Source organism: Nerophis lumbriciformis, linkage group LG08 (assembly GCF_033978685.3).
Source record: "Nerophis lumbriciformis linkage group LG08, RoL_Nlum_v2.1, whole genome shotgun sequence".
In the NCBI taxonomy this organism is placed as follows: domain Eukaryota; kingdom Metazoa; phylum Chordata; class Actinopteri; order Syngnathiformes; family Syngnathidae; genus Nerophis; species Nerophis lumbriciformis.
Window position 1 is genome coordinate 3,570,766 of NC_084555.2, and position 102,535 is coordinate 3,673,300.

Genomic DNA, 102,535 nt, shown 5'->3' on the forward strand with positions numbered 1-102,535 from the left:
CCAGACCCAAAAACGCAGAAGAGTTGAAGGCCACTATCAGAGCAACCTGGGCTCTCATAACACCTGAGCAGTGCCAGAAACTCATCGACTCCATGCCACGCCGCATTAACGCAGTAATTGAGGCAAAAGGAGCTCCAACCAAGTATTGAGTATTGTACATGCTCATATTTTTCATTTTCATACTTTTCAGTTGGCCAACATTTCTAAAAATCCCTTTTTTGTATTAGCCTTAAGTAATATTCTAATTTTGTGACACACGGAATTTTGGATTTTCATTTGTTGCCACTTCAAGTCATCAAAATTAAATGAAATAAACATTTGAATGCATCAGTCTGTGTGCAATGAATAAATATAATGTACAAGTTACACCTTTTGAATGCAATTACTGAAATAAATCAAGTTTTTCAAAATATTCTAATTTACTGGCTTTTACCTGTATATCCGCGGATCGGGCGGATGAAATTAAAAAAAATTAGATTTTATCCGCGGGTCGGGTGGTTGAAATAAAAAAAAATTAGATTTTAAATAGATTCAGGCGGGTGGCAGTTAAACCAATTGGGAAATATATATACATAGTTAAATGTTGTTACCCACATACGAAAAACGAGCAGGCACCCGCAGCATATGCCACAACAGAAGAAAAAAAAATAAAGAGATGGACACTTTTACGGAGCGGAGAAGGGACGCCTCGCCGGGGTCCGGGACCGAGGCCCCTTCCCCCGAGAGGGCCCCACCGGGAGCCGTAGCTGAGGCGATCCGCGAGAGGGACCCGACGCACGTCCAGGGTCACCACCGCGCCCACCGCACCGACACCCCGCCTCGTCCACCTTCGCCGCGGCCGGCGTCACGCGCAGCAGGTAAGCAGCTTGCCTGCCCGCCACCCCCGGGGGCGCGTAACAGGGGTCACTCCGCGCGCAGTGCGCTCACGAAAGGGGTGGGGCTCACCCTGGTTGATATAGACAGCAGCTGGACGGTGGCCATGGAAGTCGGAACCCGCTAAGGAGTGTGTAACAACCCACCTGCCGAATCAACTAGCCCTGAAAATGGATGGCGCTGGAGCGTCGGGCTCATACGCGGCCGTCGCCGGCAGCGAGACGCGCTTGGAGGTGCGCTCAGCGCGGCTCCCATATGATTGCGCACTGGTGTGCGTCTGGGTCGTGACAGCGTGGCACGCGAATGTCTGCACTGCATTGGATCAGTCTCCTTTCTTTAACAGGCAAAAGCTTTATAACCTCACTAATGCCTTGCATCGTCTATATTAGATATATAACAACGGGCGGGTGCGGGCGGATGCGGTTCTGATCAAATGTTACATCGGGTGGATGGCGGATGGTTGACGACTTTCTGATGCGGTTGCGGATGAAATAATTGCCTATCCGCGCATCTCTAATATATATATATCTGCGATGAGGTGGCGACTTGTCCAGGGTGTACCCCGCCTTCCGCCCGATTGTAGCTGAGATAGGCTCCAGCGCCCCCCGCGACCCCAAAAGGGAATAAGCGGTAGAAAATGGATGGATGGATATATATATATATATATATATATATATATATATATATATATATAATATATATATATATATATATATATATATATATATATATATATATATATACATATATATATATATATAAATATATATATATATATATATATATATATATATATAAATATAAATATATATATATATATATATATATATAAATAAAAGAAATACTTGAATTTCAGTGTTCATTTATTTACACATATACACACACATAACACTCATCTACTCATTGTTGAGTTAAGGGTTGAATTGTCCATCCTTGTTCTATTCTCTGTCACTATTTTTCTAACCATGCTGAACACCCTTTCCCAGGTACCCAGAAAGGTTTCGAGTACCACCAAAAAAACTGAATCTCTGAAGACAGTATAAAAATCTGTGTTAAAGGTGTACAAATACTGTTTGTATAATAAGCATGTTATTTTTTTTACAAATGAGGGTTAAGAGTTCAGTCCTAAAAAAAAAAAAAAAGAATGTGGCTTAAGTACAGTTTTTTAATTGAGCTGCTGCATTTTTTGGTTGGGTTGTTTATTTATTTTGAGTAACTTCTATACATTTCAGGAATGTAATAGAGTGATCTATGTTTGTCTGTTGCCATCTCCTGGTGAATGTTGGCTATAGCATAATGGGGTTACTTTTTGGTTGGCCAACGATTTACGTGGTGTTGCGCACCTGACGTCACTCAGCATGGAGCTGGAGGGGGCGTGGCTTCCAGCTCCGCCTGAATTTCGGGAGATTTTCGGGAGAAAATTTGTCCCGGGAGGTTTTCGGGAAAGGCGCTGAATTTCGGGAGTCTCCCGGTAAATCCGGGAGGGTTGGCAAGTATGGCTCGGGGGCTTTTGTGATTAGCTACACACGAGACGTATTATAGATCAGTGTTTTTCAACATTTTTTGAGCCAAGGCACATTTTTTTCATTGAAAAAATCCTGAGGCACACCACCAGCAGAAATCATAAAAAAACGAAACTCAGCAGCTGATATTGACAATAAAAAGTCGTTCTCGCAATTGTTGGATATGAATTCAAACCATAACCAAGCATGCATCACCATAGCTCTTGTCTCAAAGTAGGTGTACATTCACCACCTGTCACATCACGCCCTGACTTATTTGGAGTTTTTTGCTGTTTTCCTGTGTGTAGTGTTTTAGTTCTTGTCTTGCGCTCCTATTTTGTTGTTTTTTTCCTGTTTTGTTGGTATTTTCCTGTTGCAGGTTTAATTTCTTCCCTGAGCGCTATTCTCCGCACCTGCCTTGTTTTTGCAATCGAGACTATCTAAGTCAGGGGTCGGCAACCCGCGGCTCTTTTTAGCGCCGCCCTAGTGGCTCTCTGGAGCTTTTTCAGTAATGTATGAAAAATGGAAAAAGATGAGGGGAAAACAATCTAATTTTTTGTTTTAATATGGTTTCTGTAGGAGGACAAACATGACACAAACCTCCCTAATTGTTATAAAGCACACTGTTTATATTAAACATGCTTCACTGATTCGAGTATTTGGCGAGCGCCGTTTTGTCCTACTAATTTTGGCGGTCCTTGAACTCACCGTAGTTTGTTTACATGTATAACTTTCTAGGACGTGTTTTATGCCACTTCTTTTTCTGTCTCATTTTGTCCACCAAACTTTTAAGGTTGTGCATGAAAGGTGAGTTTTGTTGATGTTATTGACTAATCAGACATATTTGGTCACTGCATGACTGCAAGCTAATCGATGCTAACATGCTAGTTAGGCTAGCTATATGTACATATTGCATCATAATGACTCATTTGTAGCTATATTTGAGCTCATTTAGTTTCCTTTAAGTCCTCTTAATTCAATTTATATCTCATGACACACTATCTGTATGTAATATGGCTTTTAATTTTTTTGCGGCTCCAGACAGATTTTTTTTTGTATTTTTGGTCCAATATGGCTCTTTCAACATTTTGGGTTGCCGACCCCTGATCTAAGTAGTGCGGACGCGATCCTTTTTTGTGGGGACATCGTTGATTGTCATGTCATATACGGATGTACTTTGTGGACGCCGTCTGCTCCACACGCTGTAAGTCTTTGCTGTCGTCCAGCATTTTGTGCTGTGTTTACTTTGCAGCCAGTTCAGTCTTAGTTTCGTTTTGCATAGCCATGCCTAAGCTTCAATGCCTTTTCTTAGCGGCACTCGCTTTTTGTTTATTTTTGGTTTAAGCATTAGATACCTTTTTACCTGCACGCTGTCATCTGCATGTTGTGATCACGACAGACCATCGTCGTCGTCTCACACAACAAAGCAATTAGTTACCCGCGCTGTACAGACACTCAACAACGGCACATTAATTGCAAATTATAATTACTGGTGTGCAAAAAATATTTTTAACCCAATTAGGTGAAATTACATAATCTCCCACGGCACACCAGACTGTATCTCACAGCACACTAGTGTGCCACGGCACAGGGGTTGAAAAAAACTGTTATAGACTAATCTGGATAATAACTGGACGTAGAAAACTCTTATTTCTCGGTTTAGCCCCGGGAGCTTTGTTTATTCTTTTTACCTCTTGGTCGTTCAAACGAACGAGATTTCTCAACAGAATCTCCTCTCTGGTCAACAAAAGCACCATGAAGATTCTAGCGGGAACTCTCGTTCAACCCTTTTTCGATTACGCATGCACCTCCTGGTACCCGAGCACCTCCAAAACCCTCAAATCTATACTCCAAACGTCCCGGAACAAGCTAGTCAGGTTACTTCTAGACCTCCACCCCAGATCCCACCTCACTCCTACCCACTTCTCCAAAGTGGGCTGGCTCAGGGTGGAGGACAGAGTAAAACAACTTGCACTGAGCCTGGTCTATAAAATCCGCTACACCTCCCTGATACCGAAGTACATGTCAAACTACTTCCTTAACGTAAATGACCGCCATAACCACAACACCAGGGGGAGAAACACATGTTTCATATTTTTGCAAAACGAGCTAAAAAAGGTTAGCATGCTAATGTTAGCATGCTAGCAAGCTAACGTGGCTGTGATAATAGTTAGCTTGTGTCACATACCGAGTTATATGACTATAAGGTGTATGGCCGGGGAACTTGAGAAAAAGGAGCACATTTAGCAAAGAAAGTCAGCACTTTGATGTTAGCATGCTCAGGTTCGACGTCCCACTGGGGTGAGTTTTTCCTTGCCCGTATGTGGGCTTTGTACCGAGGATGTCGTTGTGGCTTGTGCAGCCCTTTGAGACACTTGTGATTTAGGGCTATATAAATAAACATTGATTGATTGATAGGTTTGCATGCTAACAGTTTACAAGTGTCACGTTGTCAGGTTCAAACACATCTATTAAACAGACAAGAAGCAAGGAATCATACAGAGACAGAGTTCAATTTAGCTCATGAGGAGAACGCGTGGCGCTGCACACTTAGTCACAGTCTCGCCCTACGCTCTAAGGTACAGCTCCCGCGTTCCTCTATTTATTCAGGAGTTCCCCAGTCAACATCACTGAGGCCGCCTCTGAAAGGAGTGGTCACACATATCATGCAAAGCAGCTCCAGTACGCACAATACGTGACAGAATGTGCTGGGGACCTTGTCTCTGCTTCGCCTGCGTGTTGTCGTCTTATCTTCGTTGAGGTCCTCGGCTGTTAGTGGGCTAAGACAAACAAAATATCTGCGGCCGTGGCTGATAACAAGTTTTGTCCTTGCACAGATAGAAAAGTACAACTTGAGCACAATAGCTAATAACTATAGCAACGGCCTTCAAGCATAAGAGTTGTGTGATAACTTACACATACTAACACACGTACCAAGCTACATGACTCGGGGATAAACGGTTGCAAAACTAGCGCAAAAAAGTTAGCAAGCTAACGTTAGCATGCTATCAGTTAGCATGTGTCACATACCAAGTTATATGACTGTAAGGTGTATGCGGTCTAATTAGGGGGGAAAAAACTTAGAATTAGCTAAAAAGGTAGCATGTTCATATTAGTATGCTAGCATGCTAGCATGCTAACATTAGCATGATAGCAGTTAACAAGTGTCACATACGAAGTTATATGACTCGAGGGTAATCAGTTGCAAAATGAGCGTGAAAAGCTATCACTTTAATGTTAGCATGCTAGCAAATTCAATTCTGTCTCTGTTTAATTCCTTGCTTCTTGTCTTGTTTAATAGATGTCATCAGTGTTTGAACCTGACAATGACATTGAGACAAAGCAGAATTAAATATACTTTATTCATCTGGTGAGGGAAACTAAGGAATGCTGATAACAGCGACACCCAGTGGTAGAATGTGGTTACTGTCCCTCTAATGAACACAATGTAATTAAGGACCGAATTTTGGTGGATTAGTGGTTGGCGGCAATATTTCTGCATGTTATTTTTTTGGTGAGATGACTATCAGAATAATTGTATCTAAGTTATCACAAAACTTTGTGTTACATTGAGTTCAGCTCGCCCGGCAAGAGGTCAAAAGCTGTCTTTGATCCTACCAAGAGAGAAGGCCTGTAAAACTCCACTGTGTAGGATGGGAAACAACATGAAGGACCTGACTCCCCTCCAGGCACCTTTTCTTTGAACTGTTTTGTAACCAAAGGCAGTGGCTGTTTATGACCCCCCTCCCTTAGAAACAGCTGTTGCCATGTAATCAGGGAAAGTCCAAATAAAAGAGGAGGCGTACAATCTTTCGTCAGAGCGTGTTGGAGCACTGTACAAGGGTACAGGTGTATGCACTCTCCTCAATTGAGCCAAATTCAATTCTGTCTCTGTTTAATTCCTTGCTTCTTGTCTTGTTTAATAGATGTCATCAGTGTTTGAACCTGACAATGACATTGAGACAAAGCAGAATTAAATATACTTTATTCATCTGGTGAGGGAAACTAAGGAATGCTGATAACAGCGACACCCAGTGGTAGAATGTGGTTACTGTCCCTCTAATGAACACAATGTAATTAAGGACCGAATTTTGGTGGATTAGCACCAGGCGGCATTATTTCTGTATGTTATTTTTTTGGTGTGATGACATTGAGACAAGGCAGAATTAAATATACTTTATTCACCTGGTGAGGGAAACTAAGGAATGCTGATAACAGCGACACCCAGTGGTAGAATGTGGTTACTGTCCCTCTAATGAACACAATGTAATTAAGGACCGAATTTTTGTGGATTAGTACTTGGCGGCATTATTTCTGCATGTTATTTTTTTGGTGAGATGACTGTCAGAATAATTGTATCTAAACTTTGTGTTACATTGAGTTCAGCTCGCCCGGCAAGAGGTCAAAAGCTGTCTTTGATCCTACCAAGAGAGAAGGCCTGTAAAACTCCACTGTGTAGGATGGGAAACAACATGAAGGTGTTATGTTTCTTTGATGTATTGCAATCCACAGAAAGATTTTGTCTTGACCCGAGATCTACAAAACGAAGAGGAAGTAAGACCTGACTCCCCTCCAGGCACCTTTTCTTTGAACTGTTTTGTAACCAAAGGCAGTGGCTGTTTATGACCCCCCTCCCTTAGAAACAGCTGTTGCCATGTAATCAGGGAAAGTCCAAATAAAAGAGGAGGCGTACAATCTTTCGTCAGAGCGTGTTGGAGCACTGTACAAGGGTACAGGTGTACGCACTCTCCTCAATTGAGCCAAATTCAATTCTGTCTCTGTTTAATTCCTTGCTTCTTGTCTTGTTTAATAGATGTCATCAGTGTTTGAACCTGACAATGACATTGAGACAAAGCAGAATTAAATATACTTTATTCATCTGGTGAGGGAAACTAAGGAATGCTGATAACAGCTACACCCAGTGGTAGAATGTGGTTACTGTCCCTCTAATGAACACAATGTAATTAAGGACCGAATTTTGGTGGATTAGCACCAGGCGGCATTATTTCTGTATGTTATTTTTTTGGTGTGATGACATTGAGACAAGGCAGAATTAAATATACTTTATTCACCTGGTGAGGGAAACTAAGGAATGCTGATAACAGCGACACCCAGTGGTAGAATGTGGTTACTGTCCCTCTAATGAACACAATGTAATTAAGGACCGAATTTTGGTGGATTAGTAGTTGGCGGCAATATTTCTGCATGTTATTTTTTTGGTGAGATGACTGTCAGAATAATTGTATCTAAACTTTGTGTTACATTGAGTTCAGCTCGCCCGGCAAGAGGTCAAAAGCTGTCTTTGATCCTACCAAGAGAGAAGGCCTGTAAAACTCCACTGTGTAGGATGGGAAACAACATGAAGGTGTTATGTTTCTTTGATGTATTGCAATCCACAGAAAGATTTTGTCTTGACCCGAGATCTACAAAACGAAGAGGAAGTAAGACCTGACTCCCCTCCAGGCACCTTTTCTTTGAACTGTTTTGTAACCAAAGGCAGTGGCTGTTTATGACCCCCCTCCCTTAGAAACAGCTGTTGCCATGTAATCAGGGAAAGTCCAAATAAAAGAGGAGGCGTACAATCTTTCGTCAGAGCGTGTTGGAGCACTGTACAAGGGTACAGGTGTACGCACTCTCCTCAATTGAGCCAAATTAAATTCTGTCTCTGTTTAATTCCTTGCTTCTTGTCTTGTTTAATAGATGTCATCAGTGTTTGAACCTGACAATGACATTGAGACAAAGCAGAATTAAATATACTTTATTCATCTGGTGAGGGAAACTAAGGAATGCTGATAACAGCTACACCCAGTGGTAGAATGTGGTTACTGTCCCTCTAATGAACACAATGTAATTAAGGACCGAATTTTGGTGGATTAGCACCAGGCGGCATTATTTCTGTATGTTATTTTTTTGGTGTGATGACATTGAGACAAGGCAGAATTAAATATACTTTATTCACCTGGTGAGGGAAACTAAGGAATGCTGATAACAGCGACACCCAGTGGTAGAATGTGGTTACTGTCCCTCTAATGAACACAATGTAATTAAGGACCGAATTTTGGTGGATTAGTAGTTGGCGGCAATATTTCTGCATGTTATTTTTTTGGTGAGATGACTGTCAGAATAATTGTATCTAAACTTTGTGTTACATTGAGTTCAGCTCGCCCGGCAAGAGGTCAAAAGCTGTCTTTGATCCTACCAAGAGAGAAGGCCTGTAAAACTCCACTGTGTAGGATGGGAAACAACATGAAGGTGTTATGTTTCTTTGATGTATTGCAATCCACAGAAAGATTTTGTCTTGACCCGAGATCTACAAAACGAAGAGGAAGTAAGACCTGACTCCCCTCCAGGCACCTTTTCTTTGAACTGTTTTGTAACCAAAGGCAGTGGCTGTTTATGACCCCCCTCCCTTAGAAACAGCTGTTGCCATGTAATCAGGGAAAGTCCAAATAAAAGAGGAGGCGTACAATCTTTCGTCAGAGCGTGTTGGAGCACTGTGCAAGGGTACAGGTGTACGCGCTCTCCTCAATTGAGCCAAATTCAATTCTGTCTCTGTTTAATTCCTTGCTTCTTGTCTTGTTTAATAGATGTCATCAGTGTTTGAACCTGACAATGACATTGAGACAAAGCAGAATTAAATATACTTTATTCATCTGGTGAGGGAAACTAAGGAATGCTGATAACAGCGACACCCAGTGGTAGAATGTGGTTACTGTCCCTCTAATGAACAGAATGTAATTAAGGACCGAATTTTGGTGGATTAGCACCAGGCGGCATTATTTCTGTAAGTTATTTTTTTGGTGTGATGACATTGAGACAAGGCAGAATTAAATATACTTTATTCATCTGGTGAGGGAAACTAAGGAATGCTGATAACAGCGACACCCAGTGGTAGAATGTGGTTACTGTCCCTCTAATGAACACAATGTAATTAAGGACCGAATTTTGGTGGATTAGTAGTTGGCGGCAATATTTCTGCATGTTATTTTTTTGGTGAGATGACTGTCAGAATAATTGTATCTAAACTTTGTGTTACATTGAGTTCAGCTCGCCCGGCAAGAGGTCAAAAGCTGTCTTTGATCCTACTAAGAGAGAAGGCCTGTAAAACTCCACTGTGTAGGATGGGAAACAACATGAAGGTGTTATGTTTCTTTGATGTATTGCAATCCACAGAAAGATTTTGTCTTGACCCGAGATCTACAAAGCGAAGAGGAAGTAAGACCTGACTCCCCTCCAGGCACCTTTTCTTTGAACTGTTTTGTAACCAAAGGCAGTGGCTGTTTATGACCCCCCCTCCCTTAGAAACAGCTGTTGCCATGTAATCAGGGAAAGTCCAAATAAAAGAGGAGGCGTACAATCTTTCGTCAGAGCGTGTTGGAGCACTGTACAAGGGTACAGGTGTACGCGCTCTCCTCAATTGAGCCAAATTCAATTCTGTCTCTGTTTAATTCCTTGCTTCTTGTCTTGTTTAATAGATGTCATCAGTGTTTGAACCTGACAATGACATTGAGACAAGGCAGAATTAAATATACTTTATTCATCTGGTGAGGGAAACTAAGGAATGCTGATAACAGCGACACCCAGTGGTAGAATGTGGTTACTGTCCCTCTAATGAACACAATGTAATTAAGGACCGAATTTTGGTGGATTAGCACCAGGCGGCATTATTTCTGTATGTTATTTTTTTGGTGTGATGACATTGAGACAAGGCAGAATTAAATATACTTTATTCACCTGGTGAGGGAAACTAAGGAATGCTGATAACAGCGACACCCAGTGGTAGAATGTGGTTACTGTCCCTCTAATGAACACAATGTAATTAAGGACCGAATTTTTGTGGATTAGTACTTGGCGGCATTATTTCTGCATGTTATTCTTTTGGTGAGATGACTGTCAGAATAATTGTATCTAAACTTTGTGTTACATTGAGTTCAGCTCGCCTGGCAAGAGGTCAAAAGCTGTCTTTGATCCTACCAAGAGAGAAGGCCTGTAAAACTCCACTGTGTAGGATGGGAAACAACATGAAGGTGTTATGTTTCTTTGATGTATTGCAATCCACAGAAAGATTTTGTCTTGACCCGAGATCTACAAAGCGAAGAGGAAGTAAGACCTGACTCCCCTCCAGGCACCTTTTCTTTGAACTGTTTTGTAACCAAAGGCAGTGGCTGTTTATGACCCCCCTCCCTTAGAAACAGCTGTTGCCATGTAATCAGGGAAAGTCCAAATAAAAGAGGAGGCGTACAATCTTTCGTCAGAGCGTGTTGGAGCACTGTACAAGGGTACAGGTGTACGCACTCTCCTCAATTGAGCCAAATTCAATTCTGTCTCTGTTTAATTCCTTGCTTCTTGTCTTGTTTAATAGATGTCATCAGTGTTTGAACCTGACAATGACATTGAGACAAAGCAGAATTAAATATACTTTATTCATCTGGTGAGGGAAACTAAGGAATGCTGATAACAGCGACACCCAGTGGTAGAATGTGGTTACTGTCCCTCTAATGAACACAATGTAATTAAGGACCGAATTTTGGTGGATTAGTAGTTGGCGGCAATATTTCTGCATGTTATTTTTTTGGTGAGATGACTATCAGAATAATTGTATCTAAGTTATCACAAAACTTTGTGTTACATTGAGTTCAGCTCGCCCGGCAAGAGGTCAAAAGCTGTCTTTGATCCTACCAAGAGAGAAGGCCTGTAAAACTCCACTGTGTAGGATGGGAAACAACATGAAGGTGTTATGTTTCTTTGATGTATTGCAATCCACAGAAAGATTTTGTCTTGACCCGAGATCTACAAAGCGAAGAGGAAGTAAGACCTGACTCCCCTCCAGGCACCTTTTCTTTGAACTGTTTTGTAACCAAAGGCAGTGGCTGTTTATGACCCCCCTCCCTTAGAAACAGCTGTTGCCATGTAATCAGGGAAAGTCCAAATAAAAGAGGAGGCGTACAATCTTTCGTCAGAGCGTGTTGGAGCACTGTACAAGGGTACAGGTGTACGCGCTCTCCTCAATTGAGCCAAATTCAATTCTGTCTCTGTTTAATTCCTTGCTTCTTGTCTTGTTTAATAGATGTCATCAGTGTTTGAACCTGACAATGACATTGAGACAAAGCAGAATTAAATATACTTTATTCATCTGGTGAGGGAAACTAAGGAATGCTGATAACAGCAACACCCAGTGGTAGAATGTGGTTACTGTCCCTCTAATGAACACAATGTAATTAAGGACCGAATTTTGGTGGATTAGCACCAGGCGGCATTATTTCTGTATGTTATTTTTTTGGTGTGATGACATTGAGACAAGGCAGAATTAAATATGCTTTATTCATCTGGTGAGGGAAACTAAGGAATGCTGATAACAGCGACACCCAGTGGTAGAATGTGGTTACTGTCCCTCTAATGAACACAATGTAATTAAGGACCGAATTTTTGTGGATTAGTACTTGGCGGCATTATTTCTGCATGTTATTTTTTTGGTGAGATGACATTGAGACAAGGCAGAATTAAATATGCTTTATTCATCTGGTGAGGGAAACTAAGGAATGCTGATAAGAAGTGTATATTTCATTCTAAATGTGTTAGTTTTTTACTGCTAAAAAGAACCAAGCAGAATGTAAGGAACGTAGCTAGAGATGTCCGATAGTATCGGCCGATAAATGCTTTAAAATGTAATCCGTATCGGTTTCAAGAAGTAAAATTAATGGCTTTTTAAATTGCCGCTGTACGGAGCGGTACATATCCGGTAAAACACGGACCCTGGACTGAAGCTGTGTGCCTTCATTGTTTTTGTAGCTGTTGTTTTGAGGCATGTTTAAAAAAAAAAAAAGCACTTTGTGAAAGTCAAAGTATAGTATTTCCCATAGTTGTAGTGGGTATCAGGATTATCTCAGGGTGAGCATGTCCCAAATTCCAAGCTGCTGTTTTGAGGCATGTTAAAAAAAAATAATGCACTTTGTGACTTCAATAATAAATATGGCAGTGCCATGTTGGCACTTTTTTTTTTACATAACTGGAGTTGAAGTTGTTCTCTTATTTTGGAAAACCTTGTTTTTGATTGATTGATTGAAGCTTGTTGTGGAGAGGCGGGGCCGGCAGTCTGACAGCGAGGCAGGTCTCAAAGATGGCGAAGGGGAGGCGTTGAGGCGGGGCACGCTGGGTTCGACGCAGCAAACAAGATCAGGTGCGTGGATCGCGCACCTGGGCACAATTGAGTAATCCCCCCTCAGTGTGTAAAAGGGCGGCAGCCGAGAACGACGGGGCAGAAGGAGTTGGAGAGCGAACAGCAACACATGCAGCGCGGAAGAGAGCGAGGGGCAGACGCAGACGACGCGGAGGGCTGAAAAGCGAACCGAGGAGCGAGCAGTGAAAGCGGCAGAGCTGAAAGGCAACCCGCAAGAGACTTTTTCTTATGGAAAAATAAAGAAGTCTACACCTGCTCGCAGAATGTCTGTGCTTGGTGGTCCTTGGAACCCACACGACGGCTTGAGACCGTCACACTTGTATTAGTAGATTGCACAGTACAGTACATATTCCGTACAATTGACCACTAAATGGTAACACCCGAATACGTTTTTCAACTTGTTTAAGTCGGGGTCCACGTTAATCAATTTATGGTAAAGTTACATTGTTTAATGCAGGGGTCCCCAAACTTTTTGACTCCGGGGCGGCATTGGGGTAAAACAATTTGGCTGGGGGCTGCGCTATAGATATATATACATATATGTATACATATACATATACATATATATATGTATACATATACATATATATATGTATACATATACATATATATATATACATATATATACATATATATATATATATATATATATATATATATACATATACATATACATATATATATATATATATATATATATATATATATATATATATATATATATATACATATATATATATATATATATATATACACATACATACATACATATATATATATATATATATATATATATATATATATATATATATGTATATATACATACATATATATATATATATATATATATATATGTATATATATATATATATATATATATATATATTATATGTAAATGTGTGTGTGTATATATGTATATGTAAATGTGTATATATGTGTGTGTATATATGTATATGTCCATGTATATATATATGTATATATAGAAATATATATATATATATTTAAGTCAATTAGTGCGCGAGGAATATATATATATATATATATATATATATATATATATATATATATATATATATATATATATATATATATATATATATATTCCTCGCGCACTAATTGACTTAAAGAGCGCACTTGCTGCACGTCACGTTATCGATGGTAAAATGCATTTTTAGACAATATGGCTAGGAGACGGTAGAAAATGGACTAGTAAAGACAAATGTAAAAAAAAATAATAATAAAAAATAAATTAAAAAAATAAATAAATTTTTTTTTAAAAACTTGGGACTTCCCGCGGGCCGCATTTTGGACGCTGGGGGGCCGTATCCGGCCTGCGGGCCCTAGTTTGGGGACCCCTGGTTTAATGCATCCAGCGGGGCATCACAACAAAATTAGGCATAATAATGTGTTAATTCCACGACTGTATATACAGTGGGGCAAAAAAGTATTTAGTCAGCCACCAATTGTGCATGTTCTCCCACTTAAAATTATGACAGAGGTCTGTAATGTTCATCATAGGTACACTTCAACTGTGAGAGACAGAATGTGAAAAAAAATCCAGGAATTCACATTGTAGGATTTTTAAAGAATTTATTTGTAAATTATGGTGGAAAATAAGTATTTGGTCAATAACAAAAATTCAACTCAATACTTTGTAATATAACCTTTGTTGGCAATAACAGAGGTCAAACGATTACTACAGGTCTTTACTAGGTTTGCACACACAGTAGCTGGTATTTTGGCCCATTCCTCCATGCAGATCTTCTCGAGAGCAGTGATGTTTTGGGGCTGTCGCCGAGCAACACGGACTTTCAACTCCGTCCACAGATTTTCTATGGGGTTGAGGTCTGGAGACTGGCTAGGCCACTCCAGGACTTTCAAATGCTTCTTACGGAGCCACTCCTTTGTTGCCCGGGCGTTGTGTTTGGGATCATTGTCATGCTGGAAGACCCAGCCACGTTTCATCTTCAAAGCTCTCACTGATGGAAGAAGGTTTTGGCTCAAAATCTCACGATACATGGCCCCATTCATTCTTTCCCTAACACGGATCAGTCGGCCTGTCCCCTTAGCAGAAAAACAGCCGCAAAGCATGATGTTTCCACCCCCATGCTTCACAGTAGGTATGGTGTTCTTGGGATGCAACTCAGTATTCTTCTTCCTCCAAACACGACGAGTTGAGTTTATACCAAAAAGTTATATTTTGGTGTCATCTGACCACATGACATCCTCTGCTGTATCATCCATGTGCTCTCTAACAAACTTCAGACGGGCCTGGACATGCACTGGCTTAAGCAGGGGGACACGTCTGGCACTGCAGGATTTGATTCCTTGTCGGCGTAGTGTGTTACTGATGGTAACCTTTGTTACTTTGGTCCCAGCTCTCTGCAGGTCATTCACCAGGTCCCCCCGTGTGGTTCTGGGATTTTTGCTCACCGTTCTCATGATCATTTTGACCCCACGGGATGAGATCTTGCGTGGAGCCCCAGATCGAGGGAGATTATCAGTGGTCTTGTATGTCTTCCATTTTCTGATAATTGCTCCCACAGTTGATTTTTTCACACCAAGCTGCTTGCCTATTGTAGATTCACTCTTCACAGTCTGGTGCAGGTCTACAATTCTTTTCCTAGTGTCCTTCGACAGCTCTTTGGTCTTGGCCATAGTGGAGTTTGGAGTCTGACTGTTTGAGGCTGTGGACAGGTGTCTTTTATACAGATAACCAGTTCAAACAGGTGCCATTAATACAGGTAACAAGTGGAGGACAGAAGAGCTTCTTAGAGAAGAAGTTACAGGTCTGTGAGAGCCAGAGATCTTCCTTGTTTGAAGTGACCAAATACTTATTTTCCACCATAATTTACAAATAAATTCTTTAAAATTCCTACAATGTGAATTCCTGGATTTTTTTTCCACATTCTGTCACTCACAGTTGAAGTGTACCTATGATGAAAATTACAGACCTCTGTTATCATTTTAAGTGGGAGAACATGCACAATTGGTGGCTGACTAAATACTTTTTTGCCCCACTGTATACCAGTTGATATCTGAATCGGTAATTAAGAGTTGGACAATATCGGAATATCGGCAAAAAAGCCATTATCGGACATCTCTAAACGTAGCAGTCATGAAGTTGACAGTTGGGATTATTCCTGCCATCTCCTGCGCTCGCCATTAAACATGGCGGCCCACTTGCGGCTGATTTCCAAGTAGGCGTCGGGCTTGTTGGGCAAATAGTCTTGATAAACGGCCCGGCCCCTTTTGGGGACGGCCATCTCGATCTGAGTGCCCTCGTGCCACTCGTTGAACGACGTCACGGAGATGAAATGGGGTTCTACCTGTAGCGCGGCGCTCATGGACGTCTCGTAGTATTTGCCGTTGACGCGGTTCCTGGTGTTCTGGAAGTTCCACGGCCGCACGCCGGTGTCCACGTAGCCCGGCCCCACGCTGGGGATGAACAGCAGCTCGTTGTCCTCGCAGAAGGCTTTGATGGCGCCCCAGTTGCGCTGGGTGGAGCCGTAGGAGAAGCCGTTGGTGGCGAAGTAGGTGTAGACGCCGTCGAAGCCGGCCGTCGCCACCTCCCGCTTGTGTTTCTCCTCCACCAGCAGGGCGACGAAGATGGCGTCGTAGGGCGTGTCGCGGATGCTGCCGCTCTCGGTGTGCTTGAGCAGCTTGGCCCACTGCTCCGAGTTCATCAGGTACGAGTCGTAGATGTAGAAGAGCGGAAGCAGCTTCCCCGTGTTGGTGCGGTACCTGAAGAAGGCCGGGTGGTCGCCATACCTAAAGGGGGGAGGAGCCACGCACCAGACGGTCAACTTCGTTTTACACTTGAATGACACAAAACATTGCCACTTGTGTCAAAATGTCCCTAAACTTGTCCCAATCATTTGCGCTGCAATTTTTTTTTGGTCTATTATATTTTTTTATGTAATTAACGTTTTATCATTTATAACCAGACTCATAAAACGTTCATTAAAAAAATACTAGTTTTGGAGCACAAACGGTTGGGACAAGTTTGGGGAGATTTTGTTGGGGGCGGATTATAAATATCGTATTTTTCGATAAGTCGCTCCGGAGTATAAGTCGCACCGGCCGAAAATGCATAATAAAGAAGGAAAAAAAACATATATAAATCGCATTTTTGGGGGGAAATTATTTGATAAAACCCAACACCATAAATAGACATTTGAAAGGCAATTTAAAACAACAGGCTGAATAAGTGTACGTTGTATGACGCATAAATACATACTTGCCAACCTTGAGACCTCCGATTTTGGGAGGTGGGGGTGTGGGGCGGGGCGTGGTTGGGGGCGTGGTTAAGAGGGGAGGAGTATATTGACAGCTAGTATTCACCAAGTCAAGTATTTCACACACACACACACACACACACACACACACACACACACACACACACACACACACACACACACACACACACACACACACACACACACACATACAGGTAAAAGCCAGTAAATTAGAATATTTTGAAAAACTTGATTTATTTCAGTAATTGCATTCAAAAGGTGTAACTTGTACATTATATTTATTCATTGCACACAGACTGATGCATTCAAGACTGATGCATTCAAATGTTTATTTCATTTAATTTTGATGATTTGAAGTGGCAACAAATTTTTTGATGATTTGAAGTGGCAACAAATGAAAATCCAAAATTCCGTGTGTCACAAAATTAGAATATTACTTAAGGCTAATACAAAAAAGGGATTTTTAGAAATGTTGGCCAACTGAAAAGTATGAAAATGAAAAATATGAGCATGTACAATACTCAATACTTGGTTGGAGCTCCTTTTGCCTCAATTACTGCGTTAATGCGGCGTGGCATGGAGTCGATGAGTTTCTGGCACTGCTCAGGTGTTATGAGAGCCCAGGTTGCTCTGATAGTGGCCTTCAACTCTTCTGCGTTTTTGGGTCTGGCATTCTGCATCTTCCTTTTCACAATACCCCACAGATTTTCTATGGGGCTAAGGTCAGGGGAGTTGGCGGGCCAATTTAGAACAGAAATACCATGGTCCGTAAACCAGGCACGGGTAGATTTTGCGCTGTGTGCAGGCGCCAAGTCCTGTTGGAACTTGAAATCTCTATCTCCATAGAGCAGGTCAGCATGAAGTGCTCTAAAACTTGCTGGTAGACGGCTGCGTTGACCCTGGATCTCAGGAAACAGAGTGGACCGACACCAGCAGATGACATGGCACCCCAAACCATCACCCAACCATGCAAATGTTGCATTTCCTTTGGAAATCGAGGTCCCAGAGTCTGGAGGAAGACAGGAGAGGCACAGGATCCACGTTGCCTGAAGTCTAGTGTAAAGTTTCCACCATCAGTGATGGTTTGGGGTGCCATGTCATCTGCTGGTGTCGGTCCACTCTGTTTCCTGAGATCCAGGGTCAACGCAGCCGTCTACCAGCAAGTGTTAGAGCACTTCATGCTTCCTGCTGCTGACCTGCTCTATGGAGATGGAGATTTCAAGTTCCAACAGGACTTGGCGCCTGCACACAGCGCAAAATCTACCCGTGCCTGGTTTACGGACCATGGTATTTCTGTTCTAAATTGGCCCGCCAACTCCCCTGACCTTAGCCCCATAGAAAATCTGTGGGGTATTGTGAAAAGGAAGATGCAGAATGCCAGACCCAAAAACGCAGAAGAGTTGAAGGCCACTATCAGAGCAACCTGGGCTCTCATAACACCTGAGCAGTGCCAGAAACTCATCGACTCCATGCCACGCCGCATTAACGCAGTAATTGAGGCAAAAGGAGCTCCAACCAAGTATTGAGTATTGTACATGCTCATATTTTTCATTTTCATACTTTTCAGTTGGCCAACATTTCTAAAAATCCCTTTTTTGTATTAGCCTTAAGTAATATTCTAATTTTGTGACACACGGAATTTTGGATTTTCATTTGTTGCCACTTCAAATCATCAAAATTAAATGAAATAAACATTTGAATGCATCAGTCTGTGTGCAATGAATAAATATAATGTACAAGTTACACCTTTTGAATGCAATTACTGAAATAAATCAAGTTTTTCAAAATATTCTAATTTACTGGCTTTTACCTGTAAATAGACATTTGAAAGGCAATTTAAAATAAAGAATAGTGAACAACAGGCTGAATAAGTGTACGTTATATGACGCATAAATACATACTTACCAACCTTGAGACCTCCGATTTTGGGAGGTGGGGGCGTGGGGCAGGGCGTGGTTGGGGGCGTGGTTAAGAGGGGAGGAGTATATTGACAGCTAGTATTCACCAAGTCAAGTATTTCACACACACACACACACACACACACACACATATATATATATATATATATATATATATATATATATATATATATATATATATATATATATATATATATATATATATATATATATATATATATATATATATATCTCTCTACATCCTGAAAATATGCAAACAAAACTGTGTTTAGATAATTGATACTTCAAACTTGCATAAATAAATCTTAAGGAATATAACAACTTGGCTTCTGAGAGCTTCAAAATGTAATGAATAAAATGCTAAAGTTGTTGATAAACAAGCAATTATTTTAATAATTAAATATGGTCATTTTAAATGAATTATTATGATCATTTCAAATTAATTATTTCAAATATGTTTATTTTAATGTATAATTCTAATGGCTGGATGTAATAAGGAGTCAGAAAAAATACAAATAAAAATGCAATTAATTTTGATGTTTTTAGCAAAATATAGTAAAAATGTATTTAGTTTTTCTTTTTTTTAAATTAATAAATATATTTATTTTTAGGTAAGATAAACATAATACAATTTATCCCTAGTCTGGATGATTTAGTTCTTGTCACCCTGTTGTCCTCCCGTCGTGAAAAAAGGCTGTCCTCACTCAGGTCCGCATGGAGCTGAAAGGGGCGTGGCTTCCAGCTCCGGCTGAAACTCGGGAGATTTTCGGGAGAATATTTGTCCCGGGAGGTTTTCGGGAGAATTTCGGGAGTCTCCCGGAAAATTCGGGAGGGTTGGCAAGTATGCATAAATAACCAACTGAGAAGGTGCCTGGTATGTTAACGTAACATATTATGGTAAGAGTCATTCAAATAACTATAACATATAGAACATGCTATACGTTTACCAAACAATCTGTCACTCCTAATCGCTAAATCCCATGAAATCTTACACGTCTAGTCTCTTACGTGAATGAGCTAAATAATATTATTTGATATTTCACGGTAATGTGTTGATCATTTCACACATTAAGTCGCTCCTGAGCAACGTTCCCTCTAAAGGTGCGCGACTGCGCAATTGCGCACCGCTCACGCGTCCTCTGCGCACAGCAAATTAATGCCGCGCAGGAAATCAAAAATCCCATCTGAACTTTAAACAAAATAAACACATTACAATTTATTCTGTATGATTTTGCAATGCAACTCTATGAGTGACAGGTGACAACAAGAGTGGCCCCAATGAATAAAACAATCTTTGTCAACACAGTTCAATTATCGTCTGTCGAGACACTTTACGGACAGGAATTCCATCAATCACTTTATTGAGCAAAACTGTTTGTAACCACACCAAAAACACGAGTAAAAAAACGTTTATCTATAAAAACTGGCAATTTTCTCCCATACAAACCAGGCTTAAACCAACGTTATCATCCGTCGTTTCAACAGAAGCCGCTCGCTCTCTCACCTGCACCAACACACGCACTCATGGCACTTAGCCAGTGCTGCGTTTATGGCCACACAAAAAGTCGGACAACCCCAACGCCACACAATGTGTAAATGCCAGGTTGTAACACTCGGACTCCTCAATCAGATGTGTGCTTATTTTACTGCCATTTATTAAGAATGCTAATCTAAAGATATTATTCATGAAATATTGTCAATAGATTTCATAAATGCTGATAAAAAAATTTATTTTACAGACAGAAAGTTACAGGAACTAAATTTAATCTCTGAAAGGGGTAACATTTTTTTTTAAAGGGGAACATTATCACCAGACCTATGTAAGCGTCAATATATACCTTGATGTTGCAGAAAAAAGACAATATATTTTTTTAACCAATTTCCGAACTCTAAATGGGTGAATTTTTGGCAAATTAAACGCCTTTCTATTATTCGCTCTCGGAGCGATGACGTCACAATGTGACGTCACATCGGGAAGCAATCCGCCATTTTCTCACTTTCGTCGGTGTGTTGTCGGAGGGTGTAACAACACGAACAGGGACGGCGTGGCGCAGTGGGAGAGTAGCCGTGCGCAACCCGAGGGTCCCTGGTTCAATCCCCACCTAGTACCAACCTCGTCATGTCCGTTGTGTCCTGAGCAAGACACTTCACCCTTGCTCCTGATGGGTGCTGGTTAGCGCCTTGCATGGCAGCTCCCTCCATCAGTGTGTGAATGTGTGTGTGAATGGGTAAATGTGGAAGTAGTGTCAAAGCGCTTTGAGTACCTTGAAGGTAGAAAAGCGCTATACAAGTACAACCCATTTATCATTTATCATTTAACAGGGACGGATTCAAGTTGCACCAGTGGCCCAAAGATGCGAAAGTGGCAAGAAATTGGACGAAATTTGTTCAAAATACGAGGGTGTGGGGAAAGCCGACGAAATGGTCAGTCGTTTGTTCCGCACACTTTACCGACGAAAGCTATGCTACGACAGAGATGGCAAGAATGTGTGGATATCCTGCGACACTCAAAGCAGATGCATTTCCAACGATAAAGTCAAAGAAATCTGCCGCCAGACCCCCATTGAATCTGCCGGAGTGTGTGAGCAATTCAGGGACAAAGGACCTCGGTAGCACGGCAAGAAATGACGGCAGTTTGTTCCCGCAGACGAGCGAGCTAAACCCCCTGGATGTCTTGGCTCACACCGTCCCTTATGCCACCGAAGATGATCAAGAGAAGAATATCGACCCTAGCTTCCCTGGCCTGCTGACATCAACTCCAAAACTGGACAGATCAGCTTTCAGGAAAAGAGAGCGGATGAGGGTATGTCTACAGAATATATTAATTGATGAAAACTTTATTCATTACTCGCGGTTTTACGTAAATTATTATACATAAACTGTGTTTACCAATAATTTAGCTTAAAAACATTTATTTTTTTCAATCATTCGAGTACATTCGGGTAGTCTTGTGTAATGCAGTATTTTGTGTCTATTTAGGTATGGTTAACCTGAGTACTGAAATCGTGGAAAAATATATGTTCTTAGCGCGCCTGAAATGAGCTGTCTGCACTCTCAAAGTGCATGTTGTTGCCAAATGTATTTCATATGCTGTAAACCTAGTTCATAGTTGTTAGTAATTATCTTATCAGACAGTGTTAAGCCGCTGAAATCCAAGTCTGAATCCGAGCTAATGTCGCTATACCTTGCTGTTTGTTTGTATTGGCATCACTGTGTGACGTCACAGGAAAATGGACGGGTGTATATAACGATGGTTAAAATCAGGCACTTTGAAGCTTTTTTTAGGGATATTGCGTGATGGGTAACATTTTGAAAAAAACTTCGAAAAATAAAATAAGCCACTGGGAACGGATTTTTAATGGTTTTAACCCTTCTGAAATTGTGATAATGTTCCCCTTTAAAGGCAGGACCCGCAGCCAGACATACAATACTAGCACATAGGTCATGAAAAACATGTTTTTTTGTTATTGTCATTGTAAGAGGGCAAAATCACTTATATCAGAAAAGTATTTGAATAAAACATTTACATTTTTATGATGTCAGGTTTGGGACAGGTGTGACGCTGGTGTGGCCACAGTGTGCACGTCTGATGTTGCTCACATGTGCTCCACTCAATGCTCAGGGAGTTTGTGCGTTTGCTCACACACATGAAAAATTAGAGGGAACATTGCTCCTGAGTACAAGTCGCACCCCCGGCCAAACTATGAAAAAAACTGCGATTTATAGTCCGAAAAATACGGTATTAGTTTTGGAGCACAAGTTTGGGGACATTTTGTTGGGGGCGGCTTATGAATAATAGCACGTTAGTTACACGTTAACATACAAATTAATAAAAACTAATAGACAAAAACATTTTGCAGCACAAATGATTTGTGGAGAGTTTGACAGTTGGGGGCTGGTCACACCTTCTCATTCAATGCGTTTTCTTTATTTTCATGACTATTTACATTGTAGTATGTCACTGAAGGCATCAAAACTATTATTGAACACATGTGGAGTTATGTACCGTATTTTCCGGACTATAAGGCGCACTTAAAATCATTTTTTCCCCCTCAAAACTCGACAGTGTGCCTTAAAACCCGACGCGCCTAATGTAAGGAATAACTTTGGTTGAGCTCACCCACCTCCAAGCTATTTTATTGGGTACATGGGGAAATGATAAGTGTGGCCAGTAGATGGCAGTCACACATAAGAGATAAGTTTAGTTTAGTTTATTAAGGATCCCCATTAGTCTACAGACTCTACACCACAGTGGAGACTATTCTTCCTGGGGTCCAGGCAAAAAAACATCACACAATCACAAAACAAAAGATTACAATGCAGTACAACATGATCAAACAATAAAATGTTGTAATACAAAAATTGCAACAACAAAGAACCAAAAATAATAATAACTTCGAGTTTACATAATAATGTTCATACCAAAGATAAAAAGAGCAACATAAAAATATATATATATATATTTATTTATTTTTTTGCAAAAATAAAACAAAGAACCAATGGCCTAAAATATACACAGTGTACCAAAGACAAACAATAAGTGACGAAAAAGTACCATCCATCCATTTTCTACTGCTTGTCCCACAATCAATAACATAGTCAATAGTCAATAAAAACAGTCATGACATTAGGTACAATCTAGAATAATCTCTTTCCGCAATACTTCTCTTCTTCGTCTATTCTTAAAACCCACTATGCTGGTGATTGATACCAGATATTGTGGAAGTGGATTCCAGTAAGTGATTGCCCTACACATTACAGTCTTTTTCATAACATCAGTTTTGGGTTTAAGTGTTACGGCTCAGACTCCTGCCAACGCCGTTCATCCATCTGTGCACTCCAGTGAGTGCACCTCGGGACACGCCCACGGCTGCGCTCAGCCAGGGACGCGCCGCGCGCGTCTCCGCCCAGCAGGAGCCGCCAGCTGCAATCATTTGCCGGCAATCGGCACACCTGCCTGTGATGATCAAGCGGTCTTCTTAAGCCTGGACAACCTTCGGTCGCTCGCCGGAGTATAGTCTTCTTACCCTTGTAAGCATCCCGTGTCTGGCTTCCATCCCGCGAACTCGCGCCTCCCCTGTGACTTCCGTGTTTCCGTTGTGTTCTGATGTTCCTGTTGTCTTCCTGCAGCGCTTCCCGTGTTCTTCCGTGATCCCCTGTTGTTTCCCCTACCTCCCGGACTGCCCTTTTGGATTCTCGACCTCCCGCTTGGAAACGGATCTTGCCTCTTCTCTCCTGCCCTGGGTCATCTGCCTGCCCAATGGACTGTCTTCCTGCCTTGTTCCTCCTCTCGCCCAACACAACACTTGGTAACACACACTACAGCTAATCACACACATAGCCACACATCACATACACTTTTGGATCTAGTTCACACTCCATTTTCCTTAGTTTATGTTTGTATTGTTTGATTATTATATATATATATATATATATATATATATATATATATATATGGTTAATATATATAATAAATCATTGTACATACTGCCATCTAGTGTCTGTCGCCGTCACCTCCCCTTAGTCCAACCACTACAGTATACTCCGGCCAATTGATTAGGGACCTGACGGCACAGTTCCTTAGCCCCTCCCCCAGTGACTTCAACCCCGCCCCCAGTAAAAGAAAAGAAAAGAAGAAAAAAAAAGACATTTCTCGTTTTTTGTTTGTTTTTTTTTTTTCCTTTTTGCCCCTCTCAGGATGTCTTTTTCTTTTCAATCCACCCTGGACAATTTTTCTAGCCCACCTCAGCAAAATCTTGGACTGTTTAGCAGTGCTGTAGGGATGGAAGAATTTACCCGCCGCCTGGCCACCCACCTCCCACCCTTTGTGACTGTCCCTCAGTCAGCTGGAAGCGTCTGGCATCCGCGTTCGGAGGGGGGGGATAGTACTAGTCTCTTCCATTTTAGCACTGGTGGCTGTGCTGGTGTGGTGGCGCAGCTGCACCCAGACAGGCTACCCCCTGCCAGACAAATTCCACCTCTCTTCTGTTTTTCCCAGCCGCAGCCACCAGTCCCCCCGGCTAGCCTCCGAGATAGCACCAGTCCCCCGGCTAGCCTCCGAGCTGGCACCAGTCCCCCGGTTAGCCTCCGAGCTAGCACCAGACCCCCGGCTAGCCTCCGAGCTAGCACCAGACTCTCGGCTAGCGTCCGAGCTAGCACCAGTCCCTCGGCTAGCGTCCGAGCTAGCACCAGTCCCTCGGCTAGCGTCCGAGCTAGCACCAGTCCCTCGACTAGCGTCCGAGCTAGCACCAGTCCCTCGGCTAGCGTCCGAGCTAGCACCAGTCCCTCGGCTAGCGTCCGAGCTAGCACCAGTCCCTCGGCTAGCGTCCGAGCTAGCACCAGTCCCTCGGCTAGCGTCCGAGCTAGCACCAGTCCCCAGGCTTGCGTCCGAGCTAGCACCAGAGCTAGCAGAAGTCCCCAGGCTAGCGTCCGAGCTAGCAGAAGTCCCCAGGCTAGCGTCCGAGCTAGCAGAAGTCCCCAGGCTAGCGTCCGAGCTAGCAGAAGTCCCCAGGCTAGCGTCCGAGCTAGCAGAAGTCCCCAGGCTAGCGTCCGAGCTAGCGCCAGCTCCCAGGCTGGCCCCCGCGTCTCCACCAGCTCCCAGGCTGGCCCCGACCTCTGCACCTCGGCCGGCAGCGCCGACCTCTGCACCTCGGCCGGCAGCGCCGGCTTCAGCACCTCGGGCAGCAGCGCCGGCTTCAGCACCTCGGCCAGCTCCTCAGCTGCCCTCCTCGTCTCTGGCTTTGACGTCTGCTGCTTCCACGCCTCCGACGTCATCCTCTTCGCCTCCTACGTCTCCTTCTCATTTCCGGCGAGACGCACCATGGTGCCACTCGCGTCCGCCTTCCCGACGGCCAAGATGGTGGTCATTCCTTGGTCGCCCGTCTCGCCATCTTCAGCGGCATTCTACTCGCCGCCGCCACCAGACTCGTCCCCGGTGGATTCGGGGACACTTGGGCCGGCGACCCACCACCAGTTCGCCCCTCCGCCCTCCCATGATGTTTGTTCCTGTGCTTTTTGTGGTTCGACCTGTAGGACATCTGGGAGCTGTCCATAAGGAGGGGGGTACTGTTACGGCTCAGACTCCTGCCAACGCCGTTCATCCATCTGTGCACTCCAGTGAGTGCACCTCGGGACACGCCCACGGCTGCGCTCAGCCAGGGACGCGCCGCGCGCGTCTCCGCCCAGCAGAAGCCGCCAGCTGCAATCATTTGCCGGCAATCGGCACACCTGCCTGTGATGATCAAGCGGTCTTCTTAAGCCTGGACAACCTTCGGTCGCTCGCCGGAGTATAGTCTTCTTACCCTTGTAAGCATCCCGTGTCTGGCTTCCATCCCGCGAACTCGCGCCTCCCCTGTGACTTCCGTGTTTCCGTTGTGTTCTGATGTTCCTGTTGTCTTCCTGCAGCGCTTCCCGTGTTCTTCCGTGATCCCCTGTTGTTTCCCCTACCTCCCGGACTGCCCTTTTGGATTCTCGACCTCCCGCTTGGAAACGGATCTTGCCTCTTCTCTCCTGCCCTGGATCATCTGCCTGCCCAATGGACTGTCTTCCTGCCTTGTTCCTCCTCTCGCCCAACACAACACTTGGTAACACACACTACAGCTAATCACACACATAGCCACACATCACATACACTTTTGGATCTAGTTCACACTCCATTTTCCTTAGTTTATGTTTGTATTGTTTGATTATTATATATATATATATATATATATATATATATATGGTTAATATATATAATAAATCATTGTACATACTGCCATCTAGTGTCTGTCGCCGTCACCTCCCCTTAGTCCAACCACTACATTAAGACTGGTGAAAGCACCTCTTAGGGCTAGCCTGGTACCATAGTTGTGACTGTCATTAGCGAGCAACAGCTGAGAATACAGATATGAAGGTTTATGGTATCTATAGATTTTTTTTTTTTTTTTTTTTTTTTAAATCTAACTACAAGCAAGTCTTTCACCAACTCTCATCCATGACAATTCAGTATGCATGATCTCAACGCCGGTCCTAAATGGTCAATGGAGAGCTAGTCTGGCAGTACAAATAAGTGTAGCCTGCACTATGATGGGTCTCAAGTAAACAACACCAACATTTTATATGTTCCATTTACATTACACACGGCGCTCAAAAATCTATCAAAATGTTTTAGTACGACTTTGGTAAGCTATGAAGCTGTACCGCTTGATGGATTGTCGGCGCATTAAACATAGGAGTATTATTATGGTGTGTGTATAAGGTAAGACATATTATCTGGCGTTTTTTTAGCAATATTATGCAAAATTAATTTTTCTTACCTTCTGGTACCTGCTGATCTGTATTTTGGATCTGCATATATCCTGAAAAATTTGTGACAATGTCGTAGTTGATAAGCTTCTTCTTTTTCTTTATCTTCTTGTTATGTGACATTCATCCTCCGCTGTTGCCATTTCTAATATAAAGTAGTGTAAAGTTCTTACTTATATCTGTCAGTAAACTCGCCATGAAAGCGCTAAAACATACAGGTGTAGTGAGTTTACATTATTCACCCAAGGAACTTTAGTTATTAGAGTTCCGGTCGGACGGTTTTTCACGGGACACATTTCCGGTGTTGTTGTTTCCGGATGAGGAGATGCTGCTCCGTTATTGATTGAAGTAAAGTCTGAATGTCATTAAAACAGTTAGCGCCATCTTTTGACACTTCTTCCACTCCCGTCCTTGCACGCTACACCGCTACACTAAAGATGACGGGGAGAAGACGCTGCCGAAGGTGAGCCACGTAAATAAGACCGCCCACAAAACGGCGCATCCGGAAGCTTGAGGATGATTTGTAAAACATAATCTATGCAATATTTTGACCAAAGAACCACCATTACATGTTATGTAGACCACAAGGAAGTGTTTTACATTTAGAAAAAAATTATATTATGACTCCTTTAATGCGCTGCGACTAATACATGAAAAACGATAAAAAGTAAACCATTTATCAGCAGTGCGCCTCATAATCCGGTGCGCCCTATGGTCCGGAAAATACGGTACTTTACAAAAAAAAGGTGAAATAACTGAAAACGTGTTTTATATTCTAGTTTCTTCAAAATAGCCACCCTTTGCTCTGATTACTGTTTTGCACACTCTTGGCATTCTTTCGATGAGCTTCGAGACGTAGTCACCTGAAAGGGTTTTCACTTCGCAGGTGTCATTTTTTTGATGCCTTCAGTGACAATCTACAATGTAAATAGTCATGAAAATAACGAAAACGCATTGAATGAGAAGGCGTGTCCAAACTTTTGGCCTGTACTGTATATAGCATGTTAATTACAAGTTAACAACATACAAACTATTAAACGTTAAAGGGGAACATTATCACAATTTCAGAAGGGTTAAAACCATTAAAAATCAGTTCCCAGTGGCTTATTTTATTTTTCGAAGTTTTTTTCAAAATTTTACCCATCACGCAATATCCCTAAAAAAAGCTTCAAAGTGCCCGATTTTAACCATCGTTATATACACCCGTCCATTTTCCTGTGGCGTCACATAGTGATGCCAATACAAACAAACATGGCGGATGGACATCAAGGTAGCGACATTAGCTCGGATTCAGACTCAGATTTCAGCGGCTTAAGCGAAATTGAAGAACAAACTGAAGCTATTGAGCCATATCGGTTTGAACCGTATGCAAGCGAAACCGGCGAAAACGACACAACAGCCAGCGACACGGGGGAAAGCGAGGAATTTGGCGATCGCCTTCTAACCAACGATTGGTATGTGTTTGTTTTTAAGTGTTGTAATGTTTTTAAGCTAAATTATTGGTAAACACAGTTTATGTATAATAATTTACGTAAAACCGCGAGTAATGAATAAAGTTTTCATCAATTAATATATTCTGTAGACATACCTTCATCTGCTCTTTTTTCCATAAAGTCCAGTTTTGGAGTTTATGTCAGCAGGCCAGGGTCGATATTCTTCTCTTGATCATCTTCGGTGGCATAAGGGACGGTGTGAGCCAAGACATCCAGGGGGTTTAGCTCGCTCGTCTGCGGGAATAAACTGCCGCCATTGCTTGCCGTGCTACCGAGGTCCTTTGTCCCTGAATAGCTCACACACTCCGGCAGATTCAATGGGGGTCTGGCGGCAGATTTCTTTGACTTTATTGTTAGAAATGCACTGCTTTGAGTGTCGCAGGATATCCACAGATTCTTGCCATCTCTGTTGTAGCATAGCTTTCGTCGGTAAATGTGCGGAACAAACGACTGACCATTTCGTCAGCTTTCCCCACACCCTCGTATTTTGAACAAATTGCGTCCAATTTCTTGCCACTTTCGCATCTTTGGGCCACTGGTGCAACTTGAATCCGTCCCTGTTCGTGTTGTTACACTCTCCGACAACACACCGACTAGGCACGATGTCTCCAAGGTACGGAAAACAGTCGAAAAAACGGAAAATAACAGGGCTGATTTGACTCGGTGTTTGTAGTGTGTTTGAGAAAATGGCGGATTGCTTCCCGATGTGACGTCACATTGTGACGTCATCGCTCCGAAAGCGAATAATAGAAAGGCGTTTAATTCGCCAAAATTCACCCATTTAGAGTTCGGAAATCGGTTAAAAAAAAATATGGTCTTTTTTCTGCAACATCAAGGTATATATTGACGCTTACATAGGTCTGGTGATAATGTTCCCCTTTAACATAAAACTATAAAAGCTATAGTAGTTTGGTAGCACAAACGACATTGGGGGGCAGGGGCTTGTTATGAATCATAAAATGTTACTAACATAAAACCTATAATAGACAAAAAAATGTTTGCAGCACAGACAATTGGGTCAAGTTTGGGGAGATGTTGGCAAAGTGTTGTGCTGTCACGTCATTTGAGTGAGAATCTTACTTTTCGATGATGTATTTGATGTTTGCGTACATGTTGACTTCATCTCTTCCTTTGTAAGGCTCAATATGAAAGGACACCTGCGGAATAATAAATGACATTTAAAAAAGGTGACATTGGAATTTGTCTACATTTTAAAACAAGAATGAGGTTCAGTAAAGAAAAGTGAAAGAAAACCCAAAGTCAATTTGCTTTTCTGTCCGTGTGGTCCCATGATGTCACTTCCTGCTTGAAGGGATGATGTAGGTCAATGTTTGCGTTTGGACTCAAATGAATTCCTCTGAGAAACAATAGTGAAACCTCGTATTGGCGCTTATTAGTAAGGTAAGCAGGCTAAAAAATATGTCAATGGGTGAAATCTGCACTTTTGGGTGTTATACGAGTTATTACGGTCATCTACGTCACAGCAGCTCAGACGAGGTACAGAGCAGAGTGGGCGGGGTTTGTTTTCAGAGCAGCCAGCCAGAAATGCGGAAGCAGATTTTTACAACAAAGTTCTGCATAAAAATGATACTATATCATATGGTAGGTGTTTATTACACATTGCATTCATATGTTGCTGTTTTTTACATTTTTGTTGTGTTTTGCTTGATTGTAAAAGATACACAACTATCGAAGAGCTGGTCTGAGACGTAAAAGAGGAGCAACGTTCATATGTTGTTAATATTCAGTGTTTTATTGTTCATAGGTAATATTGTAAAACCCACTTTCTTTATTTTCATGTACATTTTGGGTGTCCATTCAGTAAAAAACTGTAAAATTCCATTTTGTCTTTTTGAGGTCTGTCATAACGTTTTTACTAGAGATGTCCGATAATATCGGACTGTCGATATTATCGGCCGATAAATGCTTTAAAATGTAATATCGTAAATTACCAGTATCGGTTTCAAAAAGTAAAATGTATGACTTTTTAAAACGCCGCTGTGTACACGGACGTAGGGAGGGGTACAGAGCAACAATAAACCTTAAAGGCACTGCCTTTGCGTGCCGGCCCAATCACATAATATCTACGGCTTTTCACACACACAAGGTGGTCAACAGCCATACAGGTCACACTTTAACACTGTTACAAATATGCGCCACACTGTGAACCCACACCAAACAAGAATGACAAACACATTTCGGGAGAACATTCGCACCGTAACACAACATAAACACAACAGAACAAATACCCAGAACCCCTTGCAGCGCTAACTCTTCCGGGACGCTACAATATACACCCCCCGCTTATTACTGCATCAGTTATAGCGGATTATGTTTATAATTATTTGTAATAATGTTCCTTATTCTTCGCGGTCTTCTTTGCCCCACCCCGCCCACCTCAACCTCCTCATGCTCATTTAAGGAGAGCATGTCCCAAATTCCAAGCTGCTGTTTTGAGGCATGTTAAAAAAAAATAAAGCACTTTGTGAAAGTCAAAGTATAGTATTTCCCATAGTTGTAGTGGGTATCAGGATTATCTCGGGGAGAGCATGTCCCAAATTCCAAGCTGCTGTTTTGAGGCATGTTTAAAAAAAATAATGCACTTTGTGACTTCAATAATAAATATGGCAGTGCTATGTTGGCAATTTTTTCCATAACTTGAGTTGATTTATTTTGGAAAACCTTGTTACATTGTTTAATGCATCCAGCGGGGCATCACAACAAAATTAGGCATAATAATGTGTTAATTCCACGACTGTATATATCGGTATCGGTTGATATCGGAATGGGTAATTAAGAGTTGGACAATATCGGAATATCGGATATCGGCAAAAAAGCCATTATCGGACATCTCTAGTTTTTACAACTCTATACTTTTGGTATTAGTGTTCCTGAAAAAAAGGGACCAAAACACACATACTGTACAGCAGGTTTTTACAGCTAAACGTGTATATATCATTTATACACACATACACACATTGGCCCCCCAGACACACTTTCTTCTCTCAATGTGGCCCCCGAGGCAAAATATTTGCCAAGCTCCGATCTAGTGGGACGCCAAAGAATCACTTGATTAGAATAGTGTTTTAATTTCCTATATTTAAAACACAGTGTTACTGTTCAAACGTTGTGTAATGTCACAGTGCCCAAAATATTAAATATATTTGTTAAATAAAACCTCTGCATTGTTTTTAATGAATGCATAGGTCTACTACGCTACTTATTTTAATGTTGGTCATTATGGTGGTACTTGGAGAGCCTGCTTTTTTTTTTTTTGAGGAGAAAAGTCGAGAAGTGTAAGAACGTATGCGGTGCGATGACAAGTTGGAGGCGGGCACACCTTGATGTGGTATTGATGAGCCACATCCAGCAGCAGAGGCATGATGGCGTCCAATGGCTCTCCGTTGTCGTCGTTTGTGTTAGGAGGGTACCAGGAAACGGCGATGACACCTGAGGAGGTTAAAGCAGCAGCTTGACGAAAATACTTAACGAGATTCAAGAACGTTAAAAAGCAAAACTGATTATTTCCCATCAGGGGGAGTTACGATTTCTGGAGTCATATTTTTTTTTCTACCTTTTATTGCTAAAATCTCTCAATCAATATACATTCTAAATAAAAAAATGTCATATTTTCTCATTTTAACCCCTTGAATGTCTATCTGAACTAAATGTCTTTTTATTTTTTTATGTCATTGCCTAAAATAAATAAATAAATGAAATGAAAAAAAAAAAAGTTAAAAATTAATCTACTGCAAAAACAATAAGAAAAGATCCCTAAAAAAATTATTTTGAAAAACAAATAAATACAATTAGTTATCATCCATGTACAGTAGTAAGTGTTAAAGGGCTGGGGTAAACAGAAACAACATCTTACAGCTCGCTGAAACCTACAGGCTGCTTCAGCAAAAATTAACCAGGGAGTGACATTTTTTAAACCAGCTAAGCTAACTTCTGGAATGGTACAGAAAAAATGCAAACTTTTTTTCACCAGAGAGCTTAAAAAAGGTGCGTCTTGAGAAAAAGACATACAAATTGAGCCGATATTGATAACGGACATCAGCAACAAAAAACACCAAGTATCAAATCAGCTTGTATCTAAAAGTCAAATCATCTACAAAAAAGGTAAACATTGTAGGCTATAGGCTGCTAGGAGCTAGCAAGTACACAACAGGTAAGCACACAATAGCAAAATAGGTAGGGATGTAACGATATATGGAAGATTGTAGACCGTTTGGATATTGAGAACCACACTTTGATAAACTAACGGGCCGATTAACATTCTATGCATTTTGAAAAAAAATGTTATTGCTTCATTGAGCGCTTGCTGGTCACGAAACACTGCAGGAATGTAGCAGCAGAGTGTGTCAAATAGGGCCGCAAAATTAATAATTTCACAAAATAAAAGCATGTTTTATTGTAAGTTCATGAGCTGATGTATTTTTACAGTGTTGGTGCTAGGAATTTTCAAATTGGGGTTCCAGGGACCCCATCAAGTCATACAAATGGGGTCCCACAGTACATTTTTGGGGTCCCACTTTTTTGTAACCGTTTTAAAAACAAATGATAAATGTATGCATTATCCCGTTATATCTCACATTCAATATTGTGTTTTGGAAAAAAGGTTGTCATAAACGTTACTTAGTTCATTAAAAAAATAATACAAAAGAAAACACATTTTTATGCATATGTATAAACATTCATTCACTTTCTTCTTTCCTTCATGGATCTAAACTTTACCGCTGGCGGTATTTGTTTCTATATTTTTATTTAATAAATTGTAGGTGTATTTATTTCAATATAAAAGTGAAGTGACGTGAATTATATTTACATAGCGCTTTTCTCTAGTGACTCAAAGCGCTTTACATAGTGAAACCAATTATCTAAGTTACATTTAAACCAGTGTCATACCTGCCAACTTTTGAAATCAGAAAAACCTAGTAGCCAGGGTCCAGGGGCCGCAGGCCCCGGTAGGTCCAGGACAAAGTCCTGGTGGGGGGTTAGGCTTCGCCCCCCGACGCAAAATGATTATTAGCATTCAGACAGGTTAAAATGTTGCTAAAACCATCACTTTTCTATCAGTCACAGTGACTTTTCAAAACAAAAATATTACAGCAAAAATCATATGGGTTGATTGACATGTTTATTCTGTAAGCTAACTTCAATAGTTTGAAATTATTTTGACAGTTAATGCCAGTTATCCTGTCAACCTTTCACAAGACTTCAATTTGTTAATTGAAAGTATAAACAGTATAAACACTTTTTACAGTAAACAAATGGTAAAACAGTACTAAACAATTCCATTAAAAAAAAATTGGTGTCATTATTAACTTTCTGTCTAAGCTTGTATAATCTACTGCCTTGTTCAATTGTAAAAAATATTCTGTGCCTAAAATTCACATTTCTATCACAATTATCATACTGTAAACATGGCAAGCTAACTTCATTAAAATGAATAGTCCTGTCAATAGCATGGAATTACAATTCAAATGTAGTTTTTTTGTAAGCCTTTCAAAAGAATTCAAAATATGAAAAATTAATGAAAATTAATTTAAGCCATCAGACACTTGAAAAGTGGCACATCACATCTCTAATGTAATCATTTTAACTTTTCAACAGAAATAGCACTGCAACAATATTAAGGACATACTTCTGTATTTTGGTAGTTATGCTGTCAACATTTAACAAGATTTCTTCAACTTGGACTTGAAAGCATAAATAGTATAAACACTTTTAACAGTATAACAGTACTAAACAATTCCAATAGATAACATTGGTGTCATTACCTTTTTGTTTGCTCAATTATTGCCTCCGTAAATAAAACTTCGGCATTTATCACATCCAAAGAATCTGTTTGGGCGACGAAAAACGTTGAAAGTTTTCCACTTGTATCGCTAGCAACGGCATTAGACTTGTGTTTTTTTGTCCCAACGTGGTCTTTTACATCGCTAATTCCTCCGTGTCCGATCGAAAAATCTTGTCTGCACAAGGTGCAATTCGCGTAGATTTCACCCTTTTTGGAACGGATAATTATTCCCGGATAGGCTTTTGAATATTCTTCACGGAATGACTGCAGTTTTCTTTTCGGTTTAAGACTCGTATGCGATTTTTCTCCGGCTGATTCCATGATCGTTCGCTCGTTTGGAAACAATGGCCTCGTGCTTGGCAGCGGTGCTATAAATAGCCTCGCGCATGGCATTCGGAATGGCTCGATAGGAAGTTACGGGAAGCAGTGTCGATTGTCATTGTTGTTACGCGATTTCGTGAATGAAACTTAAAAAAAAAAAAATTGTTTTAATTAATGAAAAAACGTATTTTTTATCACTGCAACCGTAACCCGGAATAGGTTGATGAAAACCGTACTAATTACGGGAAAACCGGAGTAGTTGGCAGGTATGCAGTGTGGGTGGCACTGGGAGCAGGTGGGTGAAGTGTCTTGCCCAAGGACACAACGGCAGTGAATCGGATGGCGGAAGCGGGGATCGAACTTGGAACCCTCAAGTTGCTGGCACGGCCGCCCTACCAACTGAGCTATGCTAAGTGTAAAAAGTTTTGACGTGATGACGTCACTGTCAGCGATGCGAGCGACACTTGCTAACTTGTCAGCCACTTCTCCATTAGACTCCTTTTGAACACTCCTCGCACATTAACACTTCAAAAGGCACATATTTGCCCCGTTTGTTGACCTGCAAAGTATGTTTTTCGGGTGGAGGAGACTGGCCGGGTACTGGTTAGCTTGAAGTTAACAGCTAGCCTGTCTCAAGCCTCGAACGATGTCGATCCAGCGGGAGATAAAAGTGAAGTTTCCATGGACTCACAAAACCTAAAACAAGTCATTTACTGGAGACATGGCACAGGATGAAGTTAAAAAGGTTGACTTTACACTCACCTTAGTGTTTACCATGAAGTCTTTTTTTGACAGCCCCTCGCGGTAAAGTTGTCCGAGTGCAAACTGAGGCAGTGTTTGTCATTGATAAAACTTTCGGCGAATCAAAATTTTAAAAATTGTACCGGAAAGTTCATTACTTTGAAGACGACCAATAAAAACGCAATAAACGGGGACAGAAATTTGACCTGGCAAATATAAACAAAACAAAACACCGGTGGAAGGCAATAATCGATTAAAAAAAACAAGTTAACCGGAGTTTTGACAAACAGAGAAGGCAGGGTCTGTAAAAAAATCAACAAAAAAAAAAAATCTGTGTCCCAGGGACGCGCGGACTTTCGGAAATGCGCGTCCTTTCTAATTTCAATGCGTGAAAATACACAAAAAGTGCATTAACGCCAACAGTGTGTTTGGGCGGCATGGCGTAGTGGGTAGAGCAACCGTGCCAGAAACCTGAGGGTTGCAGGTTCGCTCCCCGCCTCTTACCATCCAAAAATCGCTGCCGTTGTGTCCTTGGGCGGGACACTTCACCCTTTGCCCCCGGTGCCACTCACACCGGTGAATTGAATGATGAATGATAGGTGGTGGTCGGAGGGGCCGTTGGCGCAAATTGCAGCCACGCTTCCGTCAGTCTACCCCAGGGCAGCTGTGGCTATGAAAGTAGCTTACCACCACCAGGTGTGAACGATTGATGGGTTCTACATGTAAAGCGACTTTGGGTACTTAGAAAAGCGCTATATAAATCCCAGTTATTATTATTATTATTATTTAGTCAGAATGACAGCAATTGCATGAATCCGGGCACAGCCACCTTAGTAGCAGTCATGGCGCCTGTTTTTAGTTGGCCACATTCTCTTCATACACACTCTGGTATCCCTGATGTGTGACTGCTGGTCACACTTATGGTTACACCGTGTACCAAATAACATAGTTTTGAGGACGGTAAGCACAACCAGAACGAATACGTACATTAGGCGCACCGGGTAATAAGGCGCTATAAAAAAAGGGACCCATTACCTCCCTGCTTGACACTCGGCGTCAAGGATTGGAATTGGGGGTTGAATCACCAAAAATTATTCCTGGGCATGGCCACCGCTGCTGCTCACTGCTCCCCTCACCTCCCGGGGGGGTGATCAAGGGTGATGGGTCAAATGCAGAGAATAATTTTGCCACACCTAGTGTCAGAAAAATTGTATGTAAATCATCAAAAAACTTTCCGTTCTCTGGGTACCCAGTGAACAGACGAAAGCTGTCTTTGTTGCACCAAGCCAAAGGCTTGTAAAATTCCATTGTGTACGATATGAGGAGACGGGAGGGGTTATCTATTTTGATCCAAGACCTGCCCAAGCTCGATCCAGGACCAGTCCAAGCCCGAGGCATGTTTTTCTTTTGTGTTAATGTGACCGAAAACAATGGCTGTTTACATACCCCCCATTCCATATTCTATGTTATGTAAACAGGGAATATCCAAATAAAAGAGGAGAGGTGAACCTTTTTTCGTTAGAGCGTGGGTGACACTGTAAGAGGTTACAGGTCGACACGTTTCTCCTCAAATTGAGCCAAATTGAATCCTGTCTCTGTTTATTTCCTTGCTTTTTGTCTGTTTTAATAGATGTCATCGATGATTGAACCTGACACCTAGTGTGTGTGTGACTATCATTGGTACTTTTACTTTAACTTTAAATGAAAGGATTTTAGTCTGCCTTAAAAATACAACAATTCCACTTGATTAAACAGCCTTTTCTGACATTACAAAATAATAACAAATATCTACTATGATTCGTGCTGATATCGTTTGGTATCAAAATCGGAAGTGAAAAAGTTAATCGAAACACCCCTGATAAACCTGTTAAGCTCATTTTAGGAAAGTTAAAGGCAAAATGATAAGACTTTTCCACTAAGGGAGAGACAGAGAACTTTAGGAAAGTGGCATAAAAAAAAAATTGAGCTGTGAAGCTTAGCTGAATGAATTTGTCTCACCTATGGCAGCCGTACGAAGCTGCTGCATGTGCGCCTTAATGACAGCCGGGTCCCTGGAACTGTAAGCCCCTAGAGCCGGGTAGAAGTTGGCCGCCACGTCGTCAGGCGGGCTGTGTCTGCCTTGTGGATACTTCTCAGCCACCTTGGGATCCCAGTGGGGCAGCCGAGGGTGGTCCCAGTGGATGTACTTGCCATCAGTGGCGGGGTTCCCGTACCAGATGTAGTAAAAAGCATGGAGGTAGTAGTTGGGAGGCGGGAACTTGCCTAGTTCCTTGTCCTCTCGGACGGGTTGGGTTATCTTGCTGCGCTCTGACTCCACCTCTTTGGCGGCGTCCTTCTCGCCCAGAGACGGCTCTCCTATCTCGCCCGTGACCTCCGGGGTGAGGAACTTGAGGACCACCGTTACAATGAGCACAAGCAGGACCAGAGCCAGGAAGGCGATCGATGATTTAAGTCTGAACCTGAGCATTCTTCAGCTTGTCCTCCTGTCTTCACACAGCTCATTGTCGGACCAGCAAACTGGGACGCTACAAAAAGAGGAGAGAGGCGGCTTAAAAGGCTTCTTTTTAGAGATGTGACGTTCGCGAAAGAATCAAGTCTTTTGAACGGCTTTTTTAAGTGAACAATGAAAAACAATTTCCACTTGTGAGCCGTTCGTTTGGCAGCTATTTTTGGTGCACATGCAGATATAGCGTCGGCAATTGATGGGTCATATTTAAATGGTCAGTGCACTTTTTTTGGAATTTTACCTAAAATTCACAATCCTTAAGAGAGACATGAACACATATTTATTTTTTAATGCATTCTAACTTGTAAATAAAAGTCTGTTTACAATGGAGTCAATGGGAGCCATGACGTCATTGCGTCGATTGCATTTATTACGGCAATAAAAAACAATAAATAATAGAGATGTCCGATAATGGCTTTTTTGTCGATATTCCGATATTGTCCAAGTCTTAATTACCGATTCCGATATCAACCGATACCGATATATACAGTCGTGGAATTAACACATTATTATGCCTAATTTTGTTGTGATGCCCCGCTGGATGCATTAAACAATGTAACAAGGTTTTCCAAAATAAATCAACTCAAGTTATGGAAAAAAATGCCAACATGGCACTGACATATTTATTATTGTGAAGTGAAGTGAAGTGAATTATATTTATATAGCGCTTTTCTCTAGTGACTCAAAGCGCTTTACATTGTGAAACCCTAATATCTAAGTTACATTTAAAGCAGTGTGGGTGGCACTGGGAGCAGGTGGGTAAAGTGTCTTGCCCAAGGACACAACGGCAGTGACTAGGATGGCGGAAGCGGGGATCGAACCTGGAACCCTCAAGTTGCTGGCACGGCCACTCTATCAACCGAGCTATACCGCCGAAGTCACAAAGTGCATTATTTTTTTTTAACATGCCTCAAAACAGCAGCTTGGATTTTGGGACATGAGGAGGTTGAGGTGGGCGGCATTGTGGGGGGGCGGGGTTGAGGAGAGGGGTAGGGGATAGCAGGGGGGTGTATTGTAGCGTCCCGGAAGAGTTAGTGCTGCAAGGGTTTCTGGGTATTTGTTCTGTTGTGTTTATGTTGTGTTACGGTGCGGATGTTCTCCCGAAATGTGTTTGTCATTCTTGTTTGGTGTGGGTTCACAGTGTGGCGCATATTTGTAACAGTGTTAAAGTTGTTTATACGGCCACCCTCAGTGTGACCTGTATGGCTGTTGACCAATTATGCATTGCATTCACTTGTGTGTGCGAAAAGCCGTAGATATTATGTGACTGCAGTGTTTCCCACAGGACAGGCATCTATTTGTGGTGGTGTGGTCGGCGGGCGGGGGGGGGGGGGCGGCGGCAGCGGCGATGACCAAGAAGAACGCGGAGTTGGAATATAATTACAACATTTTATGTACATATTTATATACAGATTTGAACAATTAGTGATTCACTGAAATATATTTATTAATTGTGGTTCTTACAAAAAATATATCTTATAAAATATAAAAGCTAAAATGTCTCTTAAAGCTCTGCCCCTTTAATTAGTGAATACTAAATAATTTAACTTTAGCCTACTACTACAACCATATTATTTACCAGCAACATGAAGTGAAACAGAGGCAGAGGTGTCCTGCCACAGTCAGTCAACCTCCTCCTCCTCCTCCTCCTCCTCCTGCTGCTGCTGCTGAACAGGTTGCACCTGTGGTCCGAACTGTAGGCCTACCTCCTCTCCAAGTCGAGCCCTTTTTGGCCGTTGAAAATATTTTTCTATACTCATCTGTGTGAAGGAGTGAACATCCAACATTAGAATTTATTAATAAGGAGCAGAACCGCTCTATGTACAGTGCTGTCTAACCTTAAGCGGCAGCAGCTCAACACATGCAGGGTTCAACGTTAAGGTTTTTTTCTACTTGCCTGACTTCTCAAATCTACTTGCCCCAATATTTGTACTTGTCCTGCCTAGGTTTTTTTCTGGCTGTCTAGTGCTTATGGCTTATATCTTAATAGAATCCTTCCCATTGACTATTTACAACACTACACAGTATTTATTATTATTATTATCTATAATTACCTTTAAATGACATTGCATACATGTAAAATTAAATGCTATTTCACATTATTTGACCAGTATCAGTTACACTCATCTGAACAGGTCAGCCACCTGTTTAAAGCCCAATCACAGTTGAAATCTTGAAATGAAGGGCCTTTAATGGCCAAAACATTAACCTGGACAACATTTTAACAGCTGGTTGGCTCAGATTTTATTATTTTCATTGCATTCACATGCTGCAGTGGACAGTGGACAATTTAGCTTCAGTCCATGTGTGTTTATTGACAACATGGTTATAACCTGGACACGTTAGCTCGTCGGTATTGTAACACGTGACTGTTACTACGAGCGTCTGCCCCGGGCCACGAGTCAAACAGCGGCTGTGTTAATGAAGCAGCGTCAGGCTGCTCACCGTCAGTGAAACGCTCGGTGAAATCACGGATTAACGTTAAATATATGACGAGCCGCGAGCGATGCAGCTATAACCTATCTACTAGTGATGGGTTGATGAGGAGTCATGAAGCGTTTTGACACATTGCAAAACTGTATTGATACTGTGTCGATACTGTGTCACTAAATAATGACATCTGCTGGACATTAAAAATCCCTACAGGCAACCTATGGATCGACTCAACTGACACTGATTTTGTGACCTAGTACAGTGGTTCTCAAATGGGGGTACGCGAACCCCTGGGGGTACTTGAAGGTATGCCAAGGGGTACGTGAGATTTTTAAAAAATATTCTAAAAATAGCAACAATTCAAAAATCCTTTATATATTTATTGAATAATACTTCAACAAAATATGAATGTAAGTTCATAAACTCAGTGAAGCACAAGCTCAGGTTTGTCACTAAAATGTCTGTCAAAAAGAACTGTGAAAAGAAATGTAACTATGCAATATTCAGTGTTGACAGCTAGATTTTTTGTGGACATGTTCCATAAATATTGATGTTAAAGATTTTTTTTTTTTGTGAAGAAATGTTTAGAATTAAGTTCATGAATCCAGATGGATCTCTAATACAATCCCCAAAGAGGGCACTTTAAGTTGATTATTACTTCTAGGTGTAGAAATCTTTATTTATAATTGAATCACTTGTTTATTTTTCAACAAGTTTTTAGTTATTTTGATATCTTTTTTTTCCAAATAGTTCAAGAAAGACCACTACAAATGAGCAATATTTTGCACTGTTATACAATTTAATAAATCAGAAACTGATGACATAGTGCTGTATTTTACTTCTTTATCTTTTTTTTTTTCAACCAAAAATGCTTTGCTCTGATTAGGGGGTACTTGAATTTAAAAAAAAAAATCACAGGGGGTACATTGCTGAAAAAAGGTTGAGAACCACTGACCTAGTATATACAATAATATAAACCAAGTCATTGTATTTCATTTAGGATTATTTCATAACTTCATTTAAATAAAAATATATGTTTTGTCTTTTTTAGATACAGTCAATAAATAATGTGAACATGTATCGTAACATGGAAATCTAAGAGAACGTGTTGTGAATGAGGATGCTTGTGGACCTGGAAATTATTATTTATTTATTTTTACACATTTTTATTAAAAAAAAAAACAGTTTTTCCAACGTATTCAATTTTAGACGCTTTCTCTTCTTAGTTATTATTTCTCCGGCTGTAGAAAAGACCCGCTCTCAGGGCACAGAGGAGGCGTCCCATCACTACTATCTACCTATAACATCTGTAAAAATGAAGCAATGCTACCACGCTAGCAAGCGTTAGCCAGAGGTGTGGACTCGAGTCACATGACTTGGACTCGAGTCAGACTCGAGTCATGAATTTGATGACTTTAGACTCGACTTGACAAAATGTAAAAAGACTTGCAACTCGACTTAGACTTTAACATCAATGACTTGTGACTTCACTTGGACTTGAGCCTTTTGAATTGACATGACTTGACATGACTTGCTACTTTCCCCAAAACCCAAAGATGAAAAAGTTATTCGGGAGCGCTCCGTATTTTTCATTGTGTACTTGTCTATCAGCGTTGCGTGTGTCAGCTGGTGTGGTCTCAGTACAACAGCCAATCAAATTAGATCTACTTTGTTTTCATCACACAGCATTCATCCAATCAAATTGCAGGACAACCAACGAAGAAGACATGTCCAAACCACACGCCAGTGAACAAAAAATGATACCTAAAATAATTTCGTTTGGGTATAAAAATTACGAGGTGGTCAACACAAAACGGTTTGCAGTATGCAACACATGCAGTTCGAAAATGACTGATGGAGAGGCAACAACTTCCAACTTCGTCCGTCATTTGAAGTTGCACAAAGAACGGTAAGTTTTGAATGTAAGATAACGTTTATTGGCTAAGTAACGTGACTTTTATTTGCTGTGTAGTTAAATCAGTGAGGCTGTAAACTCACTGCTAACGTTATAACGTTATTGCAAACACGGGAATCTGTTGCAGTTCACTACCTTATTCATACTTTTTGTTCAGTGATTTTTTTTTAAGCAGGGTTACGTTAGTCAATATATCACACTTAACGTTAGACGGCGGTCAGCAGCACCGCGTATTTTAGCCACCTAAAAAAAGACAAAAATAGTAAAATAAAGGTCAGTTAAAATGTATACTATATTATGAATAAGTGTACCGTTTTAGCTAGCTTTCTGACATACTGTTGGTTGTTTACCTCAGTAGTCCCCAACCACCGGGCCGCGGCCCGCTACTGGTCCGTGGATCGATTGGTATCGGGCCGCACAAGAAATATATATATATATATTTTTTTTTTTTGTTTAATTAAATCAACATAAAAAACACAAGATACACTTACAAGTAGTGCACCAACCCAAAAAAACTCTCCCCCCCCTTTTGTTCTGGGCATTGAACATGAAGACTCTTCCTTCACTGTTACGAGTGGCCATGAGAGTCTTGGCAGTGCCTGCCTCCAGTGCTCCAGTGGAGCGAGTTTTCAGCCATGGTGGCATCATACTACGCCCCCATCGTGCACAAATGACTGACAGACTCTTGGCTAATTTGGTCTTTTGCAAATGCAATGCAGCATAGGGCCCTGACATATAAAAAGTACAACTTTTTTGTTATGTTCACGTATATGTCATGTTTTTTCAATGTTAACACTTTTGTACAAATAAGTACATTTGCACTTTATTTTTCGATGTGTTTGTTCTGTAAAGGAATGAGTTAATGTTTAAAATGACTGGTTAATAGTGCTATTATAAAGTGCAATGTCAGCACAATTTTCTTTCCTGCAATTTCAAATGCACTTGTTTTAATAAATAAATACAGCGTTTGAAAAGCATACACAATCTGTGTTAATATATTAGTCTGTGGTTAAAAGGACTTGAAAGGACTCGAAACTCAAAATGCAGGACTTAGGACTTGACTTGAGACTTTCCAGTCTTGACTTTGGACTTGACTCGGGGCTTGCCTGTCTTGACTCGGGACTTGACTCGGACTTGAGGGCAAAGACTTGAGACTTACTTGTGACTTGCAAAACAATGACTTGGTCCCACCTCTGGCGTTAGCTAGCCGGCTATGAGCCACCAAGCTGCTAACTGTCGCCAAAAGGCACCATTTAAGTTTTTTTCCCCATGGCATCCTGGATCAAGGCTTTCAGCAGCTTTTGGACGTTTGAGGTAGAAACGTAGGAAGCGCCATCATTATGAAAAGTAGCCGGCGAATATTTTGATGCCTTCCGTCCGTCCGTCCCTCCTCTTCCTCTTCCTCTTCCTCTTCTTCTTCTGGCCCACCAGGTGAATTAAGTGCTATTGCATAGTGCATAGTAGGCTACCGCCACCTACTGCACCTGAGGTGTAACTACAAGCAACATTCACAGACAGTCCCATTGCTTTTATGAGCGGTCGAGCGAGTCAAAAGCCGAAAAATCCATTTGTGGTGGCCGTAATTCTTTTGTGGCGGGCCGCCACAAATAAATGAATGTGTGGGAAACACTGCGTTGTACAGCAGGGAATTAACTAACTACGGCCCCTGGGATGATATTTGATTAGTATTAGAACCGGCCCGCAGGCCACAGCCGCCTGCTGCTGTTTTGCACGCACCGATACTCCATCAGTGTTGGTGCCAGGGACCCCATCAAGTCATAAAAATGGGGTCCCTCGGTACATTTTTGGGATCCCACTTTTTTGTAACTGTTTTGAAAACAAATGATAAATGTATGCATTATCCCGTTACATCTCACATTCTATATTGTGTTATGGGAAAAGGTTGTCATAAACGTTAATTCATTAAAAAGAATAACACAAAAGAAAACATGTTTATGCTTATGTAAATGTATTAAGTTATAAACATTCATTCCCTTTCTTCTTTCCTTCATGGATCTAAACTTTACCGCTGCCGGTATTTTTTTCTATATTTTTATTGTAATATTTTCAGAACGTGTTTGTTCTATTTTTGGCCAAAGTAAGACAAAGAAAACAATCTGAAGTTGTCTTTATTTTTTTGTTTTAATGCCACGATTTTAATATTCCGGCCCGGGTGCGCACAGATTTTCCTCCATGCGGCCCCTGAGCTAAAATGAGTTTGACACTCCTGTTGTACAGTAAGTGATGTTTTATTGCAGTGAGTAGTAGTAATCAGTGAAGTTGAATGAAAAAGAAAAATGTGTGCTCGTCTTACGTAAGGATTGTGAATTACAGGCAAAATAAAAAAAATTAAAAAGTGAAGTTCCAGTAAATCAATTTATTTTTAAATAAAAAATAATAATGTACAGAATTATTTAAAAAAATAATTTTCTTAAATGTATTTATTTATTTGGTTTCTCTTTTTGGGTTCATTGTGCTGATATATACAGGTAAAAGCTAGTAAATTAGAATATTTTGAAAAACTTGATTTATTTCAGTAATTGCATTCAAAAGGTGTAACTTGTACATTATATTTATTCATTGCACACAGACTGATGCATTCAAATGTTTATTTCATTTAATTTTGATGATTTGAAGTGGCAACAAATGAAAATCCAAAATTCCGTGTGTCACAAAATTAGAATATTACTTAAGGCTAATACAAAAAAGGGATTTTTAGAAATGTTGGCCAACTGAAAAGTATGAAAATGAAAAATATGAGCATGTACAATACTCAATACTTGGTTGGAGCTCCTTTTGCCTCAATTACAGCGTTAATGCGGCGTGGCATGGAGTCGATGAGTTTCTGGCACTGCTCAGGTGTTATGAGAGCCCAGGTTGCTCTGATAGTGGCCTTCAACTCTTCTGCGTTTTTGGGTCTGGCATTCTGCATCTTCCTTTTCACAATACCCCACAGATTTTCTATGGGGCTTAGGTCAGGGGAGTTGGCGGGCCAATTTAGAACAGAAATACCATGGTCCGTAAACCAGGCACGGGTAGATTTTGCGCTGTGTGCAGGCGCCAAGTCCTGTTGGAACTTGAAATCTCCATCTCCATAGAGCAGGTCAGCAGCAGGAAGCATGAAGTGCTCTAAAACTTGCTGGTAGACGGCTGCGTTGACCCTGGATCTCAGGAAACAGAGTGGACCGACACCAGCAGATGACATGGCACCCCAAACCATCACTGATGGTGGAAACTTTACACTAGACTTCAGGCAACGTGGATCCTGTGCCTCTCCTGTCTTCCTCCAGACTCTGGGACCTCGATTTCCAAAGGAAATGCAAAATTTGCATGGTTGGCTGATGGTTTGGGGTGCCATGTCATCTGCTGGTGTCGGTCCACTCTGTTTCCTGAGATCCAGGGTCAACGCAGCAGTCTACCAGCAAGTTTTAGAGCACTTCATGCTTCCTGCTGCTGACCTGCTCTATGGAGATGGAGATTTCAAGTTCCAACAGGACTTGGCGCCTGCACACAGCGCAAAATCTACCCGTGCCTAGTTTACGGACCATGGTATTTCTGTTCTAAATTGGCCCGCCAACTCCCCTGACCTTAGCCCCATAGAAAATCTGTGGGGTATTGTGAAAAGGAAGATGCAGAATGCCAGACCCAAAAACGCAGAAGAGTTGAAGGCCACTATCAGAGCAACCTGGGCTCTCATAACACCTGAGCAGTGCCAGAAACTCATCGACTCCATGCCACGCCGCATTAACGCAGTAATTGAGGCAAAAGGAGCTCCAACCAAGTATTGAGTATTGTACATGCTCATATTTTTCATTTTCATACTTTTCAGTTGGCCAACATTTCTAAAAATCCCTTTTTTGTATTAGCCTTAAGTAATATTCTAATTTTGTGACACACGGAATTTTGGATTTTCATTTGTTGCCACTTCAAATCATCAAAATTAAATGAAATAAACATTTGAATGCATCAGTCTGTGTGCAATGAATAAATATAATGTACAAGTTACACCTTTTGAATGCAATTACTGAAATAAATCAAGTTTTTCAAAATATTCTAATTTACTGGCTTTTACCTGTAGTAGTTTAATCATACACACACACCAGGCTTGGTGGTACAAATTGTATTACTTACATTTTAATTATCTTCTCATTTTTATTCTAGTTATATTTATATTGTTATAATGCATTTTATACTTACTTAGTTTGTGTCATTCTGTGTATTGTCAAAAAGCACTTGTGCTACAGTGTTTTGGGGGGAAATTAAAACTTTTAGTCACTGTAAAAGTATGGAAATATGACTCCGCCTTATGGAATGTGTACAATGAAAAAGATATATATATATATATATATATAGTCAACATTACAGAATAATTCCTATGAATAAGGTAATATTTGTGTAAATTATTCTGAGCCACATCGATTTCTTAACTGATACTAGTAATTGTTTCCTTAATAAGAAAAACTATTAAACGAGCCAGTCTGTTGTTGTTTTGTGGGCCATTTTATTTTGAAAAACCGAAAGCGGTAACGTTGCTTTTTTGCTCTCTTCTCCTGCATCACGAACAACGGCAAACACATGTTGTATAGTACTTGTTTAAATACAACACATACGCACACACAGAGAATGGTAACAGCAAATTGTTTTCAATAACCGACGGACGTTATTACCGGAATTACGCAACGGTGTCCTTCAAAATAAAATACCTAGCATAACCGCTTTTGGAATACGCTAAAGATACAAAGCCTACAATTAAACTCTGCACATCTACTGGAATAAAACACGACTATTTCATTATTTGGGACAATTGTTTTAAAAACAAATAGAAAGTAGCTTTGAAATGCTGGCAAGCCAAAAAGAACAGTTGAACGTTATAGCGTCATTTGCCGAATTAACTTAATATATAACAAATGTATAGTAGCACAAAGTCACCGAACGGAAAGAACATCTTTTAAAGTCAACATTACCTGCATTGGTCAACTTTGGAGCGGTCACAACAGCAAACAGCTGGAAAGGAAGGCTGCCATCGAGTGGGACAGTGTCACTCGACCAAGATGAACTATTAATATGTTATGTTGTATATATTATTATATTTTTTATATATATATTTTATAACATGTTATAAAAATTAAGGTGTGACGAGCACGTAAAATGCGTATTTGTATCAAACCGGACCTACCGTTTGTGACGTAGCTGCCATCAACTGACACAGCGGCTGTGGAAAATAAGTCATTCCGTAAACAGCGCCTCTATTGTCGAAAGTTTGTATTACACCCTCACAATTTGTATAATCTTTTATTTTCCACTTTCATTGTAACTTTTAGTCTACTTATAAATGTCACATTTCTATATCATATTATCACACATGTATATAAGTGTCGTATGTTAATTTCCCATCTTATTTTTGAAAACACGTTAAAGAAGAGGTATATACAGGTAAAAGCCAGTAAATTAGAATATTTTGAAAAACTTGATTTATTTCAGTAATTGCATTCAAAAGGTGTAACTTGTACATTATATTTATTCATTGCACACAGACTGATGCATTCAAATGTTTATTTCATTTAATTTTGATGATTTGAAGTGGCAACAAATGAAAATCCAAAATTCCGTGTGTCACAAAATTAGAATATTACTTAAGGCTAATACAAAAAAGGGATTTTTAGAAATGTTGGCCAACTGAAAAGTATGAAAATGAAAAATATGAGCATGTACAATACTCAATACTTGGTTGGAGCTCCTTTTGCCTCAATTACTGCGTTAATGCGGCGTGGCATGGAGTCGATGAGTTTCTGGCACTGCTCAGGTGTTATGAGAGCCCAGGTTGCTCTGATAGTGGCCTTCAACTCTTCTGCGTTTTTGGGTCTGGCATTCTGCATCTTCCTTTTCACAATACCCCACAGATTTTCTATGGGGCTAAGGTCAGGGGAGTTGGCGGGCCAATTTAGAACAGAAATACCATGGTCCGTAAACCAGGCACGGGTAGATTTTGCGCTGTGTGCAGGCGCCAAGTCCTGTTGGAACTTGAAATCTCCATCTCCATAGAGCAGGTCAGCAGCAGGAAGCATGAAGTGCTCTAAAACTTGCTGGTAGACGGCTGTGTTGACCCTGGATCTCAGGAAACAGAGTGGACCGACACCAGCAGATGACATGGCACCCCAAACCATCACTGATGGTGGAAACTTTACACTAGACTTCAGGCAACGTGGATCCTGTGCCTCTCCTGTCTTCCTCCAGACTCTGGGACCTCGATTTCCAAAGGAAATGCAAAATTTGCATGGTTGGGTGATGGTTTGGGGTGCCATGTCATCTGCTGGTGTCGGTCCACTCTGTTTCCTGAGATCCAGGGTCAACGCAGCCGTCTACCAGCAAGTTTTAGAGCACTTCATGCTTCCTGCTGCTGACCTGCTCTATGGAGATGGAGATTTCAAGTTCCAACAGGACTTGGCGCCTGCACACAGCGCAAAATCTACCCGTGCCTGGTTTACGGACCATGGTATTTCTGTTCTAAATTGGCCCGCCAACTCCCCTGACCTTAGCCCCATAGAAAATCTGTGGGGTATTGTGAAAAGCAAGATGCAGAATGCCAGACCCAAAAACGCAGAAGAGTTGAAGGCCACTATCAGAGCAACCTGGGCTCTCATAACACCTGAGCAGTGCCAGAAACTCATCGACTCCATGCCACGCCGCATTAACGCAGTAATTGAGGCAAAAGGAGCTCCAACCAAGTATTGAGTATTGTACATGCTCATATTTTTCATTTTCATACTTTTCAGTTGGCCAACATTTCTAAAAATCCCTTTTTTGTATTAGCCTTAAGTAATATTCTAATTTTGTGACACACGGAATTTTGGATTTTCATTTGTTGCCACTTCAAATCATCAAAATTAAATGAAATAAACATTTGAATGCATCAGTCTGTGTGCAATGAATAAATATAATGTACAAGTTACACCTTTTGAATGCAATTACTGAAATAAATCAAGTTTTTCAAAATATTCTAATTTACTGGCTTTTACCTGTAGGTTAATTTGTGTCTTAATAACAAAAGCTTTTTTTAGACACTGAATTTACGTAACTGAATTTTTTGCGTTTGAATTTTGTGAACTGTTCTTTTTTCCATCAATTGAATACAAGTTTGTGAGCAAAATTTGTGTGTTTGAAATTTAAATTTGCTGACATACAGTGTTGAAAAATTCAGTGTAAAAAAAAAAAAAAAAAATCGGTTCAGAAATATTCGTTGCTTCAAAACTCAAGACTCACTCACGTTCTGGAGGAACTCCTGCTCTCATATTGATTTCAGGAAAAATTAAAGCTGCAAGCAGCGTTGGTCGGGCCCGCGTATTTGGCAGGTGCTAGTCCTAAGTGTCACAATACTTTTGTCCAGTTTTAGTCCCAAGTGTCCCAATACTTTTGTCAAGTTGTAGTCCCAAGTGTCCCAATACTTTTGTCCAGTTTTCGGCCTAAGTGTCCCAATACTTTTGTCCAGTTTTCGGCCTAAGTGTCCCAATACTTTTGTCCGGTGGTAGTCATAAGTGTCCCAATACTTTTGTCTAGTGTACCTACCTTGTCTGCATTGTGTGGGCACGCTGGTGCTTCCTGCTTTTAAGCAGCCATCTTAAAAAAACAGCAGCGCAGCGGGTCTTTGAAGGGTCATAAAATCAAAACCGGAGCAGGTATTAAAACGCTGTTCTGTTATTTTATACACAAGGGTTTAATCTCTCTCCTGTGTTAGTTTGAAGCCGAAACGACAAACGCGCTCAGAGGAGATAGTTTTTGAAGGAAGGTGACCGGTTTTTACAAAAAAATTGTTTTGAAGGGGGAATAGCAAACTTCCTGTTGAATTTTGCTGGGGGTTGGCAATTTATGAAATGTAGGTCTAAGTGAGCCCTACATAGAGGTTTTTGTTTCATGTCTCTCCGACCTTCCCAGTGGGAGTTACAGGCAGTTTTGTCAGTTTTTTCATCCGAGGAGCCGTTTTTTGTGCGTTTCATTAAAAAATTGCGCTAGAGCACATTTTTGAGATTTGGGGTTAGGTTTTTTTATTAGATCGCAATTTTTGCCAGTCCTGATGTGTGTGTTCAGTTCGGTGAGTTTTGAAGCATGTTAAGGGGGTCAAATTACAGCTCAAAGAGGCAAAAGTGACTGCTTTTAGTACTTTTTTGTCTTGAAGGGGGAATTGCCAACTTCCTGTTGATTTTTGCGCTAGAGCGCAATTTTGAGTTTTGAGGTTTTTTTTTTTTTAAAAAAAGGTCATTTTCGCAGGTCCTGATGTGTGGGTCAAATATGGTGAGTTTTGAAGCATGTTAAGTGGGTCAAATTACAGTTTAATGTGGCGGCGGAAGAATAAAGAATACAACCTTACAAATTCAATAGGTCCTTATGTCCCATTGCATAAGGACTCCCTTCGGGAGTCCTTTTGCAATGGGCCATGCGGGCCCTAAAAATGTACTGAACAAAACATATTTATCATCCCCAAAGAACGTTCAAGATGTACGTGTTAAAATAATTCACAAATTATAATAATAATAATTATAATTATAATAACTAACTCATCCATCCGGGATTTTTCTCCGGGGTACTCAGTTTGTCATGTTGAAAGATGAGTTTTTTGAATATCACATCTCCCAGGTATTTATTATCTTCTGTCCGGGACTGACAATACATGCTTTGATTTATTTCAAAGAAGAACTGCTTGTTTTTGCATTGTTAATTTCATTAAGACTTTGAGAATGCAGTCAAACTGTGGAATATAGAACATTCTATATTCAAAAATCCAGAGTAATGTCATGCAAACTAAATATGTTTGTATTTTATTCTAATTTGAAAAAATGGCATAACTCACTAATAATGAAACAAACAAGTTATCTTCTTCCCACTCCCTTTCAGGCAAAACTGGACAATCATGCAATACGCACTGTACATTACCTTTTACACTGTATTAGTTTGTTATTATGTGTTGTCAACTGTTTTCTTTTTTTTATGTCATTGCCTGAAATAAATAAATACATGAAAAAATAAGTTAAAATGAAACATAAAAACAAACAAAAAAACCCTAAAGAAACATAAAACATAAAAAGGTCATGATAACCTCCCCAATTATTTTTTTTAAAACAATTACCATCTAAGAACAAATAGTATAGCTTGATCAATCAATCAATCAATGTTTATTTATATAGCCCTAAATCACAAGTGTCTCAAAGGGCTGCACAAGCCACAACGACATCCTCGGTATAGCCCACATAAGGGCAAGGAAAAACTCACCCCAGTGGGACGTCGATGTGAATGACTATGAGAAACCTTGGAGAGGACCGCATATGTGGGTAACCCCCCCCCTCTAGGGAGACCGAATGCAATGGATGTCGAGTGGGTCTAACATAATATTGTGAGAGTCCAGTCCATAGTGGATCCAGCATAACAGTAAGAGTCCAGTCCACAGTGGGGTCAGCAGGAAACCATCCCGAGCGGAGACGGGTCAGCAGCGCAGAGATGTTCCCAACCGATATACAGGCGAGCGGTCCACCCCGGGTCCCGACCCCGGACAGCCAGCACCCCATCCATGGCAACCGGATCTGTGTGTCTTCCCCTCCACAAGGGATAGGGGGGAGCAGAGGAGAAAAGAAAAGAAACGGCAGATCAACTGGTCTAAAAAAGGGGGGCTATTCAAAGGCTAGAGTATACAAATGAGTTTTGAGATGGGACTTAAATGTTTCTACTGAGGTAGCATCTCTAACTGTTACCGGGAGGGCATTCCATAGTGCTGGAGCCCCAATAGAAAACGCTCTACAGCCCGCAGACTTTTTTTGGGCTCTGGGAATCACTAATAAGCCGGAGTTCTTTGAACGCAGATTTCTTGCCGGGACATATGGTACAATACAATCGGTAAGATAGGCTGGAGCTAGACCGTGTGGTATTTTATACGTAAGTAGTAAAACCTTAAAGTCACATCTTAAGTGCACAGCAAGCCAGTGCAGGTGAGCCAGTATAGGCCTAATATGATCAAACTTTCTTGTTCTTGTCAAAAGTCTAGCAGCCGCATTTTGTACCAACTGTAGTCTTTTAATGCTAGACATAGGGAGACCCGAAAATAATACGTTACAGTAATCGAGACGAGACGTAACGAACGCATGAATAATGATCTCAGCGTCGCTAGTGGACAAAATGGAACGAATTTTAGCGATATTACGGAGATGAAAGAAGGCCGTTTTAGTAACACTCTTAATGTGTGACTCAAAGGAGAGAGTTGGGTCGAAGATAATACCCAGATTCTTTACTGAGTCGCTTTGTGTAATTGTTTGGTTGTCAAATGTTAAGGTGGTATTATCAAATAAATGTCGGTGTTTAGCAGGACCGATAATCAGCATTTCCGTTTTCTTAGTGTTGAGTTGCAAGAAGTTGGCGGACATCCATTGTTTAATTTCATTAAGACACGCCTCCAGCTGACTACAATCCGGCGTGTTGGTCAGCTTTAGGGGCATGTAGAGTTGGGTGTCATCAGCATAGCAATGAAAGCTAACACCGTATTTGCGTATGATGTCGCCTAGCGGCAGCATGTAAATACTAAAGAGTGCAGGGCCAAGAACCGAACCTTGGGGGACTCCGCACGTTACCTTAACATAGTCCGAGGTCACATTGTTATGGGAGACGCACTGCATCCTGTCAGTAAGATAAGAGTTAAACCACGACAAGGCTAAGTCTGACATACCAATACGTGTTTTGATACGCTCTAATAAAATATTATGATCGACGGTATCGAAAGCAGCGCTAAGATCAAGAAGCAGCAACATAGATGACGCATCAGAATCCATCGTTAGCAGTCATTTTTGCGAGGGCTGTCTCCGTAGAGTGATTTGCCCTGAAACCGGATTGAAAAGGTTCACAGAGATTGTTCGACACTAAGTGTTCATTTAGCTGCTGTGCGGCAATTTTTTCGAGGATTTTCGAGATAAACGGAAGGTGGGACACCGGCCGGTAGTTTACCATGAGGTCAGGATCGAGGTTAGGTCTTTTGAGCAAAGGATGAATAACCGCTTTTTTGAATGCTAGTGGAACAGTGCCAGAGGAAAGTGATAAGTTTATAATATTTAGCACTGATGGACCTAATAATACAAAAAGCTCCTTAATAAGTTTCCCAGGAAATGGGTCAAGTAAACATGTTGTTTGTTTTGTCCCCTTAACACATCTGAACAATTCCTCTAATGTTATTTCATCAAAGAGAGAGAAACTATTTTGGAGGGCGGTATCCTTCGTAGATACAGTCGTATCTGTGTTAATAGAACCCAGTTGTAGCTGCGATGCATTGTCTTTAATCTCCTTTCTAAAGAGTTCAATTTTCTTATTAAAGAAATTCATAAAATCATCTGCTGAGTGGGTGGAGCTACCGGGAGGAGTCCCTTGTTGGGTTAGCGATGCTACTGTACTAAACAAAAATTTCGGATCATTTTTGTTGAGGTGGATGAGATTTGAGTAATATTTAGCTTTAGCTAGGGTAAGCATGTGTTTATAAGTTATTAAACTATCACTCCATGCTTGATGGAAAACCTCAAGTTTAGTAGCGCGCCATTTGCGTTCCAGCTTTCTACATGATAATTTATGGGCTTTAGTTTCTTCTGTAAACCATGGGGTGCGCCTTTTAGGGGCTCTTTTAAGCTTTAGCGGTGCTATACTATCAATGGTGTCGCGCAGGGCGTCGTTAGTGAGGTTATCAATAGAGCCGACATAATTTGGGAATGGTGCCATTACCGAAGGCAGTAGGCCAGCAAGAGTCATCGTTGTGGCAGCATTAATGTTGCGGCTGCTATAGTAGTTATTATTATTAGTTTGTTGACAATGAGTCAGAACTTCGAATTTTATAAGGTAATGATCGGACATTACTTTAGTACACGGGAGTATCGTAACTTTGGAGGTGGTGACACCCCTGACCAGCACTAGATCTAGCGTATTTCCGTTGCGATGCGTAGGTTCATTTATTATTTGTGTAAGACCACAGCTATCAATTATAGTCTGGAGCGCCATGCACTGAGGGTCCGATGGGGTATTCATATGGATATTAAAGTCCCCCATTATGATTATATTGGCGGCGTGCGTCACTAAATCAGCAACGAACTCTGAAAATTCACTGATGAAGTGAATGATACTTTTATTTGCTTTTTATTTTATTTTTCGAGTGTTATCCCCACATGTTTATTTATTTAGTTTTTCTTCTTTCTTTGTCTGTGTTACAATTTCTTGTTATTGTATAAAATACATGGATATTGTTGTTTTCATTGATAAAATGTCTTTATTATATTGTTATTTAAATAAAGTTAAAAAAATAAAACCTCACTTCCGGTAAATTGAATCGCCACTGACGCACAATCAGCCATTGAGGTGTTACGTTTGAAGTCACGTGACAAGGGTCTTGCAAAATTCTGAGACAGGATGGATAGCCTCCGTCTTAATTTACCGGAAGTGGGTTTTATGTTTTGAAGCAGCAAATCTTTCTGCACTGAATCTTTATACCCACATTTTTTTACACACTGTATTTCCCTTTAAAAAAAAATAAAAATAGTATTACATTTTCAGCATAATTTGATGTAAAAAAAAATGCAGTTAAAAAATTCAAACTAAAAACTATGTTACATAAATCCAGTATAAAATAAAAACTTTCTAAATAAGAACACAAATTAACCCCCATAAAGGCCCTTCTGCACAGTGGACTAGGGTTCCAAAAACATGCAAGTTAGATTAATTAGAGACTAAATTGCACCCAATCCAACCAAGTCTATGTGATTGGGATTGACTGGTGCACCAGTGCCCTAGCTGGGGTAGACTCCAGCTCACCTGTGACCCTCGCAAGGAAAAGCAGTACACAGAAAAAACACATTTTTAGACTTTCCTTCCACATATTTTATTCATTTAAGGACTTTCAAACTTGTACAAATTGCAAAAACTTTTAATTAACACCTCACTCATTCCGTGTCATCGTCGTAACGAAGATTGTTTTATGAAATAAATTAAAGTTTGTGACAAGAGCAAACTGAAACTGAGCAGAGAAATATCCAAACTGTATAACAGAACACATTTGCGATAGGCTTGAGGCTGTTTTTTTAAGAACCAGGAGGATCTTTGCAGTTACTTTTGAGTTGTTTTTGAGGCCTACTTGGTGCTGCACTACTGTATCTACACACCAGGGGGCGCCACAATCACGTAGCAATGCGAGACATGCACCCACGCGCACATTGTAAAAAAAATTATAATAAAACAACAACAAAAATAACGAGGAAGAAGGAAGAGGATGGACATTTTTGCCTCAAAGCCACCAAAGGACGACATTTTGTGCAACACTAAATATTGCATTAATATGCTGCAAAAATAATAAGAATTAAAAAAAATACTGACCGGTGACTATTACTGAGCACTTGAGTTCCTGAAATGCCAGCAAATAAATGCATTTCTCACCACATGACGAAGAGGATTATAGAGGAGCATGTCAATACTGGGTTTTTTTGTTGTAGTTTAAATATACGTAATACACAACGTGAGCGTATTTATTGTGTTATTCATGTCGGCTATTTCAAAAACCGTTATGAGTGACAGAGGCAATAGGTCTACTTATTTTGTCCTTTTTAGGAAATTAAAAACAAAATACCTCAACAGAGAGAAACCACAGTAAAGTGTTAATAATATCAAAAATATGAACAAACAGGCAGAAAAAAGATTGGTCACAGCAAATGTATGTACACATTAAGAAAAGAGCTGTCAGTGGAGTCGGGAGGGAGGACGAGTATTCCGATAAGCCAGGTGGTGTTGGGGTTACTGTGTGCACAGAAGGTGGTACGTTCACCTCTTCTTGGGGGCCTGAGTGGTGCGGGACGGAGTGACTGGCCGACCAGAATTGACCCCCCCGTACTGATATTTGGCCTTCTTCTCCGAGGGCTTTAAGATCTTGAAACGACAGGAAGTGATATTAGACCACAACATCCGGCATCTCACAGGCCATCTTCTCAGGGGACAATACTACAAAGTCAACTTGGATGTACAGGTAAAAGCCAGTAAATTAGAATATTTTGAAAAACTTGATTTATTTCAGTAATTGCATTCAAAAGGTGTAACTTGTACATGATATTTATTCATTGCACACAGACTGATGCATTCAAATGTTTATTTCATTTAATTTTGATGATTTGAAGTGGCAACAAATGAAAATCCACAATTCCGTGTGTCACAAAATTAGAATATTATTTAAGGCTAATACAAAAAAGGGATTTTTAGAAATGTTGGCCAACTGAAAAGTATGAAAATTAAAAATATGAGCATGTACAATACTCAATACTTGGTTGGAGCTCCTTTTGCCTCAATTACTGCGTTAATGCGGCGTGGCATGGAGTCGATGAGTTTCTGGCACTGCTCAGGTGTTATGAGAGCCCAGGTTGCTCTGATAGTGGCCTTCAACTCTTCTGCGTTTTTGGGTCTGGCATTCTGCATCTTCCTTTTCACAATACCCCACAGATTTTCTATGGGGCTAAGGTCAGGGGAGTTGGCGGGCCAATTTAGAACAGAAATACCATGGTCCGTAAACCAGGCACGGGTAGATTTTGCGCTGTGTGCAGGCGCCAAGTCCTGTTGGAACTTGAAATCTCCATCTCCATAGAGCAGGTCAGCAGCAGGAAGCATGAAGTGCTCTAAAACTTGCTGGTAGACGGCTGCGTTGACCCTGGATCTCAGGAAACAGAGTGGACCGACACCAGCAGATGACATGGCACCCCAAACCATCACTGATGGTGGAAACTTTACACTAGACTTCAGGCAACGTGGATCCTGTGCCTCTCCTGTCTTCCTCCAGACTCTGGGACCTCGATTTCCAAAGGAAATGCAAAATTTGCATGGTTGGGTGATGGTTTGGGGTGCCATGTCATCTGCTGGTGTCGGTCCACTCTGTTTCCTGAGATCCAGGGTCAACGCAGCCGTCTACCAGCAAGTTTTAGAGCACTTCATGCTTCCTGCTGCTGACCTGCTCTATGGAGATGGAGATTTCAAGTTCCAACAGGACTTGGCGCCTGCACACAGCGCAAAATCTACCCGTGCCTGGTTTACGGACCATGGTATTTCTGTTCTAAATTGGCCCGCCAACTCCCCTGACCTTAGCCCCATAGAAAATCTGTGGGGTATTGTGAAAAGGAAGATGCAGAATGCCAGACCCAAAAACACAGAAGAGTTGAAGGCCACTATCAGAGCAACCTGGGCTCTCATAACACCTGAGCAGTGCCAGAAACTCATCGACTCCATGCCACGCCGCATTAACGCAGTAATTGAGGCAAAAGGAGCTCCAACCAAGTATTGAGTATTGTACATGCTCATATTTTTCATTTTCATACTTTTCAGTTGGCCAACATTTCTAAAAATCCCTTTTTTGTATTAGCCTTAAGTAATATTCTAATTTTGTGACACACGGAATTTTGGATTTTCATTTGTTGCCACTTCAAATCATCAAAATTAAATGAAATAAACATTTGAATGCATCAGTCTGTGTGCAATGAATAAATATAATGTACAAGTTACACCTTTTGAATGCAATTACTGAAATAAATCAAGTTTTTCAAAATATTCTAATTTACTGGCTTTTACCTGTACTTTGGAGTAGTCTGTGTCTTGTATAGCAATACAGATTTATGTTTCACTCTTAATACACCCCTTCACCCTACTTTTTAGCCCTATCCCTACTTTTTGCGCCTTCCCGTGAAGGTAGTGGTGTCCCAATGACTCAATGCATGTAGGAGTAGTGGGCATAATGAAGGGTATGGGGTATAGTGCTGTCCCGATACCAATATTTTGGTAATAGTACCAAAATAATTTCGATACTTTTCTAAATAAAGGGGACCACAAAAAATTGCATTATTGGCTTTATTTTAACAAAAATCTTAGGAAACATTAAATATGTTTCTTATTGTAAGTTTGTCCTTAAATAAAATAGTGAACATACTAGACAACTTGTCTTTTAGTAGTAAGTAAGCAAACAAAGGCTCCTAATTTAGTCTGCTGACATGTGCAGTAACATATGCAGTAGAGAAAAATGTAATTTAAAACATTTGGATGCACGTACAACACTTAAGACCTTCAGTAAATCTGTATGTGGAATTAAATTATGGAATGGATTAAGCAAAGCAATCAAACAATGTAACACTTCAAGAAACTCTTCAAATTTAAAGTGCTTACAAAGTACAAAGAAGAAGAACCATGATAAACATTGTTAATTTATTTCATCCATCCATCCTTTCTTTTTCAAAATAATCTTACTCATCTCACCATATGAAATGTAATTTATAGGGGTGTGGGGAAAAATCGATTCGAATTCGAATCGCGATTCTCACATAGTGCGATTCAGAATCGATTCTCTTTAATTAATCAATCCAACAAAACAAGACACAGCAATACCATAACAATGCAATCCAATTCCAAAACCAAACCCGACCCAGCAACACTCAGAACTGCAATAAACAGAGCAATTGAGAGGAGACACAAACACGACACAGAACAAACCAAAAGTAGCAAAACAAAAATGAATATTATCAACAACAGTATCAATATTAGTTACAATTTCAACATAGCAGTGATTAAAACCCCCTCATTGACATTATCATTCGACATTTATTAAAAAAAAAGAAAAGAAAAGAAAAGAACTATAGTGTGACAGTGGCTTACACTTGCATCGCATCTCATAAGCTTGACAACACACTGTGTCCAATATTTTCACAAAGATAAAATAAGTCATATTTTTGGTTCATTTAATAGTTAAAACAAATTTACATTATTACAATCAGTTGATAAAACATTGTCCTTTACAATTATAAGAGCTTTTTACAAAAATCTACTAATCTGCTTGCATGTCAGCAGACTGGGGTAGATCCTGCTGAAATCCTATGTATTGAATGAATAGAGAATCCTTTTGAATCAAGAAAAAAATCGTTTTTGAATCCAGAATCGTGTTGAATTGAAAAAAAAAATCGATATTGAATCGAATTGTGGGACACCCAAAGATTCACAGCCCTAGTAATTTACTTCACATAGTATTATTATTTTTTAATTTTTTTATTGTGATTACTTATGGAGTAAATTGTGAATAAATTGAGAACAGGAAGTGAACAAAAGTTTAAGCAACTGTTATGTAAAAGGGTTAGGATTAAATAAGATCTGCTTCTTCCTACTATGTTGAAAAGAGAAACTGGAAATTGTGATATATCATGTTGTATGTAGGGCTGCAACAACTAATCGATTAAATCGATTAAAATCTATTATAAAAATAGTTGGCGATAAATTTAGTCATCGATTTGTTGGATCTATGCTATGCGCAGAGGCAATTTTTATTTTATTTAAAAAAAAAACATTTTTTTTTATAAACCTTTATTTATAATCTGCAACATGTACAAACAGTTGAGAAACAATAATCAAAATAAGTATGGTGCCAGTATGCTGTTTTTTTTCCAATAAAATACTGGAAAGGATAGAAATGTAGTTTGTCTCTTTTATCCGATTAACCGAAGTAATAATCGACATATTAATCGATTATCAAATTAATCGTTAGTTGCAGCCCTAGTTGTATGCATGCTTGCATGTTCGAAATAAACTCAAACTCAAACATATAGTGTAATTTTCCATTCTATTATTTTGGGGAGGGGGTAATGGTATTTTTTTTTTTTTTTGTCATAAAGAAATACAATCATGTGTGCTTACGGACTGTATCCCTGCAAACTGTATTGATCTATATTGATATATAATGTAGGAACCAGAATATTAATAACAGAAAGAAACAACCCTTTTGTGCGAATGAGTGTGAATGAGTGTAAATGGGGGAGGGAGGTTTTTTGGGTTGGTGCACTAATTGTAAGTGTATCTTGTGTTTTTGATGTTGATTTAATAATTAAAAAAAAAAAAAAAAACTTTTTTTTTTTTTTTTTTTTTATTTCTTGTGCGGCCCGGTACCAATCGATCCACGGACCGGTACTGGGCCACGGCCCGGTGGTTGGACTTTTGTGTTTATTAATAAATGTTAATGGATTTTGATAATGAAAATCAATATTTTTATTGCATCATTGAAAAATGAGCTGATTATGATAACTGCTGTCCAGTTGTTATATCTTATTTTATTATCACATTTCTGAGTTACATTTGCAGGTCCAGTATGACACTAAGTTGCAATAGCAGTTGCAACTCCAAGACGTTAAATGGCAGTAGTGTATAGTTTATGGTGTGTTGGTCGCTTCAGTCTATGTCGTCTGTTGTTGCATCCTAAAAAGTGTCAATATTGTAAATAATGTAATTACACACCAGCTGTTTAACATGCATCTTAGTTGTAGTTTTCATTAACAAATTTGAAGGGGTTGAAATTAAAAAGTTAAAATCGCTAATGCTGATCAGTAACATGTCAATAGCAAAGCCAATGTATAGTAGCATCAAGGTAGCGCATTTGTGGAAAAATGGAGCCTTACTTTACTTATGTTGGAGCTTTTTTTTTGAGTCAAATACTTTCTTGGCATTGAAAATTGCAACATTATCTACAGGTAGTTAGACTGAGTCTGCTCCCAGTGCTGCTGGAGTGATCGGCAAGTGCTGAGTCGGCAACCGGGCGTGACGACACAAGCAATCCAGGTACCAAAACATGGCACCGTTGGATTTTATGTGACTGGCAGAATTCGGGCGTTGCCAAAAAGGTACTGGATTCAGTACTCATCCCTACTTTTATGAGATACAGTGTGTGTGTGTGTGTGTGTGTGTGTACCTGGAAGGAGCACATGAGCGACTCGTCAACACTCATCATGCCGCCCGCGTTATCAAATTCCCCGCAGTAGTTGGGCGCAGAGAAGAGAGTAACCAGTTGGCGTTTGGCAAAGAACTCGTATCCGTCCTCCACCACCTACAAAAGACGACACGTGACATCATTCCAAACGCCCACAGCAATCGATTGGCAGCATGATTTCTTTCCAGCTGGCATCCAAATCCGCCCACGCCGCTGCAAAGCTTTTAACGCCTTGCCGGCTTACCTGGTGGGCTCTGCAGATGAGGTCCAAGTCGTGGCGGTTGAGAAACTTGCTGACCACGTCGGCGCCGAAGGTGAAGGAAACCCCGCGGTCGTTCTCTCCCCAGCCTTGCACGTCCTTGTCTGGGTCCGACCACAGGAGGTCGCAAAGGAGGCCTGCAAAAGACATAATGTAAATCGATACAATCAATTAGCATGTTAGGTGTGTGTAAATTTAAGTACGGTGTGTTTTGATGCCACGCAAACGCGGCGCAATGGATTGATGTCAGATGACTAGAGACCTGTCAGCGGATGCTATCTAGCTTCAGAGCAATTTTAAAGATTATCATATTACTTAAATGTTTTACTTTTTTGAGTGGATTAATATTGGCCTGTAGATTACTGGATCGCTAGGAGGACGGTTGATGAAGCATGGTAGCGGCGGTCATGACTCGTGAGTAAAGCGCGTTCACTTCAACCTACCACTAACTTATCAGCGTGATTGACTGAGGGACTTTTGAGGAGGAAATATTATTGTGTTACAAACTTTTATGTGGTGTTGCTTCCTGATTATTCAAGCTGATTATTTATTTACTTAAATCTACAAAGGATGAAACAAGCTTCACAGAGCCCTGGCTGAACGAGCATGTATCAGACACATCGGGGTCCTTGGGCGGATTCTCGCTCATCCGTGTCTTTCTTTGTTGGATCTGTCCCCGTCTCTGGCCGTGCTGCCCCCCCCCTACCCTAGCAGACGATGGCGTGGAGCACCACAGAGGCCATTGCGGTGTATGTGGGTGTAGAAATTGTGTTTTTGTCTTGTTTTGACGCCGGTAGCCTTCCCGGGCGCTTTAGCTCCAATGGCTTCCTGATGCTCTCCAGGGACAGGCCCGTGGTTTTCCTGCCATGGCGACCCACCAGCGTCGCAGAACTGGCCACGTCCCTCACTATCACGTCTTTGAGTGACGTCTATTGGCCTTGACCGGGATGAACGTTCCACATCACGGTTATTGTGACCAAAGCCGTTATCGTTGTCCAATTTTTTCCAAGTGTCAAAAAAATCGGGATTTTTTTCTAAGTGTCAAAATGTCGGGATTTTTTCTAAGTGTCAATGTCGGAACATTTCTGTCAAAATGTCGGAACATTTCTGTCAAAATGTCGGAATATTTTGAGTCAAAAAGTTGGGATTTTTTCTAAATGTGAAAAAATCTGGATTTTTTCTAAGTGTCAAAATGTCTGGATTTTATCTAAGTGTCAATGTCGGAACATTTCTGTCAAAATGTCGGAACATTTCTGTCAAAATGTCGGAACATTTCTGTCAAAATGTCGGAATATTTACTGTCAAAATGTCGGAATATTTTGAGTCAAAAAGTTGGATTTTTTCTAAGTGTCAAAATGTCGGGATTTTATCTACCGGTAAGTGTCAATGTCGGAACATTTCTGTCAAAATGTCGGAACATTTCTGTCAAAATGTCGGAATATTTACTGTCAAAATGTCGGAATATTTTGAGTAAAAAAGTTGGGATTTTTTCTAAATGTGAAAAAATCTGGATTTTTACCAAGTGTCAAAATGTCGGAATATATTCTGTCAAAAAGTCAAGATTTTATCTAAATGTGGGCTCTGAACCGAGGATGTCGTTGTGGCTTGTGCAGCCCTTTGAGACACTTGTGATTTAGGGCTATATAAATAAACATTGATTGATTGATTGATTGATTGTTTTGTTGTTTGCCTATGCATGGTGCAATCACATGTGTGCAATATGTATTATTTATTGCTCATTTTTTGGTTTATGTTATTTTACTTCTGTAGCCGTATCTAGAAATGGTGACGCTGAAGTGGCTGCTGTTTGCATCAGTTCTGCTCTTTGAATGTCTTTTATGTATTTTGTGCTATTTAATGTTTCAGTTTCCCTCTTGTTGTTTTCCCTTATTTTGTGGACTTTTTGTATCTGCACTGCAACCACATTATTTTACCGTTGTGGAATAAAAAAAAGTCTATTATATCTTATTATAAGATCCTACCCATGTCTTTTTTTTTTTTTATGCGTAGCAGCGGAATGTGACAGCTCGCACGTGTCATAATTCCGACGGTCAGCTAGATGAAAAAAAAAAACGCAGATAGCTGTACTGATTCCGGTACTTTTTTGGGACCGACCAAATCCAAATGATTTCGGACTTAGACAAACTTTAATGATCCACAAGGTAAATTGTTCCACACAGCATCTCAGTTACAAAGGATAAGGATGGAAATGACAATGCTCACAAGGGCACAAAAAGAGGGCAAAAACAAAAGGTATAAACTATTAGACTAAAAATGTACCATAGTAGCAATATATATATATATATATATATATATATATATATATATATATATATATATATATATATATATATATATATATATATACCCGTATTTTCCGCACCATTAGCCGCACCTAAAAACCACAAATTTACTCAAAAGCTGACAGTGCGGCTTTTAACCCGGTGCGCTTTATGTATGGATAAATATTAAGATTCATTTTCATAAAGTTTCGTTCTCGCAACTTCGGTAAACAGCCGCCATCTTTTTTCCCGGTAGAGCAGGAAGCGCTTCTTCTTCTACGCAAGCAACCGCCAAGGTAAGCACCCGCCCCCATAGAACAGGAAGCGCTTCTTCTTGTACTGTAAGCAACCACCCGCCCCCGGAAGAAGAAGAAGCGCGCGGTGCATGCTGGGATATGTGACGTTTCATTTCCATTTGTGTGTTTATGTAAAGACCCCAAAATGGCTCCTATTAAGTGTGTTGTCTGTCTAATTATAAATAATGCAGACGAGGCGTGTTAACTGAGTTCTCAACATTTACTCACAGCGTGCTCATAACCACATTCTAACTGCCAGCATACAACAACGCTTCTCAGGGCTACCGCGCATGCTCGTAACTATCGTTGCATGCTGGGTAGTGTAGTTGTTATATTTGCTAGCTCATAACATCACATTAAGAGACACGCTTACGCGCTTAATTCAATACTCGCCGTCATTCCGGGTGGATTGACAAAAGACCTCCAGCCGCTAGATATTGGTGTCAACAGGGCATTCGAAGCTAGACTGCTAACTGCGTGGGAACAATGGATGACAGAAGGCGAACACACCTTCACTAAGACAGGGAGGCAGCGCCAGACGACGCCAACATCTGCCAGTGGATCGTAAATGCCTGGGCAGATATTTCGGTCACAACTGTGGTCCGAGCTTTCCGGAAGGCAGGATTCACAGAACTGCTGGATAACAGTGACACTGACTCCGATGACTTCGACGAGACGGAACCGGCCATTTTGGATCTCACATTTGCCCAACTTTTCACTTCGGACACCGAAGACGAAGGATTTACGAATGAAGAATAACTTCAGAAAGTGAGCGCTATGTTTATTTTGTGTGTTGTGACATTAACGTTCGAGCAACATTATGTTGCTATTGCTCTGCACTATTTTGAATTTTACTATGTTTGTGATTGCACATTTGCGTACATTTTGGGAGTGAACAGAGTTGTTAGAACGCTGGTTTTTAATATATTATTGAAGTTTGACTGACCTATCTGACTGTTTTTTTGACATTCCCTTTAGCGCAGCGTAGGCGCGGCTTATAGTCCGGGGCGGCTTATAGGTGGACAAAGTTTTGAAATATGCCATTCATTGAAGGTGCGGCTAATAACCCGGGGCGGCTTATAGTGCGGAAAATACGGTATATATATATATATATATATATATATATATATATATATATACACATATATATATATATATATATATATATATATATATATATATATATATATATATATAGTTGTGCTCATAAGTTTACATACCGTGGGATAATTTATGATTTCTTGGCCATTCTTCAGAGAATATGAATGATAACACAAAAACCTTTCTTCCCACTCATGCTTAATGGTTGTGTGAAGCTATTTATTGGCAAATGACTGTATTTACTCTTTTCAAATTAAAATGACAAAAGAATACTTTCTTCAAGCTGTCATTGATGTTAAAGGGGGCAATACACGGTATTAACAACTGGGGTATGTAAACTTTTGATCAGGGTCAATTGGGAGTACCCAAATGACCCTGATTGAAACTTTTATTAGTAGATTGCACAGTACAGTACATATTCTGTACAATTGACCACTAAATGGGAGTACCCAAATGACCCTGATCAAAAGTTTACATACCCCAGTTATTAGTACCGTGTATTGCCCCCTTTAACATCAATGACAGCTTGAAATCTTTTGTGGTAGTTGTGGATAAGGTTCTTTATTTTCTCAGATGGCAAAGCTGCCCATTCTTCTTGGCAAAAAGCCTCCAGTTCCTGTAAGTTCTTGGGCTGTCTTGCATGAACTGCACTTTTGATATTGAGGTCAGGAGATTGAGATGGCCACTCCAGAACCTTCACTTTGTTCTGCTGTAGCCAATGACAGATCGACTTGGCCTTGTGTTTTGGATCATTGTCATGTTGGAATGTCCAAAAATGACCCATGCGCAGCTTCCGGGCTGATGTAATTTCCAGGTACCAGGAACTACCGTAGTACCGTATCGGTTCAAATGTCAACCGTACCCATCCCTGGTACTCGGTATACATCCCTAGTGCTGAGTGAACCTTGAACTGCTATTTGAGTCTGCTACTGCAAGGTAGCGGTAGCATAGCAACTAAAACTACGCACATTTTTGCCCTGGCTGCTCGTTACAATTGATCACAGGTATATTGCTTTGCTGAGTGTCTAGAAAAGCGCCATATAAATCTAATTCGTTATTACAAATATCAATATTATATAAGGACTGTTTTCACTGCTGGACTCTAGAAAGAGGTTCTGTAACAGCTTCTTCCCTCAAGCCGTAAGACTCTTGAACGCATCATAATTAAATTATCCCCTCAACTCCCCCCAAAATGGATAAACTCGCTGGAATAAAAAAGACAATATAACATACATTCATAAACGTGGACGCATGTGGAAAAGTGCAATATATTTATCTGTACAGTAATCTATTTATTTATTTATATATATTTCTTTATTTTATATATATATATTTATTTATTTTATATATATGTATTTGTATATTATTTATATATATTTATTTATTTGTATATGCACCTTATTGCTTTTTTATCCTACACTACCATGAGCTTATGTAACGAAATGTCATTCTTATCCGTGCTGTAAAGTTCAAATTTGAATGACAATAAAAAGGAAGTCTAAGTCTAAGTCTATTATTATCATCTCCACTTCCCTACAGTCTTCATAGCTGAAACATTGTACTTTAGGACACATTGCTTACTACTTAAACACCGCTTACTTCCTTAAACAGGTAAGAATGTTACCGTACTTAAAACAGTTGAACTCTGGAACAGATTAAATCCATTTCTATCATGTACCACTGCACTCATGTTAATTAACGGTTATGTCCTCACATAACATCTGAAAACAAACGCATACCTGTATCAGGCACATCTGTTGGCCTCATAATCCTGCGGATCTGCTCCATAGACTGCAGGTCAGGCGAGAGTCCTGCAACACACGCTTAACTTCAGTTCGGTAGGAGAAGTAGTCGTTGAAGATGAGCTGCAGGAGCATTTATACCTCCATGGCAGCAGAAGATCTTCTCATCGATGATAGCAGCAATAGGCAAGCAGTTGAAGCAGTCTGTGAAGGTCTTCCACAGCTTTATGTTGAACCTGCGCTTACCTGGTGGGAGTGCAAACACAAAAGCCTATGAGCAGTTTGTATGATGACTCAAGCGTGTGTCTGTGTTTTTATTAAGACGCACACTCGTCGTAGAAGCCGTAGATGCGGTTGATGGAGGCACACTCGTGGTTGCCTCTGAGCAGGAAAAAGTTTTCGGGGTATTTGATCTTGTAGGCCAGCAGCAGGCAGATGGTCTCCAGCGACTGCTTGCCTCGGTCCACGTAGTCGCCCAGGAACAGGTAGTTGGCCTCAGGGGGGAAGCCACCATACTCGAAGAGCCGCAGCAGGTCCGTGTACTGCCCGTGGATGTCGCCTGGGGACAGGATGGGGAGATGATTCGACAAACTCAAGACGTTGTATATTCCAAGCACACTTTGCTTGTCACAGTTGAGCAGGTTTGGCACACCTGCAGCTCTTCAGCCTCCTTGTTGTGGGAGAATATATATATTTTATCACATTTTTTTTTTTAAAAGGAAAATAAGTTCTATAATTTCCAACTGCCTATAAGGCTGTGAATAGGGATGGGAATCGTTTAGAACCGGTTCCCAGTGTATCATGATTTACCATGAATTGATTAACATGGACCCCGTCTTAAACAAGTTGAAAAACGTATTCGGGTGTTACCATTTAGTGGTCAATTGTACGGAATATGTACTGTACTGTGCAATCTACTAATAAAAGTTTCAATCAATCAATCACTTGGAATCGCTTGCCATTTTTTCAAACGGTTCCCTTAAAGGGGAACATTATCACCAGACCTATGTAAGCGTCAATATATACCTTGATGTTGCAGAAAAAAGACCATATATTTTTTTAACCGATTTCCGAACTCTAAATGGGTGAATTTTGGCGAATTAAACGCCTTTCTATTATTCGCTCTCGTGACGTCACATCGGGAAGCAATCCGCCATTTTCTCAAACACATTACAAACACCGAGTCAAATCAACTCTGTTATTTTCCGTTTTTTCGACTGTTTTCCGTACCTTGGAGACATCATGCCTCGTCGGTGTGTTGTCGGAGGGTGTAACAACACGAACAGGGACGGATTCAGGTTGCACCAGTGGCCCAAAGATGCGAAAGTGGCAAGAAATTGGACGTTTGTTCCGCACACTTTACCGACGAAAGCTATGCTACGACAGAGATGGCAAGAATGTGTGGATATCCTGCGGCACTCAAAGCAGATGCATTTCCAACGATAAAGTCAAAGAAATCTGCCGCCAGACCCCCATTGAATCTGCCGGAGTGTGTGAGCAATTCAGGTACAAAAGACCTCTGTAGCACGGCAAGCAATGGCGGCAGTTTGTTCCCGCAGACGAGCGAGCTAAACCCCCTGGATGTCTTGGCTCACACCGTCCCTTATGCCACCGAAGATGATCAAGAGAAGAATATCGACCCTAGCTTCCCTGGCCTGCTGACATCAACTCCAAAACTGGACAGATCAGCTTTCAGGAAAAGATAGCAGATGAGGGTATGTCTACAGAATATATTAATTGATGAAAATTGGGCTGTCTGCACTCTCAAAGTGCATGTTGTTGCCAAATGTATTTCATATGCTGTAAACCTAGTTCATAGTTGTTAGTTTCCTTTAATGCCAAACAAACACATACCAATCGTTGGTTAGAAGGCGATCGCCGAATTCGTCCTCGCTTTCTCCCGTGTCGCTGGCTGTCGTGTCGTTTTCGTCGGTTTCGCTTGCATACGGTTCAAACCGATATGGCTCAATAGCTTCAGTTTCTTCTTCAATTTCGTTTTCGCTACCTGCCTCCACACTACAACCATCCGTTTCAATACATGCGTAATCTGTTGAATCGCTTAAGCCCCTGAAATCCGAGCTAATGTCGCTATAGCTTGCTGTTCTATGCGCCATGTTTGTTTGTGTTGGCATCACTATGTGACGTCACAGGAAAATGGACGGGTGTATATAACGATGGTTAAAATCAGGCACTTGGAAGCTTTTTTTTTTAGGGATATTGCGTGATGGGTAACATTTTGAAAAAAACGTCGAAAAATAAAATAAGCCACTGGGAACTGATTTTTAATGGTTTTAACCCTTCTGAAATTGTGATAATGTTCCCCATTAACGATTCTTCTGGGTGGGGATGATGTCATTACACGTGCGTAGTGACGTCAGATCGCAAAATGGCTCAACCCGGGCAGAACAAACTAAATTTGACTACATTTTACAAGAAAAGATTGCAACAGCGCTACTTTTAATAATTACTTCATCAAGAGGAGGACATACGAGCGATATGCTGAAATATTTTGAACACACAGCATGCAATAATTATAAATGAAAGTCGCGTTTTCGCTACCTGCCTCCACACTATTATTAGTGATTCCCAGAGCCCAAAAAAAGTCTGCGGGCTATAGAGCGTTTTCTATTCGGGCTCCAGTACTATGGAATGCCCTCCCGGTAACAATTAGAGATGCTACCTCAGTAGAAGCATTTAAGTCCCATCTTAAAACTCATTTGTATACTCTAGCCTTTAAATAGCCCCCCTGTTAGACCAGTTGATCTGCCGTTTCTTTTCTTTTCTCCTCTGCTCCCCTTTTCCTTGGGGGGGCACAGGTCCGGTGGCCATGGATGAAGTGCTGGCTGTCCAGAGTCGGGACCCGGGGTGGACCGCTCGCCTGTGCATCGGCTGGGAACATCTCTGCGCTGCTGACCCGTCTCCGCTCGGGATGGTGTCCTGCTGGCCCCACTATGGACTGGACTCTTACTATTATGTTGGATCCACTATGGACTGGACTCTCACAATATTATGTCAGACCCACTCGACATCCATTGCTTTCGGTCTCCCCTAGAGGGGGGGGGTTACCCACATATGCGGTCCTCTCCAAGGTTTCTCATAGTCATTCACATCGACGTCCCACTGGGGTGAGTTTTTCCTTGCCCTTATGTGGGCTTTGTACCGAGGATGTCGTTGTGGCTTGTGCAGCCCTTTGAGACACTTGTGATTTAGGGCTATATAAATAAAGATTGATTGATTGATTGATTGATTGATTTAACCGCTCCTATCTCATCCCAGCATCAGTAACGCTAACGAGTCATCTGAATAGAGCAAGTACTAGCTCACCGCCTATCATGTTAGTGCTATTATTTGTTAAAAGGAAAAAATGCCTGCTCATTTAGATGAGCATGACAAGAAACAGATTCTGATTGGCTCCGAGGCAGGCAGTACTCGCTCCAGTTCTGTCTGCCGCTAGATGAAGGTCACCGAGCAGCAACTGAGTCTGTGGTCAACAGCTTGCATCTCTTCGCTGCAGTACACACTCCCAATTTTCGGTAGGTGAAAGTTTAATTCTAGTCAGAAAAAAGTTGTATGTTTTCCTCCAACATTTTCACTCAGTCATCTCCATTATACAGGTGAAACTCAAAAAATGTAATATTGTGTATAAGTCCATTAGTCTCAGCAATGTGATACTAATATGTGATATTAACTCATTACATGCAAAGTGAGATATGTCAAGCCTTTGTTATAATTTAGATCATCGTAGCATACCGTTTTTGAATCCCCACATTTTCTGAGATATTCGAATCAAGGTTTTCATAAACTGTAAGTCATTATCAGCAAAATTATAATAAATAAAATGCTTGATATATCTCACTTTGCATTTAAAAAGTTAATATCACATGTTACGAAATGTTACATTCTTGCGTAATTTCCACATGATTTATTTTGTTAAATGTGCCTCTTAAGACCTCACTGTATGTAGGCTTTGTGAGGTCATGTTACCTCTACACTAAACTAAATTGATGCTAACCCACCTATTTTTTTCTCTTTCTTTCCAAATAGGAATCGATAAGCGAACCGTTAAGCAAATTGAATTGGAACCGGAAAAATCTTATCAACTCCCATCCCTAGCCATGAATGTATACAGGCTGAGAGTCCTGACTGGTGATTGGATGATGGCGAATGTGTGTGTGTGTGTGTTTGTGTGTATGTAAGTGTGTGAGAGATATGTCTGCACGGCAAAATAAAATACGGCACACCCTAAAACATTTTTTTTTTCATGTGAAAACAAATTAAAGTAATATATTGTATGAATACATAGCCTATTATATGCGCATTATCAACTAGTGATGCACGGAAAATTTGACCACAGAAAAAAATACTTTAATCACCGAAACGGCACTGTTAAAAAAAAGAAATTGTGATGACGTCAACAAAACGCACGCGATTATCTGGCGCAGAAGTGGCATGTCTGCTTTATGGACGTACTTTTAATATATCTGAGTAGAGATATGCCCGCTGACAGCGACCTACAAAATGTGCAATGTACAAATATTAAGGAGAGAAAGGTTGGAGCAGCAGTGCCAAGCAGGTGTGACATCAGGCTCACTGCAGCTCTTGCTGTTCGCCCCGGACATGGAACGACAAAAGTAAAGAGTCTCCAATAACACAAGAAACATATGCAAGATTTGTTGCTAGTCTGTTTTGATTTTTTTTAAAGAAGCACTAAAAAAGGATTGGAGAAGTAAGCAGCAACAATTGAAAAATAGAGCAAAACAATAAAATATATGCTAATACTAATTACTAATAACAGACTTGTTTTTAAATGTATGCATTTTTTTTTTTTTAGCTATTTAAAAGAAATTATGCACTATCGCTGATTATGCAAATTGTATGATTATGTCATATTGATAATAAAATAAAAATAAAAATAAAAACTAGAACAGCCTAATAGCTAGAACTAGTATGCATATATCTAAAAAAAGGCTTTTTTTAAAAAGAAGGATTTTTAAGCCTTTTTTAAAAGCATCCACAGTCTGAGGTGCCCTCAGGTGGTCAGGGAGAGCGTTCCACAGACTGGGAGCGGCGGAGCAGAAAGCCCGTTCTCCCATTGTTCGTAGCTTGGTCCTCGGAGGTTGGAGGAGGTTAGCCTGTCCGGAGCGGCGGTGTCGTGTGGAGGATTTTGGGGCGAGTAGTTCTTTGAGTTAGAGGGGGGCATTTCCATGGAGGCACTGGTGGGTTAGTAGGGAGACTTTGTATTCAATCCTGAGTGGAACAGGAAGCCAGTGAAGGGATTTGAGAATTGGTGTGATATGGTCGGATTTCCGCACTCATCAGGATCCTAGCAGCACTATTCTGTATGTATTGCAGCTTCTGGATGTTCTTGCTGGGGATCCTGACAAGAAGTGCGTTGCAGGAGTCTAGCCTGGAGGAGACAAAGGCGTGGACGAGCCTCTCGGCATCAGGGAGAGTGAGTGAGGGGCGGAACTACAGCGCTAATTGCTAGCCGGCAACTAAAATGCTCATCGTTAGCTATCTTAAATGCTAACTTTAATACATTTTATGTTTTTGTATTAAAACTGCAAGGTACAGTGAGGTTAATGCCAACGCCATTAATCAACAAGCCTGCAGTGTGTTGAATCAATGTTAGTGTATTCAAAAACATTTACATTTGTGTAAAAATAATATATATACAAAAAGTCCAATCAAGTAAATATTTTGCGACCACCCTGCAGTACATCCGCGGACCCCCCTGTTGCAGACCTCTGATCTAGACCACAAGGAAGTGTTTGAAATGGAGAGGTAAATCGTTGTAGGTATCATTTAAATTCAAATTCTAATGATTGGATATCACACCTTTTAAGACCCCGCAGATACCCCGAGTACATAACATAACCGCTCCACTAGACCAATGACATAATATCAAGCCACACCCTAACAGCCTATGTTGTTTGAATGACTACTTCTGGAGCCAAAAAGTGATAGTTGTGGCCCAGAAAATGCTTGCTTCAGTGCTTTCAGGAGGTATACTGAATGATGTAAAGACATTGCATGTGTGTATGTGTGCCTCGCAGTGACAAACACGAGGAGGCCATGTGTGAGAGTGTACGTCTGTGTGTTTGTGTGTGTGCGAGACACAGAGCGACCCAGGCAGGCACTGTGATGCAGTCTGGTTATATAAGAAAACTCAGAGCTACAGCAAAATAAATAGACTATAACTCCTGTGTGTGTGTGCTTGCTTGTGTATAGAGTGTTGGTTTTCTTCTGGCGCAGCACATTCAGACTTACAATTCTGCTTTCTGCCTGAGCTGATACCAAAGTCATCTTACCTCGTGAAAAGATTTTGGTGTGTTTTTAGTTAATACATCAACATTTCTTGTGAACAACCCAAAGTGTTTCTGTGTGGAGTTTGCATGTTCTCCCCTTGACTGCGTGGGTTCCCTCTGTGTACTCTGTTTTCCTCCTTCCTCCAAAGACATGCACCTGGGGATAGGTTGTTTTGCAACACTAAATTGGCCCTAGTGTGTGAATGTGAGTGTGAATGTTGTCTGTCAATCTGTGTTGGCGACTTGTCCAGTGTGTACACCACCTTCTGCCCAAATGCAGCTGGGACAGGCACTATACACAACATAGAATAGAACTACCGTATTTTCCGCACTATAAGGCGCACCTAAAAACCACAAATTTTCTCAAAAGCTGACAGTGCGCCTTATAACCCGGTGCGCTTTATATATGGATAAATATTAAGATTCATTTTCATAAAGTTTCGGTCTCGCAACTTCGGTAAACAGCCGCCATCTTTTTTCCCCGTAGAAGAAGCGCGCGGTGCATGCTGGGATATGTGACGTTTCATTTCCATTTGTGTGTTTATGTAAAGACCCCAAAATGGCTCCTATTAAGTGTGTTGTCTGTCTAATTATAAATAATGCAGACGAGGCGTGTTAACTGAGTTCTCAACGTTTACTCACAGCGTGCTCATAACCACATTCTAACTGCCAGCATACAACAACGCTTCTCAGGGCTACCGCGCATGCTCGTCACTATCGTTGCATGCTGGGTAGTGTAGTTGTTATATTTGCTAGCTCATAACATCACATTAAGAGACACGCTTACGTGCTTAATTCAATACTCGCCGTCATTCCGGGTGGATTGACAAAAGACCTCCAGCCGCTAGATATTGGTGTCAACAGGGCATTCGAAGCTAGACTACTAACTGCGTGGGAACAGTGGATGACAGAAGGCGAACACACGTGACGTTCACCAAGACAAGGAGGCAGGGAGACAGCGCCAGACGACATTTTGGATCCCACATTCGCCCAACTTTTGAATTCGGACAACGAAGGAGAATAATTCGAGGGATTTATGAATGAAGAATAACTTCAGAAAGTGAGCGTTATGTTTATTTTGTGTGTTGTGACATTAACGTTCGAGCAACATTATGTTGCTATTGCTCTGCACTATTTTGAATTTTACTATGTTTGTGATTGCACATTTGCGTACATTTTGGGAGTGAACAGAGTTGTTAGAACGCTGGTTTTTAATATATTATTAAAGTTTGACTGACCTATCTGACTGTTTTTTTTGACATTCCTTTAGCGCAGTTAGATGCGGCTTACAACACCGGGCGGCTTATAGGTGGACAAAGTTTTGAAATATGCCGTTCATTGAAGGCGCGGCTTTTAACCCAGGGCGCCTTATGGTGCGGAAAATACGGTAGTTTGGTTCTTCGTATGGCCGTTATAGTCATATATTAACATTTGCTAAAAATGCTTAATTTTAGCTTAAAATAATAACGCACAGTAAGGTTAGTGTGAAATATACCTATTGATATATTCATGGCGTGCAGGTCTTGTTGTGAATTTAGTTTTTCTGCAAAAACCTTCACAAAGGTGGTTTCAAAACAACTTCAAAGATGCGTTATCCTTTACATTTCAGTCGACTTAATTTACTGTAATTTTAGTCAGCTAAAATGTAAATGACTAAAATACGACTAAAACTAAGATACATTTTAATCAAAAGACTGACTAAAACTAAACTTAAAGGCCTACTGAAACCCACTACTGCCGACCACGGAGTCAGATAGTTTACATATCAATGATGAAATCTTAACATTGCAACACATGCCAATACGGCCGGGTTAGCTTACTAAAGTGCAATTTTAAATTTTGCGCGAAATATCCTGCTGAAAACATCTCGGTATGATGACGTCTGCGCGTGACGTCACGGATTGTAGAGGACATTTTGGGACAGCATGGTGGCCAGCTATTAAGTCGTCTGTTTTCATCGCAAAATTCCACAGTATTCTGGATATCTGTGTTGGTGAATCTTTTGCAATTTGTTCAATGAACAATGGAGACAGCAAAGAAGAAATCTGTAGGTGGGAAACGGTGTATTGCGGCAGGTGTTGTGCCAGATAACGCACCCCCGCCGTAGAATGCACCCCCTGACTGTTGTGCCGGATAACACAGCCGGTGTTTCATTGTTTACATTCCCGAAAGATGACAGTCAAGCTTTACCATTGGCCTGTGGAGAACTGGGACAACAGAGACTCTTACCAGGATGACTTTGAGTTGGATACACAGACACGGTACCGTGAGTACGCATGCAGCTGCAGCTTCCAAACATTTGATCGCTTGCCCATACGTGCGTGCCGCTATGTGCATGTCACGTACGTAACTTTGGGGACTTTGGGGAAATATATGTGCTGTATGAACTTTGGGGAGGTGAACGGTACTTTGGGCTGTAGGATTGAGTGTGTTGTGCAGGTGTTTGAGTTGTATTGGCGGGAGGTTTTTGTTATGCAGGATTCATTTGTGGCATATTAAATATAAGCCTGGTTGTGTTGTGGCTAATAGAGTATATATATGTCTTGTGTTTATTTACTGTTTTAGTCATTCCCAGCTGAATATCACCCGCCTCTCACAGCATCTTCCCTATCTGAATCGCTCCCACTGCCCTCTAGTCCTTCACTCTCACTTTCCTCATCCACAAATCTTTCATCCTCGCTCAAATTAATGGGGAAATCGTCGCTTTCTCGGTCCGAATCGCTCTCGCTACTGGTGGCCATGATTGTAAACAATGTGCAGATGTGAGGAGCTCCACAACCTGTGACGTCACGCTACTCGTCTGCTACTTCCGATACAGGCAAGGCTTTTTTATCAGCGACCAAAAGTTGCGAACTTTATCGTCGATGTTCTCTACTAAATCCTTTCAGCAAAAATATGGCAATATCGCGAAATGATCAAGTATGACACATAGAATGGACTTGCTATCCCCGTTTAAATAAAAAAATCGCATTTCAGTAGGCCTTTAAAACTGCTGTTAAAATTAACAATGTATTTCATAGCATTACATTGCCTGATTACATAATATTTTCAAAATACAGAAAAACGTATTCGTATTTTCTGGGGGGGAAAAAAATAATAATTTAAGGAGTTTAGCCGAAACACCACAAAAAAAAAATGGTACATGCCCTTGTCTGTAAATTTGAGAAAGATTGTTTGAAGACCATGACCACCATCAAGCAAAATTTATTTTTAGGGGAACTGCGGGCTAATAATACTTATTTATATCCATCCCATCCATCCATCCATCCATTTTCTACCGCTTATTCCCTTTTGGGGTCGCGTGGGGCGCTGGAGCCTATCTCAGCTACAATTGGGCGGAAGGCGGCGTACACCCTGGACAAGTCGCCACCTCATAATGAATGGAAACTCCTGTGTATGGCGAATATCAGTTCGACTGCAGTTGCTTGAGGAATTTTACACATTACTGCCCCCTATAGGCCTGACGTGGAGCAATATCAACCACAATTACCGTAGGAAAAGAGTGAACACTGACCGCAGATCTTGAGTGGGGCCTCCAGCTCCAGCAGGATGGGCTGGCTGAGGAAGATCTCCCGGGATTTGATGCAGAGGCCTCGCACCTCTGCCTCGGTCATCTGGACTATCTTCCCCGGGCGACATCCCCTCACTGGGGCACATAGAACGACAAGGGTCACATAGCATCACTTGTTATACACATTAGAGCTTAAACTGTGTGTGTGTGGTTGTAGTGAGTGTGGAGCTTAGTGCCACTGCTGGGCCATCGCTCTGAGTGCAGATTTTTACTATGTGAAAATTAGAATGTGCTAAAAGTTTTCTCGCGTCAGCAGCTGGCAAAGTCGAGAGATAACGGGCAAAGACGTATTTTACGGCCTAAAAAGTGTCTGGGATGGGCTCTCTCTCAATCATGTGACATGAGAAGTAAGGAGGGACACGATGAAACGTTTAGTCAGTCCTGGGGGATCTGATCATCGTATAATCGTCATCAAGGACCGCCATAATAACTCACTGAGCTTCAAGCACACCTGTGAAGTAAAAAAACATTTCAGGTGACTACCTCTTGAAGCTCATCGAGAGAATGCCAAGAGTGTGCAAAGCAGTAATCAGAGCAAAGGGTGGCTATTTTGAAGAAACTAAAATATAAAACATGTTTTCAGTTATTTCACCTTTTTTTATGAAGTACATAACTCCACATGTGTTCATTCATAGTTTTGATGCCTTCAGTGACAATCTACAATGTAAATAGTAGGGATGTCCGATAATATCGGACTGCCGATATTATCGGCCGATAAATGCTTTAAAATGTAATATCGGAAATTATCGGTTTCAAAATTATCGGTATCTATTTCAAAAAGTAAAATGTATGACTTTTTAAAACGCCGCTGTGTACACAGACGTAGGAAGAAGTACAGAGCGCCAATAAACCTTGAAGGCACTGCCTTTGCGTGCCGGCGCAGTCACATAATATCTACGGCTTTTGACACACTCACAAGTGAATGCCATCCATACTTGATCAACAGCCATACAAGTCACACTAAGGGTGGCCGTATAAACAACTTTAACACAGTTACAAATATGCGCCACACTGTGAACCCATACCAAACAGGAATGACAAAACACATTTCGGGAGAACATCCGCACCGTAACACAACAGAACAAATACCCAGAACCCCTTGCAGCACTAACTCTTCCGGGACGCTACAATATACACCCCCGCCCCCCTAACCCGCCCACCTCAACCTCCTAATGCTCTCTCAGGGAGAGCATGTCCCAAATTCCAAGCTGCTGTTTTGAGGCATGTTACCGTAATAAAAATAATGCACTTTGTGACAAAAATAATAAAAATGGAAGTGTCATGTTGGCACTTTTTTCCATAACTTGAGTTGATGTTGTTCTCTTATTTTGGAAAACCTTGTTACATTGTTTAATGCATCCAGCGGGGCATCACAACAAAATTAGGCATAATAATGTGTTAATTCCACAACTGTATATATCGGTATCAGTTGATACCAGTATCGGTAATTAAGAGTTGGACAATATCGGAATATCGGCAAAAAAGCCATTATCGGACATCTCTAGTAAATAGTCATGAATACAATAGTCATGAAAATAAATAAATTGCATTGAATGAGAAGGTGTGTCCAAACTTTTGGCCTGTACTGTACATATACATATACCGGTACACACACATAAATACATATATATGTATATATACATAGATACAAACATATATACTTTATATATATACATATATACTTTATATATATATATTTTTTTTTTGTTAAGTACATAACTCCACGTGTTCATTCATAGTTTTGAAGCCTTCAGTGACAATCTACAATGTAAATAGTCATGAACATAAAGAAAACGCATTGAATGAGAAGGTGTGTCCAAACTTTTGGCCTGTACTGTATATCTGCTCGATTGCTAATAATAGAACAAAGTCTGAATGTTATTAATACAATTAGCTCCATCTTTTCACACTCCTCCTTTGACGCCCGTCCTTACACGCTACAATATTTCACAAAAAAACACGGAAGTGATATTTTGACGCAAAAATTTATGTTTAAAATCGCAGATTTTCGCATTTTCACTGACATTTTACATGCCTAATTATCACAATTCTGAGTCTAATTTGCAAGAATAACATTAAGTTGCAATTACAGTTTCAAGTCGAAAACGTTAGATGGCGGTAGCAGAGGTGTGGACTCGAGCCACATGACTTGGACTCGAGTCACACTCGAGTCATGAATTTGATGACTTTAGACTCGACTTGACAAAATGTAAAAAGACTTGCAACTCGACTTAGACTTTAACATCAATGACTTGTGACTTCACTTGGACTTGAGCCTTTTGAATTGACATGACTTGACATGACTTGCTACTTTCCCCAAAACCCAAAGATGAAAAAGTTATTCGGGAGCGCTCCGTATTTTTCATTGTGTACTTGTCTATCAGCGTTGCGTGTGTCAGCTGGTGTGCTCTCAGTACAACAGCCAATCAAATTAGATCTACTTTGTTTTCATCACACAGCATTCATCCAATCAAATTGCAGGACAACCAACGAAGAAGACATGTCCAAACCACACGCCAGTGAACAAAAAATGATGCCTAAAATAATTTCGTTTGGGTATAAAAATTACGAGGTGGTCAACACAAAACGGTTTGCAGTATGCAACACATGCGGTTCGAAAATTACTGATGGAGAGGCAACAACTTCCAACTTCGTCCGGCATTTGAAGTTGCACAAAGAACGGTAAGTTTTGAATGTAAGATAACGTTTATTGGCTAAGTAACGTGACTTTTATTTGCTGTGTAGTTAAATCAGTGAGGCTGTAAACTCACTGCTAACGTTATAACGTTATTGCAAACATGGGAATCTGTTGCAGTTCACTACCTTATTCATACTTTTTGTTCAGTGATTTTTTTTAAGCAGGGTTACGTTAGTCAATATATCACACGTAACGTTAGACGGCGGTCAGCAGCACCGCGTATTTTAGCCACCTAAAAAAAGACAAAAATAGTAAAATAAAGGTCAGTTAAAATGTATACTATATTATGAATATGTGTACCGTTTTAGCTAGCTTTCTGACATACTGTTGGTTGTTTACCTCAGTGGTCCCCAACCACCGGGCCGCGGCCCGGTACTGGTCCGTGGATCGATTGGTATCGGGCCGCACAAGAAATAAATTATTTTTTTTCCTCTTTTTTTAATTAAATCAACATAAAAAACACAAGATACACTTACAAGTAGTGCACCAACCCAAAACAACTCTCTCTCCCCTTTTGTTCTGGGCATTGAACATGAAGACTCTTCCTTCACTGTTCCGAGTGGCCATGAGAGTCTTGGCAGTGCCTGCCTCCAGTGCTCCAGTGGAGCGAGTTTTCAGCCATGGTGGCATCATACTACGCCCCCATCGTGCACAAATGACTGACAGACTCTTGGCTAATTTGGTCTTTTGCAAATGCAATGCAGCATAGGGCCCTGACATATAAAAAGTACAACTTTTTTGTTATGTTCACGTATATGTCATGTTTTTTCAATGTTATCACTTTTGTACAAATAAGTACATTTGCACTTTATTTTTCAATGTGTTTGTTCTGTAAAGGAATGAGTTAATGTTTAAAATGACTGGTTAATAGTGCTACCGGTATTATAAAGTGCAATGTCAGCACAATTTTCTTTCCTGCAATTTAAAATGCACTTGTTTTAATAAATAAATACAGCGTTTGAAAAGCATACACAATCTGTGTTAATATATTAGTCTGTGGTTAAAAGGACTTGAAAGGACTCGAAACTCAAAATGCAGGACTTAGGACTTGACTTGAGACTTTCCAGTCTTGACTTTGGACTTGACTCGGGGCTTGCCTGTCTTGACTCGGGACTTGACTCGGACTTGAGGGCAAAGACTTGAGACTTACTTGTGACTTGCAAAACAATGACTTGGTCCCACCTCTGGGCGGTAGTGTATAGTTTATGGTGTCGGGGAGTTTTGCGCCCTAAAAAGTGTTAACATAATTTCCCATGTGGATCAATAAAGTTTGTTTAAGTCTTAAGTTAGTTGTAGTTTTCATTAACACATTTGGAGGTTTGAAATCGCCATGTGAAATCGCTGATGCTAATCAGTACCATGTCAATAGCAAAGCAAATCTATATTAGCATCAAGCTAGCGCATTTTATGAAAAGTGGAGCTTTACTTATGTTGGAGCATTTTTTGAGTCAATTGTTTTGTTGCAAAAATTGCAAAATTACCTAGAGGTAGTTTAACAGAGTCCACTCTCTGTACTGCTGGAGTGATCGACAAGTGCCGAAGTGCCCAGCAACCGGGTGTGACGTAACACGCAAACCCGGTAGCAAAACATGGCATTGTATTATTTCACGTGAATCGGTGCCTGGTAGGACCGGTGAGATTCGGTCGGTGCCAAAAAAGCTCCGGATTCGGTACCCGTCCCTAGTCATTACTCATGTTTTTACCAAACAGAAGCAAGTCAGCGCAGGTGAAAACATGCTAAGTGTGGGAACATTTCACCCTAGTCTTGTTTAAGACATGAATACCTTGTTTTTTATGGCGGTACTTCTGTGATACGCAAGCAGTTAGAGCGGAGGTAAGATGTCGGACATCTGGAGGATGCAATCTTAACTCGGGAAGATTACCTTGCTAACTACCGTATTTTCCGCACTATAAGGCGCACCTAAAAACCACAAATTTTCTCAAAAGCTGACAGTGCGCCTTATAACCCGGTGCGCTTTATATATGGATAAATATTAAGATTCATTTTCATAAAGTTTAGGTCTCGCAACTACGGTAAACAGCCGCCATCTTTTTTCCCCGTAGAAGAAGCGCGCGGTGCATGCTGGGATATGTGACGTTTCATTTCCATTTGTGTGTTTATGTAAAGACCCCAAAATGGCTCCTATTAAGTGTGTTGTCTGTCTAATTATAAATAATGCAGACGAGGCGTGTTAACTGAGTTCTCAACGTTTACTCACAGCGTGCTCATAACCACATTCTAACTCCCAGCATACAACAACGCTTCTCAGGGCTACCGCGCATGCTCGTAACTATCGTTGCATGCTGGGTAGTGTAGTTGTTATATTTGCTAGCTCATAACAGCACATTGAGAGACACGCTTACGCGCTTAATTCAATACTCGCCGTCATTCCGGGTGGATTGACAAAAGACCTCCAGCCGCTAGATATTGGTGTCAACAGGGCATTCGAAGCTAGACTGCTAACTGCGTGGGAACAGTGGATGACGAAGAAGCGCGCGGTGCATGCTGGGATATGTGACGTTTCATTTCCATTTGTGTGTTTATGTAAAGACCCCAAAATGGCTCCTATTAAGTGTGTTGTCTGTCTAATTATAAATAATGCAGACGAGGCGTGTTAACTGAGTTCTCAACGTTTACTCACAGCGTGCTCATAACCACATTCTAACTCCCAGCATACAACAACGCTTCTCAGGGCTACCGCGCATGCTCGTAACTATCGTTGCATGCTGGGTAGTGTAGTTGTTATATTTGCTAGCTCATAACATTACGCGCTTAATTCAATACTCGCCGTCATTCCGGGTGGATTGACAAAAGACCTCCAGCCGCTAGATATTGGTGTCAACAGGGCATTCGAAGCTAGACTGCTAACTGCGTGGGAACAATGGATGACAGAAGGCGAACACACCTTCACTAAGACGAGGAGGCAGCGCCAGACGACGCCAACATCTGCCAGTGGATCGTAAATTTGCCCAACTTTTCACTTCGGACACCGAAGACGAAGGATTTACGAATGAAGAATAACTTCAGAAAGTGAGCGCTATGTTTATTTTGTGTGTTGTGACATTAACGTTCGAGCAACATTATGTTGCTATTGCTCTGCACTATTTTGAATTTTACTATGTTTGTGATTGCACATTTGCGTACATTTTGGGAGTGAACAGAGTTGTTAGAACGCTGGTTTTTAATATATTATTAAAGTTTGACTGACCTATCTGACTGTTTTTTTGACATTCCCTTTAGCGCAGCGTAGGCGCGGCTTATAGTCCGGGGCGGCTTATTGGTGGACAAAGTTATGAAATATGCCATTCATTGAAGGTGCGGCTAATAATCCGGTGCGCCTTATAGTGCGGAAAATACGGTAGTTAACACAAATTTGTGTGAAAAACAGATTTGACTCTCATTTTAGTCCGCCAGCTAAACTTTGTCTATACCAATTCAAGTACTTTTTTTAAATGGTTAGGACCTTCAGGTGTGAAGTGGCGTCAATTTGCAGTGCAAAGAAGAAAGGCACAATTATAACCGTCAATCATAGACACATACACTTTTTCCACATACGAACATATCACTAAAGAATAAATGTACTAGCACTCCTGCAAGCTCTGGCACTTTTAAAAGAGATTACCTTGGTCAGAACACAGCGCGGGGCAAAGGCTAAAATAAAGCAATGACACAGATTTGCCAGCGTCATAAACTAAGCAAATGCTCCAACGCACATGTGGAAGGACACAATGTTCTCTATGCTTGTTAACATTAAATCCTTCTGACTTGAGAAGTTTTTTTTAAAATGTGATTGTGGGTAATTGCATTCTTGCTGCACTTACATACTAGAAATAAATGAACGCAATAAATCGTGTTACATGTTGCACAGTTAATGGTCTTAATATTACTGCATTACAATGTTTTAACCTTCTCTATTATTTAATAAAAATGTAATATTAAGCCTGCTAATCATTCTGTAATTGAGGACTCGACCAGAACATGTTATAAAAGAATTCACACAATATTTCAGCCGGCCAGAAACCCCCCAACCACCACCCCAACCGGCCTCATATTCCTCAAATGATGTGCGAGCATTTCTTTAGATGCAAATATCACAGAATACATTACAAACATCTCTGACAAAGCAAGATCGTAATGTAAAACATTTTTATTTTCTTAATGTCTGGGTTTTCCTTAAAAATACCTGTGGCGATGGGGACATGGTTAGGGTTGATATTTCGATATATTTATATTTGCTATGATGCATACATTCCTTAAAAAGACAAAAAAATGTGAATATACATTTACAAAAAATTGGTTATTAGTAAGTAGGGATGTCCCGATCCAGGTTTTTGCACTTCCGATCCGATACCGATATTGTTTTTGCACTTCCGATCCGATACCGATACTGACCGATACCGATACTGACCGATAATGGCCTATCCGAGCATGTATTAAAGTTTAAAGTTATTTAGCCTACTTAGTTGTCAGAATCATGTTGAAAAGGGTTTTAGTACTCTTGATAACAACTAGCCAGCTGAATTAGGTGAGTTTGAATAACACAATGGTTGGTAACAAGAAACTGACCTGTTTATTCAAGGATAAACACAAAATAGACAAAATTATACATGACAAACAGAAATGGCATCATTGAAACAAGGGCTGGGCGATATGGCCTTTTTTAATATTGCGATATTTTAAGGCCATATTGCGATACACGATATATATCTCGATATTTTGCCTTAGCCTTGAATGAACACTTGATGCATATAATCACAGCAGTATGATGATTCTATGTGTTTTGATTGATTGATTGAGACTTTTATTAGTAGGTTGCACAGTGAAGTACATATTCCGTACAATTGACCACTAAATGGTAACACCCCAATAAGTTTTTCAACTTGTTTAAGTCGGGGTCCATTGATTCATGATACATATATATACTATCAGATATACACTATCATCATAATACAGTCATCACACAAGATAATCACATTGAATTATTTACATTATTTATAATCCAGGGTGTGGAGGGGGGTGCCGGATGTAAATGTCAAAAAGACAGCCAAAAGAGTTTGATATGAGAATAAATCTAAAGTTAAAATATAGGGTAGAAATGCACCCATTTGCAGGAAATGTAGTCTTGATTTTCAACATTTTCTTTCAAGGCTTGCATGTCTACATTAAAACATTCTTCTTCATACTGCATTAATATATGCTACTTTTAAACTTTCATGCAGAGAAGGAAATCACAACTAAAAAAATCACTAATTTTTTCATACGGTGTTGATCTGGAAATTTTTGCCTCGGCATTTTGATGGTGTGGACGTGTGGCACCGAACGGAGATAAGCGTCTCGACAGACGTTATAATATTTGAACAATGATGACGAAAACTGTTTTCTCTGTCGTGTCCGTGTGTCGAAAATTGTTATGCGCTTATTTTTTTATTTGATTTTGTGCGCGGCACATAATTGCTATGCGCAGAGGACGTTTAAACAGCGCGCAATTGCACAGGCGAGCACCTTGGAGAGAACGTTGGTCACACGGCTGCGTTAGCATCACAGCTAACGTTAGCCATGCTGCTACCTCTCTGCTCGGGGAGGACGTATACGTATGTGACGTATGACGTGACAGTATGTGACGTGTGTAAGAAGGTGCGCTTGCTGTCTGTGAGAAGCACAGACACAGAAAAGAGTGAGAAGAGCCTGTCGTGTAATGCCAGCAGTTAAAAGCAACTGCGTTCGAATCCACAGACCTGTGGATGTGTTGAAGGTGTGCTGGAAAATGCGGAACGGAAATTAGGGAGCAGCAGAAAAGTGGAATGTACTATTTAAATAGGTGCGTTGGAAAACACGGAGCGGAAGTTTTTTTTTTAACTGGATCTGGATCGGCATTTTCCCATGCCTTGCCGATACGCATTTTTTTGCAAATATCGGCGGCCGATCCGATCCAAATATCGGATCGGGACATCCCTATTAGTAAGTATAGTATTAACATATATATTAAACTTAGAACAAGGGGATGGGTCAAATGCAGAGGACAAATTTCACCACACCTAGTGTGTGTGTGACAATCATTGGTACTTTAACTTTTAACCTACCGATCCCAGGGCGGACACTAGTGTAGTGGATGGGTGGCTGAGAAGTAGTTTTAAACTTAACAGCCAGCAGCTTTCACCGCAGTTAGCGAGTAGAAGCTCCATCTACCCAACGCTGTAAACCCAACATTCATAAACAAAATGAACAAAAATTGCTTTGCTATAGTAACGGCTAACCCATTACTTTAAAAAAAAATAAACACCATATTACATTACTACTTACAACAAAAATAATCGGAGCGCTCAACACTGCATATCTTCCGATAAAAGACTGAGGCAATCTTAAGTACTTTGAACGATTTTTTTTATATAAATACTGATACATATCGGATCAAGTATTCGGAACAAGTATTCAAACTAAAAATACCACATTATCACTTTTGGTTCATATCGCCCAGCCGTAGTCAGCAGCCAAGATGAGTTTTTGTAACCTGTTCTGGAAAGGTTTTATTATAATGTATATAACAATTAATATAATACAAGAATCGGGTTGAATCAAGAATCGATTCTGAATTAAATCATCACACCAGGAATCGGAATCAAATCGTGAGGTGCCCAAAGATTCCCACCTCTACTGGACAACATGGTAGGGTGTAGGGATGTCCCGATCCGATATTTGGATCAGATCGGCCGCCAATATTTGCAAAAAAATGCGTATCGGCAAGACATGGGAAAATGCCGATCCAGATCTAGTTAAAAAAAAAACTCCGCTCCGTGTTTTCCAACGCACCTATTTAAATAGTACATTCCACTTTTCTGCTGCGCCCTAATTTCCGTTCCGCATTTTCCAGCACACCTTCAACACATCCACAGGTCTGTGGATTCTCACGCAGTTGCTTTTAGCTGCTGGCATTACACGACAGGCTCTTCTCACTCTTTTCTGTGTCTGTGCTTCTCACAGACAGCAAGCGCACCTTCTTACACACGTCACATACTGTCACGTCATACGTCACATACTGTCACGTCATACGTCACATACGTATACGTCCTCCCCGAGCAGAGAGGTAGCAGCATGGCTAACGTTAGCTGTGATGCTAGCGCAGCCGTGTGACCAACGTTCTCTCCAAGGTGCGCGCTTGTGCAATTGCGCACTGTTTAAACGTCCTCTGCGCATAGCAATTATATGACACGCACAAAATCAAATAAAAAAATAAGCGCATAACAATTTTCGACACACGGACACGACAGAGAAAACAGTTTTCGTCATCATTGTTCAAATATTGTAACGTCTGTCGAGACGCTTATCTCCGTTCGGTGCCACACGCCCACACCATCAAAATGCCAGGGCAAAAATTTCCAGATCAACACCGTATGAAAAAATTTGTGATTTTTTTAGTTGTGATTTCCTTCTCTGCATGAAAGTTTAAAAGTAGCATATAATAATGCAGTATGAAGAAGAATGTTTTAATGTAGACATGCAAGCCTTGAAAGAAAATGTTGAAAATCAAGACTACATTTCCTGCAAATGGATGCATTCCTACCTTATATTTTAACTTTAGATTTATTCTCTTATCAAACTCTTTCGGCTGTCTTTTTGACACTTACATCCGGCGCCCCCCTCCACACCCTGGATTATAAATAATGTAAATAATTCAATGTGATTATCTTGTGTGATGACTGCATTATGATGATAGTATATATCTGATAGTATATATCTGTATCATGAATCAATTTAAGTGGACCCCGACTTAAACAAGTTGAAAAACTTATTCGGGTGTTACCATTTAGTGGTCAATTGTACGGAATATGTACTTCACTGTGCAACCTACTAATAAAAGTCTCAATCAATCAATCAAAACACACAGAATCATCATACTGATGTGATTATATGCATCAAGTGTTCATTCAAGGCTGAGGCAAAATATCGAGATATATATCGTGTATCGCAATATGGCCTTAAAATATCGCAATATTAAAAAAAGCCCATATCGCCCAGCCCTTGTTTCAATGATGCCATTTCTGTTTGTCATGTATAATTTTGTCTATTTTGTGTTTATCCTTGAATAAACAGGTCAGTTTCTTGTTACCAACCATTGTGTATTATTCAAACTCCCCTAATTCAGCTGGCTAGTTGTTATCAAGAGTACTAAAACCCTTTTCAACATGATTCTGACAACTAAGTAGGCTAAATAACTTTAAACTTTAATACATGCTCGGATAGGCCATTATCGGTATCGGTCAGTATCGGTATCGGATCGGAAGTGCAAAAACAATATCGGTATCGGATCGGAAGTGCAAAAACCTGGATCGGGACATCCCTAGTAGGGTGTTCCCTTCTGAATGTTTATTAACTCAACGCATCATTAAACTCACTCCCCAAACATAAAATCACTGTAATTCTCCATAAAGATAACATATTTTTTAATAAATATGAACTGTGGCGATACGGGGGAGGACCCGGCATTTATTCACCAGCCAAAAGTCCCAGCTTTAATAGCTCTATTTACCAGTTCCCTCAAATAAAACCTTACACTAATTTAGCGGCTATACACAAAAATGGATGTGCATGGTACTGTGGTTATTTGGGTAGATTCATTTATTCAACTGAAGATGCTGCCTCCTTTACCAAACAACACTCCATTCACACAAACAGGCAAAAACAACATGACACATTGGCTGTTCTTCATCATTAAAGTATTAACAATGCTGCCGTCTATGTGCATTCATCACAGCACTGACACTTCCACAGTGAAAATAACTGCATCGAATAAAACACATTTTATTTCCTGCTGCTTCAAAGTGTGCCAAGGACACTTTATGTTGCCAAAGTGGCTTGCTTGGTCCACCACTCAGAAACGACCTCTTAGGGGAACATTATTAGGAAGATAAACTAGTGATGCAAATCATATTCTTTTTTTGTTGTTGTTGCTTTAACACCCTGCTTGCTTGCAATCTGGTCGTCCCACTATAACATTTTTTATTGAACAACTGGCTGCCCAAGTTAGCAAACATGCCCATGTTGCTCACCTAAAAGTTAAATATTAAAATGGTTCACATATCGACCCAGTTTTACATCCCCTGGGAGGTTTCGTATTTGCTCGGGTTTGTTTGTCAGTTAGTTAGCAACATAACTCAAAAAGTCATGACAGTATTGTGATGAATCTTTAAGGAAATGTCAGTCACAGTAAGGAACAAGTGATTCGATTTTGGGGGTGATCTGGAGCACCATCTTAATATTTTTTGTCCTGTCCAGCCACTCAGGCAAATCAAATTGTTGATATAGATGTTCACACTTCATCCAGCTGTATAATCACTCGCCATATAGCAATAGATGATATCTGCCTATTACCTGACACCTTCTGTGTTAGCTACTTCTCTTTCTTTGTTTATAATGTTTATAATGTCTATTTTATGCTGGATCTACTCTCTATTGTATGCTGCTCCTGTCACATATACTGTATATACTGTAATATTGTACATGGTCATTGGTTTATATTGTATATATGTTATAGACATAATATAATATATCTGTATATACTGTACACATATGTATATATTCGTATATATGTTAGATTTTTTTATCGCTATATTAGTCTATTTATACCTGCATTGTCCTTTCCAACCTTACACTTTCCATCATTGTAACTGAGCTACTGTGTTGAATAATTTCCCTTGTGGATCATTAAAGTTTGTCTAAGTCTAAGTCTAATATCTGCTGTCCAGATTTACTTTACAAAAGAGAAGTGTGGGATACTTCTCGTTGCCTTTTTTTGTGTTTGACTTTATTAAATAGATTTATTTAATGTTTGGGCCAGCCGGACCGGAGCAGGAAAGGATAGAAAGAAGAAGAAAAAGAAGACAGAGGTGGAAATCGGCCAAGAGGGAGATAAGACATAGACACAAACAACAACAGCACAACATCAGCAAATAATATATGTACAAATATGATATGAAAATGATAGCAGAGAAGCAGTTAGTGAAGTAAATATTAAGAACACAAAAACGAAAATGAACAAGTGAAAACTTCTTCTCACTCCTTTTCAAATACGTATTTTTCGGAGTATAAGTCGCACCGGAGTATAAGTCGCACCTGCCGAAAATGCATAATAAAGAAGGAAAAAAACATATATAAGTCTCACTGAAGCCCGGCCAAACTATGAAAAAACTGCGACTTATAGTCCGAAAAATACGGTATGTAAAAAATTTAAAAAATAAAAATAAAAAGAAAGTCCATTGCTCATTTTATTTATTTATTTTCTGTTTTTTACTGTCCATTGTTTTCATTTTGTTATAATAGCTGTTAAGGCTATAGCACTGTATTGGGTCAGGCTTGCTATTGTTTTTTTGCATATTTTAAATAAAAATTAAAAATTTAAAAAAATATATCATCATATCATGAAAATAATAAATAAATGATAAATGGGTTGTACTTGTATAGCGCTTTTCTACCTTCAAGGTACTCAAAGCGCTTTGACACTACTTCCACATTTACCCATTCACACACTGATGGAGGGAGCTGCCATGCAAGGCGCTACCAGCACCCATCAGGAGCAAGGGTGAAGTGTCTTGCTCAGGACACAACGGACATGACGAGGTTGGTACTAGGTGGGGATTGAACCAGGGACCCTCGGGTCGCGCACGGCCACTCTTCCACTGCGCCACGCGTCATGAACATTATAGCACTACAGATGAATCTATAAAAATACCAATAGAAATAGCACTATTGATAATGAATAATAATGATTACCTCTATTGTCAACAATACAACTGTTGCAAATGCAACAATACATATATGTAATGAAAACTTGAATTACAAAAGAAAGTAGGTGAGTGGAGGAGAGGAAAGAGAAGCAAACTATATTAACCTTGTACATTGTTACAGTAAAAATAGGTTAAGCTTAATAAGTGTGCCGTGTTTTACCCAGTTTCCCCACGGGGGGATGTAAATATATGTTTGATGAAACGTGATTATATGTATGAGTGTATATGTGCTTGTGTATGTACAGTATGTGAATAAGTATGTTTGTACAGTGAATGTGTACAAGTCCCTATGTGCGCGCGTATCCATCCATTTTCTACCGCTTGTCCCTAAACGATATTAATATATATTGCGGTAGACATGTAATCAATATGAACAAAAAATGTGTTCGACAAAACGTCCAGGATTTTCTTCTATGTCGGAACAAACCGGAAGTTGCAAAGCAAGGTTGGTTGTATGAACAAAGACACTAGCTCTCTGGTAACCAAACAATGCAGGAAGTGATGACTGATCAGTGGGAGTGACACGCTAACAGCCAATTAGGTAAGTATCAACTATCAAATTTGGTTGCGCCATGTTGTTGTCTCACGGTTGATTCTTTGTATGGCGTGAAAAAAGAAACTACAAATGAGTGCTTCAGAGAGTGAATTAATTGTCAATAAAACAGCAAAAGTCACATCAGCTTTTTGGATTTTAAAAAACAGACCCTAGTAAGTCTAATGTGTTGTGTAAATTATGCAAGGCGCCCGCCCCACCAAGACCGAAGTGTTTAATGTGCGAGGAGTGATCAAAAGGAGTCTCTTGGAGAAGTGGCTGACAAGTTAGCAAGTGTCGCTCGCATCGCTGACAGTGATGTCATCACCGTCATTGTTTCTGTAGCAGAGATGCTGACTGTGCGTTATGATAAACGCGCATGCGTCGCCAGGCTCTGCTTTTTATCAATAGACTTATCAGATTTAATTTTTTATTATCTATAGCAGGGGTGTCAAAAGTGTAGCCCAGAGGCCATTTGCGGCCCGCAGCTAATGTTTTAAAGGCCCACGGCACATTCTAAAAATACTAATAAAATAAACAAAATCATAAAAGTGGAATAAAAAAGCTTACAGGTGAAATGTAATCTAGAAAAAGTTGCAATGTTGACTAAAACAAAGCTGTTTTTTTCTTTAAAACTGTCATTGCTCAAAACATAATATTGAATCAAAATCAATGTTTTTATGAATTATTGACTTATGCAAGGCTCAGATTACTTCACATCAAATATTCCACTTTGACAAAAAAATGTTGTGCGTTTGCCATAAAAAAAACAGTTTTCTTTGACAAAAAGGGCAGAAAACAAACAAACATAAAAAAATAAAAAATAAAAACTTAGAATTGACAGATAAATCTGAAGTTGATGTAGACTCTACAGATTTAAGCGTTACATAAATAATGCAATTATGCCCTGGCACACGATTATCATTATTTCATGAACGAAACAACTTTTTACAAATTTATCCTGAAATAAATACACCTACAACTTATTAAATACAAATACAGAAAAAACTACCGGCAGCGGTAAAGTTTAGACCCATGAAGGAAAGAAGAAAGTGAATGAATGTTTATAACTGAATAAATGTATATATGCATAAAAATGTTTTCTTTTGTATTATTTTTTTAATGAACTAAGTAACGTTTATGACAACCTTTTTTTCCAAAACACAATATAGAATGTGAGATACAACAGGATAATGCATACATTTATCATTTGTTTTCAAAACGGTTACAAAAAAGTGGGACCCCAAAAATTTACTGTGGGACCCCATTTTGATGACTTGATGGGGTCCCTGGGACCCCGTTTTGAAAATTCCTAGCGCCAACACTGCCTAGAACAGTGTTTTTCAACCACTGTGCCGCGGCGTGTCGTGAAATACAGTCTGGTGTGTCGTGGGAGATTATGTGATTTCACTTAACTGGGTTAGAAATATTTTTGCAAACCAGTAGTTATAATCCGCAAATAATGTGTTGTTGTTGAGTGTCTGTACTGTCTAGAGTAACCGTGTAATACTCTTCCATATCAGTATCAAATCAAATCAACTTTATTTATAAAGCACATTTAAAATTTACCACAGGGGTAGCCAAAGTGCTGTACAATGAACAGGTTAAAAGATAAAACGAGTACCGAGCAAACACAACACAACACAAACAGAACACGATAAAAAAAGTAGGTAGCAGCAGGTAACTAATTGCTTTGTAGATGTCGGTAACGACGACATGGTTTGTCGTGATCACAATATGCAGACGACAGCGGGAGGCAGCGTGCAGGTAAAAAGGTATCTAATGCTTAAACCAAAAATAAACAAAAAGGCGAGTGCCGCTAAGAAAAGGCTTAGGGATGGCTATGCAAAATTAAACTAAAACTTAAACTGGCTGCAAAGTAAACGAAAACAGAATGCTGGACGACAGCAAAGACTTACGGCGTGTGGAGCAGAGATGTACATCCGAACATGACATCACAATCAACAATGTCCCCACAAAGAAGGATAGCATCCGCACAACTTAATCAACGTCTTAAATGCTAAAACAAAGCAGGTGCGGGGAATGAAACTGCTACAGGAAAATACCAACAAAACAGGAAAAGCCACTAAAATAGGAGTGCAAGACAAGAACTAAAAAACTAGGTACAGAAAAACACCAAAAAACTTAAATTAAGTTACGGCTTGGTGTGACAGGTCGTGACAGTACACCTACTTTGAGACAAGAGTTATAGTGATGCATGCTTGGTTATAGTTTGAATTCATATCCAATAATTGCGAAAACAATTTTTTATTGTCATAATCGGATTCATTTTTTAATGGTTTCTGCTGGTGGTGTGCCCCCGGATTTTTTCAATGAAAAAAAATGTGCCTTGGCTCAAAAAAGGTTGAAAAACACTGCCCGAGAACAGTGTTTTTCAACCACTGTGCCGCGGCACACAGTGTGCCGTGAGATACAGTCTGGTGTGCCGTGGGAGATTATGTAATTTCACCTATTTGGGTTAAAAATATTTTTTGCAAACCAGTAATTATAGTCTGCAAATGATGTGTTGTTGTTGAGTGTCGGTGCTGTCTAGAGCTTGGCAGAGTAACCGTGTAATACTCTTCCATATCAGTAGGTGGCAGCCGGTAGCTACTATATTTTCCGTACCATAAGGCGCACTTAAAAACCTCCAATTTTCTCAAAAGCTGACAGTGCGCCTTATAATCCGGTGCGCCTTATATGTGGACCAATATTGAGCCACAACAGGTCTCGCAACTACGGGATGCATAACGTAACCCCAGCCTCTACTGTAGCATCTATTCTATGCGCCTTATAATGCGGTGCGCCTTATATATGAACAACGTTTTAAAATAGGCCATTCATTGAAGGTGCGCTTTATAATCTGGTGCGCCTTATAGTGCGGAAAATACGGTAATTGCTTTGTAGATGTTGAAAACAGCGGAAGGCAGTGTGAAGGTAAAAAGGTATCTAATGCTTAAAACAAAAATAAACATGACACTCAACAATGTCCCCACAAAGAAATATAAAAACAACTGAAATATTTTTGATTGCTAAAACAAAACAGATGTGGGAAATATCGCTCAAAGGAAGACATGAAATTGCTACAGGAAAATACCAAAAAAAGAGAAAAAGCCACCAAAATAGGAGCGCAAGACAAAAACTAAAACACTACACACGGGAAAACTGCAATAAACTCCAAATAAGTCACGGCGTGATTTAATGCTTAGGGAAGGCTATGCAGCACGAAACTAAAACTGAACTGGCTACAAAGTAAACAAAAACAGAATGCTGGACGACAGCAAAGACTTACTGTGGAGCAAAGACGGCGTCCACAAAGTACATCCGAACATGACATGACACTCAACAATGTCCCCACAAAGAAGGATAAAAACAACTGAAATATGTTTGATTGCTAAAACAAAGTAGGTGCGGGAAATATCACTCAAATGAAGACAAGACATGAAACTGCTACAGGAAAATACCAAAAAAAAGAGAAAAAGCCAACAAAATAGGAGAGCAAAACAAGAAATAAAACACTACATACGGGAAAACTGCAATAAACTCCAAATAAGTCACGTGTGATGTGACAGGTGGTGACAGTACACCTACTTTGAGACAAGAGCTATAGTGATGGTTATGGTTTAAAAGTCATATCCAGTGTTGGGACTAACGCGTTACAAAGTAATGCGTTACTGTAACGCTGTTAGTTTCGGCGGTAACTAGTAATCTAACGCGTTATTTTTTATATTCAGTAACTCAGTTACCGTTACTACATGATGCGTTACAGCGTTATTTTACGTTATTTTTTATGTAGTATCGGCTACAAACAGAAGATCTGAGTGTTTTATTGCAGCGCTGTGGTGTCATCCTTCTGTGTCACAAGGAAAAGAAGAGGCGTGCTTAGTGTGGGTGGGGGCGGGGGGCTCCCAGACCGTAGTTGAGGGGCACAGGGGAGACGTTCCTCCAGGGTCTATGTACTTTGGGGCTAACAACCTTCACTTTACCCGGAAGTGGGTCTTCACAGCTGAGAGTGAATGACGAGGCCGGCGGTTTGTTGCAACTTTGTGATTTTATTGGACGCAGCCATCCACCAAGCGAGAGCACCTGCACGCACTCACTGTCGCCGCTCCCTCACCTCTTTCACCCACTCACTCACTCACTGACGTCACTCACCTCACATGCTGTCATATCTTAAAGGGCCAGCCACACACACACACATACGCTACTCTCATAACACTCCAGCGAGTGATTAAAACTGCTCAGTACATATCAGGAGCAGCCTTCCCCTCACTACAGGACATGTACTCTACCAGGGCCACCAGGAGAGCACACAACATCATAAAGGACAGTACACACCCCAGCAGAGTCTCTTCAGCCTCCTACCATCAGGCAAACGATACAGGAGCCTGAAATCCAGGACTACGAGACTGACAAACAGTTTCTACCCACAGGCCATCAGGCTTGTGAATGCTAACTTGTGAATGCAAGGCCCCCCCGTTTTACCTTTGTCTTTTTGAACAAAAGACAGCTACCATGACCACCCCCGAACAGTGAACCCTCACTGTAGACACTTTTCACCTTTGATCACTAAAGACACTTTAACTGCTGCTGTGACCAAATGTCACCTCCATATTTATACTGTTGACTGAATGTGCAATAATGTTATGTTACTTACTGTGCCTTGTATATACATTTTTATTTTTTATTTTTAGCTAAGTACCATGTGACTTGTTGAAGGGTGGACTAGCAAAGTAAGATTTTCAATGTACGGCTAACTGTCTGTTTAACTGTGCATATGACAATAAACAATCTTGAATCTTGAACTAACAAGACATCATGGTGAAGCCAGAAGTCCAGTTTCTTAACATGGAGACATTCTCAATACTTTTCTTTTGTCGAGCACAAAGAAAATAACATTTTAGTTAAATGTAAGTTGTGTCTTGGATCAAAGATCCTATCTACTTAAAGTTAAAGTGCCATTATGTTGCAGCTATTTAAAATAGTTTTGTCAATTTGTTCTGGCCTGAAATAAATTAAGCCCTTTGAAACATATCTTTGTCTTTGTGTGTTGTATGTAGACCAAATTGCTTTCTGAGTTCAGTGATGCAAATGCATGTCAAGTTGATCAACAGATTGTATTATTCTCCAGTGCAATAAAAGTACTGAAATGAAAGATAAAAGGGCATGAATGGGAGCCTTAAAAAAAGGGGGGGATAAAAGAAGTGACTAAATAGTTACTTTTCACAGTAACACATTACTTTTTGGTGTAAGTAACTGAGTTACTTCTGTGTAGAAGCATTTAAGTCCCATCTTATAACTCATTTGTATACTCTAGCCTTTAAATAGCCCCCCTGTTAGACCAGTTGATCTGCCGTTTCTTTTCTTTTCTCCCCTGCTCCCCTTTTCCTTGAGGAGGGGGGGCACAGGTCCGGTGGCCATGGATGAAGTGCTGGCTGTCCAGAGTCGTGACCCGGGGTGGACCGCTCGCCTGTGCATCGGCTGGGAACATCTCTGCGCTGCTGACCCGTCTCCGCTCGGGATGGTGTCCTGCTGGCCCCACTATGGACTGGACTCTTACTATTATGTTGGATCCACTATGGACTGGACTCTCACAATATTATGTCAGACCCACTCGACATCCATTGCTTTCGGTCTCCCCTAGAGGGGGGGGGGGGGTTACCCACATATGCGGTCCTCTCCAAGGTTTCTCATAGTCATTCACATCGACGTCCCACTGGGGTGAGTTTTTCCTTGCCCGTATGTGGGCTTTGTACCGAGGATGTCGTTGTGGCTTGTGCAGCCCTTTGAGACACTTGTGATTTAGGGCTATATAAATAAAGATTGATTGATTGATTGATTGATTGATTGACTTCTAATAACTGTAACTAGTTACTGGTTTTCAGTCACTAACCCAACACTGGTCATATCCAACAATACATGGTGTTTACGTGACGTCACACATCCGGGTTATCCCGGGTCATCCGCCATCTTGGGAGGCAAACAAAACACACCTGGCCTAGTTGACACGCTTCACGACACATTCTTTTCAAGGAATTCGCCGCGTTTATCGATAGTTAGTCGCCTTCTGCGCGCACATTAAGCATGGATGTATCGTTAGCACCCACTGCGTCCGGGCTTTGGCGGCGAGGCGCACAACTACGGGCGGAAATTTGCCATCCTTGTTAGCGTGGGTTAGCTTGTAGCCGAAGCTAGCCCTTAGCATATGCTAGTCGTCGTAGCATCTTTGCAAAAAAAGGAAACACGGCACATGAAAACATGAACAAACATGGCATCCAAGTGTTTCATATATAAACAACTTTACCTGGGCGGGTTCGGGCGATCACCCATCATCCCAGGCGAAAATACACAGGCAGTGCTAATGCTGCTAGCGAGAGCCGACAGACTGACCGGGCGATGGGCTGGACACGCACCGTCCCACAGTCCCGCTCCAATGGAGGTACTTTACCTTGATCCTCTGCTGGTCGCAACGGAGACGGCGGTTAGGAGTTATCCTATGTTTGGGGAGCTAAGTGCGGGGGGGGGAGGGGGGGGGGGGGGCTACCTCCAGCTCGGTGCGAGCAGCGGCGGAAACAGCGGCGCAATGTCGGCCTCCGGCAGCCAAGTCAGCTCCCGCGTCCCTCAAAGTCCCATCAACAACAACACGCTGCTGTGTAGAAGCGATGGCGTGTGGCGATATGACATTCCACCATTAGGTCCTGGATGCTGCTTCCTCTCAGGTGTAATTGACGAGGTAGTTCAAAATGTCTATGTACGTTATGGCCGGGAGGCATTTGTGGTCATACGTGAAACTTTGTTTCGGCACTTCGTACGGGTCAACGCCTATGCATTGTGTCTTCTGGTTGTATCTTTCCAACGTCTGGTTGTCCAAGCCTTCTTTATACTTCTTTTTTGCTGGTTTCTCGGCCATTATGCATACGTTTGTGAACGGGTTCGTATATATGAATTTGCTGATGTTGTACCGGTGCGCTTGCCTTTCAAAATGGCGGATCGCGCGGAGCATCATGGGAAATCAGTCGGGCGTGAAAACTATGTATTGCGACAGCGACTTTTTATTGTCAACTGAGTTTCGTTTTGTAATGTTTTCTACCGGTGGTGTGCCTCCGGATTTTTTCAACCCCAAAAAAAATGTGCTTTGGCTCAAAAAAAGGTTGAAAAACACTGGCCTAGAACATACGTTACCAATTGCTATGATGCGAAAAGTGGTCGGGTTAAAATAAGCTTTGCTTCCTCCTACTTATTTTTTCCTAAATATAATGAGAAATGACAACGTGAAAACGTGTCATGTTGCAAGTGTACACATGTTCCGAGGTATACAAACAAAACAAGTAACGTTGGTAACGTTCCAGAGTCATTTGGACGCATCTAAACACACACGTAACTGCCACTCCTTCTCGGTGTAACGCTAGTTCCATGCCCAGAATAACAATGTGGAATATACCGCGCTAATACAAGCCAAACACGAAATAACAAAGTAGGAATTAGACGTGATCGAAGCGGTTTTCCGAAGCGTTTTTTTAAGGGCGAAACGTAGGCGTTCACCCCGCCGACTGTTTATAAACAACGAGCGGCTCCGAGCTAGCTGGCAAGGAAACGCCGCTAGGCTAACGTTAGCGAGAGCCCACTAGTTTTTTTGCGACGTAATCGCGGCGAGCGGACGGGAGAACCGGAGAAAAAACGAGTCCGAGTGAAGGCCAACACAACCGCTGTGACGTTCGAGAGCTTTCCCTTAAATCCTCCTCACCTTCCAAGAGCCGAGAGATGAGGCTGTCCACGTTCAATTCACCCTCCGCCATCTTCGCTTTGATGGAGTCCAAGTGTTGGCCGCTTGCATTTCTCCTCATGCACGCTGGGAGTCGCTGTTGTAAACCTGGGACCAACAACTGGATTTATTTTAGCATTAAAATATTCTTCACATATCTTGTCATTTCCAATTCAGTAATCCTAAAGTGTCATTTGAATACTATTTTTTTTAAATTAATATGTAAGGTCTATTCAGGTGTACTGGAGAGGAGGCTACGCCGGATAGTCGAACCTCGGATTCAGGAGGAACAGTGTGGTTTTCGTCCTGGTCGTGGAACTGTGGACCAGCTCTATACCAGAGGTGGGACCAAGTCATTGTTTTGCAAGTCACAAGTAAGTCTCAAGTCTTTGCCTTCAAGTCCGAGTCAAGTCCCGAGTCAAGACAGGCAAGCCCCGAGTCAAGTCCAAAGTCAAGACTGGAAAGTCTCAAGTCAAGTCCTAAGTCCTGCATTTTGAGTTTCGAGTCCTTTCGAGTCCTTTTAACCACAGACTAATATATTAACACAGATTGCGTATGCTTTTCAAACGCTGTATTTATTTATTAAAACAAGTGCATTTTAAATTGCAGGAAAGAAAATTGTGCTGACATTGCACTTTATAATAGCACTATTAACCAGTCATTTTAAACATTAACTCATTCCTTTACAGAACAAACACATTAAAAAATAAAGTGCAAATGTACTTATTTGTACAAAAGTGTTAACATTGAAAAAACATGACATATACGTGAACATAACAAAAAAGTTGTACTTTTTATATGTCAGGGCCCTATGCTGCATTGCATTTGCAAAAGACCAAATTAGCCAAGAGTCTGTCAGTCATTTGTGCACGATGGGGGCGTAGTATTTATTTTACCTTTATTTTACTATTTTTGTCTTTTTTTAGGTGGCTAAAATACGCGGTGCTGCTGACCGCCGTCTAACGTTACGTGTGATATATTGACTAACGTAACCCTGCTTAAAAAAAAATCACTGAACAAAAAGTATGAATAAGGTAGTGAACTGCAACAGATTCCCATGTTTGCAATAACGTTATAACGTTAGCAGTGAGTTTACAGCCTCACTGATTTAACTACACAGCAAATAAAAGTCACGTTACTTAGCCAATAAACGTTATCTTACATTCAAAACTTACCGTTCTTTGTGCAACTTCAAATGCCGAACGAAGTTGGAAGTTGTTGCCTCTCCATCAGTCATTTTCGAACCGCATGTGTTGCATACTGCAAACCGTTTTGTGTTGACCACCTCGTAATTTTTATACCCAAACAAAATTATTTTAGGTATCATTTTTTGTTCACTGGCGTGTGGTTTGGACATGTCTTCTTCGTTGGTTGTCCTGCAATTTGATTGGATGAATGCTGTGTGATGAAAACAAAGTAGATCTAATTTGATTGGCTGTTGTACTGAGACCACACCAGCTGACACACGCAACGCTGATAGACAAGTACACAATGAAAAATACGGAGCGCTCCCGAATAACTTTTTCATCTTTGGGTTTTGGGGAAAGTAGCAAGTCATGTCAAGTCATGTCAATTCAAAAGGCTCAAGTCCAAGTGAAGTCACAAGTCATTGATGTTAAAGTCTAAGTCGAGTTGCAAGTCTTTTTACATTTTGTCAAGTCGAGTCTAAAGTCATCAAATTCATGACTCGAGTCTGACTCGAGTCCAAGTCATGTGACTCGAGTCCACACCTCTGCTCTATACTCTCGGCAGGGTCCTTGAGGGTGCATGGGAGTTTGCCCAACCAGTCTACATGTGCTTTGTGGACTTGGAGAAGGCATTCGACCGTGTCCCTCGGGAAGTCCTGTGGGGAGTGCTCAGAGAGTATGGGGTTTCGGACTGTCTGATTGTGGCGGTCCGCTCCCTGTATGATCAGTGTCAGAGCTTGGTCCGCATTGCCGGCAGTAAGTCGGACACGTTTCCGGTGAGGGTTGGACTCCGCCAAGGCTGCCCTTTGTCACCGATTCTGTTCATAACTTTTATGGACAGAATTTCTAGGCGCAGTCAAGGCGTTGAGGGGATCTGGTTTGGTGGCTGCAGGATTAGGTCTCTGCTTTTTGCAGATGATGTGGTCCTGATGGCTTCATCTGGCCAGGATCTTCAGCTCTCGCTGGATCGGTTCGCAGCCGAGTGTGAAGCGACTGGGATGAGAATCAGCACCTCCAAGTCCGAGTCCATGGTTCTCGCCCGGAAAAGGGTGGAGTGCCATCTCCGGGTTGGGGAGGAGATCTTGCCCCAAGTGGAGGAGTTCAAGTACCTCGGAGTCTTGTTCACGAGTGAGGGAAGAGTGGATCGTGAGATCGACAGGCGGATCGGTGCGGCGTCTTCAGTAATGCGGACGCTGTATCGATCCGTTGTGGTGAAGAAGGAGCTGAGCCAGAAGGCAAAGCTCTCAATTTACCGGTCGATCTACATTCCCATCCTCACCTATGGTCATGAGCTTTGGGTTATGACCGAAAGGACAAGATCACGGGTACAAGCGGCCGAAATGAGTTTCCTCCGCCGGGTGGCGGGGCTCTCCCTTAGAGATAGGGTGAGAAGCTCTGTCATCCGGGGGGAGCTTAAAGTAAAGCCGCTGCTCCTCCACATCGAGAGGAGCCAGATGAGGTGGTTCGGGCATCTGGTCAGGATGCCACCCGAGCGCCTCCCTAAGGAGGTGTTTAGGGCATGTCCGACCGGTAGGAGGCCACGAGGAAGACCCAGGACACGTTGGGAAGACTATCTCTCCCGGCTGGCCTGGGAACGCCTCGGGATCCCCCGGGAGGAGCTGGACGAAGTGGCTGGGGAGAGGGAAGTCTGGGCTTCCCTGCTTAGGCTGCTGCCCCCGCGACCCGACCTCGGATAAGCGGAGGAAGATGGATGAATGGATGGATGTAATTTAATTAGCTGTTTTTGATGTGTGTATTGTCCTAGTTCAACAAATGATGTCATAGTTCATTGAATTAGCTGCTTCTAATTTGTGTATTGTCACAGTTCAACAAATGATGTCATAGTTCATTTAATTAGCTGCTTCTAATTTGTGTATTGTCATAGTTCAACAAATGATGTCATGCATATGTTCCTTTTTGACTATATAATAGACTGTATTTATATTATTCACATGTGAATAATGCTGTATAATAGACTGCATTTATATTATTCACATGTGAACAATGCTGTATAATAGACTTTATTTATATTATTCACATGTAAATAATGCTGTATAATAGACGGTATTTATATTATTCACATGTGAATAATGCTGTGTAATAGACCGTATTTACATTATTCACATGTGAATAATGCTGTATAATAGACTGTATTTATATTATTCACACGTGAATAATGCTGTATAATAGACTGTATTTTTATTATTCACATGTGAATAATGCTGTATAATAGACTGCATTCATATTATTCACACGTGAATAATGCTGTATAATAGACTGTATTTATAGCATTCACATGAGAATAATGCTGTATAATAGACTATTTATATTATTCAGACGTGAATAATGCTGTATAATAGACCGTATTTATATTATTCACATGTAAATAATGCTGTATAATAGACTGTATTTATAGCATTCACATGAGAATAATGCTGTATAATAGTCTGTATTTATATTATTCACACGTGAATAATGCTGTATAATAGACCGTATTTATATTATTTACATGTGCATAATGCTGTATAATAGACTGTATTTATATTATTCACATGTGAATAATGCTGTATAGTAGACTGTATTTGTATTATTCACATGTGAATAATGCTGTATAATAGACTGTATTTATATTATTCACATGTGAATCATGCTGTATAATAGACAATTTATATTATTCACATGTGTTAATGCTGTTAAATATACTATTTATATTATTCACATGTGAATAATACTGTATAATAGACTGTATTTATATTATTCACATGTGAATAATGCTGTATAAGACTGTATTTATATTATTCACGTGTGAATAATGCTGTATAATAGACCGTATTTATATTATTCACATGTGCATAATGCTGTATAATAGACTGTATTTATATTTTTCACATGCGAATCATGCTGTATAATAGACAATTTATATTATTCACATGTGAATAATGCTGTTAAATAGACTATTTATATTATTCACATGTGAATAATGCTGTATAATAGACTGTATTTATATTATTCACATGTGAA

At 40.7% G+C, this 102,535-nt stretch overlaps 2 protein-coding genes across 4 annotated transcripts; both read right to left on the minus strand.

Moving 5' to 3' along the window:
- Positions 1-15,503: 15,503 nt before the first annotated feature.
- manea (mannosidase, endo-alpha) lies at positions 15,504-47,484 on the minus strand. 3 transcript variants are annotated; one of them, XM_072913624.1, is made up of 6 exons: positions 47,193-47,484; positions 39,460-39,640; positions 37,373-37,899; positions 31,850-31,959; positions 29,590-29,666; positions 15,504-16,323 (listed from the first exon to the last, which is right to left on the minus strand). In XM_072913624.1, exons 3-6 carry the CDS (start codon positions 37,839-37,841, stop codon positions 15,690-15,692), a joined length of 1,290 nt encoding a protein of 429 aa, XP_072769725.1. In that variant the 5' UTR covers positions 37,842-37,899; positions 39,460-39,640; positions 47,193-47,484; the 3' UTR covers positions 15,504-15,689. The 3 variants fall into 3 exon arrangements, with proteins under 3 accessions (XP_072769725.1, XP_061824131.2, XP_061824130.2); XM_061968147.2 differs by lacking the exon at positions 39,460-39,640 and having other exon boundaries at positions 47,405-47,438; XM_061968146.2 differs by lacking the exon at positions 39,460-39,640 and having other exon boundaries at positions 15,505-16,323.
- A 7,605-nt stretch (positions 47,485-55,089) lies between these two features.
- On the minus strand, positions 55,090-98,442 carry LOC133611408 (serine/threonine-protein phosphatase PP1-beta catalytic subunit-like). The gene is made up of 8 exons (XM_061968149.2): positions 98,310-98,442; positions 76,500-76,631; positions 67,006-67,236; positions 66,819-66,923; positions 66,675-66,746; positions 61,242-61,393; positions 60,980-61,114; positions 55,090-56,151 (listed from the first exon to the last, which is right to left on the minus strand). The coding sequence occupies exons 1-8, from the start codon at positions 98,407-98,409 to the stop codon at positions 56,047-56,049; spliced, it is 1,032 nt and encodes a 343-aa protein (XP_061824133.1). The 5' UTR covers positions 98,410-98,442; the 3' UTR covers positions 55,090-56,046.
- Positions 98,443-102,535: the final 4,093 nt, after the last annotated feature.

Coding starts and splice junctions, on each gene's coding strand:
- LOC133611408 (XM_061968149.2), bottom strand. CDS start 98,409: ATGAGGAGAAATGCAAGCGGCCAACACTTGGACTCCATCAAAGCGAAG. Junction 66,924..67,005: donor CTACGGCTTCTACGACGAGT/GTGCGTCTTAAT, acceptor CACTCCCACCAG/GTAAGCGCAGGTTCAACATA. Junction 56,152..60,979: donor CGCTCATGTGCTCCTTCCAG/GTACACACACAC, acceptor TGTCGTTTCAAG/ATCTTAAAGCCCTCGGAGAA.
- manea (XM_072913624.1), bottom strand. CDS start 37,841: ATGCTCAGGTTCAGACTTAAATCATCGATCGCCTTCCTGGCTCTGGTC. Junction 31,960..37,372: donor GCTTCGTACGGCTGCCATAG/GTGAGACAAATT, acceptor TAACCTCCTCAG/GTGTCATCGCCGTTTCCTGG. Junction 29,667..31,849: donor CTCATCAATACCACATCAAG/GTGTGCCCGCCT, acceptor ATTATTCCGCAG/GTGTCCTTTCATATTGAGCC.